Here is a 144179-nt window from a genome sequence, read left to right on the forward strand (position 1 = left end):
CTGTAATACCGCTAAGAGTTTGGTGTCAACCCTCTTAACCTGTTTTCCGGTGTAGGCGTCATTAACAATGCTCTTTGCCCTTGGGTACTAAAAGGAAAAAACTCCAGTAACCCTACACCGGCTGTTCCACTTAAGTAACTACCTGATGCGTGGTTATCTTTCCAGGCTATCCGGGGAAGGGGGTGGAAACATTTGCTTCTGTGTCCCTGGCAAGCTGGTTAATGCTTGTCAAAGCAACGGCTCTGTTCCCTGAGGCTCAGTCCCTGATCAACATTTGAATTTGCACGCTTGTGATAACCAGATAATACTCAGGATTGTGTTTACTGGACTATGCGACAGCACAAACATCAGCATGTTCACTTCAAACACACACACACACACACACACACACAAATCAGACATGTAACAGGAAATATTATCTCACACTGAAATACCTTAGTTAACTTTCCAGGTGCCTCTATACTAATTTGAAATATCCCTAGCAATCCCCACATAATGTTTGGAAACCTCCTCTTCAACCTTTTCTTTATTTGTTCAAGGGAATCTATTCATCAATATTTCCTTTATTTGCTCAAGTAAATATATGAAGTATCCAAATATTCACTAAGGATTTGGTTAAAAGGGCTATAAGCACTTTTTTTTAATGTATCAAGATTGCCCCTGGTGATCTTCTTGAGTCTTGACCAGTAGACGCAGCTAATTAGGTGGAATATTCCAGATAAATGGAAGTCCCTGCAGAGAGAGATAATTCAAGCCATTCCCTATTTTACAATGCACATTGTAAAAAATGATTTCTTCATTATGAGAGGAAGGGGCTGCTCCAAGCGGGTGGAAATCGGCAGAAAGAGCGCTCCTCGGGTTTTGAAGAGGGAAATTTTTCAACAGTTATATAACCTCAATATTTTAAAAATGCTCTTTGGGGATCAAGCAGTCCAACTCTTCCAAGCCAGTCATTTTTCAATCCAAGATCAAAAGTGACATTTTAAAAGAGGTACATAAAGAAAAAGAAGAAGAAATTGCTGCAGTTGAGCGATTCCAAGGTCTTGTCGCCTTGTATATAAATGATTTCTGTGTATAATCTCCTGCTCGTGTATAACTGGGACCTGAGCTCTCTGCCAGGAAATCTCTGTGGCCACTGTTAAACAGGATATGGCCCATCTCGCTGGCTCTGAGCGGCCCACAGTGCATTTTTGTCCTGGGGTGGAGACCTTTATTTGCTGGCTGCAACTTGGATTTGGATGCCCCGTCACACTCTAAGCTGACCACTTTCTGATGTGCGATGCTCCCGGAACTTTTCACAGAGCAGGCCGCTCTGAGCTTCTCCCCAGAACTCCATGTATTTTGCTGCTGACAGCAACTCTGTCTCCTGGATATATATGACCTTTTGGAGACGTGGTGGAGTACAGTGACCTCCTCCAAGCAGCCAGGTATATCCCAACCAAATTTCCAAAGTTTCAAGTTACTTTTCCACCTCACTGAATAAAGGAGCAGAGATTCCAAGCCAATCCATAGGTCTAGGGTAACCTATGTCTCATCCTAAGAAGCAGCTCCACCATCTTTCTGTTTTCCATTTGACGTAAGTCTTTCTTTCTGTCTACCCCAAGTCACTTGCCTCATTAAGCACAGAGAGAGGAAAGTCAGTTGCTCACTGGCCATCTTCTGCCACATGAGGAACACGCTCTCAATCTGAGCACACACTGCCTTCAGCAAGTGATAGTTATATCCGACCCTCACTGCCTACTGCACGAGTCCTGATTCTTTTGCTTAAATTTGAAGACTCTCTTTCATCTTGCCTCAGACTATCTAATCCATGCTGTATCCCCACTGGTCAATTATGTTAGACCCACTGCTTCTAACTCTCTGCTTTTCTTAATATCCTAAACTTGTCATACTTGTCTCTTCCTCCATGCCTTTGCCCACACTGTTCCTGACCCTTGACTTCAAATGACTTCATGCTCATAGTTACTGACAATGTTTTCCAGAGTGCTGGCTATGTGCCCAGTCCTGTGCTGGTCACCTTGCATATGGTATATTAGCCTACTTGTATAATGTCCAAGGAAGGTTAAGGATATTTATTCCTGTTACACCAAACAGGAAACTGAGGCTTGGAGATCTAAGCAGATGCTGAGATGCCTCACCAAGAACTGCCTCCCTTTTCAAGACCAAGGTAAATCATTTTCCTTGCTGCTGAGGGTGTTGAGTGCTCACCTTACACTTTTATCCCTCCCAGGAATTGGAAGGGAGCTGCTTTTCCTTCCTCCGGGGGCAGCCCCCATCCTATGACTTCTTGGCGCAAGAGTATAAAAGTCTGGACCCCTTGACTTAATTTGGGACATTTCTCTAGGACCATCCCTTGTCCAGAGCTCCCTTTGGGTCAGCTCAGGCCTCTGGTGTTTCTGTATCGAGGCTTCACTTCTCCTCTGCCCAGCCTGCTTCCCCCGCCCCTCACCAGCACCGCTCGCAAGAGAGCTCCCTGTTACACCTCCCGCACGCAAACTGCCGAGTCTCAGAGTCTATTTTCTGGGGAATCCAACTTGATGAGGAAGGTTGCTTTATGTGCCCAAAATCAAGACCAAGGAGAAGATCTGAGATTTAAATATAACTCTGCTTCAAAGACTGTGTTCCTTTCTTTTTTGCTGCTCCTCCCCCCATTGAAAGACCACCCATCTTTCCCTTCTCAGATGGGCAGAGCTCTTTTTCCAGCCTCTCACGACTCCAGGCACCAGAATGCTTAGATTCCACCAGAGGAAAGTGAGAAAGTGTGGCCTCACGGAGAGTGTGTACGCACATAGATCCAGCACACAGATGTGTTTGTTTGTCCTGTGTTGTCCTTTAAAAAGGCGAGTCAGCATTTTAAAAATCAGATGTCACCCCAAAACACAGCTTTCCAACTTCTCTTGAAAAATCAGAGTAGCCAGCAATACTAGGTGGTCACATGGTCACATGAGGACAATGCCTGCTGCTGGGTAGTGGCGTGGCGGCCCCTGTGGACACTGCAATTGGCTGCTGTCTGCACCATCCCCAAGGAATCCCTACCATGGGGACTGGGGGCAATTGCCATTTATCAAGTTCCTAGTCTATTTTCATTCTTTTAATGGAGCAAGAGTTCTCTCTATGTGTGTTCCTACCAAAAGATAGAAAAATGAAAGATAGGCCTGGAAGATTATATATTTAAAGGAAAAATATAAGGAAAAGCTCTGGGGGAGAGGGAATAAGAGGGAAGCTTAATTTTACCTGTTTAATGTGTAAACAGAATGGGTGAGTTACAAAAATACATCTTACGTTGGTCAATGCATGATCTTCTTAGCACCTATGGACATTAAAGTTTCTTCTACAGTTCTGCTGAATAGCGACACTATTCACAATAGCCAAGACATGGAAACAACCTAAATGCCCATTGACAGATGAATGGATAAAGAAGATGTAGTACATATGTACAATGGAATACTACTCAGCTATAAAAAAGAACAAAATAGGGACTTCCCTGGTGGCGCAGTGGATAAGACCCCGCACTCCTAATGCATGGGGCCCGGGTTCAATCCCTGGTCAGGGAACTAGATCCCACATGCCTGCCGCAACTAAGAGTTCGCTCATGCCACTACTAAGGAGCCCACGTGCTGCAACTAAGACCCTGTGCAACCAAATTAATTAATTGATTTTTAAAAAAAGAAGAAAATAATGCCATTTGCAGCAACATAGATGCAGCTAGAGATTATCATACTAAGTGAAGTAAGTCAGAAAGAGAAAGACAAACACCATATGATATCACTTATATATGGAATCTAAAATATGACACGAACCTATCTATGAAGCAGAAACAGAATCACAAACATAGAGAACAGACTGGTGGTTGCCAAGGGGGAGGGGGTTGGGGGAGGGATGGAGTGGGAGTTTGGGGTTAGCAGATGTCAGCTATTGTATTTGGAATGGATAAACAGCAAGGTCCTACTGTATAGCACAGAGAACTATATTCAATATCCTGTGATAAACCATAATAGAAAAGAATATTTAAAAAAAGAATGTATATATATATGTGTAACTGAATCACATTGCTGTACAGCAGAAATTAACACAACATTGTAAATCAACTATACTTCAATTAAACAAAAAGTTTGGTCTACGAACGAGATCAAGGAATGATACTGTGAGTCAGGTGTTGTCCGTGGTCTAACAGAAACAGCCCCAGATTTGGAGTGAATGGAGAGGGGGATGAGGGAAAAAAGGGTGTCTGTGTCTGTTCCTGCTTCTGCTATGATGTGGTCCTATGGACAAGCCCCAGAACCTGCCCAATTTCAGACACTTCTGTAAAATGAGTGCTGCATTAGATAATTTCAAAGGTTCTGTCCAGCTGTAAAATCCTAAGATCTATGATTTCTTTGCTTATTGTTCTGTATGATTTAGTTTGCCCAAGTAATAGACATATGAGGGCATGGATTATGCCTGCTATTTCTTCGTATCTCTCACCGTGCAAAATGGAAGATAAGCATGGTACACATATTGATGGAGTAAATGACTGCTCTCCAGAGCCTGCAAGTGAGAACTTTTCCACAAGGAGCACCTAATCCAGACCACAGACTTCATCTAAGGAGGGAGAAGAAAGCAAACAGACAGAGATACATTACAAATAGCAGGAGCTGCACACAGCATGAAAGAAAAGTAACCACAGTTCACAAATGGAAAATGTCGTAACCATTCTGGGGAAAAAAGGAGTCCAAAATGCGTTTCCTCCAGCACAACGATTTCTCATGAACAGAAAGCGCCCTTTGGACGTAGTCTGGAGGGAATTGAAACTCACTACTCTGGAAAATCGATTCATCAGGATGAGAAAAAGTCACAGCTTTCTATCTGAGATCTCCCTCCCACTCTCCACGCCCCACTTTGTTTCAGAAGCACATTTCAGAGAAGGTTGGGGGTGTCTGAGATTGATCTGAATCACCCAGAATTTGGCTAAGCTTCTACTCCCTCTATAATTCCTTGCGATTTTCTAAGCATAATTGTTTTAAGAGGATTTTTCCTGAATTATTGCCTCAATCCAATTCCACACTGTAGCTTCTGTGTCATTTTCCTTAAAAATCCAATCACCTGATTGCTGATGAGTCTGGTAACTTTCCTGAAGCCTGAGGAAGTACGGAGGGGCACCATGTTGTACAACGAAGCCTGTCGCCATCTTGCTGCCCACCCCCATCCCCCCACTCCTTTCTGGCTTCAGCACCTTCCAAAAAGCCATATTCCCACCCATGTCTCCCCCTGGCACGCACCTGAGAACAGTAGCTTGGAACCCCCTCCTTCAACTGCTTCTCGTTTGGGGAATAGACCCTACAAGCTGGCCTACTTAGAATTCCAAGGCCCCTCGAGTTCTAGTGAGCAAGAATTTCTCTATCCTGCTACCCTTAATATTTTTGATAAGCCTTCCAAAGTGCCTAGAACCCTGAGCATAGCATCTCTATATTTTCTCTGCTTGGCACTTGTATTTGATTCTTAGTCTAGAATATTTAAAGCCGAATGTAATTTTTGATGATGATTTAGTTTAATCCTCACATTTCATAGCTAGGGAAACTGAGCCTTCCCCCCAAATTAAATTCCTCTAGAATTTCTAATTATAACTCAACTACTTCGACCAACCATCAACAGAAGAAATAGATCTTTGTTCCACGTGGAGATCTACCAGCTTTGTTCATACCCCAAACCATATATAATCTATGCTGTGGGTGAGATAAAGAATTTTGCAGGATAATTCTTTTAAAAAATACTTGATTTTTGCCCTACTGTCTGATATTATAACTTAATTTCTACATACTGTGGAACCCCACTCTCTATAGTAAGTAATGTGGGAGAACACCTTGATGAGGTGACATACATCTGGGAACCAGCAACGACAAAGCAAAGAGGTTTGAGACATTGTGGGAAATTCATAGAGCTATAGGGATTTTGATTTGGATGCATCATGGGGATTTGGTGGTGTGGGAGATGGATAGCTTGGTGACCAGGTTGGGGAGGGCACAGCCTTGCATGGCAGCTAAGGATTTTATATTTTGTCTTGTGGGTGGTGGAGTCACTGAGGAGGTCTAAGGAGAGAGGAATTTGGTCTACTTTTGCTTTTTACTTCTACAAGACGGTAGAAGATAGCCTACAGGGGGATAACACTGACAGCCAAGAAGATATTTAAGAGGCTCTTACAATGATCCAGATGAGAAATGATGCCAGAGGAATGGCCAGAGGGGAAAGATAAGGGAATGGAGGGAGATATATTTAGGGAATAGAATCAACAATCAACTGAGGAGCAGTTGAATATGGCCAGTGATGAACAAAGACTAAGCAGTTGAAATGTCTATGTCCAAAAAGTCGCTTACTTGGTAATTATCATTCTAGCTGGAGTATCATTTTTATATTTAGACTGCAAATCTAACTAATAATCCCATGCTTTCAGCTCCAAAGGCTACAAAATACCTTGGCCAAATTTAAACATGAATTAGTAGATGGCGCTCCTATTAATTTTCTAGTCCCCAACTTAATCACACATAAAATTTTCCAGTAGTTTCAGAATCCAAGAGTCGTTAAGGCCTGAACGTTTTAGAGAGTTAATTTTACTGCCGTTTCCTCTGATTCACAAGGCTGATTCTAAACATGGCCTTTTGATGGGTTGTAAGTTGGTGATAATGCCACAGATAACATAGATCGATAGCTTGAGGATAAAGGAGACAACAGAGGAACAATATACTAGTTTCTGATTTGGGTAAATATCAGCCAGTGCTATTGACAAACTAAACAGTGGATCGGAGTTGTGAATTCAAACGCCTGCATAGTCCAGGCCAATAGCAAAGTGGAAAGATTTAGGTATGTACACGTTGATGTGTGATGAGAGCTGCAGGAAAATGGAGAATAGACATCTCATGAGACAGCTCCTACGCCTTTCTAGCCTTCTGTTATCCTGCAGAAATGCTGGTCTGAGGTTACCAGGTATTCTGGGTTTTTTCAAAGCTAGGTGAAGACCTGGCTAATATTTTTAAAACTCTGCAGCCAAACAAACCATGTCTGACAGATGCATTCAGCCCATGACCCATCATTGTGTAGACTCTTGCAATTCAAAGTATGGTCCAGCGACCAGCAACATCAACCTAACCGGGGGGCTTCCTAGAAGTGCAGAATCTCAAGCTCTGTTCTAGGCTGGCTCAATCAGGATCTCCATTTGTAACAAAGTTGTTGATGATTGGTTTCCACGTTCAAGTGCGAGAAGTACTGGCTTCCATCTGAAATATGACACAAATGAACTTATCTATGAAACAGAAACAGACTCACAGACATAGAGAAGAGGCTTGTGGAGGAGGGGGGTTGGGGGAGGGATGGATGGTGAGCTTAGGATTAGCAGATGCAAACTATTATATGGAAGATGGATAAACAGCAAGGTCCTACTGTATAGCACAGGGAACCATATGCAATATCCTGTGATAAACTATAATGGAAAAGATGATAAAAAAAGAATGTGTATATATGCATAACTGAATCACTTTGTTGTACAGCAGAAATTAACACAACATTGTAAATCAACTACACTTCAATTAGAAAAAGAAAAGTACTGGCTTCCACAACCTCAGGCGCAGAGCCTGTATTGCAGAAACTCTCCCTCTGTATCCAGAGCAGACATGCAGAAGAGCATATTTCTGTTACCAAGGCAGAGCATGGGTTGTTTTTTGGAGACAAGAGAGGCAGCACCCCGTACCACCAGGGGCCCTTTTGAGTTGACTCCAGAGGAAGGACACAAGATGTCTTCTGAAGTCCGCATGTCCCTGGTGGGGTGGTAGGTGTGCCTTTTGCAGGGCCGGGACTAAGTTGAGGCCAGAGACACTGGCTTCAGGTGCAAAATTTAAGGGGGGACCCAAAACACTCTGCAATTGAGATAAGAATACAAAAATCCTTTCATGCATTATTGCATTCACTGATTGTTAATAAAATAATCATTTGATGCATTATTGTGTTAATTATTAATGAATGTTAATAAAATTGTGCTTTAAGGTAATAATTTTAAAAGTCAAAATTAATGCCAAAAAAACCCCCATGATGAACACAACATCAAAATTTTCATCTTGTCTCCACCTAGTTCCAGCTCTACTTCTGTTTATGCCATTTTGAATATTTCTATAACCTATTATTTCCTGTTATTCAGACTTGTCTCTTAAAAGCCACTGAACAAGACGTGTAATTTCAAACCTATAAAAATAAATTTAATACAAAAATGCTGTTCCAGTTAGAAAAAAGGCTTCATTGTAACCCCAGGAGAGTCTAAGATGCTTCAGCTTAACAGGCTGTATTTACCAGTATCACCTCTGGCTTAGCCGAGAGCCGACTAGCCTCCATCCCTTGCCCACATTATCTGAGTGCCAAACCGGGAGCTGGAGCCACTTTATTAAGGAGCAAAACATTGCTTTATTCTTCTGCTTTGGAAGTCCAGTAACTTTAGAAGAGGAGATAGGCTGGAAATGGGCCGTGGCAAGCTGGCAGGAACAAAAATAGCTGTGAAGCCGCCTTTGTGTGTCGATCTCACACGTTGACTTCCGTTTCACGGCCAGAACCTGGAAGTGCCCCAGGGTCCAGAAAAGATGAAACTCGAGGTGGGAATGAATGAGTGACCGCTAGGCGTGTTTCAGTTCCTGTCTAGGGAGTAGCAGCTGCAGATAGCAAGAAAATACTAGCTTTTCATACCGACTCTATGCAGAGTCCTATGGGAGGAAAAGCTGACCAATTGTACCCTGAACGGCAGCTCTGGGGAGGCACTTCATCGATTTTCGTGTGGCATTCACGTAGAGTGTCTGCTAGGCTCGTCTGTTGTTGATTGGCTTTATGAGGAAGCAGGCGAGGTATGGGGTGAACCAGATGGGCTTTCGATGTGGCATCAGAGTGTATCCCAACCGTTACTAAGCTAGCACGTAGCACTAGCACTTAGCTCGCATCTTGCACGTAGCACTAGCACTTAGCTAGTATCTTAACCGCGTGTCTGCGCCATCCCAAGCCTCAACTTCCTCATCCTTGCAGGACCAGTATGAGATCATAACAGTGACATTTTTTAATATGTGACCTAGCATGGAGCCTGTAACCTAAGAAGAGGCAACAACCGTCCTTCCCAACCAATCAAAAGATTCCAAAGATGGGGGTTCTCTCTTTTATCCCTGGCACCCAGCAGTAACTTTTATTTGCATAGTAGATTCAAAGTTTCAAAGCACTTTCCCTTAAAACAATTCTATTGTGTCCTCCCAACATTCTAGTGAATTAGGGAAGGCAAGAATTATTATCATTATTTTTAAGTCGAAAAACCAGAACAGCTGGTAGAAGACAGGTCTTCTGACTTTGAGTCCAATAATATTTCCACTACTCCGCCCTTCCTGTTTTACAAATAACAGGGACTCGATGCATATTTGTTGAATATACAGTTTCAGGGAACTACCTGAAAAGTCCAAAATACAGATGTCCTCACCCTCCACCAGAAAGCTGCTGGTGGTGCTGAGGTTTTTTTCCTAATGACAAATTATTAAATTGCTTAAGGTGAAAGAATTTTTTATACATCTTTACATTTTTTACAATGTGGTGTTAATTTCTGCCGTACAGCAGAGTGACTCAGTTATACATATGTGTTTTCATATTCTTTTCCATTATGGTTTATCACAGGATATTGAATATAGTTCCCTGTGCTGTACAGTAGGACCTTGTTGTTTATCCATTCTATATATAATAGTTTGCATCTGCTAATCCCAAACTCCCAGCACTTCTTTATATATCTTTGAATCTCCCACAGCATCAAGAAGTAGGTGAACATAGTAACTGGGGTTAATTTTTCTGGTTGACTGATTCATAAATGATAATCGACATATGGATAGTAGATGTTTGCTTACATTAGATGTTTGCCCATGTTTTCGTAAACAAATGAAAAGGAGAACGAGCTTATGTTCATGTCAATTATAGTGAAGTGTTAACACTCAACCCAGAGCACATAATCTGCTACGGCCACCACCACTGCAGTCCCATTGGGAGGGTTTTGTACTGACATAGCCAGAGCTACCTCCCTTCTGCCCGGGCAGTCAGAGCTCTTTGGGAGTTCATCTTTCACAAACACGTTAGAAATACTGAAGCCATTCTATGGGTCAGTGCTGAATTTAAGGAGCTACATATCAACTTGAATCAGACTGATTACAACTCCTCTGAACGTAATTGGCAAAACCTAACTGCATTCATGTTTTATTAAAAGCAACTTTCATTACACAGGCGGTGCTGTCAGAAAAATAAATTACATCTGCAAGCACTTAGGTATAAAATTTTGCAGATAACTTCCAGTCGTTGGTAATTTTATATTAGAAACTGTTTTTCCAATACATGTTAAAACTTTGTTCATCAGTATTAAGCATGCTTTACCTACCACTCTCGGAATATTTATAGGATTTGTAATATAACCTTTTTTTTTTTCTTCTTTAGTGATTTAGTAAACTGTTTTCCACCAACTTTATTTTTGGCAGCCTCCGTAGGCCCTTTGGAAACTATAAATTGGTTTGCATTTTATATTCCACTGTTTACCATTCTCCCCCCTTAGAATAGATTCCAATCCATTTTTTTTTTTAATTAGTGGTAGGTGTTGGCTGCAAAATAAGTGAGTTCTACTTGAAACGACAATAAATCACTCATATAACCTTACAGATGGGAAAAAGTATAAAAAAGACCTATTTCACTCTAACTCTGTAGACAATATTTGAGTTTCCACTGTGGGGAGATTTGCTGACCGCACCTACAGGGTTCCCCACAAGTTCCTTTTTCTTAATTGTACCCTTAATTTGCAACAATGTGATTTTGGTGTATTTGTCACCACCACCATATGCAAAATTAGATCTTTGTATTACTTCAGAACGATTTTTCAAGCAACGAACGTCGACTAACAGTAGTTTCAGAAAACAGAAGTCTTTATTTTGAGTTAATTGTAGACTTAAAGCAGAATTGCAAAGATAGTACAGAGAGTTCCCATACGCCCTTCACCCAGCATCCTCTAGTAACATCTTACGTAACCATAATACATTCGTCAAATGTAAGAAATTAACATTGGTACGGTACTTAACTAACCTATAGACTTCTTTCGGGTTTTCCAAGTTTTCCCACTAATGTCTTTTTCTGTTCCAAGATTCAGTCCAGGATACCACATTGCATTTAGTTTTTATATCTTCTTAATCTCCTCCAATTTGTGACAGCTACTTAGCTTTTCCTTGTCTTTTATGACCTGGAACCTTTTTGAAGAGTCCTGGGCAGTTATTTTCTCTAATGCTCCCCAGTTTGGGTATGTGTAACGTTTTTCCATGATTAGGTTATAGTTATACTTTACTGGGAAGAATACCGTAAGCTGAAGTGCGCTATATCAGGACACTTGAAAATGCTTTATCTTATCACAGGTGCTGTTAACCTTGATCACATGGTGGTGACTGCCAGCTTTCTCCACTGTGAACTTACTGTTTTCCTCTTTGCAATTAGTAAATATTTGTTTGAGGCGAGATAGTACAAGACTATGCAAATATCCTACTTTATACATTTTTGTCCACTAATTTTAGCATCCATCTGTGGATCTTGCCTGCAGCAGTTTTTACTGTGGTGCTCTGACGGTGATTGCCTATTTTCTTTCTTCTTCCTATCTATTAATTGGAATTCTTCTGTAAGGAAGAATTGTCCTTTCTACCCCATATCTTTTTTTGCTCACCTATCTATTTATCAGTACAAATTCAAGGATAGTTATTTACTCTTTAGGTTATAGCAATCATATCATTATTCATTTTGTTGCTTAAATTTTTCCTAATGCCTTGGTCATTGGGAACATTTTCAGGTTGACTCCTGTGGCCTTTTAATATACACCTCTTCCTTTTTTTCTGAAACCACTTCTTCTGTTTCTGGCACCACAATATGCTCCACGTTCATCTTGAATGTTCCTTGCCCCAGCCCTGCCATGAGCCACTTTTCCAAAGAACCTTCGTTCATTTTACTGGAGAATGATATTTAGGTACTGAGTCCTCACTAATACTGGGATGTTACTGTTTTTACACCTTCTCAGGAGACAGAGCTAAGAAATGGGTATCTGGGCTTCCCTGGTGGCACAGTGGTTGAGAATCTGCCTGATAATGCAGGGGACACGGGTTCGAGCCCTGGTCTGGGAAGATCCCACATGCCGCGGAGCAACTAGGCCCGTGAGCCACAACTACTGAGCCTGCGCGTCTGGAGCCTGTGCTCCGCAACAAGAGAGGCCGCAAGAGTGAGAGGCCCGCGCACCACGATGAAGAGTGGCCCCCGCTTGCCACAACTAGAGAAAGCCCTAGCACAGAAACGAAGACCCAACACAGCCCAAAAAATAAATAAATAATAATTAAAGGTGCTAATAATTAAAAAAAAAAAAAAAGAAATGGGTATCTGTGTGCGTACACTAACCCACGTGTACACCCTTATCTATATCAATTTCTGTATCTACCTATCTGCATATAAATTTTAAAAACCAGGAGTTTTACTGATACTGCTGACTCTAAACGAGCACCATGGGGTTTATTCTAGCCTTGTTCTCTTCCTCATATGTAACTTCCTCCTCTGACAATGAGAAACCCGTTTCTCACTATCTACCATAGATTTACTTATTTCTCCAACCCTGGTGTACATAGAAAGCAGTTTCATAATTGCTAACCGTGCCCCTGGGAAAAACTAATTTACTAACTAGAGGACAGTGTCTGCATGCAGTTCTTTTCCCCATTAGCCTTATGGTATCCAGTCAGAACACTGTTTCTCAAAGTTATTTAGATTTGTTCCTTTCTTCCCCACTCCCTTCAGTGTGGTTATTATTTATTGGTAACCAAGTTTGATTCATTTGTCACAGGCTGTATTGCCTCTCAGGTTCTCCTCACAGCCTGGTTGTTTTATTTTCTTAAATTTATATACTAACTAATGTTCCCTCTTTGTGGCATGCGGTTCTCCAGGCATTGACAAATACATGGAAAGGTGTGTCCAGCACTTGCAGAACAATTCCATCGCCCTCAAAATCTGCTCATGCTGTGCCTTTGTATTCAACCCATCTCCTCGCTCCCCACTCCTGGCAATCAGTGACCTGTTTTGAGTCCCTATGGAAGTTTTGCTTTTTTCCCAGACTGTCCTTAAATGGAATCATATTGTAGCCTTTGGGGTCAAGCTTCTTTCTCTTAGCAAAATGCATTTAAGGTATGTCTGTGTTTTTTTGTGTCCAGCCAGGGTTTGTCCCTTTTTTATTGCTCAGTAATGTTCCATCAAATGGATTTATCACATCTTGTTTATCCATTCACTAGCTGAAGCACACTGGGTTATTTCTCTCATTCATCATGTGGTCAGTGTCATAGCTTAAAAACTCTTACCCAAGATTACATGACTTTCTCCTATGTTGTCTTCAAGAAGTTGTATAGTCTTATGTTTTATATTTAAACTATTATATGATCGCATCCAAAAAAACGTCCAAGTGTTTTGTTGTAGTTCTCAACCGTGAATGTGGAAAGTAATTTGCAGGCCAGCTCAGCAGCCAAAGCAGGAGCAGCAGATCTGATGTGGTAGCTGGAGAAGCTTTGGCCCATCTTCCTCCCTCTGAGAGCTTCCAAGGGGACCTGACTCTCAGCACGTGGAAAGTCTGGGGCAGAGACCCAGGTCTCCTCTGGCCATCCCTATATTAGGACAAAATAGCCTATGTTTTCAAATAACTGCACACAGATACTGACTCAGGTTTTTTGAGCAGAGAACAAGATCAAGAATCCTGCTGTAGACAGAGAGCATCCTTAGAATACAATAGCATGAAGCATCGGAAGGGGCAGGGTTTCAGAAGTGGCAGATCGGGGGAGCCAGAAGCCTGATAATTCTCCCAGACTTATGGGAGAATTATCCCTCTTTCTACCCCACATCCAAGCCTTCCCTGGATTCTCCAGCTCTGACTCATCACGCACCCTTACATCCATCCACAGCTTTCCATATCCTCTGCAAACCCTCTGGTTCAAGAAATGCAGCAAGAGGTGTATCGGTTTCCTAGTCCTACCTTAACAAAGCACCACAAACTGAGTGGCTGAGAACAGCAGAAATGTATTGTTTCAGAGTTCTGGAAGCCAGCAGTCCAAAATCAAGGTGCCAGTAGGACCATGCTCCCTCTGAAGGTTCTAGGGAAGAATTTGTTCCGGGCCTCTCTCCCTCTCTCCCAGCTTCTGGTATTTCCTTGGCTTATGGCAGCATAACTCCAATCTTCACAAAGCATTCTCCCCAAGTGCCCAAATACCAAAATCTATTTTAGTCAGGGATCTCCAGAGAAAGAGAACCAGTAGGTGATATATGGAACCTATATATATGTAAGATACACACACACACACGTATATATACGTATATATATATATAGAGAGAGAGAGATTGATTTTCAGGAATTGACTCCTGCAATTGTGGGACTGACAATTCTGAAATGTGCAGGGCAGGCCAGCAGGCTGGAAACTCAGGTAAGAGTTGACATTGCAGACTTGAGTCTGGATACCACAGGGCGGCAGGCTGGAGACTCAGGCTGGGTCTCTGCATTGCAGTCTTGCCACCAGGCAGCTGCTGGTCAACCTGGAGAATGGGGCCATATCAGGGGCTCAGTGTTGGTCTCCACTGCTGGGCACCCAGCAGTGGCTGTAGCCAGGTCGGCCTTGGTAAGTGGAAGCCCACGTTGCTGCATAACCTCCATCCCTGCCACCATGGCCACTTTCGTTCATGAGCCCGTTGGGTGACGACACAGGTGGCTGGGGGAAAAGGCTGACTGGTATCTTCAGAATGGGTCACGCTTCAAGTAATAATCTACCTGATTATTAAAATCCGCCTCTGCTGAGGTCACCCTTTGGTGAACATTCACATGAGACAAATATCTTCATGCTTTTGCACATTCAGAGAGATCTACTCACATACCTCTTCCCCAAATTTCCTTGTCACCAATTTTCCAATCATTCTCCTTCCAAGTCCCTGTCCAACCAGCCAAACCATTGGCCACTCCATGGCCATGGATCAGTATATAATTGTACCTCTAGCCATTTCTTCTTCCAAGCAAAGTGAACAACCAGGAGCACCGCTCAAAGTTCTGCTCACTGGGAGGCTTCTCCTTCACCACCTTCTGGGATGTCTGAGAAATGGGCTGTAGCGATTTAGCTGTTTACTTTCAGGTGGTGCCTGCATATCATGCAGAAACATCTATCGACCAAGCCTGCGTTTTCTCTTCCTCTGTCAACTGATCACTGATTGTAGGGACACCCCATGAGGCCATCAGTGCAGGCTGGGAGGGAGAAGGCAGTGTAGCAGAGACCATGGTATTTGGGCCACTAATTCATGTAACTTACTTGTGCCTTCAGGACCTGCTCAGGCCCGATCACTATATACCGTTTCCATTTGACAATGGAGGCCTGCTGTGCACACCCAACTTTATGGCTTGGTGGGTCAGATGGTCAGTACATGATGGGCAGCTCAGGTCATGTAGAAACCTAGTGGCACAGGGTTGTGCGTTTAGTCTCTACATAAGGCCCAGTGGTAGGCCTAGAGCTCTTTCTCAAAAGGGGAGCAGTTATCCACATAAGACAGGCTTTGCTCCAAAAATCCTGAGGAACTGTGCTGTGATTCACCTATAGGGGCTTGCCACTCCAGACAGCATCCTTACCTACCACTGCCACTTCAAGTACCATTGGATCTGCTAGGTCATATGGTCCAAGAGGCAGAGCAGCCTGCACATCAGCCTGGACCTTTGCAGAGCCTTCTCTTGTTCTGGGCCGCACTCAAAACTAGCATCATTCTGTGCAAACTATTATATACAGAATGGGTAAACAACTAGGTCCTACTGTATAGCATGGGGAAATATTTTCAATATCCTGTGATAAACCATAATGGAAAAGAATATGAAAAGGAATGCATATATATTCATAGCTGAATCACTTTGCTGTACAGCAGAAATTAACACAATACTGTAAGTCAACTTTACTTTAATAAAATAAATTAAAAAAGAAACTAGCATCTTTCTGGATCATTTGGTCAATGGGCCAGAGTAACATACCCAAATGAGGAATATATTGCCTCAAAAATCCTAAGAGACCCAACTAAGCATCCTGCCTCTTTCTTGGTCATAGGCGGAGGCAGATGCACCAACTTATCCTTTACCATAGAAGAGACATTGACATGCCCCACACCACTGGACCCGAGACATTTCACTGAGGTAGGAGGCATCTGAAATTTAGTCAGGTGTATTTCCCACCCTCTAGCATGTAAATATCTTACCAATAAGTTTTGAGTAGTTGCTACTTCTTGCTCAGTTGATCCAGTCATCAAAATGTCATCCATATGATGGACTAGTGTGATATCTCATGGAAGGGAATGGCCATCAAGATCTCTGCGAACTGAATTATGTCACAGAGCTGAGGAGTTGATGCATCCCCAAGATAAGACAGTGAAAGTGTATTTCTGGTCTTACCCGCTGAAAGCAAAGTGCTTTTGGTGGGTCTTAGAGACAGGGATGGAGGAAAAGGCATTTGCCAGCTCAGTACCTACGTATCACGTACCAGGTTATGTGTTAATTTGCTCAAGTAATTACACCGCATCTGGCACAGCCCCTACAGTTGGAGTCACCACCTGGCTAAACTTAAAATAATCTACTGTCATTCTCCGAGATCCATTGTCTTCTGCACAGGCCAAATAGACAGGTTGAATGGGGATGTGATGGGAATCACCACCAAAGCCACCACCATCTCGCAAGTTTTTGATGGTGGTGCTAATCTCTGCAATCCCTCCAGGAAGGTGCTATGACTTTTGGTTTACTATTTTCCTAGGAGGAAGCAGTTCTCGTGCCTTCCACTTGGCCTTTTCCACCATAATAGACCTCACTCCACAAGTCAGGGAACCAGTACGGGGGTTCTGCCTGTCGCTGAGTGTATCTATTCCAATTATGGATTCTGGACCTGGGGAAATGAACACAGGATGCAGTCAGGGACTCAATGGGCCCACTGTGAGGTGGACCTGAGCTAAAACTTTATTGATCCTTTATTGATCACCTGACCTCCATAAGCCCCTACTCTAGTGATGGACCACGGTGAAGTTTTGAATCTCCTGGAATTAATGTCAGTTCAGAGCCAGTATCCAGTAATCTCCAAAAGGTCTGATTATTTCCTTTTCACCAATACACACTTAGCCTGGTAAGAGCCATAGGTCCCCTTGGAAAAGGATGGGAGTGGAAACAGGCAGGTCTCGGGTACAAACTTCCACAGTACTCTCCCCAGCTACTTGGAGGGAAGCAGAGCTGACTTCAGACTCCCCTGGTCTCTTTCCATCCTACGAAACATGCACTTTCTGTTCTTGGCTTAATAGTGTAGCTGGGATGCAGCAGGATTACACATGTGCTGCTGTGAAACGTGAAATCAGAGCCAGGAGGGACCTCCCCTGAGAAAGGCTGCCTATCAATCGTAAAACCCTTAAATGAATAGCTTAGAGGCACAGGGTTGCCTTGGGTTAGGGTTAATTGTGTCGGGTACAAAGAGTTTTATGTTCGTAACTGTCCATCTAGCCTCTTCCTGATTTTCTGAAAGTTATTTTGCTCGAGGACAAATTTGTATTTGCTTTTCTCACAGTGATCGGTTTGAAGCTGAACTGTTTTCAGCTGTTGGGAACTTGTAAAGGGCTCAATATCTAGCAGATTTTGTCTCTCTGATGCATCCGTTTCAGATACATCGAAACAGAGCTTGAAGTTTTTGGGGTTTTTAAAAAATCCTTATTCTCTTTCCGGAGTATTGCTTCAAACTTATTATTTTTGTTCTGATTTTTTAAAGCCCTCAAAACAGTTATTTTTCTTTCTTTCTTTTCTGGTTCATTCTCTAGCACATCCTCTGCTAAGACTCTAACTTCTATATGTCCGTGTTAAGTTAGAAGCTGAAGTCCAGGTTCTAAGCGCCCAGACTCTGTGTTCAGCTAGACTTGAAAGCCAAGGCCAGCTCATTCACTGCTAGTTCTGTGACTTGAGACCAACCATTTAACTTTGCTCAGTTTCCTCACCTGCAGGATGGTTCTGAAAACATCATGGCTTTTGTGTAATTTAATGAGATACCATGTACAAAGTGCATACTTACTTAGCATAGCAGTTGAAAGCACAGGCTCTGGAGCTAGGCTGCTGGGGTTCAAATCCCAGCTCCACCTTGGGCAAAAGTTCTCTGTGCCTCAGTTTCTTGAATTGTAAAAGGGAGCCCACAATTGCCTTTCCACATTGGATTATCATGAGGATTAAATGAGCCAATATATGAGAAATGCTTAGAGCCATGCCTGACACATAATAAGCAATCAAAAAAGTGTTAGCTCTTAAGATTAGAGAAAAGTAGTAAAAGAAGTTCCCAGCTGCAAAGCTGTCACTTTTGAAATAATCTGCTCATAATAAAATTGACTTTTCTCTTGAAATGAAACACAAATCGTTCTAATCACTCCCGTTTTCCCTCCTTCTACAAGGGCAGCTCGCCTGGGCATCCAGAAAGAATGGTAGGAGGCAGTACAGGATGAAACCCTGTGAAATGTCAAGGAAGAAGCTACAGGTTACCCCATCCACTGCTTTATAGCCAGGGTTACCCACATATAATCACAGTCTGGACTGGATGAAAATGGCAAGGCCATAGTGCCCTCCAGGTAGAGCTAAAATTTATCTTATTTTGGGGGTGGGGATGGATAAATTAGGAGTTTGGGATTAACATACACACACCCCTATATATAAAATAGGTGAAAAACAAGGACCTACTGTATAGCACAGGAATTATACTCAATATTTTGTAATAACCTATAGGGGAAAAGAATTTGAAAAAGAATATATATACACATATGTACAACTGAATCACAGTGCTGTACACCTAAAACTAACACAACATTGTAAATCAACTATATTTCAATAAAAGGAAAAAAGAAAAAATGGCAAGGCCATAGTGCCCTCCTGATACAGCTAAAATTTCTCTTGTTTGCAACTGAGAATACTGGCTGGTAGAAAGAGGAGAGAATAAAGAAATATCATAAAGAGAAATAAAAGTTAGACATCATGGTAATCTGGAAGTAAAGACTGAAGCACTTCTGTCTCTGACTTGCCCCTTCCTGATTCCTTTGTATTTCTTGTTCTGGGAGAGACCCTTGCACCTGTTCAATACTATCTCCATTGTGCTTGAGCTGGTCTAAGTTGATTTTATTCCTTGTAAGTAAAGAGTCTTGTTGAAGTGGCTTTCAACATGAGTGTGTTGGGTAAGACAGAATGGCATCTCTTAAGTCCTTATAAGATGTTATAGCTACTCAGCAAACACTCATTCAACGAATGGTGGAGGCCAGCACCATCCCACCTGTGCAGCCATATAGGTAGAATAAGGCAAAACTCACATGTGCCAGAACATATTGAGAATTTTCTCCACCCCAAATATTATGACTATAAAGGGTTTTTTTTCTTGCTTACTCTGGCTGACACACTTATAAATGTCTCCATTAGTTCTAGCTCTGCCATTTATATAAATGGAGTTGGTGAGTGAAGGGTTAAGCTAGAAACAACACAAAGTCCTCTAGTTTACAAACATTTAATTTCTTGGAATTCTCCTCTCATTCCTCAAAACCGGAAAGTGACATTTTTTGGAAAGAAGCCCTGGAAGGGCAGAGTCCCAGGATTAGCTCCCATCATGAATCACACCCCAGAAATGACTAGGGAGGGGCCAGCATGACACAGCGGAAGGAGTATGGCTCTGTGCATGGGGCCACCTGGCTTCCGGGAAGGGGTCTCTACTAACTCCCCATGGAACATTCACACTTCTTCTCTCTGAGTCTGTGTCTTCACCACTAAAATGAGGGGCTGGCTCTTTTCATGTGTCTGTGCCTCAGATCCCCGTCAAAGCCCAGGATCTGCCTGGGCTCATCGGAATCAGCCACAATGAATGGGGTGTGTAGAACTGAGAGACTCATCTGATTTCTAAAGGCTCCCCCAGCTTCTTGCCGAAACAGGCAGCTCAGATGAGACTTTGCTCAGGTCTGATGCCGGGGAGACTTTCAGCAGGAGATGAAATGAGATAAAGTGCATTTGGGTACAGCCTAACAGACTAAGAGTAGCCTTACTTTCTGCTGAGGTTCTGCCATTCTCCCTGCCTTCTTTCTTAGAGACAGATGATCACAACGGAATTTTTCAGGGTTCCCAGGTACCATCGTTCAGTGTGTAATTGCTAATGAAAGCTTTAAATTTAGACAAGCATAGATTCTAATCCTGAACCCCAACTCTAGCCCTTCTAGCCATTTGACTTTGGATTTAGTCTCCCCAAGCCTCAGTTTCCTAGTGCAGTGGGGATATTTGTGACACTTGCCTCAGAGGGATGTAAAGGGAGATAATTGATGCAAAGCACTTATTCCCCTGACTCGCCCAGCATTATAGCTCAGACCATGTCAGCCAGCATCACCTTCTTCTCCTGATACTAATAGAGTCCCACGCTGACCCCACCGTGGCCTCCGAATAAGGCAGCCAGAGAGGCTGCTTGGCGTGGGACCCTTGCTTTTGCTGGAAAGTGAATACCTGTTCCTGACTCAGAAACAACCAACACACACTCCTAAGACCCGTGATCTGAGTCATGGGAAGAGACACTGAAACTACTGCATTGTTTATCTCCAAGCCCTTATGCAATAGTTTTCCCACTATTTTTAAGCCTTCTGTCCCCTTCCCCCTCCCAGCCTTCCCTTTCCCCAACTTCAGCCCCCTACAGCCCAGCTCCTTGTTCAGTTCAGCTATTTCAGTTCGGGGTTGAATGGTCTAGACAGGAACCCAAAAATGCACAGTCTGCACACCGGTCCCCCACTGGGCCTCACAATAATTCCAAACAGAGCCCACGGACGTGAGACTGATTGAGAGAGGAACTTAGGTTCCATGAGATCCTCCACCCGAAGTACATACCACAGAGCCTGGCACAGTGCTCAAGAAATTGTCAAAACACAAGATTACGGTTCTACGTAGGTATTCATCCCCTTGGCTTTTACTTTCTTGGTCTTTTCTATTAAGATAACATTCTGGAACCATGGCCACTCTCTCAGCAACCTTGGAACAAAATAGGAAAGACAGTCTGATTCTGGTGGGCTTCTCCAGCCCTTGACATAGTTTTGGCACACACCGCTGGGTCCTTTAGCTGCCTCATCGCCTACAACCACAAAAATCTTGTGGGCATAGAGCAATAAACACTTATTCAGCTCACGTGCCTGTGGGCTGGCTAATCTCATTCTCCTCCTGGAACAAGGGAGCTCGTCTGAGTATGCTTTTCTTATAGCGATGGTAGACATGCAAGTGTACTTACTCAACCACATAAATGCATCCTGTTTCTGCCACATCCTATCTGATCAGATCTCATTGGCTGAAACAAGTCAGGTGATCCTGTCCAAGGTTAAAGGTGAAGAAGTGTATTCGTCTCATGAAAGTATGGGAGAGAGAGTGACAAATTCTGAAAATAATTTAATCTACCCCGACACGCCAGATTCCATTCATTCCTACTGTACCCCTACACCATGCATCTCTGAAATGCTCCTAGGTGATGCCTTGTGGGGTAGACGCAGAAAGGGGGAAACGGGCCTTCCTTGTCCCTCAGCCAGCGGGGGGAAGACCACCTCAGTGTTGACATTTTGTTTTCAGTTTCCCTGCAGCTACTTAATACTCTCCTGCTGTTGCGTAAATGGACATTTCACATCTCCTCCTAAATTTAGAAAGTTACATGATGGCAACTGAGGCTTCTACTACTTTGGCATCTTGGAGAGCTCCCAGTGCCTTTCAAGACATTGCTTATTTTATCTCCTCTTGGATGGTTCCCCAATGTCTCAATGCCCCCGCTGCCCCACTTCTATGCTTCTGCTCCAACCTTTGCGTACTCTGTCACGGCATTTGTCTTGCTGCTATTATCACTGTTGCTTCATCAGCCCATGAGATTAGTGTTTCTAAAGGTATTAGCTACTATGTCTCTTGGATCAGAAGTTTCTGGGGTGCGTGTTCCCAGACCCCTCCGTCAAAAGTCAAATACAAAACATTTAACAATTGGTAGGGGATGGTACCCATCAGACAGAATACTACTGCAGCCCTAGCAAGGGACTTCAGAGCGCCTGACTCTGCAAGGCGTTATTCTTTTGTTTGCTGAATGTGGGGAGATCCAAGGGATCCTGCGTTAGGGGCCAGAGCAGCTAGAATGGGGAGGGAGAGTTCCCAAGAGAATTGGGAAATTTGGTATTTATCAACAATTAAAGAAATTTTTAATATTTTGACAATCAGTTCAGCTGTCTTGGCGTGTTCCATTTGAACCAGCCATGATCATGCTAGTCTCATGAATCATATTTTTTAGGGTGAAGCCTCAGGAATCCACATTTTTAATAAGTTTCCCAAGTGCATAGATGCACATTAAAGTTCTAGACCCATTGAACTTGTAGGTCAGCTCCTTGGAGCTGGAGGTTACCTTGTTCGTGTCTCAAGTTCTATGCCCAGACTAGCACGTAGCTGTTCTTATCAGGGCATGAGCTCTCATGGAACAGTCCATCATGGCTGGCTAGCCCTGATGTGACATTAATCTTTAAGTCCCGTTCAATACATTTCACTGACTGCTTTCTCCATTTTCCCAGTGCTAATTTCTAGTGGAGAGTCCAGCTCATCTTTTGGAATTAGGTAATACAGGTCAAGATGGCTGACCTATTGAACGAGCTTTCTTGGGGGTCAGGCAAATGGGAGGAGGAGGAAGAGGCAGAAAGAATAAGGAAGCAATTTTAGATGGAGGGAAGAACAAGTAGAAAACTCATGAGGTGGGAACGAGCAGGACACTTTCAAAGGACGGAAAGGAGGACAGTGAAGCTGAAGGTTTAAGAGCAAGTTGGGGGGAGAGCAATGTGAGATATATTTGGAGGTTGGAAGGGGCTAGAGCCAAGAGAGCCTTATCAGTCACGTGCAGATATCAATCAGCTCTGCCCCTTAGAAGTCATATCATTTTATTATGTGACTTTGGGCAAGTCACCTACCTGAGTTCTGGTTTTGTCATCCTTAAAATGGGGATAATAATACCAAATTCTGGGTTCAGAAATACTTTGAAGTTACTGTTACTTAAAGACTTACTTGAGAAAAGTATTTGAAGTATTTGCTAAAGAGCGTACAATGTATCCAATCCTCCAAACCAGAAGCTACAAACGCAACTGCCAATAAGGACAGGGCAGGTACCATTCCTGAGTGGAGAGGGCCAGAGGAGACTGTAGGGCATTGGACAGCACATGCCTCATTTACAGAAGGCAGGTGCTGCCCAGATCTGGTCAAAGGTTGCCAGACACTCTCTTTTTTTTTCCCTAAAATTTGAATATTTAGATTCTTAATGGCATCTCTTGACTTAAAGTACTGGCAACCAACTAACAAAAAAGTTTTAAACAAAACAACAAAACCCTTCAGCAGGTTGGATTTGGTGGGAGAACTGCCATTTTGCAAATTTTCCATTGTAAACTCTAAAATCTGTCTCTTGAACTGTCTCCAGTTCAATGAAAGCAAGTTTGTCTCTCAGACCCCTACAAACTTGCTTTCATTGAACTGGACTTTAGTATTTTACTACCAGCCAATGTTCAAGGATAGTACTAAAAGAGTCAGACAAAGACAAATATCATATGTTACCACTTATATGTGGAATCTAAAAAAAGGGTGCAAATGAACTTATTTATAAAACAGAAATAGAGTCACAGATGTAGAAAACAAACTTATATTTACCAGGGGGTAAGTGGGAGGAGGGAAAAATTGGGAGATTGAGATTGACATTACACACTACTATATATAAAATAGGTAACTAATAAGGACCTACTGTATAGCACAGGGAACTCTACTCAATACTCTGTAATGACCTATATGGGAAAAGAATCTAAAACAGAGTGCACATATGTATATGTATAAATGATTCACTTTGCTGTACACCTGAAACAAATACAACATTGTAAATCAACTATACTCCAATAAGAATTTAAATTAATTAATTATTTTAAAAAGAAGCCCCCATGAAGCCCATATGTTTTCTGTAAGGATATTATTGAAGGTATTATTTTCTTCATCCCATGGCATCTTTTTTTATGAGAAAATAATTAAAATAATATGTTTTCTTTGGCCTTTAACCTTAGGAGTTGTTGTACTTATTGTGAGCAATGGGATTTTGTTTTCAAATTTGCTAGACACCAAAAGTCATGCAGATATCTTAATACATAGAAATGTCTTTGCATTAACTTCTAGAAACCTAGGAATAAAAATTATGACTTGCCTTTAGAAAGTGGCCCACATAGTAGTAGCTGGGTGGGGACATGCGTCTGGTTCTGGCCAATGAGTTGCGAGGGGAAGTATGCTACTTCTGAGCTGAAGCATTTAATTCCTGGTTTGAGGCCCTCCAGAGCTCTCTTTCTCTCTGTTAAAGCAGCACTTTGAGATGGCAATTGCTCTGTCATCCTGAGTCCTGAGGTGTGAATGTGAGAAGCAGAGCCTTCAGTCGCCCCTCAGTGGATATAAATACAGATGAGAAATGAACTTCTGTTTTGTTAAATAATTGAGACCTTGGGGGTTTTTCTTATTGCAGCAAAACTTAACCTATCCTAACTGATACATAGTTAATAAGTATCAAATTAAGGGTTTGAATCAGTGTTGCCTTTCTCCAGAGCCCTTAGCCACTACCTACTAGTATTCAACAGTAATAGTTAATATCATTCACTGCACAGATAAAGTCAAATGTAAGAATATAGATAAAAGTGCTTTGTAATCTGTAAACACTTTATAAACATTTTATAAAAGCAAGTGATGTTATCAGACTTAATGATATTGATCTGGCCTCCTTAAAGAGGCTGTAAGATCTTTAGGGAAAGAGATTCTTTTCTTAAGTACTTTGAGATCTTACATATTCCTAGAGTATGCCTGCCTTACTATAGGGCACCTTACAAGTTCTTAAATAATTCTTGTTGAATTGTATTTAATAGGTGATGCAGAGGATCAAGAAAATAGCTTTGTGACACAGAATCCCTTTATTTACTGGTCCTCATAATAATAGGAATTTGCCTGTTAAAACTTTGGAAGCAAAACTGCTTACCTTTATAGAGGACAAAACCCAGGAGGTTTGTAGCAGCTAATGTTTGGTTCCTAAGGAAGGTGTAAAAGGAAGGATGGAGGTCAGGATGGACTGCTCCTGACCCCAGGGATGAGAGATGGAAGTAAATCATGAATATGATCACCACTGAAGCTGAGAAAGAGCCTATTAATGTCATGTAATCAATTTCAAAAAGATACAGTTGCACTTCGGGTATTTAAACCTTGGAGGTTTAAACTAAATCATACTTGTCACATGCACACAGTATCACTAATGAGCTTATGTAAATATTTAATCTTCTCTATTTGCATTACTCAGCCCAGTCTATCTCACCAGACTCTTCCCCCAGCCTTCTCTAATACCATAATCCAACCTCATAGAACTAATCTGGTTTCCAGAGCTCACCATGCTCTTTTATGCCTCCCACCTTTACATATGCATTTGCCTGTTTGTACTCTCATCTTGCCTTCTCTCTCTACCCACTAAACATCTACACATCCTTCAAGGCTCAGCTCAAATATATCCTCCCGCCCCACCCCACCCCCCCGCTTTGGGAAACCTAACCTGAATCTTCTACAACTACCCTTCCTAGTAGAATTTTTAGTATCTGTTTCTATGCCCCTATTGCATTTTGCTAACATTCCATAATTCTGAATATTACATTTATTTGTTTGACAAACTTTTATGAAATCTTACTGCCAGTCATGGGGCCAGGTGCTGAGTATACGGAAATGAATAAGAAATTATACTTATTTGTGACAGTAAGTGTCTCATTTTTTAACTCGCAAGCATCATGCATTTGCAGGCTTGTAAGCAATGTGTTTTCTTTATATCTGTGTCCATATCCTACTTCTGCCTGCAACCATCAGGACTGTTTTGGAAGTGACAGAAATGCAATTCAAGCTGGGTTAGTTACAAAAGGGAATATATCGGCTCATGAACTCCAGGAAAGTTGACCATTCAAACTTGGTGAAAGTCAAGGATGGAGCCTTATTTTAGGAACGACGATAATAATGGTAACAAATAATGATTTGAATGCTATTCAGAATCTCTCTCTGTTTTACATTCCAGATTTTCTTTGCCTGCTCTTTTTATTTTCAGTATCAGCAGCTTGGCTTCTTTGGCATGGAAGGAAACATGGTCACCAAGACCCCCGAGGTTTTATGTCTTACAGCTTTTACCACTGATGACAGATGGCTGACGTTTCTTGGTTATAGACTGAAACGTCTCAAAGTAGGATGCTGATTGGCTCATCCCTGACCACTTGTCCAATCCTAGAGCTTCCCAATGTTACCAGGAGATTAGAGAACTATGATTGGCTTGGTTGTCTCAGAGGTCCACCTTCAAACAACCAAGAAAGGCTGGAGGGCGAAAGTAGTGTAATCAGTTTCTCAGGAGAAAATGGTGATGGTAAGCAGATAGGCATCGTTTTCTATGCCACTGATTCTGTCATTCATTCAACATTCTTTGTATGCTTATTATGTTTAAAGCATTGTGCTAGGATGAGCTGGGGAAAAGAAATAAAGGATATGCAATTTCTATCTGATCATTTGGTAGGAGAGGCTAGAGAGGCAATTTTGCCTACTGGTTAGGTACTCGGGGTCTAAAGCCAAAATGCCAAGCTAAATATTCTAGCTGTATGACTAACAAGGCTGTGACCTCAGGAGACTTTGATTTCAGTCTCCTCATCTGTAAAATGGGGATAACAATCACAGCAATCGCATGGAACAGCTGTGATGTTTAATGAGCCACATGTGAAACATACAGCATAGTGGCTTGCATGGAGTAAGTACTCAATGAATTTAACTATTGTTTTGTGCATGATCATAAGTCAAGGCAGAAAGAATTCTGTTTTGAAATGACAATACATAGAGCTGAAGATCCAAAAGAACCCCGGCAATTAATACTGACAGTGGGGCCCAGAGAAAGCATCATACAAGAAGAATCATTTAGTTTAATCTTTAGCAGCTGAACAGGATTTTAACAGAAGGGGCAGGACATAAACAACATTTTAGAAAGATGGATAATTCAGGAGGAGAGAACAGCACGGGTCAAAATAAGAGGATATGAAATGAGCAGTGGGATTCAGAAGTCTGGGTTTATACAGGGTTTCTAGAGCCTGAGATTCACATATATAGAGAATAGGAGATGTCACTATAAAGGAGGTTTGGATTGAGACTGTGAATTTATTGAATACCAACCTAAGGGATTTCAATAGTTAACAGGGAGTCATTGAAGGTTTGGGACCCAGGAACTGAGTGACAGGATCTAACTGCACATTTGTCATTGAATAAAGACTTTTTTTTTTTTTTCCCACCTTTAATTATTATTTATTTATTTATTTTTATTTTATTTTTTTGGCTGTGTTGGGTCTTCGTTTCTGTGCAAGGGCTTCCTCTAGTTGCGGAGAGCGGGGGCCACTCTTCATCGCGGTGCGCGGGCCTCTCACTATCACGGCCTCTTGTTGCGGAGCACAGGCTCCAGACGCGCAGGCTCAGTAGTTGTGGCTCACGGGCCTAGTTGCTCCGCGGCATGTGGGATCTTCCCAGACCAGGGCTTGAACCCGTGTCCCCTGCATTGGCAGGCAGATTCTCAACCACTGTGCCACCAGGGAAGCCCCAAAGACTTTTATTAGAGCCTAAACTGCTGGAAAAATGAAATAGGACTCTCTTTCAGTCTCATCTATTTTTCCATCTTTGCTAGACATGGGTGCAGAGAAATATTTATCCATCACTAGAAAGCAGTATCATAAGGGCTGTTGTAAATGGCAACCAATACTCATTCTCAGTTTGGGAAAGCAATAAGGAATAGTGGGGACTGTGGCAAATTAGAGACTGTGTGTCCCTCAGAAGGGGACAACCACTTCTCAGATTCATTAAATGTTTAACATTTACAGGCCCAGTACAGGCCCAGTGTTAGCAAATATTCTGATAGTTCTAGAAAAGCTTAAAATCTAGATTTTTGGGGGTAAAAACCCTGATTTCTTTTCCATGTTGGCTGATAAAAAATTTTAAAGTCTGTAGGCTAAATAAAATATATCTATGGATTAAATTTGTCCAGGTTGAGAGCCCTGGATTCAAGTTGATCCAGAACAAGTATAAATATTGATCTGGATATCTGGATACCTTTGTTGTTATGACCATACCACAGTTTTTGCTAAAAGACTCAGAAATGCAAACAAAGAAAAAGAATGCCATGCACTGAAAGTATTGCCAGTAAACCAAAAAAAAAAAAAAAAATTTGAAGAGCTGAAGTTTTCCAATGTAAAATAAATTAAGATAAAAAAAGCAAAAAATATACAGAGAGAGCTCATAACAGCCATAGGTAGATTTTCGCATTTAGACCCATAACCTAGGAGCCTGAGTTTTAAATCTACATGACATTTTCCACTGAGGCTACTTAAAAAAAAGATTAAGGTCCAGTACAATGGAAAGAACTCAGGCTTTGGCATTTGAGAAATCTGAGTTAAAATGACTAATTTTGACAGGAACATTTATAAGCTTATAAGTGTTACCTATAGCAGCTTTTATACTTACTTACTGCTAAATAATGCTGCAGAATAAGCAACTACAAAATATGGGCATTATACAATAGTAAGCATTTATTGTTTATGCACTCATGGAGTTCAGCTGATTGTGGTTGGCCTTGCTCAGGCTCTTCCAAGTTTACTCTGTTCCCTGTGTCTCTCATCCTCCTCCTTGCATGAGCAACAGAGCATGCCCAGCACCTTCGCATGGTGATGACAGAGGTGCAGGAGAGTAGATAGAGATACGCAAGGCATCTTAAAGCTTCAGCTCACACCTGGCACACCATCACCTCTTTTCATCATTTAATAGAGGGCATGGATATTGAGAAGCATAAAGAATTTTTGCAGTCTACCACACACACCAAAACTGGAAACAGCTCAGATGCCAACCAACTTAGAATGGACAGATAAATCAGGGGACAGTCCCAAAGTGAAAAATATTACAGCAATAAAGGAGATGAATGTGCCAAGGCTTCACTCAGCAACATGGATGAATCTTACAGACTTGCTATTGAAGTAAAGAAGGAAAACATAAATGAATAAATGTAATATGTATCTATCCCTATGAAGTTCAAAAAGAGGCAAGCTCAACTATATCGTTTATCGATACTCATACGGGTGATAAAACCATAGTATAAAGGAAGAAAGTGATTATCAGAAAAGTTGAAATAGTGGCTCTATCTGTCTGAGTGTTCTGATCAGAAAGGGACAAAAGGGGAGATGGAGATTCTTTATACTGACCTGGACTGTAGTTACTCAGGCAGCTGCCTTGTAATTACTTAAACTATGCATTTATAGTTCAAACGTTCTTCTGTATGAATGCTATATTTCACTATATATTTTTTAAGTTCAGTTCTAGATCAAAATGAAAAAATAAAAGTTATGGATTAGGGGACTTCCTTGGTGGTCCAGTGGTTAAGACTCTGTGCTTCCACTGCAGGGGGTGTGGGTTTGATCCCTGTTGGGGGAACCAAGATCCCACATGCCACGCGTCATAGCCAAAAAAATAAAAATTAAATTAAAAAAATCTTGTGGATTAAAAACATCCAGTTTTGCTACTTAAAAGTGGTGTGATTGGGAGGGGGCTACATCAACTCTGAACCTCCATTTTTTACTTTGGTGACAGCAAGTGTATAATAGCCGCCTCCGTCAAGCTTGTCCTAAGGGGTAGATGAGAAAGTGCCTAAGAGCGGATCTTTAAAAAAACAAAATAAAACAAAAAAAACTTAATTGCAGAAGAGGAAAATATGTCTTTGACATCAAGAAAAGGAAGAGACTAATACTGAATCGTGTTTCCTAACAACATTTTTTGTATTTTCTTATTTCTCTGAAAGGGGAAAAAAAAGCAGAGGAGGGACTTGTACTCAAGTCTATTTAATTCCAAAGTAACTAATTTGAGGGGAGGTGGGTCCCAATAACAAGAAAACACCCCAATTCCCAAAGATGAGCCACAAGGCAGTGTGGGAGCCCCCCCCCGGTATATTTGGGGGACCCACCGGAATACAAAGTACTTAAGCTCATCCCCCTAACCTCCCAGTGTGAGGAAAATGAGTCCAGAAAGCTTCTAAGTGCATAAATCAGACCCATCACGGTGATCATTTACACGGAGGACGCCCCGGGTTGCTCTGGAGAGGAGCTCGGTGCGGCCGGCCACTTGATGCAGGGCTCCCCGCTGCCTGCCGGATGCAGATGGGTCCTCATGGGAGGTCTGCCCCTATAGCAAATGGTTATCTTTAAACCCATCCTTCATTTCCCCTCTTATCAGCAGAGGAATGTGGGGAGGCAGTAGGCATTAAGTGTGAAGGCATTTGGGATTTTCTGAGGGTGAGGGTGTCAGAATGGGGGGCTTACCTGCCTTCCACGCCTTCTCAAAATAGGTGAGTGTGACCTGCCACAGTGGAATTCTCTGGTCCAGCAGAAAGTGTGAGCCTCAAAGACCATACAGATATTATTCAAAAGAACTAGCATTTTTGAGTCATTCCTGTTTGCAAACACTGTCTTAAGAACTTTGCATGGACGACCTCACTGAATCCTCAGCCAACGCATTCAGCCAACAGTCAGGTACTACTCTAACCCACCTTTTCAACTTCAGAGAAAAGTGAGGCAGGGAGAGATGGTAGAGGAGTTGGAGGTGACACAGGTAAAGTGGAATAAGATACCGCTGACAGGTGTGCCCCTGCTGGTAGGCAGCCTTGCTCTGAGCAGTGATTAGGGGGGCCGGGGGAAAAATGGGTACTGGATGGTAACCGTGGCCAACTTTCCAGCCTTTATTCGGTGGCTTGGTTTTTACACAGGCATCAGACACACACACACACACACACACACACACACACACACACACACTTTCAAATTTAAGTATAAAATCCATTCCAAAACCAGCTCCTTTGATTCGCTACTCTTTCAAAAATCATTTGCTCTAATATTTAATGTCTCTGGCACAGAAAATTGAGAAATCGACAAGCAGCATTTGCTGCCCACCAGGGTTACTGTACCATTTTCCAGCTACTTTGGGTCCATGAGTTGTGTTTCATCTGCTATCAAAGTTGCCCTCTCTTGCTAGAAAGGGACTTGTTGGAATAATCATTGAGAACAGGTACAATCCCCCTGAGCTCCTTGGGGCTGGGAAACCTTTCCCACCCCTCAGTCCCCCTGTCGCAGCTGAGGGGGCCTGGTCCTCCCTACTTTATAGGGAAGGGGAGTTCCAGGGAGAACCTTGGGCTGGTTTATTTTTCATTGTTGACCTCCAAGGCCTTCTGTTTGCATCTGTTTATTAAATCGTGAACTCAGCTGTGAAATGCCCTTTATGATGTTATTTTATTGGTGGGCCATTCGGGGACCCAGCGCCACACAAACAGGATAAATATTTTCCTTTGCAGCACACACCCCATGTTGGGGGCCATGGAACAAGGGGAGCCAGGATCGTTTGTTTACGAGCTGGGATTCATTCATTACTTGGCCAGGAGCTGTGAAATGTAAATCTCACATTCCACAGGACAATCCCAGCGCCAGCTTGAGCTCATTTGGAGGTGTGATGTTCCACTCAAAAGGTGGCTGTTAATTTTATTGACCAAATTTGGAAAGTGGGAGCTCCAAAATTAAATCGAGCCTTTGGTAAAGAAGTGAACATTTAGGGTTCTCAAAGACCTGGGGTGAGCGGTCACATGGCTTTTATTATTTTTTTGCCCCCCTGCAACCCCCAACATAGAAACTTTGAATGCCAGTGCTGTTTACTTATGCCAGAGCATAAAGTGAAATTGTTGTTTGCCTCATCTTCTAGTTTCAAAAGATTTGATCTCTCCGAGATAGGTTTGTCAGTACTAATTATAGCCACCTTTACTGAACACTTGGCTCCCTGCTTTAAGTATATTATCTCCTGTAATTCACACAGCCATCTCGGAAGTGCCCATTATTATTGCCCTCGTATTATATGCTGGAAACTAAAGCTCAAAGGAGAGGAGGCTTTTCCCTTGGGCCCTAAAACCGAGATTCAAATTAGGAGGTTGGAGTTAACATAGACACACTATATAAAATAGATAACCGACAAGGACCTACTGTATAGCACAAGGAACTATACTCAGTATTTTGTAATAACCTATAAGGGGAGAGAATCTGAAGAATATATACATATATATGTATCTGAATATATACATATATAACTGAATTGCTATGCTATACACCTGAAACTAACATGACATTGTAAATCAACTATACTTCAATTTAAAAAAATCAGCAGGTTTACCCTGACTCCAGAACCTGGGTGCCTCAGCTGCCCTGCTCTCCTGCTCTCTCTTTGCCATCTCTGTGTAACTAAAAAGTTGACTTTTCTGGTGCTTTAGAGAGAACTAAAGTTTCCAACAGTGACTAAGCAGCTATGGACTGCAGATTCAACCCGCTCTGTTCATGCTCAAAACAAAAAAGGAATCTTGAGTTGCTGAAAACTTTCAAAAGCTACATACTGCCCTCACGGCTGGTCTGCCCCCCATAGTCAGGCACAGGGACCGCAAAGAAGAAATACCTTTAACTTCAAAAGTCATCCTTGGGGTTCCTTGCCCTCCCCCCTTGCACTCTCTTTATGCCTGTCAGGAAAGGGTAAATTCAAATGAAATGAGACAGAGAATAGGATGGCACAGCGCATCCGGGGCTCCACGGGGGGTGTTTACCCACAGAATGAGTGGGCCCATGTCAATATTTGGACATGGAGAAGGCCTGGTTTATAATTGTTCAGACTTGTCTCTGAATTGGGCTTTGAGACATGCATTTGCCATGTTTCTCCGTGGCCTCATTCTTTTCGGAGGGGAAAGGCTATTTAGGGAGATTTTCTTTAGAAAGGTTGCTGGGGGCAGTGAAGAAATAGGGACCAGTTCAGAATATCCCAATGTGATATGAAAAAAAAAAAAAATGTAAACGATGTCACAAAAGCTCTGCCATCAAGAAATGTTATTGTTGGTTGAATGGTAGGAACCATCTGGGTCTCTTTTAATGACTGGGGGCCCCCTCTGTGGATGGTACAGATGCTTCTTTTGTTATTGGCGAGATCTTGTAAATAGTTAAAATATTTACCAAAGCACCTCCGAGCTGGAGCTATCCCATTTTATTATTTATACCTTTTCAGAGGGACAAAAATGGAGGTGTCCACTAAACGTGATGGATTAGGCTTATAAACAGCCATTATGGCCGTCAAACCTCGAATGTCAGCTTCTCCTTTGTGTCTGCGCATTTCTAAGCTAACCAGTGATCCATGCATAAGATAGGAGGTTAAGAATGCGCAGAGAACAGGAGGGTTGGCTCCAAGCAAGATGTATCTTCTGCTGATTAGAAATACAGCTGTAGGAAGTGAGGGGGATGCTGGGCAAGAGGCGAGAAAAGGGACGTGCATGTGCATGCGTGTGTGTGTGTGTGTGTGTGTGTGCGTTTAGGCAGAAGAGAGCAAGCCGGGAGGTGCCGAAGTCACTGCAACCCGACATGCTGCATTTCATGTCTCACAATTGGAGACTGGAAACCTGCAAGGCTTCTACCTGCCAAGCATCCTTCAGCTGTTTCCTTAACTGAGAGCAGCTGGCTTTTGTTTTCCCAAGATAAAAATCAGGAAATGCAAAAATTAAATAGGATTTGAGAAGAAAAAGGATGGGCCCTCCCCTCCCGGGTAAGAGGGAAAAAAGGGCGAGCCAGCAGGTAACTAAGGCTTGTAGACAGAGGGAGATCCCATCTCCTTGTAATTAACTAACACATCTTAAAATGGGATGGAGGCAACCTGTGTGGCAGGTGATCCGCGTGATACCTAGAAGCTGAACCAGAGTGACTTACCCCCAAGAGTTAGACCCAAAATACTAGATAAAGTTAGATTTAAGGAAAGACGATATTTTAAAGTCAAACTATTTATAATTTATAATAGGATACATTCTCAGTCCCATTAGTGCAAGAAAACAAAGTAACTTTTCTTGCAGGTAAAGGGGGTAAATGTAAATTATATTATTGTTGGCCCAGGTTTGCTGCACATGTGTTGGAAACAGTTTCTGTCAAGAAGTGGATTCCATTATACTTTTACTCTTAAATCCCAGCTCCTTTAATCTCCTAGAGTTTGTCACTGATTTCCTACCATACCACATACTATGCTTGCAACTTAGTCCCTTGCTCTCTTAAAAGAGCCTGTAGAATTCATAGGCAAACAGCTCATGCTTGCTTTAGAAAGAAGCGGGCTCCGAGTGGCTGAAATATCATCTAGCGACTCTAAACAGAAATTAGAATTTTAATTTGGGTAGAATAGCTTCTAGGGTCTAATTAAGAAATTATGACCTCATTTATTTATTTATTTACTTACTTACTTATTTGGGGGAGTTGGATGAGAACTTATTGATGTAACAAACAGAAAATTATATTTCTTCACAGCTTCGCAAATAAAAGAGAAAAAAAACATTTAGAGAACACTAAGAACCTAACAAACTTCCTCCTCAGATTAGTACCCAAGGGACTGCTCCATCCTGAGGATCCCTCCTTGAGTCTCCTTTAAGCAACTCCTGAGAAATATCACACCCCTGCAATCAGACTGGTGTCTATCCCATTAGTATGCTGGTGCATTAACTAACTTGCCTCTATAAATACTGGGATCTGAATCACACCACTGTTTTGGCTAGAGACTAAATCATTTTTCTCATCAGTCTCTTTGGAGAAAAAAAGAAAGAAACACACACACACACGCACACATTTTCTAAACAGCTTTCTTACTTAGGCCATACTCCTTGATATTACAAGTGGATGATATGGCTCTGTGAGAAGCATCTTCTATAAAATGGACATTCTTAATAAACCTCCTTTAAGACAGTAATGTTACTTTAAAAAAGTAACATATATACACTGATGTGTATAAAATGGATGACTAAGAAGAACCTGCTGTGTAAAAAATAAATAAAATAAAATTCAAAAATTCAAAAAAGGAAAAAACTTAACAATAAAAAACCAAACAACCTGATTCACAATGAGCAAAAGACTTGAATAGATATTTCTCCAAAGAAGAGATACAAATGGCCAATAAGCACATGAAAAGATGCTCAACATCACCAATCATTAGGGAAATGCAAATCAAAACTGCAACGAGATACCACTTTACACCCATTAGGACGGCTACTATCAAAAAAGTAGAATATGAGTGTTTGCAAGGACATGGAGAAATTGGGACCCTGGTGTACTACTGGTGGAAATTGGTACAGTCACTGTGGAAAACAGTATGGTGTTTCCTCAAGTAATTAAAGATAGAATTACTATATGATCCAGCAATTTCATTTCTGCGCATATACCCCAAAGAATTGAAAGTAGGCTCTCAAAGTGATATTTGTACACCCATGTTCATAGCAGCATTATTCGTAATAACTAAACCATGGAAGCAACTCAAGTGTCCATCAGTGGATGAACGGATAAGCAAAATGTGGATATACATGCAATGGAATATTGTTCAGTCTCAAAAGGGAAGGAGATTCTGCAGTATGTTTACAACATGGATGAACCTTGGGGACATTATGCTAAATGGAATTAGCCAGTCAGAAAAAGGTACATACTGTGTGATCCCTCTTATATGAGGTACTTAGAATAGTCAAAATCATAAAGACAGAAAGCAGACTGGTGGTTACCAGGGGCTGGGGGCAAGGAATAACGGGGAGTTATTGCTTAATGGGTATAGAGCTTCAGTTTCACAAGATGAAAACAGTTATGGGGATGGACAGAGGTGATTTTTGCACAACGATGTGAATGTATTTGATACCGCTGAATTGTACACTTAAAAAATGGTTAAGATGGAAAAAAAAATTGTTCATCAGGAAATATATCAAATACAAAGTGTAAATAAAATACATATGTATAATTTAAAGAATAACAAAACAAAACAAAAAAATTTTTTTAATTAATGAATTTATTTATTTATTTATTTTTGGCTGTGTTGGGTCTTCGTTGCTGCACACAGGCTTTCTCTAGTTGCAGCAAGGGGGGGCTACTCTTCGTTGCGGTGCACAGGCTTCTCATTGCGGTGGCTTTTCTTGTTGCGGAGTACGGGCTCTAGGTGTGTGGGCTTCAGTAGTTGTGACACACAGGCTTCAGTAGTTGTGGCACGTGGGCTCAGTAGTTGTGGCTTGCAGGCTCAGTAGTTGTGGTACACGGGCTTAGTCGCTCCACGGCATGTGGGATCTTCCCTGACCAGGGCTCGAACCCATGACCCCTGCATTGACAGGCAGATTCTTAACTTCTGCGCCACCAGGGAAGCCCAGAAATGTTACTTTTTATTCACAATTATAATACCAATTATTTTTATCAGCCAACCCTCACATTATGATCACAAAAGCCTAGCCAGGCTCACTTGATGGTTCCCTTGGCAAATTTGAAAATGCAAACACACTACTATGCCTATGTTTGATTCCTGCTCTACTTAATCTCATGTACTCATGAATGAAATAGAACTTTCAGTAACTCAGAAAAAGTTAACAAAGCAAAAAGAACTTGGAAAATTTCAGGCAGTTGTACCAAACAGTTTAACTTTCTATATGATCATACAAAAATGAAAGACCTATATGTTACACATCACATGGTTCATAGGACCCATCAACATAACCCAGATGTACAGAGCCACTAATTGTATCACTTCCATGGCCCTTGTTTTCCTAATACACACACACACACACACACACACACACACACCCTAAAGTACCACACTGAAGTCTGAAAAAAAACACAAAACTTTCAGAAGCCATGGTCTCCCGTCCTCTTAGAGAGCTTTGGACAATTACTTTGAAAATGGCTCTCACTACACAAGGAGACGTGTTCTCACTGATACCTCCTCTCGTTCTGTCTACTCTGGAGCTTTGAATTGTTCCTGAGAAAAGCCAATTCCAGAAGCCCAGGAGACCTCTGTCCACTATCAAGATGCAGAACAGCTGACCTTTTGGTCACCAGTGAGGAAAATCTCCAGGTAGGGCTGTCAGATTTAGCAAACAAAAATACAGGATATCCAGTTAAATTAGTTTGAATGTCAGATAATCAATAAATTTTTTTTTTATCATAAATATGTCCCCTTTTGAGATATACTATCTGTCAACACTACTCCAAGAAAGTCTGACATCAGATGTATTTCTGCTGGAGATGGAAGATCTAGACCCAGATAGCAGCCTGGAGCCTAGTGACTCTGGGAGAAAGACTGACCCTGGGCATCTTACTTCTTACTTTATGGCTTTAAATAAGAAAGAGGGCACTGAGGGGAATCACATGTCCAGGTCTCTCAACCATACAAATCAATTCTCAGAGGGAAGTGTCTCAGTGAGGGACAGGAGGTTAGAGGCAGACCATTGGAGGCTGTCATCAGCAACTTACTAGAGCTACCATCTAGTTTAACACAGTAACTCACTATTCCTCACAATAACCCAAGGAGGTAAGATACTAATTACGCCCATTTTACAGATGAGGAAACTGAGGCACAGTTTCCGGACCACACAGCTATGGAACAGAGATTGCAACTCAGACAGTCTAGTTCAAGATCTTCTTCTTAAAATAAAATGATACCAAACCCTAACATAAACAGTTTAATTTTCAATAAAACTTCCACTGTGAACGTATGCTGAAATTAAAATGGCTACTTCCTCATTTCCCCCACGCACCCCAGGCCTCAGCCCTGGCATTGTTGGGGCCCCAGACCATGCTTGGTCTGCCCAGTGAGGAATCAGGGCTGAAAACAGAGTGGGGAGGAATATGTACGTGTGAGCCTGAGAGAACAGGACAGTGAAGAGCCCCTGTGATACCTCGCCTGAGTCGCCGCCCCCCCCCCCCCCCACCGACCCCCTTTCTCCCAACCTACAGGGGCAGAGAGCAATAAAAAGTATGAGACTGCAGACCCAAATGAAGAACTCCGGCCAAAACTTTTTCTAATTTAAAGACCACCCAGGTGTGTGCTGGTCTGTCCCCATTTTAGGGTCTTTGCCTCTTGCTTTCCAGCAAGAAAAGAAACAGATGTGATTCCCATTCATACCTAATGGAGACAGAAGGGGAGGGAGGAACCGGCGGTGGGGCAGCGGGGAGGCTCGGGGCTGTCTTTGGCCTGCACATTCTGTCTTGAAGGACAGGGACTCAACTTCCATAGGGTCTAAGCCTGTGGCTGTCACCTGTCAACTCAAAGTCCGGCACATGGTAAGCGATCGATCCATGTATGTTCAATTGAATTAAAATTAAATAATGCAATCAAAACTCTTGGTGGTGCCCAGGGAGTGGGTTTAGGACTGGCCTAGCCTTGGGATTTGGAGCCTGACCAGATGAGTTTCACTTGGTTGGAGTTACCATTTGATGGGGGGTCTGGGTTGGGGGGGTGGCTGGCTTCCCCTCCTCCCCTCCCTGGACTAGCTCTGTTCAGATTGTCCTAAACAATTATCCCCAAAGGAAAAAAAAAAAAAAAAAGCCCTGTTGAACAAATCCTCCACTTTTGTCTCCTCTGGGGCTGCAGACTGTGGTCCCTGCTTATTCAGCCCTCCCTCCCTCCTCCCGTCCTGTGCCTGGGACTTTCTGTGGTTATGAGTCAATGATCAGACAGGGAAAGGGCACGCTTACCATAGGGGAGGAGGATTCAGTAAGGGCTCTGGGCTTTGATGCTGGCTCTCTTACATCCTGAATGCATGAAAGGCTACGGGAGGGAGAGGAAGAAATATAAAAGCAGAAAGGAAGAAAATGTTATTAAAAAAAAAAAAAAGTTGAAAAAGGGGAGGGGGGAGTGCCTGTTTTGAAATGTATCATGGACAAGTATCTCTGGGAGACAAAACTAGTTAAAAACTGAATAGAGATAAGCCATCTCCTTCAGTGACTCATCTTCCCAGGGAATAATGGCAAAGAGGCCGTGTTTAGGAGGGAAGTGATGTGCAAATAGCAGTGTCCACAAAGCTGGGGTTAATTACAGGAAGGACTTCCAGGGTAATTGCCGATAAACAAGGCTACAAGCAGAGCTGGGCATCTGGGCTCGGAAGTCGGCTCTCTGTGATTTGAGTAGGTTTTCCCAACACTGTCCCTGCCTCTGGGCAGTACCCAAATGGGGACTTCGGGGGATCCTCAAGCCAGGACCCTGTCCCCTTGTGAGCTGACCCAGCAGCTCTACCACCTCGGTCCAGGATGGCTCCTCCTCAGGTCAATCTCTGAAAATCCATTTGTTAAAAAAAATTGGAATAAACTGTTGTCTGCTATGCTGTTAGGAAATGAACAACCTTAGCCCAAGGAAAGGCACGAAGCACCCCTAAACCATCGGCTAAGTCCAGCCTGGCTATGGAGAACCAGGATTGGTATCTCTAAATGTATTTTTAAAGGAGTGGGTTTCCCCAGGATATACCAAAAGCAGCTTTGTTTTTGCCTCACGCCCCTTTAAGAGATTAAAACATGCGTTAACATATATAATGTAAGTACAAGTTGTAATGGATAAGCCCCCCAACCCGCCACGTTCTGGGGAGGCTTGCACCTGGGCTGGGACACCACGGAGTTAGAAGGAGGCTGGGAAGCGCTTAGAAATGTCAAGAAAGAAAACCGCCGCCTGCCTGCCAGCTCCCTCTGTAGCTGCTGTCTTATGTGAACTGATACAATTTCACAGGATCCTGAAAGAGCACAGTATCTCTTGACTGCTCTGCTAAGGCAGTTCAGTGGAGACTGACACGAAGCAGATTCTCAGTCCAAAAGGACTCCTGCTGGTATTATCTGGAGGACAGGCTGGGAGCCTGACACAGGACCAGAGTGCCGATGTCGGCCACCAACCTCCTGACCCAGGCCTCAGTTTCCCTACCTATGAAATGGGGAGGCACCCAAGATGGCGGGTCAGTGTGCTACCAGCCCTCACATCTGGTTCTCTGAAACCTGGGGACCTCTCAATCAGGTAATCCACCCTTGAGCGCAGGGACCCTACTTCCCCGTCTCTTTTTTCTACCACCTTGAATGATGTCTCCCCCGTGGAAAGAACTCAATAAATAAATATTTTGAATGAATGTATGCATGCGTGATTGGGCAACTTTTGTGGCTCTTTGTTAAAAATAAAAGCTCTGTGGGTGGGTACGAGGGGATACTTTATCTTTCAATCCTATAGAATTGCTTTGAAAGACCAAATAGGATAAATAATAATGTTAGCTAATATTTATTGTGATCAAACACATTACATATTTTAATTATGTCTCAAAACATCCTTCTATGGAAGCAACTGTTACCATCTTCACTCCATAGATGATGAAATGAAGACTCAGAAAGATCAAGTGATGAGCTATGAAGTGGGAAGAGCTGGGTGTCAGCCTTGGGGACTTGCCTGCAGAGCCCCACGGCTAAGCATTTCCTCGAAAGCACGGAGGGTCTCACTGTGTCCCTGCTCCTAACTTGCTGAGTGTCCTTGGGCAAGTGATTGACCCTATCTGGTCACAAGATAGCCCTCCTGAGCTAGGGGACATCCCTGATTCCTTCTAGGAGTGGCGTTTCAGGCTTCTGTTCAGCCCTCAGTGCCCTGATCAAATGGCCCCTCCTTAGAAACTCCTCCATGGTCCCACTGTGGCCACCCACGGAATCAGCCCCATTAGAGACTGTACTTTGCCCTTGAGTTACATATCTCTTTTGTGATTATTGGAGTCATGGTTCCCTTTCCCACTAGACTGCAAGCCCCTTTGGAGTAAGGATCACATCTGTCTTCTTTATCACTGTACCCCAGCCCCAGCAGTGTATCCACACAACAGTACCTGGCATGAAGTAGATGCTCAGAAAAATACTTGTCACACTTTGATGGGGGCCCCAACAGTTATAAAATGTGCAGATTGAACAGGCTCAACCTCCATGCCATAAAGATTCATAACTCCGGCCCCTGAGAACAGCAATTAAAGAACCCCCGGAGCCTTAGAAGAGGACTTTGACAGTTAGAAACAAGGCAAAACCAAAACACCATGGGCATCTCCTGCTAAGCAAGGGACGAGCAATATCCCTCCAGTGGGGAGTGAATCATCCTGTAGAGATTCCCTAAGTCTGGCGACAGATGGTTCCTTAGTCTTGTCCTCTTTCTCACACACACTCGGATGCAGGTGGGACTCGGAAGGACAGGGGATCAGGATTCTGGAGGCTTTGGTAGCTGAGGAACCTAAGCCTGTCTGGAGAGGAGGGGGCTGCCATTTGGGATGCACACAGCCCCCAAGAACAGATCGTAGCAACCAAGCATGCCTTGGGGAGGGGGCCGCCTTTCTGGTTGTACACAAGAGCCAATAATCAAAGCACAATGAAGAGGCCTCACTCCCCAGCTGGCTGTGCGCACCCCATTCAGTTGGCAGGGATGGCCGTCTCCCTTTCAAGTGGGCTCTGGTCCCCCTCTGCCGCCTCCTCCTTGCTGGGTCTTTTAGCCACATACCAGACGTGTCTCACAGAGCAGACCCGAAACCCCAGGTGGCAGAATCCCAGTTTCATATAAATTAGGCTGGGTAACACTGTTCAGACACATTTTTTTGTCTAAATCATGCAAAAATAGGATTTTCTCAGGGGCATAAATCTGGCCCAAATCTAAACTTGAATGTACAATTGACTGGTATGGTTTATAGTGCAAACGTAGAATTATCTGGAAGACTTCTGCTTCCAAAGAACACAGCCCATTTTTTATCCAATCTGAAAGAAATGATTTATTTGCCATCTTAAAAAAAAAAAAAAAAAAAACCGCGAAAAGTCCGTGCGTGGCAAAGGGGCCAGATGCAAGCCCTGATTCACCAGAAAAATGCCTCGTGTCACAAGCAGACAGGCATCACGCAGCGTCCCATGACGTGACCCATCCAAAGTCGAGTCCCTCCGCCGGGTACCAAGCACACACAAGTTTCGGCATTTAGCCTTGTTTAAGGTAAATGTCTGCTCTGTTTTCCAAAGCAGGAAGTAAGGGTAAAGAAGGGGGAAAGAAAATGGAGGGTATTTTAAAAAGCAAAAAGAAAAAAATAATAACTTCACAATATGGTCAACAAAGAATCAAATGCCCTCTGAATAACCCCTCTAAAAATACGGCACATTTTGCATTATAATAAAGCAATGCTTTGCCGAAATCAGTTAAAGACAGTTTCTTCAACACGTAATGTATCTCAATTCTGTTACTTTCAAAGTCATCAGGTCATCACGATGACCTTGAAGTTTTGACTCTAGGATGAGAATTGCCTGAGACCCCACAAATTTTATGTAAGACTTAGTAGTATGAGAGCCTGCATTGAGGGACCGTCCCTATTAACCAATACCTGCCCCCACCATCCTATGGAATGGCCTTGGGGAATTTAAAATGACAGGAAAAAAAATAATAGTAATCTCTCTCACAAGTTGTTTAAATTCTCTTGGCAGTTTGCCATCAAACATCAAATTTATTCAGTTCACAGTGACTTCAAAGAGTGCAGAACAACAACCCGGGGGCTGCGTTTCTCAAAAAATATGTCAGCAGTAAGAAGGGGGAGAAATGTTTCCTTAGGTAGATATAAAGGAAAATGACACTCTGTACCTACACCCTCGTGTTTGCCAGAAGGTTTGATTTACGGATAAGCTATTTTTTTTAATGTAGCATGTTCCTAATTCTGATTCCATGACAGTTGAAAATTGGGCATTTAGGGGTAAAAAGAAAAGACAAGGGGAAAAGAATTAGAGAGAAGAGTAAATTAGAACCACAGAGGGACCAGAGTAGGTGAGAGGTGTCAGAGGCTGTGAAAGCAGCCAGAAATCTTCCTTTATGTCCTTAGAGGGAGGGGGTTGAAGGATAGTCATCTTTAACCTAGTAAAAGGCAGGAGAAAATTAACTTGGCTTGGTACAGAGTTGGCACCATCAGGATGAGAATAAGAAGAATGTGCTGGAATGCCTTTCCACCAGCTGCTTAGGAGGCTTCCCAGGCTCCCTTCTTAGGCGGGTTCGCAGCTCCCTTCTTGTCCCTTCCAGTCAGTTCCCATCACTGCACCGTGCTTTTAATATGCTCGCTGTATCAACCACACCCGCAACCCCACTGCTCTTCGAACCACCCATGATCTAGCCCCTGCTCGCCTCACCAGCCTTACCACTCTGCACTCTCCCACACCCCACGCCTGCAGTGCAGAGTCTAGAGACCAGCCTCAGGTAACTGCCCCTTGGCCTTCTTCTTCTAGCAAATGCCTACTCATTTTTCTTCTGAAAGCCATTCTTCTAAAAGCCACTTGCTCGTGGAAATCTTCCCTAACCTCTGAAATGAATCAGGACCCTGGTTACAGCTGAGATTGCAAATAGCAATCCTCAAACCTTATCCAGTCAACAGTCATGTTTTGGTTTTGTTTTGAGTCAATATTTTTAAAATATGGAGATTTCGCATCAAAATCCAGATTATCAGCTTTTTTTCTTTTTTTTTAAATCAGAAGATCTACTAATGCTGAACTCACATTCCCCGGCAGTTTGGCCAGAGGGATGGGGGAAGGTGATAGTTTCACCAGCTGTTTCAGGGAATTTTCTCCAAGAGGAGCATTGTTTTCAACAATATTTTAAGGAAGATATGTTAGCATGACTATGGTTTAAATGACTTTGGCAGCAAGACTGAAAGAATCTTCGAGTATCCGTTAAATGGCAGATGGCTGAGAAGAGACACTGTCCATGGCGGGAGGCATGGGCTTTTCACAGCTCCCAACTCTTCAAGTTATTCTCCCCACCAAAACGTGCAACCAGAAGGGCGAGCTCAGACCTGCCCTGGTCACTGCCGTATCCCCGGTACAACCATCTAAGAAGAAGCGTACTCTCTGGTAGAAAGGATCACTTTGAAAATTGCTGGTAAATCCAGTGATGCTTTCTGGGACAAAGGACCAACCTTGCCACTTACGTGCCCTGTGATCTTGGGCAAATCACGGAACCCCTTCTCATTTTATAAATAGGCTGGTGATGATAATGATGACAATAATGTTAATGACCCTTCTCTCACAGTCTGTTGTAAGCATTAAATGAGAATATCTAAGTGAAAATACTATATCAACTTAAAATGGTAACATAAATTTTACTTATTCTGATGATTATGGCCACTAGTGAGCAATTTACAACATTCCCTGTACTATGCAAGCCACTTTATAGGCAATATCTCACTCACCCTATGAGAAGGCCCTGAAAATTACCCATTTTATAGATGAGGAAACTAAAACTTAGGTTATATCATTTGCCCAAGATCATCAGCTGTTGTAAGACAGACTCAGATCTGAACCCAGCTCTGTTGAATGTTTCCAACATCATTACAGTGCTTAAAAAAAACTTAAAAATCACAAAGTGATCATTGTAGTTGCAGCTGAAACCTTTACATGTATTGAGCTATTTCTTGTATTGTGAGCAAGCCCTGTGATAAGCACATCGCACGTATTAGCTCTTCGAACAACAGTCACGAGGTGGGAAGCTGTTTTGTCCTCTATTGTTCTTGGCTGGATGGACATGACAAAATATCACAGGTTTTATTGCTCAAGAGAAAATGATGACAAGTTGAAATTAACCAAAGTTGTTAAGTTTCTGAGAGTTTATGGCTACCTTATGGGTTTTGTCTTCCACTGTATTTCCAATATTCAGCCCAATGCCCAACGCACAGTAGAGGCTCAATTAATATGTGTGGGCATTAATATCTACGGGATAAGAGAATGAATGAGCAAATGCATGAACACTACTTCCCCTTAAGAGGTGCTGTAAACATGATTTGCCTGAAATCACGCTTACACTATTAAACATTCTACACTATCCAAACTTTGCTCTAGCCTGTTATGGAGACCCTTCTATACCTTCCAGGTTATTCACTAGAGTAAGATAAAAATGGGTTAATTCCCCAGGATCTACTCCCTGTTAACCCAGAAGTCTTTGTGCAACCAACATGGGGTTACTATATACAAGATATGTATATTTTGTTTAACCCCACCAAATCTATTATTACCATCATCTCCATTTTTCTGACAAAGTAGAAGCTGAGAAAGAGTAAGTAATTTGCCTAAGATTCCACAGCTATAGGAAGGAAAGCATTAGAATGTGAATCCAGGTTTTGCCTGACTTCAGAACCTCTGTTGTTGACCAAAAGGCCATACATATGTTTGCGGTTGGCCCTGCTCTCAAACTGGGTTCTAGAAATTTGAAAAACTAAAATTGCACCACATGAATGAGCGTTTGCCCATTCAGGTCTGGGGAACTTATAAAACAGTTCAGCTCATTCCCAGTCTCACTTGTAAAACTTCTGAAAAAAGTCTATAGCCCTTTTTAACACTGTTTTGTATTTGTAAACATCCTTAAGCTTCAGGGTCTGACATGACGTCTTCATATCAATCAGAATTTTCAGAAATCCTTGTTTGTGATTGTCTGTTCCATAAGCATTTGTGAATAATTTTCTACTGGGGGGTGAGGAATCTTTCTAAATAAGATAGTGACTTTCCAGTTGTTCAAAATCACTTAATTTAGAATTTTTGATATTTCATAGAGAATCTGAGCAAAATTTATTTTCTGGAAAAAATTTAAAAGGCTAGTAAGCATATTACTCGTGTAAATAAGTTCATAAGGGGGATATACAAGTCCTTTAAGAGAGCAAACTCTTTTCAAGCAATTTAGAGACACCCTGTCATTTGGTTGGTGTGCTAATTACAAATCATTCTAATTGATTCAATAGTCTCCCAAAAGACTTCCATAATGTACTAAGCAAACACTTTATTAGCCAAGCTGAGTTACTGTAGGTTCTTAAAAGAAAAAAAACAAAAAGCTTTCCTGAAAACAATATCAAGTTAGAATTTTTTACTACTAGAGAAGGGCTTTTTCTTTGATTTTATTCTCAATGGGTGTTTGTTTCACTGTTTTGACTTCTTGCTTTTATTTAAGGAATGCTAATGTGAGACAGAAAAGAAGAAAATGGACTTGGTTCCTTTCCCTACATCCATCTTGTCTCCCTTTGTAGGAAACATCTGTTGTTCATTCCTGACCAGGATCAATTCCCCTTTTTTCTCTTAACAGTCCTGGGTTTTTTTCTCTTTTTTTTTTTCCTTCTTCTTTTGGGAGTCACCATATCTCCATTGTCTGTCCATGTAGATTAGATAGATGGACCCCCTGCCTTCCCAGATCCAGGATGTGCATATGACCCAAGGCTGGCCAAATGGCATGTTCTATTCTATACTTTGTTCCTTATGATGGACCCAGGATGGGCACATGTTTCAAGGCGGGCCAATGAGAGTAAGTGCCGGTTGCACTAGAATTGCTAGGCTGGGAGGACGTGGTCCAGGAGCCTGAGGGGCACCACTGCCAATGCAGAGGTGGAGGCAGAGAGAGGTAAGGAGACTCCTGATATTATTATTTGATGCTCTGGATTAGGTTGTGCCTAAAATCATTTGTACCCCTGGATTTTCCACTCCTATGGACCTATACATTCCTTTTTTATTTTCTTCTTTCTTAACCTTCTTTAGGTCGTGTGTATATTCACTTGAACGAATATAAAAGATTTTTTTTTCACTTAAGGAATCCCTTAAAATAAAAAAAAATAATTTTTCTCCATGTATATAATTTTTTCTCTTTAGTACTAACTTCATAGACACACTATTATATTTAAAATAGACAACCAACAAGGACCTATTGCATAGCACAGGGAACTCTGCTCAATATTCTGTAATAACCTAAATGGGAAAGAATTTGAAAAAGAATAGATGTAGGTATATGTATAACTGAATCACTTTGCTGTACACCTGAAACTAATACAACACTGTAAATCAACTATAGTCCAATAAAAAAAAAAAAAAAAAAAAAAGACTAACTTCCTCTGAAATGGTTCAAATTGAAAATGCCAACAGGTCATTTATATCACAACTAAAGACTCCCCGACTGACTTTTAGTCTAAAAACTTAGGTAAGCAAAATATTTCACATTATCTGTATTTTCCATCATTTAAATTTTGATTCTGAACCTCCATTTCCTCCTCCCTTAGTCTCCAAGAACTACTTTCTTGACTTGAGGAATCCCTTGAGCCTTCTCAACGAGCCAGAGATTTTGGAAATAAAAGCTGTGGAGCTCTGCCATAAATCACCTCAGAGCCAAGGAAGCACAGAAACTGCTTCCTGCCTGTTGGGGAAAGAGAATTACTCAACAACAAAACACAAAGTTCATGAAAAAATATAATTCAATGCAAAGAAATACTCCACTGCCACTGCCTCAGAAAGTTAATTTTGCCCAATGGAGAACAGCTTGAATGCAGCAAGTTGGCCATAAATTCTTCAGGAAAAGGTGATGGTAACACCCTTAGGAAAAAGATAAGACATTTGAATCTTATTATAGCCCTGGGTGCAATGGTCATTTTCCATTTCTGGGTGTCAGCTTTGCCATCTGTAATGTGGGGATAAGCAGACCTGCTTCTCCAGAAACATAGCAAAGATACAAGAGCTCCATGCCCACAAAAGTCATGTAAGAATTGATCCAATATCTAAATAGTCTCCTAGACATGTTCCTAAAGAGCCGTATGTCGTAAAGATTTCCAGGTGATTCTGTAAAACAAGCACGTCTGGGAAAGAAAAGGAAGCACTAGTGCTTTGATTAAAGCAGTGGCTCTCACAGTGGTCTAGATTCACCAGTGAAGCCGTTTATAAAAATAAATATGTCCCTGGTCCATACCCTGAGGCCTGCCAGAATGAGGCCCAGGATCCTGCTTATTTAAGAAATAACACTGGTGACTCAGAGCCTGGAGGTGGAACCAAAGCCACAGACTACCCTCCAGAAAACCCTCTTTTCCTGTCTGCTGGCTTGGCCTTCATTGTTCTAAGAGGCTCAGAACTCACAGAGCAAAGACTCTTGGCTGCTTTGGGAAGCCCATCACAAAGGCCTGGCCTGGTTGTATTGACCATCTGTGGAGAAAGTTGGTCTTCTTCCAGAACCAGAATGGGACTCTTTGGTTTACACAAGTGTGAAACAGCAGACGGTTGTTTTTGTGTCTTGTTTTTAAAATGAAGGGGCATTTTTTGTTGTCCTAGGCCTCATGGTCGGCGGTGAGGGAGCTATTGACACTTAGTGTCTGTGCAAAATGCCATCAATGCTTTCACTGAAAAATACTTACCAGGGGCAGGGCCAATGTTCTCTAGGAATGAAAAGCTCAGAGGACAGTTAAAACATAATATATCCAGTGGGAGAGAATCTTTGTTATCTAAAGATTCTATGTAGTACCCAATGAGGTGTGGTATAGACCCAGTAGAAGTACATCTCAAAGTTGAAGGAGCTGACACAAATGCGAGGTCTACCGGTGGATCTGAGAATGGGCACTGCTGTTTCTGCTTCCTTCATGTCCCTTCTGGCATGAAGTACAGGATTAATGGTGATAATCACAAAAGAACCCACCTTGCTTTGCTTTAGTCTAGAGGTCACAGACCACAGACCACATCTAACCCACAGTTTTTCAACTAAATACAAAGAGGTTTTAAACTGAACACACACAGAATTCTAAAAAGTTCTTAAGAGTAGCTGCCAACACTTCGAATTCTTGAGCTTTCCCATTAAAATCCATATTTGAGCTTCTTCAGAAAAAATTCCAAGACCTGGAGGCAGTGGGCTGTGTTTCTGTGCCGTCACGTTGGTGGCGCTGTTCACTGTCGCCCCCTTCATCTTCCTTCTCTGGTTCAACACTTCTGTAACCAGCTTGACCTCTCTAGGTACCTGCATTTCTGAACTTCATGGAGTCACTACCTTCTTCTTCAGAACACTTTTTATGTAATTCATCCGTGGGATCATGTCAACCACCCAGTGAGGTGGGTGACACCAAGCGGATGCGTCCCATTTCACAGATGGAGCGACTAGCCCCCAGGGAGGGTACAGAATTTTCCTGAGATCAAAGACCACAGAGACCTCACTAAATCAGACTACTACCCGCTTCCACCAACACCCCCTCCACTTATTTCTGAGTGAGGTTATTTCCCCAGCTCGCTTCAGGTGTTCCTGGCTTTGTGTCTCCATAAAAGAATTGGATTTAGCTCTGTTTGGCTTCCCTGTCCTCTTCCTGACAGCGCTATTTAATGGACAAACAGTTTGTTTTATTTATCTGACAGGGTTTCTTCACATTGTTTCGGGTTATCAGCCCTCCCCCGCAGATCATATTACAGCTTGTGCGGGGCTTGGACCCTCAGTAGGGTTCACTCTAAATCAGATCCTTATCATTACTGCAGTGATAAATAGAGAGGCGGGGGGGGGGGGGGGGGGGGGGAGCCCACAGCCAGGTTATTGATTTAGTACCTCTGTGGATCAGGTTTTATACAGCCGGGCCTTCATGGCAGGCCTTTCCCCATCCAGCTTAGGTTGCATTCAGGAACTAAAACCGAAAGCCCCTTAAATAATGTTAACTTAATAGCTGACGTTTTTATGAAATAAGTCTGTGTAGAAGGGGCAGAAATGGGACGATGCAGGCAGAGCACTGGAGCTGGATTTCAGGGGGTGCCTGTGTGTGTGTGTGTGTGTGTGTGTGTGTGTGTGTGGTGTGAAGGGGAGTTGATACAGGAGAGAATTTTCAGGTTTATTCCAAACCAAAGAGAATGCTTTGCTTTCAGGGAAAGTCTCTTTTGGAAATCTATGGTTTTTAAAAGGAAAAGAAAAAAAAAGAAGGAGTTGGAATTAAGGCATACAGAATGCTTCTTGGGGAGGTGGGCAAATGAGGGATGGCGTCCTCCATGGGGGTATGGGGTATTTATGCAGTGGGGGAGAGGGGAGGCCTTCTCTCTGTGAAGCATCTTGGACAGAACCATCTGGGGGCTGGGGGTGGAGGGCGCGGGGACCATCTGGCAAGAGCCCCATTTCCATCCTGTTCCTCAAAGACAAACTTTTGGCATTTTTTACAAGTGAAGTCACACACACAATCATTGCATTGTGTGTGTGTGTGTGTTGGGTGTGTTAAATGTATTATTTTGTCAAAAGTCACCATTTGATATAGCCAATTTATTTTTTTTGGAATCATCTTACAGCATTTCTTCTTTCTTGAAAACACTAGCAGCCTAAAATATGGAAATAGCTTGAACAGCTTTCAACCATCAAGTCCAGTGGGGGCATCTGGGTACACAATGCTGTTGCCCTTTCCTTCCAGGGTTCCCTGGGTCATCCTCAGGGCCTCCCCCGGCTAGAATTTGAAGGAAAAGGTACGGTCTTATTTAAATAGTCCCCAAACTGAACTGTACCTTCCAACGGAGGCAGGAAGAATGGCCTTTTGATGTGTTCCACAATTGGAATGCAAATTCTCTCCCATCTCCTAGATACCTGGGCCTGCCCCATTTCTCTTTACTGTAATCTGCTTAGCTCATGCATAGAATGACAAAAACAAAGAGTCTTTCTGTAAAAGAAAAAGAAGAGGAAAGAGAGTGGATTCTGTACCCTCTTCCTTAGTCCTCACCGAATCCTTGCTCCGGGGCCCTCAGCAGGCGGCAGTGTGCATGAGGCGTGTAGTCTGTCTTTCTGTTTGTTGTTAACCACTGAAAGGATGACACCATTCCTGGAGTTAGGCCTTCCACCAAGCAGCTGGGGCCTACTTGGCAATGCTTCCCAGGCTTGGGATCTGAGAAAAGGCCTGGGAGCTAGGGCATCCTGATGTAACTTTCAAAGAAATGCCTCCTGCCTGACTCAAATATGCAAGATGAACTTGGGGCAGGGATGGCTTTAGCTCTCTTGCTGAGTCATAAAGTCTGGCTGTGAGGAGCCCTGCATCAGAATATCCACACACTGCCAGATTGGAGTAAGATATGACTTTCCGAATGGAAGGTATCACCAGAGGCACCATGTTCATACATAACCAGCTAGGGGGGTCTGGAGGTTTAAGTATCAATGCTCAAAGACACAAGACAGGCAAAAAGGTAAGGCTCTGACACATGATAAACCATAATGGAAAAGAATATGAAAAAGAATGTATATGTGTGTATAATTGAATTGCTTTGCTGTACAGCAGAAATTAACACAACATTGTAAATCAACTATACTTCAATAAAATAAATTTTTTTTTAAAATAAGAGGCTTCAAACTGACTCACCAACCAACAGGACACAGCAGTGAAGGCACCCATGGTTGGGGGGAAGATGGGTAGGAGACTGTGGTCACCATGGTGAGGGATGGAAGCCGTGGTTAGAACCACATGCAGATAATTAGAAAGAGAAAAGACCATGGGTTCATCTGGATTTCTAAATTTCTGAAAATGATGGTGGTTATGGACGTTGAAAAGAATTCATCAAGAATTATCAAGAAATGCATTCTTTCACTAAGTATTAATTTTATTTAATAACTCTTATATAAGTACTGACTTCGTGCCAGGCACTGTTCTAAGCACTTTACAAGGATTCATTTATTTAGGCCCCATTACAACCCTGTGAGCTAAGCACTTGCGTGTCATCACCATTTTACAGATCTGGAAACCATGGCCTTGGGAGGTTAAGTAACTTACCTGAGGTCACTTAGCTTCCATGTGGGTCTCAAACCCAGGCGGCCTGGTTCAAGTCCACGAGGCTCTCGGCGATCCCAGCAGCAGATCACAGATATGTTATGCTTGGGCTTTCTGTCTTCATAGCGGCAACATTCAAGATGCACGAGGCGGGGTGCTTCCCTGGTGGCGCAGTGGTTGAGAATCTGCCTGCCAATGCAGGAGACACGGGTTCGAGCCCTGGTCTGGGAAGATCCCACATGCCACGGAGCAACTAGGCCCGTGAGCCACCAACTACTGAGCCTGCGCGTCTGGAGCCCGTGCTCCGCAACAAGAGAGGCCGCGACAGTGAGAGGCCCGTGCACCGCGATGAAGAGTGGCCTCCGCTCGCCGCAACTAGAGGAAGCCCTCGCACAGAAACGAAGACCCAACACAGCCAAAAATAAATTTAAAAAAAAAAAAAAAAAAGATGCACGAGGCGGGTCTTTGCTGTCATTTTCAGGGTGTGTCCCTGTCACTAATGTCTTAAATCTGTAATCCTCATACCTGACCACCCCCTTCTTTGATCTGGAATGTCTGCTGAGCATTTATGGCCTGTCTTTCTAGTGCTTGTCTGTCTGCTGGATTAGATTACAAGCTTCTCATCGTGCCAGTCTCTGGTATTTGGGGTCCTCTGTTCCAGTCTGCTCCCCTGGTGCCTCTGTTTTGTTTTTGGTTTTTTTTGAATTTTATTTTATGTATTTTTTTATACAGCGGGTTCTTATTAGTTATCCATTTTATACATATTAGTGTGTATATGTCAATCCTAATCTCCCAATTCATCCCACCACCACCCCCTGCCACTTTCCCCCCTTGGTGACCATACGTTTGTTTTCTACATCTGCGTCTCTATTTCTGCCCTGCTCTGTTTTATGTGAATAGTTCTAACTGCTCATCCTTAGCTCTAGTATTCGTTCACCTCTTGCACGTTCCTGCTCCTGATCCGTTATGGTCTCCAGCCTCTCCCACCAGCCTGCAGACAGCATCATAACCACTGTCTGGTAGGCAAGAGATACTCACTGAATGTTTGTCGAATGAATGCATGAGTGAATAAATGACAAACAAGATAGGTCTCTGCCAAGTGCCGAGGCCCTACACCTGGTCCCCTAGGCCATCCCCCCACCTGAGACATTATCCAAACATATTAATTCCTGAAAAAAGCTGGAGCCAGGAGGTCATTATTTTGAGTAGAAAACAGAAGTTAAAAGGAGCTCTTTCTTTGAGTCTCCAAATGTGGTTTCAGCACAGAGGGTCCGAACTCACGCCAGCTAGAAGGATTCCATCCTTGACATCTTTCTAAAAAGCACTGGGCCAACCCTTGTGGGGAAAAAAATGCTGGCAAAGTAATGTTAATATAGACATCTTATTATAATCACATAAAAATGACATTTTTCTATGGCCAAAGTCTAGAACGGAATAAGAAAAAATTAAAATGCTTATTAAAGTATTGGAATTTGGACTTTTATAAAATACCTACTAATGGTTATCACTGTTATTATTTGTGTGTGCACACGTGGAGAATAACAGGATATGGAAGGAAAGATTGTATCATCATCCAAGGGAACTTTGCACTAAGTTAAATAATCCCAGCCTGTTCTTGAAAAGTAGGTTGATCTCTGATTAAATTGTCCTGGTGATTGCCCAAGTCCTAACCTCACAACGAGAGTGGTGGGCAACACCAAGTCAATACAGTTTCTATAACTGGGTCAGCATTGCACTTTGGGCTCAAGGTAAGTGTCCTTTGGATGGTCCATGGAAGGTATTTGACATTTAAATGGCAGCTGAGTCAACACTGCATCTGGCTGTTACAAACATATTAGAATGATTGCAATAGAAGAAAGATAAACCTATTTAAACAATAATCCAAAGCTTATTCCAGTCAATTTAGTGCCATGAATCCTATTCATATGCAAGTAATATTCAATGAGCAGAGTTTAATATTATTTATTTTTGCTTAAAATAATGGTCAACATTGCTCAACAAAAACGCTCAATAATATTTGATAGATGAATGATATAACACATATGAATTTGGGAATATCTTAACTTGATATTTAATTATGTTTGTACATAATAAATAACCTCTATGTTGTTATCTAGACAATAAAAATATGGATTTTTACTTTATAGAAGGATAAATATCTTAATTTGTCCAGAAGAAGGTCTTGAGATAAGGATGTAAGTGTAAGTATTTGATTCAAGAGGTTTTCACAAGAAGAGCCAGTAGAGAAAGGGGCAATGAAAGAGGCAAAGAAGCCAATCCAGGGGCATCGATGAGTTGGCTTCCATCATGGGCAACCGGAGTCACTGTGTACATGGGAAAATACATCTCAGAGTTGACCCACCTAAGGGGCAAGAATGCTGGGGTATCCACCAACTCCCATTCATCACTGGTTGGGGCTGCTCCTGTAGGCGCTGACATCTGCCCCAGCTGCTCTCATTGCCAGAAGCCCTTTGGTAAAAATACTCTCAGGTGCTACTAGCAAAACTCTTCAGCAGGAATGGTGAGCGTCAAGGTAATATGGCGGGGCACCAACTGTATCTGCTACTAGCAAGCCTATTAAGTAATTCATTACTACTTCTTTTGGCATCCACATCAAAAATGCCTCTTTTGCTTAATCTATAACCTCAGCATGGAATGCCATCATTTCCCTCTGTCAATTCCCATCATCATAGCTAGTGTAGCCCACCATATAGTAATAATCGATATTTTTAAATAAACAAGTAACATATCAGTCAAGGCCCAGTTCAAATCTCCCTTCCTTCAGGAAACACTCTTTAATCTCCCCCTAGGTCCCAGGACATTCTGCACTTCAATTAAAGCTCTTAATCCCACTCCTGGGCATATATCTGGAGTAAACCATAATTCAAAAAGATACGTGCACCCCAATGTTCATAGCAGGACTATTTACAATAGCCAGGACATGAAAACAACCTAAATGTCCATTAACAGATGAAGGAATAAAGAAGATGTGGTATATATATACAATGGAATACTACTCAGCCCTAAAAAGGAATGAAATGATGTCATTTGCAGCAGTACAGGTGGACCTAGAGATTGTCATACTAAGTGAAGTAAGTCAGACAGAGAAAGACAAATATTGTACGATATCACTTATAGGTGGAATCTAGAACATGATACAAATGAACTTATATACAAAACAGAAATAGACTCACAGGCATAGAAAACAAACTTATGATTACCAAAGGGGAAAAAGTGGGGAGGGATAAATTAGGGAGTTTGGGGGGAAAAGAAAGCTCTTATGCGCTTCACCTCTTCTTGTTAAGAGCATACTCTGTCTGTCTTGACCTTGCAGTCAGCTTACAGTAAAGGTCTGGACAGCGCCTGTGAATAAGGTCAGCGGTTTTCCACTGTTATCTGTGGCTAGGTGGGTAAGTCTAATTTTCGGGTGCAGTTCTAAGCGGTCTCTTGTTTCCATGTATCTGAGCCATTGCTGTCCAGTCTTAACTATATCCCCAACTAACCAATACTAATTTATGGAAATCTCTGCTTATGCCAATTGGTTCTGAAACAGGCAGGAAATGGGGTCGTTATTTACAGTGTCCTCTCAAATTCCAACCCATACAATGCAGACACACACACATCAGTACTGGTGGGAATACTGCTATAGTCCAAGGCGTTCAGGGCTCTCATGAATCATAACCCCTGCTGGAGCTCACTTCACAAAAAAAAAACTACAAACCAATTAGGAAACAAACCACCATGAGAGAGAGTCAGCATGGCCCACAAACTCCCCTAATATCATAGACAATGGAAAAATCTCAGTGTGGCATGTGTGCTCTTTCAATCTGAGGGTTCATGCTTTCTTATAATGCCAGTCTGTTCTCCACACCATAGGCAAAGTTGATATCAAAAAACACAAATCAGATGCCCCCCACTCCTACCCTGTTTAATTCCCTGCGATTGCTTGCAATTGCTCTTAGGATAAAAGTACATACCTTGGGTTATCTTGCAGGTGTGGTGTCTACCTACCTCACCAGGCTTATTCAAGAACACCTGCCCCCTCCACCTGCCCACTACAGCCACATGTCCTTCAGATTCTAGAACACATCCTGTTCCTTCCCTCTCAAGGCCTCTGACCACTGTTCCTTCAGCCTGGAAGGCTGTTCAGGCCCTTCTTTAGTTATCAAGTTCCCTCACACTTATTCTCTAGAACTCATCTCAATCATTAATTCCTCATGGAAGACTTCTCTGACCATCCTGCCTAAATCAAATCTTATTATAGATTGTAGCACCATATCCCTCTTTACATTTGTCAGAGTTACACTTTTACTTCGCTGTATTAATTTGATCAATGTTGGAATCCTCCAGTAGAACATTATCTCCATTAGGCCAGAGCCTGTGCTTTACATCTTTTGCACAGTTAATATAGTGCCTGATGTCATGTAGGTTGTCCGTAAAGTTTGTTAAGTGAACAAGAGTAGTAGACCATTTCTCAGCTGTTGTGTGACCTGCTAACAGCTCACAGTTTCCCTTCCTTCCATGGAGAATTGCCTTTGGATGATAGGAACCACCTCAGTCAGGAGATTAAGCGCCCAGGGAAGCCTGCAGAACATGACTGAATAATTTCAGGGTGAAAAAGTCTGATGCCCCACAATGAGATACCACTTCACATCCTCTAGGATGGCTGTGAGGAAAAAGATAGATAGTAACAAGTGTTGGCACAGATGGGGAGGAATTGGAATCCTCATACTTTGCTGGTGGGAATATAAAATGGTGCAGCCCCTGTGGAAAATAGTTTGTCAGTTTCTCAAAAATTTAGCCATAGCAATACCAAATGATCCAGCAATTCCATTCCTATGATGCAACCCAAGAGAAAACAATTCAAACAAAAACTTGTATATGTACATTCACAGAAGCAATATTTGCAAAAGCCAAAAGGTGGGAAAAACCCAATGTTCATCAATTGATAAATGGATAAACAAATGTAATATATCTACACAATGGAATATTATTCAGCCTTAAAAAGGAATGAGATACTGATCCATGTACAACGTGGATGAACCTCAAAAACGTAATGTTAAATGGAAGAAGCCAGACACAAAAGGCTACATATGGTATGATTCCATTTATATGAAATATCCAGAATAGGCAAATCTATAGAGACAGAAAGCACATTCCAGGGCCTGAAAGGTGGGGGGAGTGAAAGTGATTACTAATGGGTACAGGGGTTCCTTCTGAGGTGAAGAGAAAGTTCTGGGATTAGTGGTAAAGGTTGCATAACATTGTTATTGTACTCAATGCTACTGAATTGTACACTTCAAAACAGTTTAAATGGTACACTCTATGTAATGAGTATTTTACTATCATATAAAGTGAAGGGCTGGCACCTTGCCTCAAGGCAAGATGGCTCTGTGGCATGACGTATGTATTAGAGTGTCCTACAGATCAAGCCAACTTTAGACCTTACCTAGGACAACATCCTTGGCTGGCATTCTCCTCTTCCCCATCCTGTCCTTCACTGCCTTACAATTTTCACCTAAGACAACTCCCTCAGTAAATCAAGGGCATCTTAATCCCTGTGTCAGGCTCTGCTTCTATAGAACTTGACCTAAAACAATAAATGAACCAGTGAATAAAGTGAATGTGTAAATAAACATTTTAAATGCCCAAGCCCTCACAGTTAGGAGCTGGGATTCAAACTCACATGGGCTTGACTCCAAAGTCTACTCTGTTAACCTCTATGTTGCCTTCTCTAATGAGTTTACCAAAGAAAATCCCACTTTGTCAGGTCAGGACTGTGGGGTCAGATTCTGTTCCTTTAGGGACCAAAGCTCTGTCCCTTTCACGCCTTCTTTGAATGTCTGCACCTCAGACTAAATAGGAAGCCTATATAAGTGGTTCTTTCCCTGCAACCTCAAGCCCTGTATAATTTTTTAAAAAAATAACATGAAAACAGCCCATCTCCCCAACTCTTCCATGTAACAGAGAAGTTACTGTATGTGGAAAGCAGTTGTCCAAGCTGACACTGCCAAAGAGTCTCCAAGCATATAGAAAGACTGCATGAACTCATTTATCCTTGTGAAGACATTAATACCATTCCATCACTGAGCAGCTGAAACCCCCAATAAATCTCCATTTAAAAGCAAATTTGTAAATGCCTAAGTGTAGTCATAATAATAGTATTGTAATTTTTAATGAACATGCTCAGAGCAGTGGATTATTTATAGCATCATGTTCAATGTTAAACATTTCAGGTCACAAATTATAAACTCTTAGAGTTTGGGAGAAGTTTATAGAAATATATATCCATAGAAGTAAATTCTAATATGGTAAGAACTTACTTGACCAAATCAGAAATAATTTTTACTCTCTTTGTAGATGGTGTCCAGACTGACAAGTGAGAAGGAAGATGAACAATAATTTTCCAGTAAATGCAACTAGTAGTCAGAAATAATCAGAGATGTTCCAGTTCCTCATTCTCTCTTATAGCTAGGTATGAGAGAAAAGTGTCTTTGTCAGCTATGGCTATGTAACAAATAGCCACAAAATCTCAATGGCACATAACAGTAAGCTTTATTTCTCACTCATGTACCTGTGGTTCTACCGGAGTTCAGCTCATCTTGTCTAAACTTCACTAGGCTTGGCTCCAAGTAGCAAATCAGGTGTGCTCTCCATGTTAATTACTCTCCTGGGGCCAGCAGGTACCCAAAGCATGTTCTTCTCATGGTCATGGCAGGAGTGAAAAAGAGCAAACCGGGCTTCCCTGGTGGCGCAGTGGTTGAGAATCTGCCTGCCAATGCAGGGGACACGGGTTCGAGCCCTGGTCTGGGACGATCCCACATGCCGTGGAGCAACTGGGCCCGTGAGCCACAATTACTGAGCCTGCGCATCTGGAGCCTGTGCTCCGCAACAAGAGAGGCCGCGATAGTGAGAGGCCCGTGCACCGTGATGAAGAGCGGCCCCCGCTTGCCACAGAGAAAGCCCTCGCACAGAAACGAAGACCCAGCACAGCCATAAAATAAAAAATAAATAAATTAATTAATTTAAAAAAAAAAAAAAAAAAAAAAGGGCAAACCCAAACACACTGGCACATTTCAAACCTCTGGATGCATCCCATCTACCAATGTCCAGCTGGCTAAAGTAAATCCCATGATCAGTCTCAAGATCAGAGGAAGATATATTCTGCCCATCATGAGGACAAAGCAAGACTGTAGATATATTATTCCATTATGGAGGAAGGAGGTAGGAGGACAAATAATTAAATCTGTCCTAGAGGGCCTGAATTACTCAAATAGTTCTATAGTTTTTCCTGCAGACTTAGAAAATAGAAAACAACATTATTAGCAGGAGTTTTTGCCTGCACAGTTCTGGTAACAATAGCAATTTCTCCACTACCCCTCCCCTCTCTCTATAATTCAGATAGAGCTGACCTCTTCCTACCTCTAGAAAAGAGTATGAGACCTACGATTGGCCAGTCAGAGTAACTCATCCTGTTGGCTACTCTGACTGGTTCAGGGATAGTCATGTGACCTAAGACAAGCCAATAAAAGCCAAGCCCAGGACTTTTGGAATAGCTATCAGAAAAAAACTCTTTCTGCATGTGCATAGCATGTTAAAGTTTGGTAACTATTTCCATCATACACAATTTCAGAAGGGGCCTTTCTTTTGTCATGCTGTGCCCAGTTTTTCTAGGCCTTTCCAACGTTATCTATGTTATCTATGTTAACTTCACTGTCTGAGAGAAACTTTATCTATGTTAACTTCACTGTCTGAGAGAAACTTCAGCTGGCACCACCTGTCTGGGTTTTGCCCTAACTCCCAATCATTGAGTGACTGCATTCTTAAAGTCTTGCCTCTTGAACTCAAGGCATCAGAAAATTATTTCAGAAACGTCACCATCATCATAGCACCATTCGTTAATTTAACATATTCTAATATTTTTAAATGTCACTAGTTTAGATGCAAGACAGAGATATTTTTAAAATTCATTAAGAACAACACAAAAAGGAAGTTCCAAAAAGTAAATTAAATGCATAAGTGCTGATATTATTAGTGTTCAAAAAGTGTTGGATGTGGAATAAGAAATATGAGTAAGTATAACTTACGAGGTGGATAAAAAGATGAGCATTTTTCTGTAATCTATTTTCCTGCCTCTCCAATTAATAGTGAATTTATTATGGTTTTCTACATGATGCTTTGGAATGTCAAGTCCTTTGGTCCTAGAACCTCAGGGAAGACAAACATTTTAGGTGATTAAAAAAAAACACACATTTAGAAAATGATGTTCTTGAAGGCCTGCGGGAAGAAATTCACACCATTCTTTACAATTTCATTAGAGAAGATAAATAAATGTCTGTCAAATTAACTTTGCTCAGTCTCATAAATGGCAGGAAATACAGTAACAAATGCAAATACCAAAGCACGATTTGTTTTCTTTCAGTCACTTGATGGGAAGGATTTTGGTTTCTGCTGTATGTATTGCAGGCTGCCAGCAAAGAGCTCAGTTTCTGGATACAGCTAGCATAATATTCATCCCTAAGATGTATGTAGTGAAGAGGTGGGAGGAGAAAAGGAAGGAGGGCAATGGTGATGACTCTCTACACTTGCCCCTGGCATCACCTAATTACATGCCCTCATGACTTGAACTTGAAAGCCCAGTACACAAACATCACAGTTCTAAAGCTGAATGTTTGATCTCTATTCCAGCAACAAATCTTGTTACCTAGATACAAGTGATCTAAACCAACATAAGCATGATTGTCACTGTTGGTTGTCTTATTTATACCAGCAGTACTGCTATGTAATAGACTACCCCAAACTTTAGTGGCCTAAAACAACAATCAAGAGTTATTTCTTATGGACAGAAGACCTAAATAGACATTTCTCCAAAGAAGATATACAGATTGCCAACAAACACATGAAAGGATGCTCAACATCAGTAATCATTAGAGAAATGCAAATCAAAACTACAATGAGGTATCACCTCACACCAGTCAGAATGGCCATCATCAAAAAATCTACAAACAGTAAATGTTGGAGAAGGTATGAGAAATGGGAACCCTCTTGTACTGTTGGTGGGAATGTAAACTGATACAGCCACTATGGAGAACAGTATGGAGGTTCCTTAAAAAACTAAAAATAGAGCTACCATACGACCCAGCAATCCCACTACTGGGCATATACCCTGAGAAAACCATAATTCAAAAAGAATCATGTACCACAATGTTCATTACAGCACTATTTACAATAGCCAGGACATGGAAGCAACCTAAATGTCCAGTGACAAATGAATGGATAAAGAAGATGTGCCACATATATACAATGGAATATTACTCAGCCATAAAAAGAAATGAAATTGAGTTATTTGTAGTGAGGCGGATGGACCTAGAGACTGTCATACAGAGTGAAGTAAGTCAGAAAGAGAAAAATAAATACCATATGCTAACACATATATATGGAATCTAAAAAAAAAAAAAAAAAAAATGTTCTGAAGAACCTGAGGGCAGGATAAGAATAAAGATGCAGATGTAGAGAATGGACTTGAGGACACAGGGAGGGGGAAGGGTAAGCTGGGATGAAGTGAGAGAGTGGCATGGACATATATACACTACCAGTGTAAAATAGATAGCTAGTGGGAAGCAGCCTCATAGCACAGGGAGATCAGCTGGGTGCTTTGTGATCACCTAGAGGGGTGGGATAGGGAGGGTGGGAGAGAGACGCAAGAGGGAGGGGATATGGGGATATATGTATACGTATAGCTGATTCACTTTGTTATAAAGCAGAAACTAACACAACATTGTAAAGCAATTATACTCCAATAAAGATGTTTTTTTAAAAAAAAGAGTTATTTCTTATGCTTGGGAGTCAGCTGATCTAGGCTATAGGGCTACAGGTGGTTCTACAGTGTCACCTATGGGCTATTCCAGGCATGTCCTTCTCATGGCATTGGCAGAGATGAAAGGGAGCAAATGGCAACAATGAGGCCTCTTAAAGTCTGAGCTTGGGCTTCACACGCTATCCCTTCTGTCTCATTTTATTGACCAAAGTAAGAAAGGAAGTCATATAACCAAACCAAGAGCCAAAGCCGGGGAAATATACTTTCTCTTTTGTTTAAGGAACTTCAAAGTCACAGAGCAGAGAGCATGCAGAGAGAGGGAAACGTGAAGGATCAGAGCTATTAATTCCATCTACCATATAAATATTGTTTTTTATATTTATTCATATATTTATTTATTCATCCATTCATGGAATAAATATTTACCAAACACAAATCATGTATTGGACATAGGGAATCCAAAAGTGTAAGACAGAGAAGATCCCTGTCCTCATAGAGCTTGCATTTTCATTGAAAGGACGAACAACAAACAAACAAATGATTAAAGCAATTGGATATTGTTGTAAGTACTGTGAAGGAAATAAAGAACACTCTGACAGAGAATGATGGGCTGACTGACGGAAGAGGGAGAGCGGCTAATTTAGAAAGAGTAGTCAGGGAAGCACACCCTCCCCCATTTATCTGCCTGATTTGCACTTGTGATCAAGTCATGGAAATCAACATTTAATGCCTGCTGCACAACACTCTACCCAATGCCAGTCCTGAAATATACTGATTAGCCCAAGAGAATTAAAAGTAATAAAAGCCTTATCTGATGCCTTACATTTTACCATGTGTTTTCCCAACTATTGCATCATTTGAGTCTCATAGCATTTCTTGGCAATAGGCTAGGTAGGAATTAGGTAGCAAAACATGGGTCATCTAGGACACTGTGATGCATTGAAGAAAGAGTGGTCCCAAGGACACTGAAATTTACTCTCCAGGAGAAAAGGAAACTAGAAGAACGAGATAAGGGGTAAAGGTTGAGGGGACTTAGAAGGTAGACAAGAGGTCTGAAAACTACTGACCCAAACACTTAGGTGTTGACATCTAGCTGCCCCTCCCACACAGAGCATTCTGAGAGCACAAGGCAATGTGAAGAAAGGATGGAAGAAGGATTTGCCAACTTCATATCAGCTCTTAATATCAAATTTTACGTTTTCCTTAAATTATAATGTAGTAATACAATTCTATTTTCTTTGCACATAGATGTGTGCAAAGGAAAGATGACTACCTGGTCTAACAGAGGTGAAATTCTTGGGTAGAATGCATAATGAATAAAGCAATGTAGATAGAAATATATCATTTTTTAATTGAAGTATAGTTGATTTACAATGCTGTGTTAGTTTCAAGTCTACAGCAAAGTGATTCAGTTATATATACGTATACGTGTATACATTTTTTTCAGATTCTTTCCCATTATAGATTATTACAAGATACTGAATATAGTTCCCTGTGCTATACAGTAGGTCCTTGTTGTTTATCTATTTTATATATAGTAGCGTGTATCTGTTAATCCCAAACTCCTCATTTATCCCCCCCCCCAAAAAAATATCATTTTCTTTCCAGATTAGGTAACAGAGTCTCATAAAAGTAAAATGAGAGACTCAAGGTCACCCCGAGCCTGGGCCATGGGCTCCCTGCCTCTTCCATCTGGTTGATCTTCATTCCACCAGAGATCTTAACTGGGTTATCAATGCCGTTTATGATTGGGGCTGAATATCCGTTTGTTTTAAAATCAGAAGGTTTCTTTTTTCTGGGAACTTTGTGCGGGCTTCATTATTGCATTTTTAACACATTCAAATTACAGTTTCCTTTTCTTCTTTGCCCTCTAAGAAGAGTAGGCAGAATTCAACTGATAATGACTTTTACTAAGACAAATTCTATATTTATTGACCTGAGAAATAAATATTAATAGAGGTTAAATTGGGGTCAATTTTGACTCCAAGGGATAATAAATCTTGATATTTTTCCGTGGTTGGTTGGTCAATGTGTCCTCTGTGCCATCCGCGTACGTCCCATCGTCAGGTTCTCCTAAGGAAAAGACCAGCTCGCAAGATGAATGGGAGAGGAGCAATCTCTCTCTCATCAGTACTCTGCCTGATAAAGTGCTTAAGACACGCAGATCTCATTTTAACCTGGCTGGTTATTACATGGCTTTCACCGTTCCCCAGGTCAAATGACGTGTCTAAAAAACTAAGAATCTTCCTTGGTATTTCAGCAATCCATTTTAGGGTCTTCTTTACACACACACACACACACACACACACACACACACACACACACACACACACACACACACTTGTCATCCTCTCCAGACCATCCACCACAGTAAGAGAAAGGTATAGAACATATGTAGTTAATCTGAGGATTTTACTGAAGGAATTTCAACTTGTTCATCCCCTAAAATTCTGAAGACAAGATTCTTTCCCTTACTCTGTCCACCTGTTTCTGTGTTATTACTAAAAAGACGGTGATGGATATTTCACTCAACAAATATTGACTCCCTTGTATTTACTCCTAGGTCATACTTATACATCCAAGCACCATTTAAAAAGCTCTGCATGTATTAACTCATTTATTACTCAAAACCCCCCCATGAGGTAGGCACAATTATTATGCTGCATCTTATACATCAGTTGAAGAAACTGAAGCATGAAGAAGTTAAATAATTTGTCCATGATCACACAGCTGAGATCTAAACCCTGACAGTCAGATTGCAAATCTGTACTTGCTCCAATCACTTCCCATGGCATTACTTACAGCGCTGGGTACTGAGAGTACAGCAATGAATGAGACATCAAAAGTATGCCTGCTTATATTTTTATGTGTACTTCTATGCATTGAGAGATGATGGGAAGTTTATATAAAACCCAATAGAGATAGAGATACATATAGAGTTGTTATCTCTGGGCAGTAGGAATTTAGGTATTTTTCTTTTCCCTTGTCTTTGTTTCCTACACTTCGCACAATTTTGTTTGTAAGGTAATATGGGTTGTCCAAGAAATATGCAAACAATTGTAAATAAGTTAGGAGGGCAAATGCATTGCAATTTAAATTGCCATTAAGTCCAAGAGGTATAGATGAGCTACAGATGTCCAAGGACTTGTAAGAAATGATGCTTTATTTAGGATGACTCTAAAGCCAGAGCAGAAAGTTTCCAGGACACTGTTCCATTATCAATCAGCAACATCTCTGAATAAGTTAGGAATGTATTAAGCTGCAAGTAATAGAAAACCTGATCCAATAGTAGTTTAGACAGAAGATTGTTTATCTGTCTATCTACCATCTCTCTCTTTATTTGTGCTTCCATAACTAGAGGTCCAGAGGTAGGTAACAATTTGTGTTGGTTTAGAGGCTAAACAATATTGCCCACATTGATCTCAGGAAACCAGCTTTTCCTATCCATCTGAAGCTCTATCTTTCACATATCAACTTTTAGTTCTCATGCTTGTCATATCATACATTGCAAGTTGGCTGTCTTGGATCTCAACATCATTTGCCATCAACAATGTCAACACATGATATTGACAGTTTGTGTAGTTTTTTAGTCTTAGACAGTCTAGTGGATACATGCTGATATTTCATTATGGTTCTAATTTACATTTCTCTGATGTCCAATATGATTGCATGTTATTTTATATACTCATTTGTGAATTCTTATTCAGGTCTTTGGCCCATTTTATGTTTTATTGAGTTGTCTTTTTCATATTGATATGTGGGTGTTCTGGATACAGATCCTCTGTTGAATATAATTTTGCCCTACCCTTCCACACTACACACGCAAGAGGTATTAAGAAACATATATGTATTTATGTATATGTTATTGCATACTTATCCAAGCACATTACCTCTTTTCACTTAGGATCTAGCAAAAAGTTTACATATTGAATAAACGTCTAGCTTTTTTCAATTAACATATGCATAAAATAATATAGGGACCATTTCTCTCATTCTTGCTTTTAATTGTTAAAACTTAGAGTTTGTGATGTATTTAAGAGGAATTAAACTAACCTAAAAAGTTCTTAATTTATTATGAAATGATTTTTGTATCTTTTACCATAAAAAGTAATGTGGGATTTGCGCCAGCCTCATATTTGGAATGATGCCTGACTCCAAGGATAACTCCCTCAGTGGGAGGAAACGATATTCTACTAACTGAAACTTCCATTATGTTATTGCTTATGTTTTGGAGATTAAAATCAGGGACAACTCAAAAAAGAGGTTGACATTTCTTCTTCCATCTCTAATAATTTGAGGCTTTGAAGTTAAGTGTAGTTGAATAGAAGATCTATGTGTGGCTGCTTTAGCACTTAGCCATGTATGGTAAGTATTAGTGAAGATATGTCCACACTAATGAGGATTGGATCTCTTTGTTTATTTCAAGCCCATTTGTCTTCTGAATAGACACATTGGTACATTGCATGTACACTCTGTGGTGGGCTCTCATCATCAGTCCATGGGTTATAAATGCGATGCATAAAAAATTTGGTATCCTGTAAAATAATAATACAAGTTTAATTCTCTTCTTTTCTATCAGACTCACTGGCACTACAATAAATTCCTATTTGGAGAGGGAATCCAAACAACCACAAATCTTGACTAATCCAAGTTTAAATAGGAATAGGGGAGTGCTTTATCCAACAATATGCAGAAGAGGGCCTCTAAGGTCATTTTTTTTCATTGCCTTCTGAATCATTCAAGGAAGCTCATAGTGTGATTCAAGGCAGTTTTAGTATGCAGGTTTTATGAATTTCCTTTTTGTTTTGAAAATGGATTATTTATAATATATGTCAGGTGCATATAAAATGTACATAAATCTCTCAGTTCACCAAAATACTAATTGACAGCTATTTCCTGGGCATCTACCGTATGCTCAGAATTGTGTTGAACAGAGTAAAGAATATAAGAAAAGTATATTTAAGGAGAGCAATGGCATTAACATTCTTATTTGGAGGACAAAATAGTGAGCTTTGTGACACAGACTCCAAGTGTGATAGGAGTTCAACAAAGAGAACAGTTGGTGAAACAACTGGAGAAGGTGGGACTTAATCTGGGTCTTAAATCTGAGATGGATTTGAGATGAAAAAGTGGAAACATGCCACATGGAAAGACCCCAAATTCAGTAGCTTAAAGAAGACAGAAATTTATTCTCTCACATAAAAGTCTTCAGAACAATGAATTATCTGAAAAGGAAATTAAGACAATCCTGTTTACGATGTCATCACAAAGAATAAAATACTCAGAGATAAACTTAACCAAGAAGGTGAAAACTTGTACACTGAAAACATAACACTGTTGAAAAAAATTATGAAAGAAATTGCAGACACAAAAAAATGGAAAGATATCTCATGTTCATGAATTGATGATTAATATTGTTAAAATGTCTATATTACCAAAGTTATCTACAGATTCAATGCAATCCCTATGAAAATCTCAACGGCATTTTCTACAGAGATAGAAAAAAACAATCCTAAAATTCATTTGGAAGCACAAAAGATCCTGAATAGCCAAAGCAATTTCAAGCAAGAAAAACAAAGCTGGAGGCATCACATGTCCTGATTTTGAAGTATATTACAAAGCTACAGTAATCAAAACAGTATGATACTGGCATATAAGCAGACATATGGACCAATGGAGAATAGAGATCCTGGAAATAAATCCACACGTATACGGTCAACTGATCTTCCTCAAGAATGCCAAGAATATACAATGGAAAAAGGATAATCTCTTCAATAAATGGTATTGGGAAAGCTGGATATCCATAAGCAAAGAATCAAATTTAACCCTTATCACACACCATACACAAAAATCAACTCAAAATGGATTAGAGTTAAATGTAAGACCTGAAACCATAAAACTCCTAGAAGAAAACATAGGAAAAAAGATTCCTGATATTGACCTTGGCAATGATTACTTGGCTATGACACCATAAGCACAAATAACAAAAACAAAAATAGATAAGTGGGACTACATCAAACTAAAAAGCATCTACAAAGCAAAGGAACAATCAACAAAGTGAAAATGAAACTTATGGAATAGGAGAAAATATTTACAAACACTGTATCTGATAAAATATTTAAGGAACTCCTACAGTTCAATGGCAAAAAGCAAATGACCCAATTTAAAAATGGGCAAAAGAGCTGAATAGACATTTCTCCAAAGAAGATATACAAATGGCCAACAGACATATGAAAAGGTGCTCAACATCTCTAATCATCAGGGCAATGCAAATCAAAGCCAGAATAGGATATCACCTCACACTTATTAGGATGGTTTAAAAAAAAAAAAAGATGACAAATGTTAGTGACACTGTGGAATAAAGGGCATCCTTGTACACTACTGGTAGGAATGTAAATTGGTGGAAATATGGAAAACAGTATGAAGATTCCTCCAAAAATTAAAAATAAAACTACCATATGATCCAGCAATCCCACTTCTGGTTTATATCCAAAGAAACTGAAATCAGAATCTCAGAGATATCTGCACTCCCATGTTCACTGTAGCATTATTCACAATAGCCAAGATATGAAACAATCTAAATGTCCATCAACAGATGAATAAAGAAAATGTGGTATATGTAAACAATGGAGTATTATTCAGCCTTAAAAGAGAAGGAAATTCTGCCATTTGTGACAACATGGATGAACCTAAAAGACATTATGCTAAATGAAATAAGCTAGACCCAGAAGGACAAATACTACAGTACATGAGACAATTTATATGATGAATCTAAATTAGTCAGAATCATAGAAACAGAGAGTTGAATGGTGGTGGCCAGAGGCTAGGGGGAGGGGGAAACAGGAAGGTAATAGACAAAAGATATTTACAAAGTTTCAGTTATATGAGATGAATCAATCCTAGCGACTTACTGTACAGCACAGTGCCCACGGTTAACAATTCTGTATCGTACACTTAAACATTTGCTAAGAGGGTAGATGTGTTAAAGGTTCTTATCACAGAAATAATAACAAAAATAATAAATAGGAGGACACGGGAAATTTTAGAGGTGATGGATAAGTCACAATTATGTCATAGATTGTGGTGATGGTTTCATGGTATATACTTACCTCCAAACTCATCAAGTTGTGTACATCAATTATGTACAGCTTTTTGTAAGTCAAAAAATTTTTTTAATAAAAAAGTAGAGCCAATGTAAAAAAAAGTGTTTCAAGTAACTTGGATCTATAAATCTTCATTTTCAAACGTACATTTTATGAAATATAAATACAGATGAAGTCTATCCAATGAAAATGTAGTGTCCTAATCGAGAGATGTGTAAGTAGAAGAACGTACTGGATTTTGAAAGCTTAGTATGAGGAAAAGGTAAACTATCTCGTTAATAACTTTTAAATATATATTACACGTTGAGATGTTAGTATTTGGATATTTATGGTTAAACAAAATATTTTATTAAAATTTTTTAATGCCCTAAGGAAATCTCCATATCATGGGCAGCTCTATTCCACGCAGTCATTCAGAGGCCCAGGTTTCTGCCACTTTGTTGCTCTGCCATACCCTAGTGCCAAGCTTAGCTTCTTCAAGTGTAGTCACTGGGAACTTGTTAGAAATGAGTCAGAAACTCTAGGTGGTGAGTCTAGCAGTTCCAGAGCTGAGATCCCAGAACACACTGCTCTTTAAGCTAGAGGGAGAAGAAGGGAACTGGTATTTCCTAAGGGGCTGTGTGGTGCAGTGGAAAAGGCATGGCTTTGAAGCTTGAGTTTAAATTTCAGCTCTGCCATCATCCTGTCCATAAGACCCATTGACATAGTTTTATTGTCAAGTTGCTATTCTCACCTCATATTTCAATTTATTTTTCACATTAAGTAAAGTAAGTAGTACAAGGTTAAACACATAATAAGAGCAAAACAAAAAGGCTATTCTCATTCAGTACCCACTAAGGGTCAGGCACTCTTGCTAGGTGCCTTACATCTTTTTCCCCATAAATCCTAGCAATGATACTGCAATGATGATATGACCATATCTACTTTATGAATAATAAACCCAAAGCTCAGAGGTTAATTATCTTGTCCAATATCACAGTGTAAGAAGCAGAATAAAACCTAGATCTGTCATGTTACAAATTGTATGCTTTTCCCATTATAGTTTACTTTAGTGTTGTGTTTTGGAATTAATGCCTATGACTGAGTCATGCAAACAGCCTGGGCCTTTTTTGGCCTTTGGCCAACCACTGAACATAGCAACTGAACTCAGTCCTCAAGGATATTTTCCAAGGACTTGGGGGTCTGGATTCTGTATTCCAGCTACTTCACTCCACAGAGAAGTTTCTGGTGATGCCGTCTGCTTCCCGTCTCCAGGAAGAGCTGGCCATTTAAGCCACAGTATTTCTCAGGAGAACTCCCACCTCCAAATCCCATAAGCTTACCAAATTTCATTGGGTTCTGACTTCACCAAAGTAGGTTCAAATAAAACTCGTAAGTCACCAAATATGAATAAAGTTCAGATCCTCACCTCGTGCTAAGCCAAAGCCAACCTATTTATATTCCTGTAGCTTTACACTAAATTCCAAATAATCTTGTAAGTGAAGTGATACATTTTAACAAGCATCAGCTTTACCCTGAGACCAGAAAACTCATACAAACTTGTCCCTGTTGTTGGGCAACTCATGGAAATCTCCATATTACCATGTGCTATTTTTATTTTAATCCCAGTGCTTAGCATATTGAATAATACTGAGTAGTCACAGCTGAATACAGAGTGTTGCCCCCTTTTACTAGGTGTCAGCAGTGATTACATCACTAAAGTTCCCTTGATGTGATCCCAGACCAGCTCTTGCCTTTACCATTTAAGCAATCAGTCATTTTCAGGAAAAAACGACTAGTTACCCAAGCCAAGTGAAGATGGTTGGCATTGGGCAAAGAGCCACGGGGGTGGGGGAGGGGAGAGTCTTGATTGTTTCTCAATGTCCCCGGTGTCTAATCTTCTATTTCCAAAGCCCAAAGAATCACACTCATTCATGTCTAAGGGTCCTAAAGAGTGAGAAACTCAGGAATTCCCTGGCAGTCCAGTGGTGAGGACTCCGCACTTTCACTGCCAAGGGCTTGGGTTCCGTCCCTGGTCTAGGAACTAAGGTCCCACCAGCAGTGCGGTACAACCTAAAGAAAAAAAAGTGAGAAACCACTTCATCCTCACTATAACACATAAACACAGTTGAGGTACACACCAGAACGCTAATTTGGTCCATGAGAATAATTCGTTCACCTATTTAACACATACTTATTAAATATCTACTTACTAAGAGCCCGACACTGTGCTGGGTAGTGGAGACACAACTGAAAGCAGAGCGGACATTGTCATTATCTTCATGGAGATGATATACTTGTAGAAGGATATTCATCAAATAGTCGCACAAACAGAATTGTAACAAAGACATGGGCCACTACAGGAAGGTGGATGGAACAAAGAGACCCTAAAAATAGAAGGATATGGCCCAATCTGGCAAGTCACAGAAGGCTTCGGTGAGGAAAAGACTCTAAAGAGAGAGAGAGAGAGAACATTCCAGGCAAAGACTAACATTGCAAACCTTATTTTTAAAAGATCCCCAAACTTGGAAATTAGGCAAAAAGGGCTGCTGATCTTTTCAAGGTCATTATGGAATATTGTCTAAAAGGCTCACCTGAGGATTATTTAATTCTCTGGAACAGACTAGCAAACTTTTTCTGTGAAGGCCCAGATAGCAAATATTTTAAGCTTTATTTTGAGACTGGCTCATATATACTGTCTGTGACATATTCTTCTTTGTTTTTCAACCCATTAAAAATGTAAAAAAACATTCTTAGCTCTTAAGTTGTACAAAAAAAAAAAAAAAAAAAAAGGCCATGAGCTTTACTTGGCCCACAGGCCATGGTTTGCCAACCCCTATTCTAGGAGAATCTACCTTTTTTTTTGCCATATTCTTTGCTATTGATTAGGGCCCAGACTCTGGGAGGTTACAGTTAACTTGGAGATATTTTTGTCTGGGAGAGATGCAAATGATTTCTGCTCGTAGGAAAATAGAACCTAAAGATTATGGTTTCATTGCCTTAGAGTCCATTAACCACTTTTTTAAAAAGGTATTTTATTCAAGTAGAGTTGATTTACAATGTTGTGTTAGTTTCTGCTGTACAGCAAAGTGATTCAGTTATACATATATACACATTCTTTTTCATATTCTTTTCCCTTATGGTTTATCACAAGATACTGAATATAGTTCCCTGTGCTATACAGTGGGACCTTTCTGTTTATCTATTCTACATACAATAGCTTGCATCTGCTAATCCCAACTTCCCAATCCATCCCTCTCCAAGCCCCCATTAACTACTTTTGTATCTCAACTCACAATCTTATTCCATCATTCTTTTGCCAGTACCTATAAAAACTCAGCTTCTCAAATGCTCTTTGAGCCAGTTTTACCATCTTATTAGTTCCTTCATTAGGGAGCTAAAGAAACCTTTGCACCTGCTCATTCTGTATTTGTGTGGGAGTCTTGATCATAACATTAAAAAGAAATTACAGCTTGATTAGCCCCACAGGAATAAGGGGGATTGTTTTGCACAAGGAACAGAAGACGATTATGGCTGGAGCAGAAAGACCAAGGGGTGTGCGATATGGAGGTGAAGCTTCATGGTCGGATAGTGGCCTGACCATATAGGGCCCTGTTGGCATGTTGAGAAAGTCTGTCTTTAACCTGAGCGTAGAAGTTATTGAAGTATTCATTGTGTGCCTGTGTGTATGTGTTGTGTGGGCAGGGGGCATGACAGCCTTTCACATATTTCACCCACAGTGTACACAACAGATTGGAGGGGTCCAGACTACAGGTGAGTGAAGCTATCAGAGAGCTACTGCAGTAGCCCAGGCCAAGACATGAAGGCAACTTAATAAAGGCTGGAGGAGGAGGAAAATGATCAGATCTGAGAGATATTTAAGGCTCTGTTTCTGGAGGGTTCACAAGAGAAAGCCTGTCAAGGACCCCTGGCCATTCCTTCCATCTAGTTGAGCTTAATGTGATCCAAATGTTTTGATTGATTTACCATGTAAATTCACCATCACAGAGATAAAAACACTTCAAGTCCTATGGACAGCTCATTCCCTCTCTTTTTAAATCATTGTGTGGATAGGTACGGAAGCCATGTCATATTCAGAAGACTTCTTAGTGAGAAGAAGAGGAGGACTTTTCTGAATTTAACATGTATTGGTATCAGATTAAGACTGCCAGAGATTTTCAGTTTGTAGTAATGATTGTCATTCCAGAGGAGCTGAAAAGTCAAAATATCCAAAGTTTATCTCTGCTGAGTTTGTATGTCTCTGCAGCACTAAATTACACTCAAGGACACTCCTGTCCAAGCATTCACTTGGACAGGAGTAACATCCCGTCCAAGTGAACGCTCATCAATCTTCTAGGAGTAACATCCTCTTTCTTTAGATGTGCTAACATCCCCTTCAAGTTACCATCTCATTCTGCTGCTCTGGAAGCTTTTTTTGTCTCTTTCAGCTGACTTTGTTTACCTCTCCTCTGATTTTAGAAGGTACTCTTACTTTCTTCATTTCCAGATCATTGGAGCTACCTAACTGTGGTCCCCACATCCTGTAGCATTTATTTCTAAGACTGATCCAACTTACATTGCCATCAGATCACACTGTGCACTCCATCCCTAATATCCTCAGCAAGTTATGGATGCCTCTAGTAAATAAAGCATATTTTAATGAATGAAGAGGTTAGTATATCATAAACCCAAGAAAAGTGTAAACTGACTTCCACTATCAACAGTTTAAAATCAATTTGGAGGCATTTGGAAAGCATTTTAAAGAGCAACTAGACATCAATAAAATTTAATTAATTGGTTCTATGGAGGCACATGTAACTTGGGTGTTAATTATGCTAGCAATGCTCTTCCATTAAAAATTAAGCTCATGATTAGTAACCGAGAAAAACAAGCCATCATTCTACAAACAAGTCTCATTCCCTTGTATTTGAACCCAACCTTTTGGTAATTAAATCATAACTCTACATTTACTCAGATGAATTTGAGCCCTGATGGATGACTGGTGAGTTAGCCAAATGATCTTCCCTTGGCTGTTCCATAAAAACAATTGATAACCACGGAGATAAGTTATGAGCAGTTGAGCTGCCCTTTAATACAGAACTATTGAATTATTGAAAGTTCTTTCCTATCTAATTGACACCAAACAAAGGAATGGTTGGCAATTGCAAGAGGTACAGTGAAGATTAGTGATCATTTCAGAGCTGATGACATTTGAAGATGGAAGGTTTAGTATAAGAGGTTACAAGCTGGAGAATCTGAGTCCTTTCTATAACCCTTCTCCTCTCCTCCCACCCCCAAGACGAAGTTCTTGCATTTGGAGGTAAAAACGCAGTGAGTTTTTTTTTTTTTTTTAGATGTCTTGTAGCTAGACTAGCACCCTTTTGGGTTTCCCAATTATTTTTCTTTTCCTTTTTTTTTTTTTTTTTTTGGTCATGCCGCACAGCTTGCAGGATATTAGTTCCCTGACCAGGGATTGAACTGGGACCACAGCAGTGAAAGCGCCCTGGGTCCTAACCACTGGACCACCAGGCAACTCCCTCCCCAATTTATTTTTCTGGACTCCTTGAGAGTTAAAATTTAATCTGGACCCAGAGCCAGGATCAACTCCAGTTGGCTTTCCTAATTGACAAAGAGTTAGAACTACATTTCAGAACTGGAAGCAGGATAAAATACTTGAGACACTTGACCACACCACTTAGTTTTCTTTTTCCCAATAGATTTTTCCAAGGGAAATTGGGCCCATATGCTTCTGATCCATATTCTCAAGAACCATCAAGGTACTGTTTTATTAGAGCTGTTTGATGGGGCATTTTATCTATTTCGATGAGCCCTTTGATGTCCCTTTTCTTAGTCATGGAAAATTGGGTTTGCAGAAAAGACAAAAATATGCCCTCTCATTCCCCACAACCAACAAGAAAAAAAAAAAAAAAAAAAGGAAATGCTTCCAAGACACAGAAGTTAAGGAAACTGTTCAGGAGTTTTCTTAGCTGACTAAATTACAGTGCCTTGATAAGGAAAGGAGACATCAGAAAAGCTTTGGCAATGGGATTCTGCCTTAGATTGCTTTTGAAGAGGATGTCCTCATTTTCATCTGAGGCTGGCCTTTTCAGTCTATTTCTCCTTTCCAGAATGCTATGGTGGCGGGTCAGATGATGGAGGAGACATTCACATGCATAGGAAAATGTTTAAGGAAGGAAGAAAGAGTTATATCCGGATGACTTTGAACTTCTGCTTTTCACTATATTTTATTTCTAGAGGCTTTCCATGAGACCCAGCAAACCTTTTATCTTGGATTTGGAGAGACCCCGAAGGCCATCAAATTTGAATGTTGGCTATCACTTAATTTTATAACATATGCAGAAACCTATTTATGCTTCTGGGTAAAAACATGTTTGCATATATACATGTGTGTATGTTCCCATGTGGATATGTTGTCAATCATCACACTTGGAGAAGAAAAAACATACCCCTACCTGCCTTTGTTGTCCAACCCATCCCAGACATACTTTCTTCATCTGCTCAGGCAAATTCTGTTGACCTGTTGCCTATAGAAACGTGCAAGCGTCAGAGCAAAAGATTTATGTAACTGTTGGTCAATCTGGAGACATAAAGACTATTTGTTGCCACCTTCTTTTAGCCCAAGTCTATTGTGTGAGCGCCTCCTATGTGGCTGGTTTTGTGTTAACTGCTGAGATGGGTGAGGAACCAAAGAAACTGGTTTCATCTTCTAGCAGCAAGAGTGGAAAGGAAAACAAAATGAGTGATTAATCCCGTAATAGTCAGAAGATTGTCTGGGAACGTGTTTTAGCAAAATTATGAAAATGTATACAAATGAAAGGTCATAATCAATGTAGAAAAAAAATTTTAAGGAGAAGACCAATAGACTAACCTGAAAATGTTACTAAAACGAGGCCATTAGGAGGGTAAGATTAGGGAAATGCCTAGGGCATGACATTTAAAGAGGCGCTCACCCTCAGGCACCCACCCTGCACTTGCGGGACCCTGACAGTGAGTGTCTCCTTAAATTTTGTACCCTGGGTGCCTCATTCTCTTTACCCTAGTCCCATTGCTATACTTCAACTGTGACCCTTTGGCCTTTCCAAACTCCTCCCTAAAAGGACAGGATCAGTCACTCCCCCACTGAAAAATAAGAATTATAATGTTGGTTTGTATGGCAGACACTGGCTAGTGATTCACCGGACTACTTCTTTTGTTCTCCTGGGCACCCAGGTGGATTGATTTCCCAGCCCCCTTTGCAGTTGGAGGCAGCCCAGTGTCTGAGTTCTGGCCATTGGAATGTGAGCGGAAGTGAATGCGTTACTTCCAGTCCTGGCCAATAAAATCACTTTCTGCAAATTTTTATTCTTGCTCCCCCTCACCAATAAATGGAGAGGACTCCGAGGATATAGGGGAGGAGGAGCCATGAGTGGGAAGGGGCCTGGGTCCCTGAATGACTGCATGGAGGAGAGCCCTGCCCCCAGCCCCACCCTCATGGGACTCTGATACAAGCAAGATGTATACATTTATGTCTTAAGCCACAGGTATTGGACTATAGCTTGGTGCAAGCCATTAGTCTATCCTGACTAGCACCATATATGACTATGGACTAAACTTATAGCTTAAAGTGGGAAATTCCATTTTTTCCAATGAGAACCAGCCTGACTTATTGTAGGCAGTACAGACATTTCTGTATAACATGATCTGAGGGGTCTTAGAAACCCCTCTCATGTCCCAAACATCTTCCACACTTGACTGCCACATCCACTGAGACCCCATAATTAGAGCTGTCACTTTGGAGTCAGGAACTGTGGGTATTAGAACACCTCTGAGGTCTGACATACCCTGTCCTTGCCTTCCTCTTATGGTTTATGAGAAGGTTAAATGATGTAATAAGCTGACAGTTCTTTGCGACCCATGGAGTCCACTTGGGGATGGGGCTCTTCTCAACCTTTCCATCTAAGTTAACATATCAGCTTATTATTTTACAGATGAGAGAGGTGTGCTTGGAGATGGGGGCTATTAATAAAACCAGGAAGGCCCATTTATTGGAAGAGAAGAAGTTGAAGCACTACGATGCCTGAGACTCTCCATGTGCATAATCTGGTTTAATTCTTCCAACAATTTTAGGAGGTGAGGGCAGCTAGCACCTACTTTTACAGTTGAAGAAACTGAGGCTTGGGAGAAGTTTGAGAAACTTTCCCAATAAATGCCCAGTCCAGGATTTGAACCCTGGATCTGAATCCAGAGTCTGCCTCTTTACCACCATGAGATGCTGAGGAATGACCTCAACTTTCCTAAGTTCAGCCACTTAGGAAGGGGAGCTAGAGAAAGGATGTGGAGAGGATGCGAAAAGGAAGGTCATCTGGGGAGGAAAGAGGAAAAGAATATATCTGAAGGCCAGACAGTGCCAAGAGAGGAAAAGTCCCTTGCTGCAAAACCAGAGCAGGAAAAGAGATCAGTCTTAGGGAATCTGGTGTTGTCTCAGTTTCTGGGCAGCCCCTCTGCTGACCAGAGAGTTTCTCTGCCTCCCTCACGTTAGCTGTCCCAACCAAGGGGGGTAACCACGTGTCACCCCTTTCCACGGTTTCCTCTGCAGCTTGATGAGTCAGCGCCCCCTGCTCCCCACGCCTGGGGATGCTTCACTTTGGCCCCCACGGCTGCCGGTTCACATAGGGTAGACTTATAGCAGAGGGACGTCAATTGTGCTCGAACTGCTCAGTCACCACTGACATTTCGTTAACCACCCTATGAACTTCTCCAGCCCGAAGTAGCAGCCACTTGTGCCCTTGAAAACTGAACAGAAAACAACCGTATTGATTTTCTACTACCAACGAGAAAGAGGCAATTGCTCTTTGCTGAGCACCTTCGTAATGCATTTCACACCACTTCTTCCTGCAGGCCACCTCCTCCTGCCATAGTGCTGGGGGAACCTCCTGCGGCTTTGGACTCTGTAGAATTAACCCTGGAGTGCCAGCACCATCTCGAGGCTTCCTGGCCCCTAGATAACAACCTGCTCTCTGGGAGTTGGGATCGCTTAGAAATCACTAAGGAACTCGGGCTTCAGGTCGGGGAAGTTGGGGGTGTTGGGCTGCAGGAATCTCTGACAGTAAAATCATCTTTGAAAAGAGCACATCACTTCGCTTTATTAAAAGCATTAGTAACATCCGGATGGGTTTTTGAAGATACATAAGCATGTATATACACTGAACAAATTGACTGATGAATCAGATCCTTTATTTAGTAAATTTTACCATGATTGCAGCCATTCTGGCTTAGTCAAGGCCCAAGATCCCATTGTGAGTTCTGATTCCAAATTACCAGACCTTTCCTTCTTTCTTTTTTTTTTCAACCTGTGTTATATCTCAGGCATGTCCTAATAGCTCTAGTTTTGATATTTCCAACACAGCAAAAAGGAAGTGTGAAGAGCCAAAAGAGATACAAAAACCTTGAACAAGCAAGCCTGACCCTCTGGGATGATTGTAGTGTCAAAATCAGTCAATATTTATGCCTAGCAACCTTGACAATATCCCTTTAATTAAAATCAATGGAGAAATAAAACATGCATTAGAATGCACTTGGGATCCCTCACCTCATGAGAAAGAGAAGACGCTGATATTATGCACAGTGTGATTATGACCCACACATGTCCCTTTGCTTGGGCGTTTGCATCTGGATCTCTTCTTTCAATGGTCTTTTTCATTGTGTGATACTGTTTTTTACTTTTGTGTTTGTTTTTCATTTGGTATACTTTCTTGAATATGTATTTAAAAAACGTCTCTTTAAAAGTCTGGTGACATGTTCATCAGGTCAAACTATAACCTAGACTTGAGGGGGAAATTGAAAACACAGAGGAGGGGACCCCAGGGATGAGAAGATTGGTATGGTTGGGGCAGCTCAGCCTCTAACCAGCCAGGTGACCTTGAGAGGGTCATAGGCAATTATCTTTGAGTCTCAGCTATCCCTTCTCTAAAATGAGAAGGAACCCTTTCTCAGTTCTAAAAGGTTCTTTCCAGTTTTCTGTGAATATTCTATTAGACCAATGATGTTCAAAATAATAGCCACTACCGTTCATTGGACACTTCCCATGTAATCTTCACCACGAAACTGTGAGATCGGTTCCACTATTATTTTCCATTTTAGGGAAGAGGAAACTGAAGCTGGAGGGACAGAGTCAATCCCCAATGTCACCCAGCTGGTCAATGGCAGAAGTTGAGTGTGTCCAAGGCCGTGGGCTTCACCATTGTCCCACGGCACCTCCTTTTTTTTTTTTTTTTTTAATCGTATTGGAATATAGTTGATTTACAATTTTGTGTTAGTTTCAGGTGTAGAGCAAGGTGACTCAGTTATACATATACATATAGTCATTCTTTTTCAGGTTCTTTTCTCATGTAAGTTATCACAGAATATTGAGTAGAGTTCCCTGTGCTATACAGTAGGTCCTTGTTGGTGATCACGTCCTTGAATCCATGGAAAGTGGAAAGGGCTTGGTCTCAGAGATGCCACTGGTTTGACCTCCACAGACTTTGAAGAGTCCTCTCCCTGAACTGTTCAGCTGGTAGAGGTTCTCCTAGAGCTCACCCAGTTTGAGATAGATTCACTTAACCTTAAGCCCCTTCTTCCATTGATTCAGAGTTCACCAAATATAGGCCAGTATAACTTCCTTATGCATCCAGATCTGATTTCAAAGACTCCTATGAAGGCAGGCTTAGCAATAACAGGTTAAGTTGGCCCAAGAATAGAAGGCAATTTAACACTGTCCTGTCTGGCCTGGCCAGGCAGATTAAACACCAGATATTTGCGCTTTATAAAATCCAAGCGTCACAGAGGTATTTTTGTTTGTTTGCTTTTCTCATGCAGCTTGGCTCCTCTCAGATTTCAGATGGCTGCCTCTCTGGGGCTGGCTGGATGACTGTCATGTTGTTAAAAGCTTCCCTTCCTTATCTTGCTTCCTAATCTCCACCGAGGGATTTGAGAGCCCTCAGCACTGGTTTTTCCTCTTCAAGGACCTGCTAGTGCTGGACTAATTAATGGAAAGGGCCTGGAGATAAGTTCCTTCAAAAATTATGGAATGTCCTAATCAGACGGGCAAGCCAAGGCTTGACCTCTGGGGCGAGGAGGGGTCACCCTCAAATAATACGATGAATTCAGCTATTTCTGCCATTTTTTGTTACCCCAAAAGGGTGAGAAGAGAGGTTAAAGTCCATCCTAAAGGGCAAGGGGATGTCCATGTTTCTGCCGTGGAGGCGATCCGTTAAAGGACATTCTTCGTGTATTCCCCAAGTCTTCAAAATCCAGCCATGCTTTAAATGGTTCTTACTTTGTCAGTTTCTATTACTGGAAACTCTTCACCAGTTCCCTCTTTCATGTGTTTTTCTGTCGCTGGCTCTGTGACTCAGCCTTTTTCTCTACCTTCATCATATTCACTGTTTTTTCCCCACCTAGTAGGTAACCCCCCCCCCAAATTCCTATTCATTTTTAAGAACTTATTTTAATCATAAAATATTTGAAAGATATTTTTGTAAAGGTTGACCATTTTCTCCTTCAAGGAAGATAGCATGGACGTACTATCCCCAATTCCTCCTGACAGTACAACTAAAAAAACCTCAGACATTATATATAAAACCAACATAAGAGGACTGTAAAAGATAGAAAGGAAAAGGCAGACTGGCTAGAGACTTTGGGACCTGGGGAACAACAGAGTGATGAGTTCCCCGGGCTTTCTTGTTGCCTTTATACATCCCAGGCTCGAAGCTGGAGAAGTTGGCACACTTGAATCGTCAATGGTACAGATCAAACAAAATTGCTCTCTCTAGCCAAGGGATCAGGAAAGGGGCAGCCTATAAGACAGAAAAACTTTTAGAGAATAACCACTCTACTCGAGCCAAACACTACAGAAAACAAACAAACAACAAAAAAACAAAAGCAAATAATAAAACGTGGTCCCACTCCACCCAGCAAAGGCCGAATAAGGAACTTAGGCGGCTGGAATGAGGCACCCCAATACTCCTGCAGGGGTGATGTCAGAGAATACCAATCAGGGAGCCAGAACTTTCATCCTTGCCAGGGGGTAAGGAGCTGCCCTCTCCCTGCCCCACCACAACGTCAGTGGGGACCACACAGAGAACTTGAACTTGTTTCTTTACTCAGCAATAAAGGAACATTCCCCTCTGGGATGGTATCAGAAGAGGCCTAGTGGAGAGTCAGGACTTTTCCCGCTGCGTTGCTGCTGTAAGGAGGCCAACCTGCTCCAGTGCGACGTCAGTGGAGACCATGTGGGAAGCAGTAACAAGGCACTGTCACCTCCCCAGCCATAGAGGTTATCAGCGAAGGTCTAGAAAAGAGCTGGAACTGCCACTCCCACCGGTAGTCACAGGGAGTCCCCACGCACACACGCACATACAGGCTCAGAGGTCAATGGTGGCCAAATGGAGAACCTGGACCCCTACCCTCATCTAACAATAACAAGCCAGCATCCTGAAGGATGACAGATACAAAAGGTCATATACTGGATGATTCCATTTGTATGAAATGTTCAGAATAGGCAAATCCATAGAGACAGAAAGCAGATTAGTGGTGGCCAGGGGGTGGCAGAGGGGAGGAGAATGGGGGCTGACTGCTAGTGGGTATGAGGTCTCATTTTGGAGTGATGAAAATGTTCTGAAACTAGGTGGTTGTAGAGGTTGCACAATCTTGTGAACGTACTAAAAACTACTAAATTGTACACTCTAAAACAGTGAATTTTACGGTCTGTGAATTCTATCTCAATAAAAAATTAAAAATTCAAGAAAACAATGGATCCCACAGTTAAATGTAAAATCATCGGTCATTGGTGACGATTCAACCTCTGGTCTCTCTCCCCTCCCTCAGGGTCAGGGGTTGGGACTGAAAATTCCAACCCTCTAATTACATGGTTGGTTCTCCTGGCAACCAGTTCCCATCCTTAGGTGTGGTCCGAAAGTCACCTCACTAACATAACAAGGGACACCTTGGTCACTCTCATCACTTAGGAAATTCCAAGAATTTTAGGAGCTCTGTGCCAGAAATGGGGACAAAGACCAACTAAATATTTCTTATTATAAATCACAATATCACATAAAATAAGAGTGACAACACCAAATACTAGTGAGGAAGTGGAAAAACTAAATCACTCATATATTGGTGGTGGAAATGTGAAATGACTCTGAAAAACAGTTTGGTAGTTCCTTAAAAAAGCTAAACATGCAAATATCATATGACCAGTAATTGCACTCCTGCACACTTTTCCAAGATTAATAAATATGTTCACACAAAAACCTGTATATAATGTTTATAGCAGCTTTATTCATAACATCCAAACCCCGAAACAACCCAAATATGCTTCACTGGGTGAATGGTTAAACAAACACTGATACAGCCATACCATGGAATACTACTCAGCAATAAAAATGAGCTAGTGATGCAGTCAACAACCTGCATGAATCTCTAGAGCATTATGCTGAGTTTAAAAAAAAAGCCAAAAGGATCCATGGGATTCATTATGTTGTACACCTTAAACTTATACAGTGCTGTATGTCAATTAAAAAATTAAATGAGAAAAAAAAAAAAAAAAGAATCCATGGGATATCGCTATACTATTTCTTACAACTGAATGTGAATCTATAATTGTTTCAAAACAAAGAAGTTGAACTTAAAAAAAAGTTTGGAAAATAACATAGGCTTCTGTATGCTCACTACCCAAATTTTACAATTCTTTTTTTTTTTTTTTTTAATACTTTATTTATTTATTTTATTTATTTATTTATGACTGTGTTGGGTCTCTTAGTTTTTTTTTTTTCGTGTGAGGGCTTTCTCTAGTTGCGGCAAGCGGGGGCCACTCCTCATCGCGGTGCGGGGGCCGCTCTTCATCGCGGTGCGCGGGCCCCTCACTATCGCGGCCCCTCCCGTTGCGGGGCACAGGCTCCAGACGCGCAGGCTCAGCAGTCGTGGCCCACGGGCCCAGCCGCTCCGCGGCATGTGGGATCCCCCCAGACCAGGGCCCGAACCCGTGTCCCCCGCATTAGCAGGCAGACTCTCAACCACTGCGCCACCAGGGAAGCCCTACAATTCTTAAGAATTTTTTTGCTTCAGATTTTTTTCAGAGGAAATAAAATAATACAGCTGTGCTTATGACAGTACCCTTTCTTATTTAGCCGATTTCTATCCAGAACTGAGCACAGAACTGAAATTGTCTATGTATATTCTGATACTTTTATTTTACAAATATTGCCATAGCAAGAAATAATGCTGTTTTATGTGCTTTTTCAAAGATGACATAGATGTTTTGCTACTGTACCATGCAATATGTATCAGCTTACAAATTGCTTTTTGCTCTCAACACTGAGTTTCTGATATTTAACCATGTTGATGCATGAAGATCTGGTGGTTTTATTTTTTCTTTGATTATTCTATAATGATAATAGTAAATAATACATAAGACTATGTGTCACGCATTGTTCTAAATGTTTTATATACTTAACCCATTAATCCTCATTAAGATTTATATATATATCAGAGTATATAGTATCTAGTGTATATATATACGTATAAATATATATACACACACACATATATACACTATACATTATATATATACACATATATATACACTATATATATGTATACATATAAACTATATACACTATATATATGTGTGTGTGTGTGTATATATATATATATACCTATATATACACTATAGTGTATATATACACTATACATTTATTGTTCCTGTTTACAGATGAGAAATGTAAGGCACAGAGCAGCTAAGTTCTTCATTGTACTGTTAGTAAATGGCATAGCCTGGATTTGAACTAGAGCCTGTGTTTCCATGGTGTAAACACCACTGCTGTAGATCTAGTACACTGTTGATGGACATTTAAGATCTTTTTATTTCTTTACTCTCATTAACCATGAATATCCTAGTTCTTGTCTCCTTGTGCATTTGTATGAATCTCTTTAAGATATGTACCAACAGATGGAACTGCTGGGTTGTAGTCTGTACTTATCTTCAACGTTAGTGGCTATTTCCAAATTGCTAAATAATGTGGAGCAATTCTGATCAGTGGTGTGTAAGAGTTCCTGTCTCTCCGTATATTCACCACCACTTGGTACTGTCAGGCTTTATAATTTTTGTCATTTGGATGAGTGTGAAATGATAACTCGATGCTTTTAAATTTGCACTTCCTGTTTTATTAAGAATGTTGAGCTTCTTTTCATGTGTTGATTGGCCTTTTGAATTTCCTCTTCTATGAAATGACAATACATAGCCTTTGTGGTTTATTTTTCTCTATTGAGTTAATGTATTTTTCTTATGATTTTATCTGTCATCTGTTGATGATATTCATTGAAAACGTATTTCCCCAGTCTATCATTTGTCATTTCATTTTTGTGTTTCATGTCATATTGAAGATTTTCATTTCAATGCTGGAAAAATCTATCTGTGTTTGTGTATGTGTACATGTGTGCATGCACATGCATATAAAATATACACAGAATACATATGCTTTTCATATTAGGATTTTATATTTTTATCTGGAATTTTTTATATATAATTTTCTGGTGCAGAGCATTATAAGTCGACATCTATATACACTACAAAGTAATCACCACCATAAATTGGTTACCATCACCATCATAAAGTTGAACCCCTTCACCTATTCCCCCATTCCCCCAACACTCTTCCCCTCCGGTAACCAATAATCTGATCTCAAAATCTGTGAGTTTGCTTTTGTTTATTCATTTGCTTTGTTTTGCTTTGTTTTTAGATTCCATATATCTGTGAAATCGTACAGTATTTGTCTTTGTCTGACTTATTTCACTTAGCATAATACCTTCAAGTTCCATCCATGTCGTTGCAAAAGGCAGGATTTCATTCTTTTTTATGGCTGAGTAGTATTCCATTGCGTAGACGTACCACCTCTTCTTTGTTCATTCATCCCTCAATGGACACTTACTTTGTTGCTATACCTTGGCTATTATAAGTAACGCTACAATGAACATCGGGGTTTATATATCTTTTCTGATTAGTGTTTTCATATTCTTCAGATAAATGCCCAAGATTGGAACTGCCAAATCATATGATAGTTCTATTTTTAATTTTTTAAGGAATCTCAATACTGCTTTTCATAGTGGCTATACCAATTTACAGTCCCACCAACAGCGTATAAGGGTTCCCTTTCTCCGCATCCTCTCCAACGTTTGTTACTTCTTGTCTTTTCAATAATGTTTTTCCCTTGTAGTTACCATGAGATTCACATTCAGCATCCTATGTAACCGGTAGCCTGTTTCAAGTTGGTAGCAACTTAAATTTGAACCCATTCCAAAGCTTTATCTTTTTACTCCCCTTCCCGTGTTTTATATATACTTTTGATGATAAATTTCGTATCTTTCTACTTTATGCATCCCTAACTAACTTGTGTACTTTTCGTTATTTTTACTACTTTTTTCTTTTAACCTTCATGCCTGCTTTACAAGTGATTATATCTACCCTTTCCACTGAGATTTTTACTTTTGTATGTTTTCTTATTGTTAACTAGTGCCCTTTTTCCAGCTTAAAGAAATCCCTTTAATATTTCTTGTAGTGCCATTTTAGTGGTGATGAACTCCTTTAGCTTTTGCATATCTGGGAAACTCTTGATCTCTCCTTCAATTCTGAATGATAACCTTGCTGGGTAGGGAATCTTGGTTAGAGGTTTTTGTTTGTTTGTTTGTTTTGTTTTTTTCCCTTCACACTTTGAATATGTCATGCCACTTCCTTCTGTCCTGTAAAGTTTCTGCTGAAAAATCTGATAGCCTTATGGGCTTTCCCCTGGTACATAACAAGTTGTTTTTCTCTTGCTGCTTTTAGGATTTTACCTGTATCCTTAAATATTACCATTTTAATTATAATGTGTCTTGGTGTGTGTCTCTTTGAGTTTATCTTCTTTGGAACTCTCTGGGCTTCCTGGACCTGGATATTTGTTTCCTTCCCCAGATTAGAGAAGTTTTCAGCCACTATTTCTTCAAATAATTTTTCTTGCCTTTTCTCTCTCTCCTCCCCCTTGGACCCCTATAACGCTTGGTGTTGTCCCAAAAGTCCCTTAAGACATCTTCACTTTTTTAAATTGTTGTTTTGTGGTTTTTTTTGCTGCTCTGTGTGGGTGAGTTCCATAGTTTTGTCTTCCAGCTCACTGATTCACTCTTCTACCTCACCCATTCTGCTGTTGAACCCCTGAGTATATTTCTCGGCTCAGTTTTAATTTCTGTTTGATATTTTCTTATGTTTTTTATCTCTTTTTTGAAGTTCTCACTGTGTTCATCCATTCTTCTCCCAAGTTCATTGAGCATGTGTATGACCATTACTCTGAACTCTTTATTGGGTAGATTGCTTATCTCTGTTTCATTTAGTTCTTTTTCTGAGGTTTTATCTTGTTCTTGTGATTGAAGCATATTCCTTTGTCTCCTCATTTTGCCTAATTCTCTGTGTTTTTGTCTATATATTAGGTAAATCGATTATTTTCTCCAGTCTCTAAGGAGTGACCTTATTTAGGAGATATCTTATAGGGCTCAGACGTGAAATCCCACCTGGCCACTAGACCTTGGGGTTCCAGGTGTGTCCCCTATGTGAGCTCCTGTTGTGGCAGGGCCATGGCTACTGCTGCTGTGCACTGGTGCACGGGGCTGACCCCCAGACTGGCTGCAGAGCCCAGTGGAGGGGCAAGAGTGGGGAGGCTCTCACCAGAGTGTGCCCACTGTCACTGACAGGTTAGAGGGAGAATTCCAAAATGCTGCCCACCAGTGCTGGCATTAGCAAGGTAACCTGAGATTGCAGAAGTGACTCTAGCCAGTGTCTCAATCTACAGGAAGCATCCCAGCTGGTTTCTGCCTCTCCAGCAGATGCTTGAAGATTAGTAAGTGGGTTCTGTTCACCTATGATCCATGTGCTTTTTAATCTAGTATTTTTGCACTGGTTTTTGGGTCAAGTGAGTCTGCATGCAAGCCCTTTAAGAGTGGGTTTTCTGTTCCCTGCAGTTCTATAGTTTTTCTGGACACATTCCTCCTTGGTTTTCAAAGCCAGGTGTTTTGGAGTTTTGTCTCTCCTGTACGAGATCTAGGGGTTTGGATATCTGATGTGGAACTTGAATCCCTTGCTCCTTGGGGAAAAGATCTGTACCTCTGTGATTCCTCCCAAAGTGAATCACTGTGGTAGGGGGTGTGGTTTTTTAATGGCAAGACTATAACTGCCTCTCCTACTCATCTTGCTGCTGTCCTTTTACACTTTGTTATGGAGGCTGTGTTCATCCAGTTTTCAGGTCTCTTTTTGAGGGAATTATTCCATTTGTGGTTATAGATTTCTTGTGTCCATGGGAGGATGTGAGTTCAGGATCTTCCTATGCTGCCATCTTGATACGTCTGAAATCTGGAATTTTTATATAGTTTTTTTTTCTTTGTGGATTCTTTATGAGTTGTCAAATATTGCAACATCATTTACTTTGAGTCCCTAACCCACTCCCCACTCATTGGAATATCATCCTAGTTTTTTTTTGTTTTTGGTTTTTTAAAATTAATTAATTAATTAATTAATTTTTGGCTGTGTTGGGTCTTCGCTTCTGTGCGAGGGCTTTCTCTAGTTGCGGCAAGCGGGGGCCACTCTTCATCGCGATGCGCGGGCCTCTCACTATCGCGGCCTCCCCTGCGGCGGAGCACAGGCTCCAGATGCGCAGGCTCAGTAGTTGTGGCTCACGGGCCTAGTTGCTCCGCGGCATGTGGGATCTTCCCAGGCCAGGGCTCGAACCCGTGTCCCCTGCATTGGCAGGCAGATTCTCAACCACTGTGCCACCAGGGAAGCCCATCATCCTAGTTTTAAACCAACTTTCTGTATTGCCGTGTGCCATTGTCCATTCTCTCCTGGTGTCATGACATTGCTCTGTGATAAACTCCAAAGTACTCATTTTTCTCCTCTTCATTTATTGAAAGGGACATTTTTTATAAAAAAACAAATGGAATTATACTTCTCAGGCTGTATTGTGACGTGCTTTTTCACTTACCAACACGTCACAGACATCTTTTCATGTGGTTTATGACATCATGTTTAATGCCTGCTGAGTATCTGATTATTTTGGAAAGACCACATTATATTTAATGATCTCCTATTGATGAACTTTTAATTTGTTTCTAAAACTAAAACGCAGATCATATGTATTTAAGTACATATATCTTCACTGATATACAAAGTAAATTACCCGTTAATTAAGCAAAAAGACAAAAAGTGGAGCTTGGAGAGTATGTAAAATTTCAATTTTGCTACTTAATGCCAAACTATTCTCTGGAAGGAGTGGGACAATTTATTCTTGCCCCTTCACAGTACACCAAAGTCTCCAATTGCAGGAAATGACAAGATCAGATCTATATTTTAGAAAGCTCATCCTAGCAGTGGTTGCAGAGAAATAAATGTCACAAAAGCAGCATAGAAAGCGTCAGATGGTGTTCTGGAAGATGTGTGTATCTGACAAAAAACATACAAATGTTTGTAGGTAGAGTGAGTGCCAAAGAACGTGAGAAGCACCTGGGTCAGCAGGTCTCTTGATCCAGACCAAAGGGCTGGTGTAGCAATGACCAAAGGAACAAGCAATAGCTGCTAGAAATTCTGAAGGCATCTTGAGCTAATTTCACTACACAGAAGCCTATGATTCCTTCAGAAGTCACCACAAAAATAAAACGAATAGCTACTTTGTGCCATCTGATGACACAGACTTAAAAAAGAAAGAGTGGCATCTGGTTTCCTGCTATCAAGGAGTCTCGTGACGAGAACTCTGAATGATCCGTGTGCATTTCAAATAAATGTTTTGTTCCAGCACAGTCCAAAGGCTTGGTAACTTAAGCACAGCTGCTCGGGAGTCCGGAGCCGCATTTTCTGAAACACACCTTCCCTTGTTCCCACCCCTTCTCATCCCAAATGACGTCAAGGCTAGGAAGAGACCCCATTTCCCAACATCACTACACCTGGATGGAATGGACAAACACACTCTTTCAACCTCTGTTTCCAGAACTCAAAGCCCATATTCTCCTTTCGATAATATTAAAAAGAGGGAAAGCATTTTGCATGAAAACATGTTTTAACTGTATTTGTAACACTCAATAAATAAATTACAGGTTTTATATCATTCAGAGAGAGCTGCCAGTGATTTATTCAGTTATTAACTTCGCACGCTTGGGAGAATGAATTAAGTGCCGGCCCGTATCGAAGGCCTGGGGATTAGTTTCAGCCAGAAGAGGCTCCTGAAAAGTTTGGGCGGCTCGACAGGCATTTCACAAGAAGCAAGAACGGTTTGGTAGAAGTCATGGAGGGCAGAGGATTCTGTCCTGTTCGTTTACAGCAGCCTATAAATTCCATAAAAGGGAAATGAATTATGCATTATTGGGTTTGCATAAGGTCACCCAGTGAACTTTGACCCCTCTCTTTTCTCATTTGGCTCGATTATGAGATGAAATGACAGATTTGATCTCTTTTCAAATTGTATGAGAAAGGGTCTCTTTATTTCACCCTCTAGCAGCAATCAGCTGACAGGACCAGGCAAGTGCATTAATTATGATTGATTTAGAGTGTCTATTGGGTGATTATTTCTAGAATTCTACTCCTGAGCCAAAACCTTTTGACCTATTTCAGGCCACACAGCAAATTAATCCATAAGAAGATTTCAGGGGAGACCGTCCAGGACAGCAGTTTCCCTCCTGTATTCGCAATCAAAACACTGGGGACACTCCAGGCCATCCAGAGGGATTGAATTACTGGAACACTCCATGGTGAAGACATTTAACAATCTGACCACTCAGCTGAGAAACATCTTGGGTATAATAACCAAAAATGGCTCTGAATTAGCCCCCCCAAAAGAAAAGACCCCTAACACTCTCTGCTCTGAGCTAATAGGACAGCAAAGCAAAGCTATTTTTTACAAGTTTGTGAATTTGTCACAATTGGAGTTTCACAATAATATGTCTGTCGTTGGGACATTCAATCTGCCTCTCAACTTTCCAGTGGATTAAAAATGACAGTAATAATTAAAGAAGTAAAGAGAAGAGACCACTGTCAGTTGCAATGCATAGGCTTGAATTATAATAAGGCTCAGATGAGGAGGAGAAAGAAAAAGTGGGGAGGTAACATCATTAGGAGTTTCTTTCTAAGTCTGGAAAAGCATCTTGCAGATAAATTCTATTTAAGAAGCGGGTGTTTAACCAAAATTGCCATCTGAGTTATTAGATCACAGTAAAGATTGAAGGGGGGAGTCATCAAGAATTGATGCCAGCAGATCAATTAACTCAGTTCCACTACCTGCTTTCCAATGCCCCCGAGATGGTAAGAAGGACTAGTTGAGCAAGGACAGAGAAAATCCTGTCTGCAACACTTACAAGCTGTGTGACCTCAGCCAAGTGCTTTGACCTCTCTGATCTCTGCTCTTTTTTTTATGGGGTACAGATAATATCTATCTCATTGCTGAGTTGTAGTGAGGATTAGAGACCATATGTTTTTAGAGAAACAAAAATAAACTCTTGCTGAGCACAAACAAAATATCTCTCCTCACACTTGAAAATAACATTAAGTGACAGAAATAACATGAAATGATAACATTAAGTGAAATAACTGAGGAAGCTCAGCTGAGGAGCTTGGAGCCAAGGGTTTGAGAAGCTGGTGATCAGTTGAGGGGGCAGGAGAGAGACTTCATAGCCAGTGGGCAGAGGAGTGAGACTGGGGGGAAAAGATGTATCTCGGGGGGTCTTCTTAAGAGCAAGACTGTGGTACACGGAGACCTAAAACCCTTCTCTCTCCATTTCAAAAGCTTCCGTAAGATATACAACGCTCCCTAGTGCTTTGGTATAAGTGGGCTTTTCCAGATGAATGAGACTTTCTTCATTTTGAGACTGTGAACACCTAAGACGCTGCCACCAGCTACGTGTGGGCTCGGGATGGTTTCATGACATGTCTCTTGGACTTCAGAGTCCCCCATTGGAAATGTGAGACTACAACGAAAATGTCAAACTCTCTTTCAGTTCCCGACTCCATGGTTCTGTGTCCCGATGAGGAGTTTTCGTATTTACAGAGGAAGCCTTACGTGTTTTAGTTGTCTTCAGGGACCAAGCAGATCAAAAGAAACGAACGGAGAAGACCAGATGTAAAACAAAAGGGAATGGTAGAGACTGTGGCAAACTAGAGAAGATAGGCATTGCTTAAAAGTGCTCGCGTTTAATGACTCATAAAAGCGTTGTGCAGGATTCCCAAATTCTGCCTTCTGGGAACCAAGTTTTGACCTTTGGCCAAAGAGGCCCAGGATGGGGCATTTAGAACTTAGTTGTTTCTTTTAACCCTGCATTCTAGCTCATTCTTGCCTCCACACCACTGACAAAGCCAGCAGAGGCATCTGCTTCTTGAGAAATCAGTTACATTAAACGGAGCAACCGTGGGGCAGCCAAGCTGTCATGATCCTGAAGCCTGGTCATCAGTTATAAAGCTAATAAGTACCAAGCAGCGTGTCAGTGGTGAGTCTCAGTCTTGCTCATATAGTTCTCGGATGATTACATAAGCAGGAATGCATGTGGCTTAATGAAAGCTAACAAATAACCCCAACAAAGCACACGGCTGAGGGCTTTGCTGGAGAGCCAGCATGGCATAGAAAAGCTTGGAGTTTGGAGGAGGAAAGAGCACACATTTCAAAATTTGGAGATGGCAGCTCCCACCTCCAGAAGACTGACGTGGGCTCAATTCTCGTAGTTCCTTAAACTGAAAAGGGGCTGCCTGGCCTTGCCAGATGGTGGACCACCTCAATTTATGGCTCACTCATTACCATCCCTTGGATGGGAGACCAAATGAAGAATAGCCAAGTAACTCTGAGGAGACAGAAGCCAGTACCCATAGCCTCTTGGGGGCCAAAGGTTAAAATGTCCCCACCATCCTAGGAAAGAGCTAGAGCCAACATTATTAGGCCAAAACGAACTATTTCTTGAGCAGTTACACTCAGCAGAGCCATTTGCAAAGAACGCTGGGGAGGCAGAGATGAAGGGAAGAAGAGGTCTCCATCCGGACGAGATCTACAGCCTGGGGGTAAGAAGGTCAAAGGAGAAGCAATTCAAAGTGACTTTGGCTCAGAGTGAACCCAGAGTCAGAGAGGTGACTTCCCAGGTTTGCTAGGATGCGGTCAGAGGAAGACTCGGCTCTTGAGGAAAGAGTGAGGGAAGCAAAGAGAGGCCACAGAGACCCTTTGGGTTGACATAACCTTTTTGGGTTGGGACTCTTGGAGTTGAGATCAATAGCTAACTTTCATGGTGCTCTCCCAATATGCCAGATAACTTTGAAGTGTCTCTCGTGTATTTACACATTTAGAACAGCATAACTCCCTTCTGAGGCCAGCTCTGCTCTTATCTCCACTTTACAAATGAAAAATCAGAGGCACCAAAAGCTGAAGTCACTGCCCAAAGTCACGCAACTAGTTCGAGGCAGGGCCAGGATAAAACCCTGCGCTATTAACCGTGCCTCCAGCCACCACTCTTAGGGTGGCAGACCTGGAATTTCTAAGTAGGGGAGTTTGCAAGACGGCTCAGAAGGGCAGGGCCAAAAGGAAGGTACAGAGAAACAACACAAATGCCGGACCAAGTCCGGGGGCTCAGGAGCACACATGCTTGGGTGGGATGGTGTCCCAGGGAGATAGGCCTGAGCTGGCATCTCAGAAAGGGAGGAATCGATTCTCCAAAGGTGAAACCAGTTTCCACTGACCAGACATTATTTCCCATTCCCTGGAAGGAGTTCTGTCATGAAAATAAGGCTGTGTCATGATGCTTCACAATGGATAACCCTTTAATAGGGGTGGAACTTTCAAAGAGGATGTAAAAGGCCAAGAGCCCTGGAAGAGGAAACGCAGGGACACAGATTGCCTACAATGATGTGCTAGAGCAAGAGCAAGTTCAGTCAGCAGGATGGGGAGAAGGAAAGAGGGAAGGAAGGAGGGCTTCGGAATACCATTGTGGGGCAAGGAAGGAGGGCCAGGCCAGGGACTTTGGAGAAAAAAATCTTACTCTGTTTTTCATGACTTTGCCCTAAGTGAGTCCCACATCTTGGAAACAGATGAGGATGCTGAGAGTGGAAGAACTTCCATGCTGATGGCTTTCAGGGAAAGGAGAGAAATCTGCCCACTGAAGGACCCAAAGGCTGGAAGGATATTAGTCGTCAGACACTGAGCGTGTGGCAGCCTGTTTCACATCTTCTCTCTCCTCATCCCGCGGGTGGGCAGGGTCCACCTTCGGGGATTACTTTCATCCCAGATTTTGGTAAACACCTATGGCTTCTCTCTCTCTTTTTTTAAAATTGAAGTACAGTTGACTTACAATATTGTGTTAGTTTCAAGTGTACAACAAAGTGATTCAGTTGTATATATATATTTTTCAGATTGTTTTCCATTATAGGTTATTACAAGATATTGAATATACTTCCCTGTGCTATACAGTAAATCCTTGTTGCTTATCTATTTATGTATAGTAGTTTGTATCTGTTAATCCCGTACTCCTAACTTATTCCTATCACCTACCTCCCTTCCCCTTTGGTAACCATAATTTTGGTCTCTATGTCTATGAGTCTTTCTGTTTTGTATATAGATTCGTTTGTATTATTTATTAGATTGCACATATAAGTGGTATCATATATTTGTCTTTGTCTGACTTACCTCACTTAGTATGATAATCTCTAAGTCCAACCATGTTGCTGCAAATGGCAATATTTCATTCTTTTTTATGGCTGAGGAATATTCCATTGCACCTCTATCTATCTATCTATCTATCTATCTATCTATCTATCTATCTATCTATCATCTATCTATCTACCACATCTTCTTAAACCAGTCATCTGTTGATGGGCACTTGGGTCGTTTCCATGTCTTGGCTATTGTAAATAGTTCTGCTTTGAACACTGGGGTGCATGTATCTTTCCGAATTAGGGTTTTCATCTTTTCCAGATATATGCCCAGGAGTGGGATTGCTGGATCATATGATAGCTCTATGTCAGTTTTTAAGGAACCTCCATACTGTTCTCCATAATGGCTGCACCAATTTACATTCTCACCAACAGTGTTAGGAGGGTTCCTTTTTCTCCACGTCCTCTCCAACATTTATTATTTGTAAACTTTTTGGTGATGGCCATTCTGACCGGAAGCATCTATGGCTTCTCTGTTATTATAGTACGAGAATGGCGATGAAGGTGCCTTTTGTTGTCATGAGGGTGAGAGAAAAGCAACAAATAGATCTTGAGTCATGGGGGGAAAATGCTAATGACCCAAGAGGTGTAGGAGAAGGCATGCTTTAAAGATGAATAAACCAGACAAAGCAAGTCTGATCATTGCCTTTTCGGGGGCATACAGAAGAAGCAAAGAGGAAGGAAAACCCCAAGACAAGCTCTTTTTGTCCTCCAGGTGTGGGACGATCTTGGCCTACAGGGGACAGGAGATGATGTACATGACCTCCTGGTACCAAACCCTGGGGAGCGCTGGGGGCTGCAGCCCAGGTGGCTGTGACTACACAGGAGTGCCGGTCTAGTGTTGTCAGATTTTTATGTGTGCTTTCCTGGTATTTAATACTGGCAACTAGTTTTTTAGAAAACATGGCCAAACAAAACATTTCTGCAGGCCTGATCTGGTCCCCAGGCCACCACTCAGCTAACATACTCTAAGTAATGCTATCAGTCGGGCTACAATGATACTGCAGTAACAAACAGATCTCACTGGTTTACACAGGAAAGCTTCTTCTTCTTCAAGCCACATGTCCAACATGGGTTGGTGGGCGGGGTTGGGAGGTAGACTCTGCTGGGTCATTCTGCACATCATGGAAGCCCAGGGACTGGGGTGAAAGAGTCCCCATCTTAACACAGTCACTTCTGCAGGGGATTACAGAAAGGGGTAAATTATGCATTGGCTCTTAAAGCTGCCACTTGACCTGCATCATTTCCACGTACATGCCATTAGCCAAAGCAAATCAGGTGCCACACCCAATTGCAAGGACGATGGTGAAATGCCTGGAAAGAGAACTGAAATATGGATGGACCACAATATGAATACAGGAAATTCTTTTTAACAAAGGTCCTCATCCTTTTAAGCTGGATATCATTTGTTCTTAAATAAGATGCTACTTTAAAGTGTAGGTACTTTGTGGAGAAACAAGGTAACAGCAAACTCACAACCCCATTTTTCCTTCCACTTCAAACCCACCTCTGCCAGTTTAGTTGGGATGGTAAAGACAAGGAATATGGGCTACCACACTGGGCCTCAGAAGGGTGTTATGCTGCTCTAAACGTGTAAATACATGTGAAACACTTCAAAGTTACCTGGCATATTTAGAGAGCTCCATAAAAGTGAGCTATTGATCTCCACTCAAAGAGTCCCAACCCAAGAGGGTTACATCAACCCAAATGGTCTTTGCAGCCTCTCCTTGCTTCCCTCACCCTATCCTCAAGAGCCAAGTTCTCTGACGTTTTGCAGTCTTCCTCTGACCACATCCTAGCAAACCTGGGAAGTCACCTCTCTGACTCTGGGTTCACTCTGAGCCACAGTCACTTTGAACTGCTTCTCCTCTGACCTTCTTACCCCCAGACTGTAGATCTCGTCTGGATGGAGACCTCTTCTTCCCTTCATCTCTGCCTCCCCAGCATTCCTTGCAAATGGCTCTGCTGAGTGTAACTGCTCAAGAAATAGTTCATTTTGGCTTAATGATGGTGGGAAGGGCAAAGCAGAAACACACTCAGTGACCATGTCTCCTGTCCTCAGGGCCTCTCTGCTGGCCTCGCTCCTTCCCCTTTCCCCAAAGCCCCATCTGCCAGTAAGGAGGACCCCACCCTCGGGCCCTGTTGGGAAGGTTTGCTTTCCTGGGTGTTTTTCATGGAGTTCTTTCTACACAAGCATGTGTGTGCCCCGAGCTGCCTGTGAGCCTGAAGAATCATCCCTTGTGACTCCCCTCCCTAAACAAGCTCCAATTAGACACCACTTAATGGCACCTCCAATTTGACTGTCTGTCCAAGATTCTACAATGCATGGGAATTCTCCCAGAGATTATTCCTACTTTTCCCATCCTCAAAACAAGGAGGGGGAAATAATGCACGATTGAAAACTAGCCACCAAATCGTAAAAAAAAAAGAAAAAAAATTTGCAGTTGTGTTGCTTTGAAAACTTATCTCACAGCTGGGGGCATGTAAAGAACTTAATTAACAAGCTTTGGCCGCAATGTGCCCCCTCTTTGGGAGGGGAAAAAAAATCACAGTTAAGATTTGTCCAATTAAATTATAGGAGAGTTGGTGTATTCAAAAAGAGAGAGAGAGAGGTTGGGGGAACGCGCTTTCAGTTTAAAAAGCAGATTTTTAGGCTGATGGGAGGCCTATAGTCTGATTAATTCTGTGCTAAGCTTTTCTGCACGGTTTCCACAAATTCATAGGCACTTAAGAATTTTTAACCCAAATGTAATTGCAGGTTTTGATAACCAGAATTTGGTTAAATAAAGTCCCCTCTTTCCTATAAAAACTGAGGATGGGATATTCTGTGATAAGGAAGCTCCTTCAAACTCCACTTTTTCTCCTTTCCATAGAAAACTCCGCCTAGCCCAGAATCAGTGCCACATTATGACTTTTGTGAGCTCTGGGTACTTTTGCCTTTATGGGACACTTCCTCCATAAAAGCATACTAAAAATTATATTTTACAACTGCATTGGTGTGAAGATAACTATAATCCAGGCTGGATTCATTTGTATACAGTCTTTATTATTATATTCATTTGATTTTCTTTTTTTTTTTATTGAGGTATAATTTACTGTGTTGTGTTAGCTTCAGGTGTACAGCAAAGTGATTCAGTTATACATATATATATATATATATATATATATTCGTTTTTAGGTTCTTTTCCATTCTAGGTTATTACAAGTTATTGAGTATAGTTCCCTGTGCTATACAGTAGGCCCTTGTTGTTTACCTATTTTATATATAATAGTGGGAATGTGTTAATCCCAAAGCAAAAAGAAATTAAAATTCAAACATTCTCATGAGCCCCTAACAGTGTGGTGGACCCCAGACATTGTGCCTAATGGGTTAGTCATCCCTGCCCGGAATTTCCCGTTAGGAACCAAAAGAGGGACATTAGGGTGCCAGCTAAGAACAGGTTCAAAATAACAGTGAGGATGACATAATTCACAGCAACGCAATTCATATCAGCCCACGCTGAGCACTTGTCTTTACAGCAGACTAACCTCCCAGTCTCCCTGCCTGTGCCCTCCCCACACCAAAAAAAAAAAAAAAAAAAGAAGAAGAAACATTGTTATTCTGACATCATTGGTCGGACTGAATACCCGGTACAGTATGCACTCTTGGAATGACGAGATTTCTGCCTTTTCCTAGGGGGATGTTCAGCCAAAGACAAAAATGCGTAAGGGCAGCAGAGAAAATTCATTTGTATAAGCTGGCCCCCCTACTGTGGAATTTTCAATTATATATATCTAATTATGGCTGTCAGTTGATGGATTCAGAAAAGACATTTTGGTCCCCCCCCCCCTTTTTTTGTCTTTTCGTCATCTCTTCTGTTAGAATGATTATAGCACACTTACACAACTAATTGCCTTACTGCTGATTAGTGATACAATTATGCAGACTCTGCTCCTTGTGTGAACAACCATCTGCAGAGAAAGAAAAAGTGACACTATTCAAAAACTATCCATAATTTAACCAATGTTATTCCAATGCACTGAGCCCAGACAATCGTCTCGCCTTCATATTTCATACCCACCCTGGCAAGAGGAGGTTGGGTTTTGTGTGCCCAATTCACCTCTTTAGACACACTGTGAATCAGAAAGAAAGAGGAGAGAAGAAAGTACTTCAAATGTCAACCCATAGTGGGGAATTGAAGCGTGGTTAACGTCCATTTCTCCTTTGGGTAATTTTTCTTCAAATTTTATACCACTTGGCAATTTTTTGTTTCCTTTCAAACTGCTGAGAACGTGCAGATGTTTCAACTCCCCAAAGTAGGCTTGGGTTTGCTGGGGTTTTTGTGGACTGCTTTCCCCAATCCTTTTCTTCTCCTTTTTCCCCCCCATAATTTTTTTTTTTTTTTTTTAAAGAAAGAAAGAAAAAAGAAGGGATTTTAATAGAACTGAAGGACGCGGGCTGACATATGACGTTTCAATAAAGTGTGTCTTTTGTTTCCTAGGGCAAAGTGGACAGGCCATGAGACTCTGAGACCTCAGGGGCCACAGGGAGAGCACAAGTGGATGGACGGGATGCTGTTTGCCCCAAGAGTAAATAAAGAAGTGGCCTGGTCTTTCCCCACGTGCAAGGCAAGATCAGCCCTGTCTGCCTGGGGAAAAGAAAGAGCCAGTTAGAGGGGCAGGAAGGTTTAAAACCATGAAGCAAGTACCGGATTCTCCTCTAGTTTTAAAATAAGACTACAGGTTTTCAGGGCAGAAAAAGCAAACACCTGAGGTCTCAGAGTGGCAACACTCTCCTTAATTGAGAAATGTATGGAGAATGACTTTCTAAAGCAGAGAAGGATGCTGGGCATTAATGAAAGCCTTTTTAGAAGAAACCCAAGTGAATTAGATGGCCCCAGGGCATCTATCTCACCAGCAAGACAAGACGAGAAATGGGGACCTGGTCCTGAGAGCCTCATCTCAGGTCTCAGACCAGGGGCTCCATCCCAAGCACCACTCCCCAAACCTTGGCTTCCCAGAACCTGAGAGGTCCCCTCATCATCCAGACCATGGGAAATCAGTCTGGCTTCACCCAGGCATCAAGCCTCTGAGTCAGGCATCACTGCCCTGGCTTTTCTTTTATTCTTCTCTATACAGGTTCTGTATAAAGGAAAGCTTGATAGTCAATGGTTTGGGTTTGGTTTGGTTTTAGAGCAGAAGTGTTGATGCTCTAGTCCCTCTGAATTCCTTAAGAACAAGACAGTTGAAGTTTGTCAGGATGATCCCAGTGTGTACCTTTGACATAGAAAAGGTAAATATATGTTCAGCCAGTTTTGTTTTATTGGGTATTTTGTGATACTAAAACTACAAAGAGTAGTGAATATTTACTGAGAGGTTACAGAATGCCAGGCTTTCATATGTTCTATATGAATTGTCTCATTTTGATCATCAAAAAACCTTCCAAGGTAGGTATTTTGATGACCCCTCTGGATGAGGGAGGATCCTTCAGATTAACAGGGTTAAATAACTAAACTAGGACACACAGCTGCTTGCTGGTCGGACAATGGTTTGAACCAAAGCCTAGTGCTTTCCAAAGCCAGAGCTCTAGACCACAAAGCAGTTATCAACATCTCCTCAATGCCTTAAAGAGAGTTTGCTTATACATAGAGGACACAGTAACTCTGTTAGCCAGAATATTTGTTGAACAATTAACGGAAGGAAAGAAGGAAGGTGGGAGGGAGGGAGGGAGAAAGCTACTGCCTTGTGAAGAGTGAACTGGGCTGAGTATAGCTGCACTGGTGTTCTAGTTACTTTCTCCCCCAACCAGTTGAATGACCTGAGGCAAGTTGCTAGATATCTCCATAGGTCAGCACCATCAAACGAAAGATTTGGAAAATGATGAGATTCTCCTTCCCAAGGAGCCTCTCCCAGCCCCTATAGCCAATCCTGGTATCTCCTTTTCCAGAGCTTGCATAGACCTCTCCTCTGAGTCACCTGATAAAGTAACCCATTCCCAACTATCTTCAGTTCTTTGATCATCCCATGGGCATTGGTCTTGTCAACCTGGTTAGAGGATAAGATCTTAGAGGACAAGAGTCTTCTTTCCTCCTCCTCCTCCATTTCCTCTTTCTCCTCCTTCTTTTTCCTTCTTTTCCCTATAAAGGTTAACTGAGGGCACAATGTCTGGCCCCACTTCTTCCATTTGTCCCACAAATGTGCTGAGATACAATAAATAAATAAATAAAGACTCAATAAATAAGTTGGAACTGAATCCAGGCTTTGGTAATTGATCAGAGGCAAAGTCCCTACAGTTGGTTCTTACTATGATCACTCTAGTGATGTAGCGTTGGCAGGTAAGATGGTGTCTATGGAGAGCAGCAACTCACATGCGGGGAACCATTTGTCAGTGTGGGTCCTTTTCCTGGTTCTTAACTACTGGCAAAGGGGGAAAGGCTCAGTGATGGCATAGTGTAACCACGAGAGGGGGATGGAAGTGATTCTCACCCAAGAGAATTCTGAAGAGTTCTCCCCATTGAATCTAAGTATCAGGGATCTGGACTCCTCTGAGAGCGTAGGCATGGCCTGGTGGGTAGAGTTTGATGACTAAGAGAGCCCTCAAGGAGAAAGATCTTGAGTTAAGAACCCTAACTCAAGTGACTTCACACCACAGCAAAGGTTAGTCATATTTGTAAAACTGTTGGATTCTCAACCCAGAGCTTCCCCACTAAGAAGAATCAGGAAGATGGTCTCAAGCCCAGATCCTACTGTCTTTTCCTTTACCTAGATACAGGCCCCAGGACAGCCAGAATTGTCTGAGACGCTCCTGAAGCCCAGATGGTAAATCAGATTGCTCAGTATGGGCAGAATGACACATTGGTATTTCCATGTATTGCAGATGGAGGCGGGGAGGGGTGGTAAATGCAAACGTTTGGGAGTGAAAGGGGTCTTGGAGGCAATTTAAGTCAAATCTATGTGAATAAAAATGACACCACTAGCATTCTTGGTGGTTGGTTTTATTTTGTCTTGTTTTCTCCTATGTAATCCCTGGTTCAAATGAAAGAATTTGGAAGCCTGCTTCTTGACCCTTCATGTTTTCCTTCTCTTGATGTGATAATCAATGTATCTCAGGTAGCAGAGGTGACCCAGCCCCTTGATCCATCCACCTAGCCAGACAGCAATTGTCCAACCATCCATTTAACCACCTACCCATCCACTCGCTCATCCATCTAGCCATCCAACATCAAATTGACTATCTACCAGGCATTAGAGTAAGCACAGAAACCAAAAACTCGAATGGACTCTATTACCTTGAAGAAGTTTGTGGTCTAGTGGGAATAAAGACCCCACTATATCATCATCACCATTATCATCATCACACCAAGTGTTATATGATATAACAGGTATGTTCCTAATGCTAAAATAATATAAATAAGATTTACTGAGAACTTATTATGTTCCCAATCACATGCTAAGCTTTTTACATACTTACTCTCATTTAAGCCTCACAACGATCCTATGAGACAGGTACTATAACTTCTCTTGTTTTACGTATAAAGGAACTTGTTCCACATCACTTACCTATAAAGAGGTGGAGTCACTCTTTGAAGCTCGACAGTCTGTCTGCAGACCTTAGGCTTTTAATCAGCCAGCTACTCCCCTGCGGGGTGGAATCACTGATGAAGAAAGGACTCAAAGGGAATTTGCAAAGTTTCCCCAGAGAGGGTGACGTTTATACTGGGCCTCAAAACACTGGCAGGAGATGACCAGAGGGAGAAGAAAGTAAAGGGCATTTCAGGCAGAAGAAGACTGATGAACAGCCCAGAGGGTTTAGGGAGGAACGAGCAGTTCAGTACAAATAACATATAGAGTGCTTGTGTGCAGGTGGAAAGTGAGACAGCAGCAGCAACAATAATAATAGTAATCACCACATCTTACAGGATGCTCCCTCTGCAGCCTGCTGTGTCAGCGCACTTACTGTTCCTGCAATTCTTGCAACCCCCTTGAGGTAAATATCATCACCCTCACTGGAGAAACTCAAGCTCAGAGCCTTGAGATGACTTGCTCAAGGTCACATAGCTAAATAAGCCTTTAAAACAAGAGTGGCCTAATCCCAAGAGTCATGCACTTAGAGAGATTAGGAGTTAAACTCTGAAGTTAGTCATCCTGGAACAAAATCCCAGCTTTGCCACTTACTGGTTGGGTGGCCTTGGACTAGTTACTACAGCTCCCTGTGCCTCACTTTTCTCATTTGAGTGGGGATAATCATGATCTTATCCATCTTATCTGAGTGCTATTCTAATGACTCAATAGGGTAATGTCTGTGAATCACAAAGTGTGATGTCTGGCACTGTTTTAATAAAGTTTTGCTCTTACTGTTATTATTAAGTTGGGGTCCATTTCTCAGGGAAAGATAACTGTTGTTTAAAGCAAGAGAAATAAGTGGATGCTCATGAGAAAAAGAATTCCAGTTTTGATGATAGAGAAGTTGACAGTCACCACCAGTTGGCCCCAGCTCCAGACTGGAAAAGGGACAGCTTTAACCAAAGGCTTTATCGGCTCCAAGAAGCTACAAGCTTCTCTGATGATTCTGAAACAACCCTCAAGCCCTCCCTTAAACGTGCAGTGAACAGCCCTGGGGCATTTTGACCTTGGCCAAGGGATGATGTGATGGGCTTCTCCATGCCAGCCTCAGATTGGGAAACATTGTCTTATGAGGAAGCCATGCTGCCTGGATTTTGGCTTCCTGGTCAAAGAAACCCCAATGCTTCACAATATTATGCAGAGTGATTCAGTACCACCCAAGTCCCCCAAACTCCGGCTGTTGGCCCAATGCTCTGAAGCAAATATGGGCCTTCTGTATCAAGTGCATTGGGCAGAAAGACAGGGTGAAGCTATTCGTATTTTCTCCATAGGAGAATGTCTATTAAATGCAACACATTTTTATCCCAATCAGCACCCTGCCAGTCAAGTCACAGGTCCCAAAGTTCTGTACAAGAGTAGCCAGACGTAACTTGATAGTTCATAAAGAAGGTACTTATCTCTTGCAACAAGTGAGGTGAAGTATCATCTTTGCTTAGCAACATCTCATTCTGGGGTTGAAGTTGCCATGACCACCATACTGAGAAGACAAGCTGTCTTAGTTCAGACTCCCCCCCAGAAAGCCAACAGAGTGTGTCTCAAAGAGCTGGCTACCACTGTGGCAACTGCAGCTCAATCCATGGGGAAAGTCTGAGAAATGGTGTAAGCACAGGCCTCAGAATGATCCCACTGTAATTGTGAGGGAGCTGGGGTATTTATACACCAACTCCAGTCATTGTTTGAGAGTTGCTTCTGGGAGCTGTTAATTCCCCAGCGTTTTGGGTCTACCTCCAAGGCAAAATGGCTTTCTGAGATGACAGAGAAAGCCTGGAGAAGCAGAGCACACTTGGAAGACAGCTGGAATGTTCTGGAAGGGTAAGACCCTGAGGATGCACACAAGTGCTGAGTGCCTGCCTCACTAATCCTCTTCAAACAAAAGTCTTCTGTATCAGCTCACTTATCAAGAGGACAACTGCCGAGCAGCCTCAGATATCCACTAGGGTCCTTATGCCTGATTATTAAAAGCAATTTTTTATTCATACCAGAATTTTACCCAAAGTCTATTTACTCATAGGCACGATATTAATAACTTTCACTGATATAAAAATTTATGAGGAGAAAGGAAAGGAGCAAGAAATGATAACTACCACATGACTTAGAAGGTCTACTTCTTGAAAGTCATCCTACATAAATACATAGGCATGTGCGCAAAGATATGTGAACAAGGGTTGGAAATATTCCTTCATTTGTAACAAACTAAAATCATGAAACAGCCTAAATGCCCATCACTAGGGAAAGGCTGTGATACCCTGCAGATATAATGAATGATAAAGATTTATATATACTAACTTGGAAAAAATGTGAGATATAAGTTAAAAAATCTTGCTGCCGAATAATATGAATTGTGATTCCCATTGATGTATATATAATATATTAATTTATTATTATGTAGAATAACATGTATATATGTGTAGATATATACTAAATATCATGGAGGAAATATATCAAAATATAACAGAGGTTATTTCTGAACCTGGAATAGAAAATGGCTTGAGGGGAACTTTTTTAAATCAATGTATTGTTTGAATCATTTACTATGAATATGTATTCAAGTATGGTACTATTTGTGTAATTAAAAACAAGAGTGACAGCTGACATCTTTTCACTCATCCAGAAGAGCAATCAAAGCAGAAAGAACAACTAAAATCTCAGAGCTGTCTAGGTCATTTAGTATCAGGGACATGAATATATACCTTCATGTCCCCTGAGGATATCATTACAATAGAAAAAGAAGTGATGGCTGTACTCACACTCCAATCTCAAGGAAATACTGAAATATTGGCAGAAATTCTGTTTGAAAGACAGCAGATTGTATGTGATGTAATTTAGAAAGATGGCCACTAAAAATTGCAAAAGTACAATAATAAAAGACCTGATACTGAGTGGACTACATTCTGCTGTATATAAAATCCACTTATAAAAGACCAGATACTTGCCCAGCAATGGCAGGTAAGGGAAGGGTTAAAGTGTGAACTTCACACTTGGGATTTTTCTGAAGTTTGCAGACTCTACTAGACAGACAGATGGTGTTGTATCCAGTGACCTGCTGGTAAATGTTTAACAACTGGCTTTGGGGGGTCCGGGTAGGGGGATTCTGACTTGTCACATTTCTGATTTCCATGGTGAAAATATTCCCCCCAATGGCTGACTTCTAGAGCAGGAGCTGCTCAGAGATGCTTGGTAGCACGCCGGTCCATAGCACTTCCTCTACGCAGATAGCAGACATATGTAACTCTGATATAACTTTGTATCAAACCAGTCAAAAGCAGTAAAATACTGAGATAAGTTTTGAGTATGATTACCTTCGTTTTTAATGTGATTCATTGAATTGTAAGTTTATATAATTTAAATGTTAGCCACAGTTGTGTTTAAAAGCCAGTTTGCAAAAATCCCTGCAATTTTGACGATCAGCTCCAGAGCTGGTAGGGGCCACCGCTAACTGTAGGAGCTCGCAGATTTCTATCTGGAACATTTCCACAGAGGATACTTCAAGGAAGGGGCCAAGTAGATGCTAATCAGAATTATAGAAAACACCGTGTTTGGCTCTAGAAATATAAACAGACAGATTGTGTTTTCACAGCAGCCTGACACAAGTTTGGGTTGGGAGTAATGCTCCCTAATACCCCCAAGCAACTTGTCTGAGCAGAAGTGCTAGTTAGGAAGATAATTTCCCTTCTAGCGGGAAAAAGATTCCACTTCGGAGGCCTGAAATTGGAAGGAAATTCATACTGTGTCAAATGCTATAATGGCCTGCCTCAAAACGCTTTCGGAGCTGAGATACTATCTAACCAGCAAGCGGAATGTAGTCATTGCTGTTCTTACACATGCAACCAAATATTTTTTCCTTTATTCAGTTTTTCCACAATGAGGAGGCTTTGCTAAGATCACCTTTCTAACCAATACTGGGTTGGATTTTTTTTTTGTTGTTTTTTTTAACTTCATGATCACTGTATGTATCTGGGCATTTTAAATGGGGGATTATATTCTTGGCTACGTAAAAATGGAGAGCTTTATAAAACAACCAAACCTAATACTATGATGTTTCTTCACGTGTAAAACGGAAGGGGTGCTGAACCGCCAGGTTGCTGAGGACCATTTTAGATGATTTTTTGTTGCACGTTTTCATGCAGTTAAAACATAACTGATGGCAAATGAGGAGAGAAAGCAGGAAGGGGCAGGAGTGAGACCCCCATCACCTGAGGCACTCTCAGGGTCTGATAAATGCCAGATTTACTGCTAAAGTGAGATTGATAAAGACTAACTAAATCACAGCCACGCTCGGGGCTCAACTCATTTATTTTTTTCCCACCCCCCCAAAAGGAACACAAGACGTGGAACTCAAGTCAGGCATGACCAGACCTGAAGAATTTGACTCTTCCATTCTGCTGCTAGCAGAAGTCCTCGTGATCCAGGGCAGACGGTGCGGGAGGCCCGGGGGGCTGCCGAGGCTGGGCTGGGGAGTGAGGGCGGGAAGGGATGCTTAATCCGGCTGGGCTTTGGGAAGGAAGGAGCCGTGAGGCCAGCCAGCCCAGTGCAGTCTTTCATGAATAAACACTCTAATTGGGGACATCACAGATAATGGGGCTGACTTCTTTCACTGGAGGGCCAGATCATGATTTGCTAATTGGATATTCCTGGGGTGGTGGAGGCGCTCTCACTGGTCCTGTGTGATTACTAGTTAATGGGGTTTTAGAAGTTCCTATTCCAGACTGATAAAGGGAGCCACGCTAAGGAAAAGGAGCCGGCGCCCTTCCCGGAACGGCATCAGGAAGGAAGCCCAGGGTCTGGGAAAGCACAGGGCAGCACCAGGTTGCAGGGACGCATCAGGCCCAGCATTGACTTTCTGAGCCGGGATTGCCCACCCCTGTCAGTACCCCTGTACTGACCCCTTCCCTGCGGGAGTATTAGATCCGGGAGACAAAGTGCCCTCCCCCACCAGACCTCCCTCACCACTGGCCTTTGGGCTCATTCCTTTGCACAGAACAAGTACCCAGGAAGCCAGACTCAGGGGGGCAAGATAAACCTCCGGGAATGACTCATATCAAGGGCAGAGAAAGCTGCTTCAGAGTCTCCGGATTGGAGCTGGAGCGTGGAGGATGCCGCCATTCTTGGGAGATGGTGTTTCCCGTCTGTCCCCTGCAGGGCGATAATGGTACCCAAAGAAAGCAGCCACCAAGGAAGGAAGCCTCCGAGAGCACACGGAGGGCTGATGTTTCAGAGGCGGTGTTCCTGACCTTCCTTTTTCGGGAGTTCAGGGTCACCCTGGAGCCCTTGGTCTATCCAGCAAATGGCCTGGGGGCCAGAGGGAAGAGGAACTGGGGAAATGACAGGACAGAAAAAAAAAGAGGAGGCGAGAGGTCTTTCTACACCAGAACTCAAGTAAATTCCTTGCGCCACCTCCCCCAAAAGTTCTCATAAACCCAGGGCTAGCTGCTCTGGCCAGAGCCAAGAGTGTACTGTGTCCACACACCATCCAGTTTCTCTTCCCACAAGAAAGCACGACTTCTTTCTTGATGAAATTTACAGTTAATTCAAGGTCTATAGACCCTCTCCCCTGCTTCAGCGCATTCATGGGCAGTAGCCCCGCTCGGTTAATCCTCGGTCATCAGTCTTGTTTGTGTTGTTTGTGGGGACGGGACTGTCTTCCTGGACCTCAGCTACCGGTCTTGTCAAACTTGTCATTTCACTGTCATTTCACTCGTGTGTAAAAGGCCTGGGGGACCTTGAGTAAATTGCTCTTGGCACGAAGGAGGGCAACTGTTATCACATCAGAAACCAAAGAAGATATCCTGGGTGAAGCCTCAGCCACAACCAGTTCCCAACAGTGAGCCACACGTGGGCAGCTGAGAGCTGACGTTATGAAGCTAATTTGCATTTCATAATATCTACCATTTATTGGGCCCTTTTTACATGCTAGACCCTGCGCTTCATACTTGACCTATAGGCCCTCATTTAATCTTGCCAAGAGCCTGAGGAGGTTAAGTACTATAATTATCTCCATTTCACAGATGGGAATATTGATTGCCTTCTTAAACTGAGTCCACACCCTGACTAACAGACGGACCTGGAATTTGACAATAAGTTCATTTGACCCCTTGTCTTATCCATTGTGCCACGATCTCTTCCTTGAATTTCACTCGGTTCAACATTTCTTTCCTGAGGACAATTGACCAGATGGGAGATGGCCTGGATTCATGATGCAGAAGAGCAAGGAATCTAATTTTATTTTCTTAGAAATGGTGTGAATGGAGTCCTAATAAAGGGTCCATTTCTTACTGGTGGTCTTCAAGAACGGCACCCTCTTTTCTAGATGCAGTGATAACTGATCACTTCCCGGAAACCTGAAATGACCGTGCTTAACATCAAAGAAGTCTTGCTAATGACCCCGGGCAAGTTGCTTAAACTTTCAAGGACTGATTTTCCCACTACATTGGAATCGATGTCATCTAAGCTTCATCCCAGCTCCATATCAATGCATCAAGAATTCCTAATGTGTTACCAAAAGGGAGTTCGCTATCTCCCCTGTGGTCCCGTAGTACTTTTGCCATAACTCAGAATATCAGTTATAAGGCTGGAGGGTTTTAAGGCTCATATTTACCAGTACTCATGTCCTTTTTTTTTTCTTTCTCCTTGCTCTCCCTCTCTTGGTGCTTGTCTCTGTTTGCTTGAGCTATCTATCTCCTGGCATCCTTGGTACAGCTCCATCTGGCTCATTTGTTATTCATGAATTAACATGTGTTTTGCATGCATTCACCTTTGAACAACTGTTCCAAAGTACACCATAGTGTCGCAACAAGGGTCCCCATGATTGATCCTGTATACCATCACTCAAAAATATTTAAACATGTATCCCAATATAGGTATGTTAACGTCTACATAAGTTCCTTAAACAATATACACAAATACACATTTTATAATAAACGCAAAAATAGAAAATAAAAAGTCCAAACATATTTACACCATATCCTATGGGTCATTTGGGGCCAACCTGCCTGTTTTTAGAAATCCCCGGTTATCTAGAATGGTGGAGAAGCTTAGATACTTTGGGCTTAGATGGCAGACGTTTGAGAATGAACCCTTGTTAAACAAGACGGTCTATGGCCTAAGAGTTCACAGACATGCAGTGAGAGAGAAATGAAGGAAGGCAGGCCTAGATTCTTCAAGGGAGGCTAGACATCCAGACATTTATGGGAATTCTACTACTATTTAAGAGCAGTTTGTTTTTTGCTGTCACATTGTGGACAGAACCAAAGATATGTAAGGGCCAGCTATGACCCATGTTCTGCCCGTTTGCCACCCTATCCTACAATCTAGAGGCCATCTTTTATACCTTGTTAAGACCCAAATCCCACAGGGAGATAGCGCAGTAAACTGGATTAGCTCTTTTCACCGGAATGTGAATGAATTTGACAAGTAGAGATAATGGTGGAAAAGAGAGAAAACTATGATAAAAGCCAGAGAAACTAAGAGAAGAGACCCCAAAAGAGCAACTTTCAGACTCTCAGGTACCCAAGGATTCGATCGTGGTCCACATGTGCCCTCCAACCCAGCACCTGCCACCCCAGAGTTTGATGGGCGTGCAGAAGCATCAGCCCCTGAAATGAGTGATTTTCTTCCATCCCTTTGGGCAATGTTGAGCTCCCTGAACTTGTTGAGAAGCTGACAGGGCCAGCCTTAGTGCTTTGAAACTTGAAGGTCTCTATTTCCTCCAGAGTGACTTGGAGAAGACTAAATACCTCCCTGTGTCCCCTTCAATACCTCCCAGCTCCTGCCCTAGTGACCTCCCTAGCACCATGCAGTCTGCTTCCTAAGACTGGTTAAGGGAGGGGCATGCAAAACATATGCTAATAAAGGAATACAAATAAGGCAGATAGAGCTATAATGAGGATGTCTAAAGACAACTCAAGGAGACAGAGACAGGCTTAGGAAGAGGGAGAGACAGAAACAAAGCAAGGAAGCAAGAGACCCAGCAAGGCGCAAAAGAGAGGAAAGAACTTACCTGCCTTGTTTGGTGATGCAAACACATTAGGAGAAAAAAGTGGGCAGAGAAAGCATCCAACTACTGAGCAAGACCACAAGTCAAAGTTCAACCTAGGTTTTACTCAATTCAATGGACATACATGAACTTGGACTCTGCCTTGAAATAATAGCGATTCATAATACTAAGGCAATTTCTATGTGCCAAGATTTATTGACACAGAAAATATCGTGTAATGTATTTAATCCTCACAATGTTCCTATGACATAGGTCTATGATTATCATTTCAATTTTACAAATGAGGAACAGAGGCACAAATTTGGTGAAGTCAGCCCTAGGTGGCACAGCTGCAGGTCTGGGGCTGGGAGCTGAGGTGATGGGTCTCCAGAGCCTGCCAGGCTACACAGGAAGAGTCTACACCAGCTGCAGAAGACCCATATCTCAAGAGTCAGGGTTTCCGTGTTCAGACAGAAAGTCCCTTTAATGTCATTATTTTTTCCTGCTGACAGTATTTAGTGGGCAGAATGGTGCTGTGATATGGCCGCTCAGCTGAGAGGTCATGGATTGGTCTCTTAGCCACCCTGGGCTTCAACTTCTAGGGACTAGATAAGGTTGTTTCCTGCTCAAGGTATCTCTGGTGTATGGATTAACCATTATAGTTTGCTAAAGACATGCTTAAAGAGGGGCTAAAAAATATCATCTCAACACGGATAAAGTAATACTCGAGATCTGTTCATTTAGGAGATTAATATTCCCTCCAGAAGCACTGAGATTCCTCATACATGGCAAATATTTGTTTGGACAAATTTTAAATTGAGGATCATTTGATTGATAGATAATTGTTTCCAACGTCAGCTACATACTCTCAGCTGTCGCTGCCACATCACAAATTGATGTGTTGTTACCTTTTCCTGTTTTCTTTCTTTCTCTCTTTAAAAAATCGTGAGCATTATTTTCTTATCATCAGCTCTGAAGTCAAGTTCTTCACTAAGGAAAAAACAGATGACTCCCTTTTTAATTCCCAAAGGACCCAAGGTGTTAGAAACCCCATAGGGAAGAGTTTGGGGCCGGACCTCACAAAGACTTGAGGATGTGATGGTCTGCATCCAGCCCACTGAGCCAAGCTCTGGTCTACATCCATGTTCTGCAGGAACTTGCAGTGCCCATTTGTCTCCCACCGCCCCCCAACTTTTACCTGCTCATTTTCCATGTGAGACAATCAAGGCCCAGGGGGATGATTGTCCTGTGATCCCAAGGGACTTTTGAGCCCTAAAAATGTTTATACATGTATACATACAAGCACACACACACACACATGCCTCCTGGCCTAGGAAACCTAGGAGTTAAAAGATGGAAAGATGGGGCTTCCCTGGTGGCGCAGTGGTTGAGAGTCTGCCTGCCAGTGCAGGCGACACGGGTTCGAGACCTGGTCTGGGAAGATCCCACATGCCGCGGAGCAACTGGGCCCGTGAGCCACAATTACTGAGCCTGAGCTCCGCAACAAGAGAGGCCGCGATAGTGAGAGGCCCGCGCACCGCGATGAAGAGTGGCCCCCACTTGCCACAACTAGAGAAAGCCCTTGCACAGAAACGAAGACCCAACACAGCCAAAATAAATATAAATAAATTAATTAACATTAAAAAAAAAAAAAGATGGAAAGATGAATATAGGTTAAAGTCAGGAAAGCTTCCTGGATCTTGTCTTTTAGAAATTAAGTTGATTTTTAATAAAGAAACAGAAGGAGAAGGAGAAAATATTGATCAATTCTTCTCCATGAGGAACAGTGATTGGATGAGAAAAGAAATATTGTGTGCATTCAGCACACAGGTCTGATTCTTACTAGACTAGCTTTCCAGTTTCTTTCAATTCTCTGGCCTCTAGGCCTCTGCTTATTTTCATGGCTCCTTTAAACAATAGATATGATTTCTATGGCTAATTACCACAGTAATCTGTATTTTCATTTACTCCTCACTTCTGGAAAAGTCGGTGGCCAGAGGGAAAAAAAAGCTAGAGTCTCTAAAAGGCAGTTTGTTCAAACACTTCTCTCGTTATTTTTTTTTAATAAGAAGTTTTAAAATCTATTATTATAGAGTAATTGCTCATCAAATTTCTTTCTAAAAGTCAAAGCAATTTTCAAATTATAAAGAACTTCTCAAATGTGTCTAGATAATTATGAGGGTGCAATTTATATAGCTCCTGTACCTGGATAGGCTGCAAGACCTGTAGAATCTTTGCCTTTGGAGCCCAAGATTGCATCACTTGGGTTCACATGAAAAGCATCATGTGATGCATGTTAAACATACAACAATTCTGAGGTCACAAACATATACACACGGAAATCATCTATCACCTTCCTATAGCATTGGCTATTAGGGCCAACACAAATGATTTTCTTCCAGTTGAAGTTTCAAGGATGATAAGACTGTATGATTGATAGGTAAGTAGGTAGATAGATACATAGATACATACATACATACATAAATACATGGATGGATGAATAGATCGATCGATCGATAGATAGATAGACAGATAGATGGGCAATGACGTCAACTAACTCATCCCTTCTTGAGAAAATGAAATGATTAAAGGCCCCTGGAGAGCTGGAATCTCCAGAAGGACTCTTTTGCCATCAGCACAACAGTTACCTCTAACCTTGGGGGCAAGACTACTGTGCCTTAGCTCTCTCTCTACAATTCTCTCACCAAAGCCGAAAACCAAAAACCAAACAGGATTCCGAGGTTCCCTGCCACAATTTCAACCTACTGAACAGCATCCGAGTAATTCTGATTTTTTTTAAAATTGTAGGCATCTCTATGTACATAGGAACATGAAGATCTGTAGGCTGTCCTTAAAAATTGAAATAAAAGGTCAGTTTTGGAATCTCTAGGGTTGTGAATTGATTCTAGGAAATAGGGAGAATTAATGATAAGTTTTAAGGATCCCTAACATTGACTGTATGTGTGTGTGTGTTCCTACACAGGGGCAGTAATGCATACACACACACACACACATTTACTGCACATTAGTCTTCCTTTTTCTATTCAATTCTCAAGTGTGACTTTAGGTGCTTGGGTCCTGGGACCTCCTGGACACCTGGACACTTACAGGACTCCTGATCATGTCACAGCTGCTTCCCTAAGACACCTAGGCAGACAAGACACCTACAGCTGCTTGGAAAATGATCTGGTCTGCTTTAAACATTTCTTGTCTGTAGTCTCTACCCCCTAATACAGTTGCCGGCTCTGATCTGCTGCCTTTCAACTTGGAATAAATACATTACTTATGCAGTGAATGTTTTTAATGTAACAAAGCAAAGGAATAAAAATGCCTTACAACAGTTTTATTAAAAACAAATTCCCACAGTAAATACATATACACTCCGTTTCTGGGAGCAAAATAGCCAAGGACATCCCTGCTAAGTGCTCTGGGAAGTGCTTATAAATTACTTGAAATAAAAAACATTGTTGCCCGGACATCAGGGTTGAAATGCTGCAGTTTGTAATAAATTAACACAGAACTTTACTTCCCCTCCTCAAACAAAGCAGCCATTTGTCTGAATAACCCACATTCAGCTGTGAGTTATATTTTCACAACTCCAACTGCATTCATTTGCAAATTATTCTGCAGTTTTAATGCTCAAGTTTTAAATACCTTAAGAACGAATAAATAAAGCAAAGTCGAGCAAACAGTTGGCTTGTAGTTTAAAAACTGCCCTAATTTCTGCTTTTCTTTTGGCTTTTTTCCTTTCAAAGTTTTTTTTTTTTTTTTTTAATGGCACAAAGTTTCTTTAAACTACATTAAAAAAAATTAAAAACTAAAATGTATTTGGGGGTATTCACACGAGAGAGAAGTTTCCATAAATCCATTATCTGTGAAGATATTTGGCTAGTACTCATTTTACATTTTTAAGACTTTTCTTCTACCAATACTTTAATTTAGTGACAGAATAATTTATAACTATCTTTGAGGTTTTGCCCATTGTGTGTAACTTTTGTCTGCTAGTCTTGGAATTGGTTAGATTTTTTTTTCTCTCTCTCTCTCTCTCCCTCTACTAGACTTTGTCCAGAAAAAAAAAATCTCTAAAGAAAAGTCGTGTCACTTCCCTTGAATTATTTTGATTATGAAACAAAAACTCTGCAAGAAAACTCTTTTCAAACTTGTTCTGTAAAACAAAACGAACTGCTTTCCAGGTTCTTGAAAGAAAAATTTGATAGAAGCATTTATAGATTCAATTTGAGGTTTGAAGTTTATTTTTCTGGACAAAAAAAAAAAAAAACCAGCCTAGTTTCCTCGTGCGGAGTTACTGGCTTTGTCGTATTTCTTTGCATTGTTTTAAATAAGGTCCTGTGTAGCCACTTGAACTGGATAAAAGTAATGTCACCATTTTCAGGAAGTGATTTGGGGAGGAAAACTCTTCAGAAGCATGTTATTTTCAGAAAAGTACCTCATAAAATATTTTTATAAAGTAGGAGTTGAAATCATTTAAAAATCACTCTCTTTTATAAATCCGTTTGGAGAAAGCTCTTTTGATCCCCTCTTTCTTCTGATTGTCTTTTATTTTGCTTAGAGGTAAACAACATTTGCTGCATTTAAACAAGGGCATTTGCCATTGTGGTTCTTAAATAGTTTTCCAGTCACCCTACGGCAATTCATCACATGGGATAAAATAAAGGTACTCTCCATCCAAGACTTTTATCACCTCCCAGAAAATGTTTGTTGTTTTTTGCTTTGGTTTTTTTTTTTTTTTTTTTGCCTCCCTCCTTCCCCTACCCCCAACCCTGAGCGAGCCGCGGGGGATTGTTTTAGGACATTTCAAAGCCTTTTGTGAAGACGGAACCAAAGTCCTTCTGCGGAGGATAAGAAATGCTTGATTACATGCACTGTAAAACGGGAGATATTCCCAAATTCCCTTTTAATTAAGATGTCCAAAGAGCCATTGCTCTGGAGAGAAAGACTTCCAAACAGTTTAAAAATAAGGACGCTTTTCAATCTGCAATAGATACCCCGACCTCTCCCCGACCCTGAAGGGATGAATCTGTCACCTGGGGGAGGTAAACGGACATTAGAAACTCCACCAGAGTCAGATGAAGAGGGGTACCCAAAATGGAGGCGGGGATACAGAAGCAACCGCAGGACCACAGAGCTTGAATGATGCCATGGGCTTCAGTTAAGAGAAAAGCATTGCTTTAGTTAGCCAGGTCATTCCTGTAAAGGCACACACCTTTGTCATTTAAAAAAATAAAAATCACTCAGTGATTACTGGTTTGATGCTGTTTGATTCTCTGACCGTCCAAGCCTGATTAAGAGCATTTGCTTAGGCCCTAAAGACTTCATAGCTGGCCACCCATCTGGTGTTAGGCTTGAGTCCGTGAAAATCCCTCAGCTTAGCACTGAATATTCTTTTTAAAGACTTTAAGTAAAAGGGCTGACATTAGCATATGTTCCCCCCAAGTGTCCTGTTGAACTTTCTGCCGGGCATTACCCTACCACGGGCTTTCTGGATGTTGTCCAATGAGAGATTGGCTTGGAACTGTAAAATTAGCCATCTGCCTATTAAAAATGTAACCAGCTGCATCCGATGAAACACAGTGACTATTGAAATGAACTCATCCGGGAAAGAACTCGGGTCCCCTGCTTGGACATTTTTCCAATCTACTGCTGGACTGAGTCTCCACAAGCAAAGAGCCTCCGTCCTTGTTAGGGGAGAACGACACGCCTCAAGAATGAAGAAGAAGGTTTACGGGTATTTTTCGTTGCTAAAGTTCTGGCATTTCTCAGGTTGACTTGGATCCTAAGTGCAGAATTCTCTATTTCTTTGCTACTTGTTTAAAGCACCTCCTTCTTGTAGAAAAAAAACAAAGGACAAAATAAATGAGCAAATTCCTACTATCTCTCCCTTCCTTCAAGATTTATGTTCAGATATTCTATCCCAAATCCTGGATATTTCTAATCAACCTTAACCCCCAAGCCTAAGATACTCTAAGCACAGAATAACTTAAAAGACAGAGCCGGGGGCTTCCCTGGTGGCGCAGTGGTTGAGAATCTGCCTGCCAATGCAGGGGACACGGGTTCGAGCCCTGGTCTGGGAAGATCCCACATGCCGCGGAGCAACTGGGCCCGTGAGCCACAATTACTGAGCCTGTGCTCGGCAACAAGAGAGGCCGCGATAATGAGAGGCCCACGCACCGCGATGAAGAGTGGCCCCCGCTTGCCGCAACTAGAGTAAGCCTTCGCACAGAAACGAAGGCCCAACACAGCCATAACTAAATAAATAAATAAATAAAAAAAAAAAAAAAAAAAAAAAAGACAGAGCCGGAGCCATAATCACTCCTGCAAGGGCTGCCATTTCAGCAGATATTAAGCATTCCATATTTACTACAAGGTCTGTTTATTAAAAATGAGAACTTTCAATAGCTTCGCGCTATTTTTTTCTCAAGCCTAATGGGGCATTAAAAAATAATTCATTAACTAATTAACAAAACTGTGTTTATTTACAGTATATAAAATGTTTCTATCAGGAAAATAACACACCATAATACAGCGCTGTGTTGACAGCAAAACATCTGCAGCTTAATTTAATGCATTTACTAAATGACGAGAGGAAATCAAAGGATGTTTAAACAGCTACTTCTCTGCCTGTGATTTTTGTTTTTCTCTCTTGAGGTCACAAGGCGCCAAGATGCCCCTTGGGAAGCCGGAGCTGCTTTCAAAGGTGTTCAGTACAATCATCTTTACACAATTATGGAAGTGTCGGTGCCGTGAATTGTTTGGACCCGGTGCCAGTTTAAGCTGATGGGTCCATACACGTGTCCTAGAGATAACTACTTTGCAGCCACTAAGAGCTGCAAGAGTGAACCATATGAAAATGTCTTTTTTGTCTGTCAAAATCTGTCAAATATTGACAACTTCATTACACTCAACCTGGTATTTCCAATTTGCTCTCTCTCTCTCTCTGTGTCTCTCCCCACCGTCTCTCTTCCTTCCTTATTTTGCCATGGGCAGGGATAAACTCAAAGTGAGTACTCATTGATATATTTGCCTATTATATTACTTTATGTTAAAATATATTTTGCTAGGTTCATTTTCCCATTAAATCTCTCCTCTCCACTGCTGCTGCCTGCAGTCTCCCAGGAGGCAAAAGGTATTCTGTTTGTTTGTAGGTTTGATCTTTTTATCACCACTGCAATATAAAATCCCAAGAAAAAGAGAGAGTAGTAATTGTATTACTACATAATTCAGGTGGATGTGTAAATTACAACCTCTCAGGAGGAAAAATTATAGCATGAAAAAAAGAAATAACCCCAGAAACAATACATGCAAAAGTGATGTTTTGAGAATTTGCCCTCCATTCACCTAGACCTTAAGCTCATATTGACCTCGGGAATAACAAAATGAACTGGGGAAAAACTTAGGTTTTCCCGTAACACATAAGTGTAGTCTGTGTGTCTACCTTTGTTATAAGTATACAATAATAATAATAATAAAATGTTGAATTTCAACTCAGCTACGTAGGGCCCATCCTTGTTGTCTTTTTACAGTAGAAACTGGATTTCTAATAGCCATAAGGAGATTTCCTAAAGTAATTTTACCTGTTTCAGATGCAAACAAGTTTTAAGCTACACAGAACAAATTGGATATATCACAGTTCTGGTTAAAATTAGATTATAAAAAATTTAAAAGGTAGCTCAGCAAACCATACTTACCGGCCAGAACTGTTTTATCTGTGTCCTTCTGGATTTATACACAAGTGACTGTGTCATTTATATCCATTCACTCACAATCCTGTATCTGTCGTGCAGTTATCTGAGTGTGGCCATATTGTGCTATTCTGGGTTGAGCATGGACTTTGGTTTGGTTCCCTGGACTTTGGCCCCTTTGGTAGGGCCTGGGTTAGGGAACCATCCATGCAACCTCGTTTTTCTCTCTCCACTAGCTCCGTATTTAGGCGTACTGTTAAAGTAGAACACCAACTATATGCTGTCTTGCCTCAGAGTCCTTCTTGATCAGGAACTTAGAAATTATTTAGCAAATGTGCTACCACACCCATCTGTAACCTTGGCAGGCATTACTAGTGGATTGCTGCAGTCCTTCTCAGGAACCCCAGGCACAGCCTCAGAAGGCTTCAACGCACATACTACAAATCAATCAGAATTGGCTCAACAGAGAAACCTGTTAGCTAAAACTACAGACCCACAGAGATCAAATTAAGCACTCCGCTATCCATTTTTCCAGCATGGCCTCAATTAACCACATCCTAACTCATCAGCCCTTCAATTCAGCATGTTTGTTTTTCTTCTGGCTGTTCTCTGTCTGTAGGAGAAGGAAATACATTTTTTAAAAATGCAGCATATATCACAGAAATTGGGAGACCTAGAACCTTACAGGTTACTTCCTGTGATCAGGTCACAATTAACCTCATCTATCAGCCCATCTGCATTCACCCCTCTGGGCCTGCTCTGTGCAAAATGTTTAGACTGACAACTTAAACCAGATTTGTTTTTATCAACTAGACCTCACTATTCCCAGTAGACTCAGCCACGTTGGAAAGAGTCAAGAAAAAATACACTAAAAGAACTAAAAACTAAAAACAAAAGAATTCTCAGAAATCGTCTCATTTTATTTGCATTGTGGACCATGGAGATAATGCCCTAATCAGAGTTCAGTGCATGCACCTCCCTGCACAGGACCTACAGTAGCTCCCTATTAACCACAAGAGTTAGCCCAGGCACTTTTCTGTGAAAAAGACAATATGCTTTGTCAAGCTTTTTCTCATGCAGACTCGTGCCTCCACACCCTCCTGTTATTCAAACTCTGTCAATTATTCACCTGCCTTGTTTTCTCAGACACCAGTGCCCTTCCCTATGTATTCCTTGCCTGGTTTGTGCTGTGTTCCTCTGCCTGGTTAGCTTCTCATTACCCCTCAAGCCCCAGTTCAAATAGCAGCCTCGTCTGTACCTAATCCACACAGGCTGAGCCCATTGCTCTCTTCTCTAAGTATAACTGTGTGATTGAGCTGTGAAGCACAGTTGGGAGGAACCCAGGCGCCGGAACAAGACTCCTAAGTTTGCAAACCTCACTGCCTACTTGCTAGTGGTGAGTCCATAGGCGAGTCATTTAACCTCTTTGTGCCTTGATTTTCTCATCTGTAAAATGGACATAATAACAACTAAGATTAAGAACGTAAACACACCCAATGTACTTAGAGTGGCAAATAGTGTCAATAAATGTTAGTTATGATTTTCTATCATAATTGTCAACTTCCGTGTCTGGGACACCCCCACTGAGTCCAGGGACCTTCCTTTAGCCATCCTTGCATTCCCAGTTCTTAACCTGGAGCCTGACACGGCGTAGACACCCAGCCAAAGTTTGCTGAGTGACTAAATAAAGAATAAGAGAATGAAAAGGTGAAGAAAGGGAGAAAGGTTTCGAGTGGGCAAAACCTAGAGGTTACCTGAATCTTATTAAGGCATATATAATAAAAAGGCAGCCGAAAATATAACTTCTTCTACATGAGTCTTACCAATAGCCATCATCAAGAGAGAGAACAGAACTATAATTTTTTTTAAATATTTATTTATTTACTTTATTTATTTATTTTTGGCTGTGTTGGGTCTTCGTTTCTGTGCGAGGTCTTTCTCCAGTTGCGGTGAGCGGGGGCTACTCTTCATCGCGGTACGCGGGCCTCTCACTATCTCGGCCTCTCCCGTTGCGGAGCACAGGCTCCAGACGCGCAGGCTCAGTAGTTGTGGCTCACGGGCTTAGTTGCTCCGTGGCATGTGGGATCTTCCCAGACCAGAGCTCGAACCCGTGTCCCCTGCATTGGCAGGCAGATTCTTAACCACTGCGCCACCAGGGAAGCCCAAACTATGATTTTTGTAGGGAAAAAACCCTCACTGGGCTTGTTTATTTTCCACCCCTCCACTGTGAGGCTAGGAGGCTAATTGAAAGCTGATCCTAAATATATGGTTTTTTTAATCAATCTATACTTGGATTGCCAGAAAACCAAGCCACCGCTTGTCCAGCCAGGGAAGAGTGTGGGCGGAAGCAAGCCTGGAGAAGGGCAGGGTCCAGTGTGGCTAGAGGAGCGGCACCCCGGTGATGGTGTATGCCCCCTGTTAAAGGACGGGCTCTGGAGCCAGATTACCTAGGTTTGCTTCCCAAACACAAAATTGACCAGCCAGGTAACCCTGAGCAATCACTTCCCCTTTTTGTCCTCAGTTACCTTGTCTATAAAATAGGGATAAGATGGGCATGACCTCCGAGGATTGTTGTGGAGTGAAATGAAATAATCCCCATAAATCCCTAAGTGCAGCATATGGCACAAAATATGTGCTTCATTATTAACAGATGAGGCTTCTCAAAGGTAGACTGAGAGGCTGGGTTGGGGAAACCCAGTGAAAAGAACTCTCCAGATAGGAAGAGAGGCTGGGACCTGGCAGAGTGAATTTGGCATTCAGTGGGGAGAAGAGCATGTGCCTTCTCCTCTTGTCTGTGTTTGGAGCGGCTTTTAAAACGGCACAACCTCCGCTAACCTTCGTTGCAACACTGCACTGAAATGTTACTCCCAGGATTTGACACTTCCTTATTCTTCCCACTACTGTTTTCTCCCTTGTTGCTTTGAAAATATGAATTAATGATGAATACTAATGAGTCCTGTGACAAGGCTAGATTCCACTAACGTTGGGAGCTGCAAGATTCATGACACTTCCAACAAGGGAAAGCGTAAGGAATCCTTTTCCTGATTCCTGAAATCACATGGCCCAAATACTCATTTTTTTCTCCCACTCCTTCCATCCAACTCTTCCCTTTTAAAATTTTTAAAAGAATCTTCATGAAAGCCTCATGAATGAAACTTTGAACTTGTTCATAAGATTTTATGTGTCAACCTGGAGTAGACATGAAATTGCTTTCTTTTTTTTAAAGTACTGTTGCATTTATGAAAATCTTTCTGGATGTCTTTTTATTATCCTGTGCTTTCTTTACTTGTGTTTTATTGTTTCTGATGCTATTTCATAGAGCCCAGGGATTTGTGAAGTAGCAAACCAGAAGGAACTTAAGTCATTGATATTGAACATGCGGTAACTTCCGTTCTGATGCCAATTTTCCCTCCCTCTCCAATAAAAAAACAGCAGTATTTTTTTCTGCCGTTGGCATCAAAGACAATTTTTATGGCATGGTCTGCACTACTATCTCAACATGATGGTAAATGTTTCAGCATTAAAAGCCAAGGAGAAACCAAGAAAAACTATAATATGCAGGATTTTAGAATCAAGTCATAAAGTCTATGAAAATATAGACTAAGTATCCAACTTTCTCAGTCCATGTCAATACTTAACTCTAAGATGTTCTGCAGCTTCAACAGGTATTGCAGTTAGGAACAGCTTTAAGAAAAAAACAATAGCTAGCCCTCAGGGCTATCTCTCTACCCTAAATTCCTCTTCTCGGCTGCACTCTGCAGACCAGAGGCCTGGACGTCTACAACTGATAAATGCCAAGAGAAGGGCAGGCAAGAGCCTGAGAGTCCACTAAAGCCATCACCGATCGGAGCTTCACTGCACCAATGCTCAGGAGGGCTCCTGTTGAAACAGGGGCATTTCTCGCTAGATGAGCTCTAGTTCTGAAGATATGAATTCAGTCCTCACTAGCGTGTGACCTTGAGCCTGTTGGCTATCTGTAAAATGGGGATACTGTTAGAACAACCTTCCTATGGTTGTTAAAAGGATTAAATTAGATTACCCTTCTAAAGGGCTTGGCATAGCATCTGGCTAATGGTAAGAGGTCAATAAGTGTTTGTTGATATACCAACAGGTCCACTCATAAAGGAGCCAGGCTACCTAATGGCTTCTGCTCATTGTAGAGGAAAACATCTATCCAAGATTTAGCAGAGAACAGGACTTTCTTGCCCCGGAAATCCTGAACACAAGACATCTTCAAAATAGAGTTAGAATTGTTTGTTTCACTGAAATGGTACTTAGCAATTCTTCCTTGACTTGCTTTCTCATTTCTAGTGCAGCCATTTACCACCCTCACAAGTTTTCTAGTAATTTCTTCATCAAATTATAGGTAACCTCTTAGCATGTACATTTATTCAACAAGAAATTCACCCAGAACCTCCCAGCTCTGGGCAATGGTTATAATGACAGTAAGGGAAGGGGGATAGCTTGCAGGGACCACCAGCACTTAGGAAATAGTCCTGGTCCTCGAGAAACTCATGGGGAAATGGGTGCAGTTAGATACTCAAACCCACAACAATGAGGGTGATAATTTGGTATAAAGATTAAGAGTATAATCTCTGAGCCCGACCAGATTCAAATCCAGCTTCCACCACTAAATAGCCTTGTGACAGTGGACAGATCTCTCAGCCTCTCTGTGCCTCACTTTCCTCATCTATTAAATGGGTATGAAAACTGTACCTATCTTGTAACATTGAACAAGTTATTATACATAAAGCATTTAGAATAATGTCTGGCACATAGTAGTAGTATATAAACTTTACCTTAAAGATAATCAATGAAAGTGAAAATTTGGTGTACTTACAATGGACCAAGAGAGAGGCTATCTCATTTCACCTTCACAAGGTGATAACGTATTAATCCTGGTCAAGTTACTTGGCCTTGGTTGTAAAATGGGCTTAAGGAAGTGCCTATACAATTGTTGGAATGATTCAATGAGTTAACTTATGTAGAGTGATCAGGGCCATGCCTGTACAAAGTAAGGGCTCAGCAAAGAGTCTAACGAAGTTTAAACAGCTTGCCCAGGTTCACAAAGCTAATTGATTAGGGTTGAATCATGATATAAACCCAAGACTGACTCAATATGGTAAACACCCAGAGGTCTATGTCTAATATTATGCAAGCCCACTTCCATCAGTCCTGCTTGGGAGGATCTGGAAGTTTCCATGGAGCAATGATCTTTCTCTCTCTGTCTCTCTGTCTCTCTGTCTCTCTGTCTGTCTGTCTGTCTCTCTCTCATTATAGCAATGGCAAGAGACATTCATTCACTTAAGTTTGATGCAACAGTAATGACTCAAAATACACTTTAAAAAAATGTTACAAACTCTTGCTGGTCAAGAGGCAATATCATGTATCACAGGCCAAGATGTAGTCACACATCACGTGATCACACAGGATTGTAACTAACTTCGATCATGGCTGGTCTGACTCAGCCTGAAGCCAAGAGGAGAGCAAATGTGGTTAATTAAGACTCCAGGGAATGTTTAGACTGTATGCAACCGATACCCTGGCCTCCGTCTCCAGGTTTTCCTGGAGATAGAATCCTGCATACAACCTGAGTATGACTTCCTAAAAATCCTCCCAGATATTGTCAGGGAGAGGCTGGAGGGGCAGGACTTAGCACTTTCAGAATTATCTTCGTGGCAAGCTTAAAGAATGTTGACTGATGAGAAACGACAAGTCGTAATTCCCAAATTATCCTTCTATTTACACTTTAGTTATAACACTGAACTCTCAACCTCTGCTCTTGCCAGAAGAGAACAAGCCTTGTATCCCTTCCCGGTCTCTGTAGAACTCACCTTGTGGCTCTCACATAGATAATGCCCAGAAAGGAATGATGACCCCAACGATAAAACAGAGTGTGATTTTGTCGTATCTTTGACAGAGCCACAGAGATCTCTCTCGGCTCTTTGGTGAAAGATCCCAACATAAAAACATACTTATGCAGTACAAACAGTTTTCTTTGCTAATGTCTTGGAAGTAGGGCAGAACCTATTGGGTAAACACTCCCTGAGGTTGTTTTGAACTCTAAATACAAGACAATTCACTCTCCTGCTAATTCTTCTTTCAGCTTCAGAAACCAACTGGTTGGCACAAGGCACTAAAACATACCTATTCTTAGCTAGAGCTCAGTACTGGGATTCTCTACGAGTAGAGCTCCTAAAACAAACAGGAATACAGCTCCTAAAACAAAGAGGTTTGGAATGAACCTGCTGCACAAATTCCTCCAAGAAATAAGGTTTCTTGTTTCAGTAAGTGGGGGAAATAGCACAATAATAATGCTTCCTTGGAGATTCACAAGGCATATTATTATGTTAAAGGATCCGCAACATATTCAGCCGCACTCAATGCAATGAATCCCAAACACACTTGGCCATAGAACTTTAAAACGTATAGTTATGTATTAAATATATATTTTAACATACCTCTCTATCTTATCTATTTCTGTATCTATAGAGAGATGGATATCTATCCTAAAGAAATGGTTTCTAATGAAGTACATGTAACAAACTGCTGGCCTTGGTGGGATTGTGTTGGCTGTGTTGAAGTCTGGGTGAGAGGTAAGTGAGACCCTGCTCTCCAAGTCGCTACGTGCATGATTTGATTCTGTTAGGAGGCTTTGACTGAGGAGGAGATCATGTCCTAGAGTAGAAAGGAGAAACTCAGAATACAGGAATCAATGAAAGTGAGAACACAATGAATGTGGAGAAAAATGGCAAAGCATCTGGTTTGTGACGACTACTAGCTCTACGCCCCCATCCATACTTACCTGCCCCAAAGGGTTGATTTCGAGCCCTGAGGTAGAGATGGTTAAAACCAATAGCTGTTTTCCTGCGCAACTCTGTGAGGTCCGGTCATCGCCTGGGTTGACGTAGAGACCAGGTGACAGCACAGGGCTGAGGGCAGGAAGCTCAGAGGAGCAATGTCCTCAAAGGGCAGCTGTGGCTGAGGCTTGATCAGGGGGGGTCAGAAGAGAAACCCAGGTGTAGACTCATTCTAGAACACATGGTTGATACCACCTGCCCTGAGAATCTCCAAAAGAACTGGGGAGGGGCTTCCCTGGTGGCGCAGTGGTTGAGAATCTGCCTGCCAATGCAGGGGACACGGGTTCGAGCCCTGGTCTGGGAAGATCCCACATGCCGCAGAGCAGCTGGGCCCGTGAGCCACGGCTACTGAGCCTGCGCGTCTGGAGCCTGTGCTCTGCAACAAGAGAGACCGCGACAGTGAGAGGCCCGTGCACCGCGATGAAGAGTGGCCCCCGCTTGCTGCAACTGGACAAAGCCCTCGCACAGAAACGAAGACCCAACACAGCCAAAATAAATAAATAAATAAATAAATAAATAATTATAATAATAAAAAAAAATAGCACAAACCAAATCCATAAAAAAAAAAAAAAAAAAGAACTGAGGAGATGTTAAGGGAAGCTGAATTCCCGAATGACAACCAGTTGTCACAATTATATGTGCAGAGTTGGTCAATCTTGAGGACATTTTAGTTTTACTCACAATCTCTAAGACCCATTGGATTTTTTATAAGACGTTTTGATTTCATGTGTAAAATACCCCAAATCCATTTTTTCTTGACCCTCAAGCACAACTAAAATCAGACCAAATAATTTGGAGTTGCCCTATAAATATATACTTTGTACAACCCACTTGAAGTCACTTTATATACCCTCTTTTCAAAATCTTCTTAACTCTATCACAATTGCCCATGAATAGTCAGTCATCTTCTCTCATATTCTAAATGAGTGTTGTGCTTTGGGTGTCAGGGTCATTGTTGCTGGTAGGACAGGAAAGAATGGGCATTAGGAGATGCCTACAATACAAAAGCAAAACAAAAAACCACATGCAAAAAAACAAAAAAGTCTTGGTGTGATGCTCTGGGAGACATCTGTGTTCTGGCAAGAAACATTTAACCTGAAAATAACTGTAGGGCAATGGCCAAACAAATCCAGAATGTGGGGTATTCAGCAGGACCCTGTCTGGGACTCTTCGAAGGACATGGCGTGATGAACAGAGGGAAGTGGTGGGACTTATTTGCTTTGGGGAGATAAAAACACATAAGGGTCAATGAAATACAGGGAATTTGACTGAAATCTGGATTTAAATTTTTTTTAGAACACTCAAAAGAACTTTTTTGGGAAAATTTAGAAAGCGTGAGTATAGACTGTATGTTGGATAATGTTATTGAATTAATGATTTTCTTAGATATGATAATGGTGTTCTGGTTGAGGGGAATGTTCTTATTCTTGGGTGGTGTCATATAAAGTATTTAATGTGGGGAGGGGTGTATCATGATGTCTGCAAGCTATTTTTGGGTGAAGTTTGGGCAGGGAGAGAGAAAGGTACTGAGTACAGAAAGATGGTAACATTTGGTGAAACTAGATGAAGATGTATGGTCATTTATTATATTGTATTTTCAACTTTCCTGAGGGTTTGAAAACTTTTGAATTAAAAACTATTTTTTAAAGGAAAAGTTGACAAAAAGAACAAAAAATTGAGGAAATAATCTTTATGCAGAACAGTATAACTTTCTATAGCCCAAGTTTTCTGGTACAATTATCTCCCCTTCTTTACACTGTGGTTCATGAAGATATTTTATATCCTTTTTAAGAAATAAAGAAAGGATCTAAAGGAGTATGAGTCCCTCCGCTCTCTTCTTTAATAAATGTTTCTCTTTTCTCAAACAACTCAACAAATCAGGAGACTCTCTCCCTCACTCTGTGAAGGGCACTACTATCCCCAGACTGAGCTTTTCTGGAACCAAGAGGTTAACCTTACACATTACAAAGAGCTAAGAGATGCGCCTGAGCATGGTCCAGGCAGGGATTTTAAATTCAGTGTTTCAAAACCAGACTAAGTTAGCTGAGCTGATACCTGGATATCTCAAAGAATTTAGGTACAAAGGGTTCAGCACTGATGTCCATGAGAAAACCCCACCCTCACTTTAACACTGGTAAAATGTTCCCAAATGCCTCTTAGATGCTCCCATTAGAAGGTATGACCTCTATGCCATGGTTGAGAAAGCCTTGGGCACATAGTTTAGAGGAGGGAGGCTAGGTGGGGTTAGACTCAAGGTCACCAAAAGGAAGGTCAAAGGAAACAGAGACATTGAAGATAGGCTTTGTGGAACACGTGAGCACTGTTTCCAAGTATTTACAATACAAAAATATAGAATATGAACTCAAATTATCTGTGGCCCCAATACTTAGACATCAGAGGCAGGTCAATTTTGACTCAAGAACAAGGATGAGTGTTTTTAAAGGGCAGTGACCAAAGAGAGTCCTGGTAAGTGCCTCTGCCAAAGGAAATATGATAATGAAGGATGTACAACCATTGGGTGAAGCACTATTTTAGGAATAATTGAAGCATCATGGAAAGGAGTAACTGGAAAATCTCTGAGATCGTCTCCTGCCCGGTCACATTTCCCTCTTCACTCTCCCCATGACAGTGCAGTCTCCTTGAAATAGGACCAATGGCAATAATGCTGGATCCTAAGGAGGCTTCTCTCTGCGTGGGCTGTGTCCTGGCTCTTTGGAATAGCCTGGAGCAGACCCACTGAAGCCTGTTATCAGGCACAGCAGGGTGGAGAGAGGGGCCTCTTGGGGAGCCTCCTAACCCCCAATGTTGGTCTTTGTGCATCACCCCCCTGATCACCAGGTACCCTAGACAGCCCACTGAAAAGAATTCAGAGGCTCTCAAGCTCCCAGCGGGAAAACCTTGGAGCCCTGTTGTTGAAAATAGCTCTCAACCTGCATCTCAGGCAGGTATTTTTAGGTTCTGTCTTGAAGACACAGAAACTTTCATACATTTCAGCTTCTTTGTCTGGAGTCACTGCAACCCCAGACATGTCATTGAAATGGGGTATAATTGTGGTCTCCTCCACCCACCAATCTGAGAGAGTCAAAAAGAGCTTCCTGCTGTGCAGCATAGAGCATGGAGAGCCTTTTCTGGCAAGGGAAAGTCAAAATGGATTTTTGAAAATAATAATATGTTGATCAAGAAGAGAAAAAATGTCTACTGAGGAGAGGGAGCTCCGTATTGGGGCTGATATGGAGAAGAAGGTTACCTATTATTTGGAAACCTGGTCTTAGTTCTTTTTTGCAAGCTGCAGAATTCAAGCTTGGAGGAGCTAATGTCTCACATTTGAGGTTGGGAAATAAAGATGCTTGGAATCATCTGAGTTAGATCAATGGCTGTTATTAATATGAGGCTCTCTGAGGAATAATTATAATTGTCAATCACTGGGCATAGCCTGACATTAAAAGGAGAAATAGGAGAGAAACCAAAACGATGCAGGGCAAATATGTGGAATTGACAAGAGCATTCTGATAGCGCATAGGAGCTGGGAGAAGGGATTTTTGGGCTCCCAAGGGGCTCTGGCCAATATCTCACCATAGGGCAGGTCCACAGAGGTGACCCAGGGCTATGTTTTCTGGGAGCACGTCTCAGGGGCTGATGTTCTAACTGTAGGGCAACTGATCCCAAAGGTCTGAGAGGGCATTAGGTGCCTACAGCTCACAGGACCGTGGAAAGCAACCTTTATCAAATTACCCACAACAATGTTACAGGCATCCCTGCCATCAGTGGGTCTTGCTATCAGACAGCAAAGAGAAGTTGACTGCGGTAAAGTGTGTGTGTGCAGTTGGTTTAAAAAGATGGTGGGCCTTTTCCTTAAGAGTAAAATAGTAAAGCATTTGCTTACAAGGTCCAGAAAGGAGATCACCCATTGTCAATTTTCTAAGTTTAACTTGATTGAAAGTAAATAACCTACTCCAGGAACAGGAAGTAAGGAGCCTCTGAGAACACCAGAGTATCCTATGTGGTTTCTCTCAAGAGACCCGCAGCCATCAGAAGCCAAAGTCCGGTTTGCATGGCATAGAGACCAGACTGGCTATGGAATTGCGTGGCCCCGTACAAAATGAAAATGTAGAACCCCCTGTTCAAAAATGACTAAGAATTTCAAGACAGCAACAGCAGGGCATTAAACCAAATTCAGGGCCCTTCTAGGAGCAGGGCCCTGTTCAACTACACAGGCTTCCCACTCTGATTAGAGAGCAAATCCTTACCTGATGGCCACTGAGATCAGGAGCATTAGGAAACGGGGAGCCTAATTCAGACCACAAAGAGACTCTTGAGATGTTCCCGGAATAATTGGTAAGGAAAAGTCAGAATGGAGTTTTAAATAATAATATGCTGATCAAGAAGAGAAAAAAAATCTTTTGAGAGAGGGAGCTGTGAATTTGGGCTGCTGAGCCTGACGGTGATGCTTTTAAAAGTTTATGTTGCCCTCTGAGGCTCAGTATTTCACACATGACACTTAATCCAGAAATCACTTGCTCTTAGTCAAGCTTTGTATTTCACATACACACACACACACACACCCGTACACACACATACACACACACCCATATGCACACATACACACACACACAATACACATAAACACACATACAGACACACACATACACACACACAATACACATAAACACACATACAGACACACACACCCATACACACATATGACACACACATACACATGCACATATGCATACACACATGCATGCACACACATGCATACATATACACATGCACATACACACATACATGCATATACATATACACATATATACTGACACATGCACATGCACGCATACACGCACACATGCATACACATACACACATACATGCATATACAATACACACATACACAACACACATGCACACATATGACACACATGCACATGCACATGCACATACATGCACACATGCATACATATACACATACACACGTGTGCACATACATACATATACATATATACACACACACATACACATACACACACACACAGTACAAACCTAATACTTGCCAACATTTACTCACCTAGTGAGTACTACGTCATAGGTTTAGTACTAAAAACTTTTATTTGATCTTCATAACAACCCTGTAAAGAAGGAAGCATTATTATCCCTATTTTAAAAGGTGAGAGCACTGAGGCTTCATGGGGTTAGATACTTGGCTCAAAGGTCTACAGCTGCTGAGTTAGCAGAGCACAAATTTGGATTCTTAACCACTATGCCCCACTCCCTTCTTAGGGAAGCGCTGTCTCACTTTCTCTTTATGACCACTGTACCAAGTCCTCTGTCGCACTTGGGCATCGAGGGGAGCGAGCCCCTCTGAAAGTCGCTTGGAAAATTAGTGGGCATGTCAGAACCCAAACTGAGTCCCTGAATCATTGCTCCATCACTGAACGAAGGGAAAGTAAAAGGGCATGACCCCCAACCACTCTTTTAAAAAAGAACCCAAGAATGTATACATAGGTGTAATGGAATCACTTTGCTGTACAGCAAAAATTAAAACAACATTGTAAATCAATTATACTTCCATAAAACATTTTTAAAAAGCTAATAACTGGAAACAAAAAAACCACAAAAAACCAACAAAAACCCAAATTTATTCTGGTATAATTGGCTTGCAATAAATTGTACATATTTAAAGCATACAATTTGACAAATTTTGACATACAAACACATCTTTGAAACCATTACCACTATCAAGATAATGAACATATCCATCACTCCCCCAAATATCCTCCTGTCCCTTTCTCCCACCTCTACCGCATTCTAATGCAACCACAAACTTGTTTTTTAAAAAATATGCTCGGTGCTTTGTGACCACCTAGAGGGGTGGGATAGGGAGGGTGGGAGGGAGGGAGAAGCAAGAGGGAAGAGATATGGGAACATATGTATATGTATAACTGGTTCACTTTGTTATAAAGCAGAAACTAACACACCATTGTAAAGCAGTTATACTCCAATAAGGATGTTTAAAAAAAAATGTATATTTTCCAGCTCTATTGATATATAACACGTGTAAGTTTAAGGTGTACAACATGATGATTTAACACATGTATATGTTGTGAAACCATTACCACAGACACTTGAGTATTCACACAGCCACTCTGTGTGAGGACCCAGAGCTGGCAGGGACCTCGGTATGTCACATGACCCACACCCTCTTGGCAAGATAGGAACAGGGCCAGGCAGACAGACCAAGAGAAACAAATTGCAAAGCCTAAGGGAAAGACCACCACACAAATACCTGTAAAATCTTTTGGGTTCAAACTGGGTTTTGCAACAGCCAGAATTTTAAAAAACAAAACAAAAAACACCTGGCCTGGCAGGTTGTAAAAATTCAGAGCTGAGCAAAGAAGTTGTTTTATGCTAACTTTTCATAAAAAGCAGAAAAGCAAGGAGGGAAGGCTAATTAAGGCCTAACTTAGCTTCTGAGGAAAACTTTGCTTCTTGTTTGGGAGGAAATTTCGCTGGGTGGGAAGCAAAAGTTGTACAGGGCAGGGGAACCAGTGCAGCTCATTTTTACATCTTTTTTGTTTTCTATATTGGTTGGAAACGATCAGGGAATAAGGGGTATAAGGAAAAAAGAGTCTGAAATCTCCCCACCCCCAGGATTCACAAGCAGCTTTCTTTCATGAAAGGAACTGTTTTATTTTTTTCAGCTTTATGGAGGTATAATGGACAAATAAAATGGTAAGATATTTAAAGTGTAAATATGATGATTTGATATTTGATATTTTATTCAAATCATAAATCATGACGATTTGAATTTCACCCATACATTGTGAAAGAATTGCCATTGAGTTAGTTAACACATCCATCCGTCACCTCACATATTTACCTTTTTTTTTTTTTTTTTTGGGAGAACATTGAAGTTCTACTCTCTTAGCAATTTTAATTACCCAATACAGTGTTATCAACTATAGTCATCAGGTTATACATAAGATCCTCAGACGTTATTCATCTTATAACTGAACGTTTATTACCCTTTTACCAACCTCTCCCCATTTTCCCCACCCCCAAGCCCCTGGTCATCCCTTTTCTACCCCCTGTTTCTATGAGTTTGACTTTGTTTTTTAGATTTGAAAGGAACTGTTTTACCAGTAATCAATAATGATCAAGCAGAAGCCAAGTCAGTATTAATACAGGAGCCAGAATGAAGCTTGCAGAAGCAAGTCTGAAAAAGAAGCAGATGGGTCTGTGAGCCCAGGGTCTCAGCATCTACCAGGTGTGGGAGGTCTGTTCCACTGTCTTGCTGGAACTTTATCTGCTTTGCACATTTCTGTCAAAGAGCTTCTCAAAGCAGAAATGATTGTTTTATTCATCTTTGTGTCTATTTGTGCTTTAGCTGGCACATAGAAGACTCCTTAAGTTGACCTGCCAACAGCCGGGTTAGTGGAAGAAGGTGCTTACTTGGCATCCAAGTAACTGTTTTCTATTCCTTTAAATCTTGCTCTCTATATATTTTACTTCTACTCATAGGCTGAAAGAGCTGTCTGAGATTTTTAGTGACTGTTACTGTCATTTTAATGAAGCATTACATGTCTATAGAATAAAAAGAAAGAAACATTTGCTGCCTTGCATGCTCTTCCTACATCTCCCAATTGGCAAAACCTGGAGAAAAAACCATATTTGTGAACTCAGCAGCAATCCCGTTTCCCCGAGAGCAGCTTCTGAAATACTAAGCATGGCTCTTTAAAGACAATAACTGTTCTTTGCTATGTGTGCTTTAAACAATCCTCAAAAAGACAATACAGTAAATAAGAGCAAATGCACCACCATCTTTAATTTTAGGTTCTGAGATACTTAAAAGATGTCTAGTAAAAATTATGCCTTAACATTTAGTGTCAGAGGGCCTGCTCTGTAATTGTGTTTATTCCTGTTCTTCTCATTAAAGCTACTGGCTTCCTTGAAGCCACACGTTTTTATCAAGCATCTATTGTGTGAGATGCTAGTTCTTGGCTCCCGCGTTGGGGGTCTGCGCTGTCAAAGGTGAGTTTCTCAGCACTCAAACTCAGCAATTCCAAGTGAATTCTGTCCTTGAGGCTGGTGGAAAATCGGCCGAACACTTCAGAGAGGAAAATAACCAGGCAGAATCAGGAGCGGGCTCCAAATAGGTGCCTCCTTTCACCCCATCACACACCAACTCCCCCAACAAGTGACTGTTGGATCCTCCCAATCCTTATTTTTCCATTCAAGTTGGGGAAGATTGTGACAAAAGAAAAAGAAAATGGGGAGCAGGAAGAGAGGGCAGCCCAGCGTGCACGACTAAGTGTCAGGTTGTACAGGAGAGTTTATAATTAAAAGTCCAAGATGACAGATAACTATAAAATCAGATTGGTTCCTTTCCACATGGAAGGAAAACATAATGTTGTCATCCAACCCAAGCTTTTTTTGGTAAATTGAAATTACAGTTTTATTTGGAGCTATTTTTAAAGGTCTATTAATTAAAAATTGGAAGGCATGCCAATGCAAGAAATACCATAAAAGGTGTTAGATTTAATGGTCACCACGTACTATAATTAAGAGATGATGTTATCTGAATATTAAATGCTCTAAATCCATGTTTGTTTTTTTATTGAAAATAAACAAATTCAGGAGCAAAAAAAGAGAAAAGATATGTGCAAAATGTAATGATAATGGATGACTTCTAAACAGCCAAGGAAATTATAGTCATCATGTGTGGGAAAAGAACAAACACCTCTTAATTGCATTTCATTATAACGTACCTTTCTCTGCTCAGTTGTATATATTAATTATAAAAATCGTGTTGCAGAGTGGAGAGGCTCTACAATAGTTTTTTTTCCCCTTCCTCCCTTAATTCTGTCTGAAGCAGGATGGAAGAACAATATCATCTGTCATCTGCAGAAAGAGCTTTCAAAGACAAAATCATAAAAAGAATGAAAAGCTATTATATAAAAAAAGAAAAAAATGCTTTGATCTCACAGATTTTCCACTTATTAATGTTTAAGGTTATCTGTTCTTTTAGAAAAGTATCTTCTCATATTGTTTTGTATGTGTACGTTCAGGTAACATCACTTTCTGATAACTGTATCACATGGCATATGCGTTACGTAGATCATTGTTAATGGAAGGCGGGGGGGAATGGGTGGGAAGGAAACATTATTATGGAAAGATGCCATGCAGGACTTGAAGAATTTTCTAAGATGAGGCAAAATAAGAAAGGAATGGGTTGGATTTGAGGCTGATGCTTTGAGAAGGATAGATGGCTACCCTCTAGCTATACAAAGGGCAATGGAGAGGTAAGGAGCTTGCACTACGATGAGAAAGATGCAATGCAGGTGTTACAAGCACGTTCACACTGCCAGTGTTCTGAGATGGTGGAAAGGAGTAGCCAAAATGGTATCCGGAATTCTGCTTTATCACAAATCTGCTGAAACAGGTGAGATCCACCTGTTTGGCAAAGGTTAAGGTGTGATTCTAGAACGAGCTAGGGATCTCAGCTGGGCTTTTAGGAAATGTATGTGCATGATTGCAGCTTTCTGGGCAGAGAGGTCCATAACTTGCCAGATTCTTGGCTGAATCTGTAATCCAGAAAGGCTTAAGATCTGCTGCTCTAGGCCCTTGGTACTCAATGTGTTGTCCACGGACCAGCCACGCTGGCGTCACCTGGAAGCTTCTTGCAAATGCAGAATCTTAGATCTCACCTCAGACCTACAGAATCAGGATTTAAGCAAGATCCCTGGTGATCCACGTGCACTTTAAAGTGTGAGACGCGCTGGTTTAGGTGACTCGATGACGACAAACCATGCCCGTCATGGTGCTGGAGAGCCAGAGCTATGTTTCTCCATCCATGGTTGTGGAGATCACAGAGGTTCAATCCTGGACTCTGCCATTAACTGTGATCCTAGCCCCCCCTAAGTAGGTGGCAGCAATACCTTCTTCATATGGGTGTTGTAAAAATTAAATGAGATAATGTGCATAAAGCATTTAATAGAACACCCAGCACATAAAAATCACTTAGTAACAATTATTATTTCCTGAATTTTTGTCAGATTTTGGAAATTATCCATGACATCAAAAATGTTATGATCGGGCTTCCCTGGTGGCGCAGTGGTTGAGAATCTGCCTGCCAATGCAGGGGACACGGGTTCGAGCCCTGGTCTGGGAAGATCCCACATGCCGTGGAGCGACTGGGCCCACGAGCCACAACTACTGAGCCTGTGCATCTGGAGCCTGTGCTCCGCAACAAGAGAGGCCGCGACAGTGAGAGGCCCGCGCACCGTGATGAAGAGTGGCCCCCGCTTGCCGCAACTAGAGAAAGCCTGCGCGCAGCAACAAAGACCCAACGCAGACAAAATAAATAAAATAAATAAATTTATTAAATAAATAAATAAATAAAAGTAAGGGCATGAAAAACTGACTTGGTCAGGTCTTAAGCCAGCCTTAGGATCTATGAATACTTGAGAGGTTACTTGTTACTTTAGCATTTAAACTGAAAAAGTGAAAGAGAATCACCACCTTCAAGTATGCCAAAAATCTGAGTGAGGTTTCTATAAGGATTTCACCCCTGCAAGGAAGTTAAGCAGTAACTGGTCAACCTATCAAAATTAGCTCCCCTCTCACCCCATCCTGTCACCCACATCTCAGCACCTTCTCTTTTGGTGTACCCTTCGTGCTCTGTAACTATTGTCCACTTATTATGTGCTTGATTCTGCTCTGCTTTTATTAGTGAGCTTGATAGGAGGTCTTCCACCTGTCTGTGTCCCTCATGCCTAGCCCTGTGCCTGGCACAGACTGGAGCTTCTGAAGTATTTGTTTATGCCAGGTTTTCCTCCTAGATATCGATGAGAGATACGAGGCAGTTTAATATACCTGGTCTCTCTGTCTGTTTTTAAAGACTTGAGGAAAAAATAGAATAAAACCTTGACTTTGGGGCTTCCTTGGTGGCGCAGTGGTTAAGAATCCACCTGCCAATGCAGGGGACACGGGTTCGAGCCCTGGTCCGGGAAGATCCCACATGCCGCGGAGCAACTAAGCCCGCGTGCCACAACTACTGAAGCCCGCATGCCTAGAGCCTGTGCTCCGCAACAAGAGAAGCCACCGCAATGAGAAGCCCGTGAACCGCAATGGAGACTAGCCCCCGCTCACCGCAACTAGAGAAAGCCCACGCCCAGCAACAAAGACCCAACACAGCCAAAAATAAATAAATAAAATAAATAAATTTATTAAAAAAAACAAAAAAAGCCCAAAAGAACCTTGACTTTGGGGTTATTTTGGAATCTCATAAGGATTTCCAGAAATGAGATACAAAAGAAGAAAATATACAGATGTACTCCCACCATGGGCAGCACAGCAGCGCGGTAAAGGCAGCAACCTATAGTATTTTATTTTTTAAGAAAGAGAGAAAGATGCTGGGGTCAGGCAGCACTTGTCCAAATTAGCATCACCATTTATTAACCAAGTGACTTTAGCAAGTTACCTAATTGCTCAAAACCTTGGCACTTGCACCTTTAAAATGGGACTCATCATTAGATTGGCCTTTGAAGGTATTCTGAGGATGAAAGGAGACCAAACAATCATTCAACAAATATCAACTGTGGACCAACTACATAGGACACTGTGCTAAGCGTTAATGCATAGACAGTCAGCCTTCCCTGTCTATGGGTTCCGCATCCACGAATTCAACTAATCTCAGGTAGAAAATATTTGAAAAAAATTCCTGAAAGTTCCCCAAAGCAAAGCTTGAATTTGCCACTCTTGTGGCAACTATTTACATAGCATTTACATTGTATTTACAACTATTTACATAGTAGTTACATTGTATTAAGCATTATAAGTCTTCTAGAGATGATTTAAAGGATCTGGGAAGTTGTGTGGAGGTTACATGCTAATACTATAGCATCTTATATAAGGAACTTGAGCATCCGTGGATTTTGGTGTCTGAGGTTGGTCCTGGAACAAATCTCCCTCGGACACCAAGGGACGACTGTAAACCACTTGGCACAGTGCCTGGCATAGAGTCCTTGGCAGTAGACACAGGCAATACGTGCCCTATAGACCGTCTCACAGACAAGCTGGGATCATTGAGTACCTGCCTTTTTAATTTAATTTAATTTTTTAATTTTTATTTTTTATTTTATTTTAATCAATTCTTTTATTATTTACAACACTCTTTTGATAATTTCTGCCAAATTTGTTCTGATATATTCTTTTTTTTTTAACATCTTTATTGGAGTATAATTGCTTTACAATGGTGTGTTAGCTTCTGCTTTATAACAAAGTGAATCAGTTATACATATACATACGTCCCCATATCTCTTCCCTCTTGCATCTCCCTCCCTCCCGTCCTCCCTATCCCATCCCTGTAGGTGGTCACAAAGCACCGAGCTGATCTCCCTGTGCTATGCGGCTGCTTCCCATTAGCTATCTATTTTACGTTTGGTAGTGTATATATGTCCATGCCACTCTTTCACTTTGTCCCAGCTTACCCTTCCCCCTCCCCGTATCCTCAAGTCCATTCCCTAGTAGGTATCCTCAAGTCCATTCTCTAGTAGGTCTGTGTCTTTATTCCCATCTTGTCCCTAGGTTCTTCAAACTTTTTTTTTTTATTTTATTCTATGTGTTAGCATATAGTATTTGTTTTTCTCTTTCTGACTTCACTCTGTATGACAGACTCTAGGTCCATCCACCTCACTACAAATAACTCAATTTCATTTCTTTTTATGGCTGAGTAATATTCCATTGTATATATGTGCCACATCTTCTTTATCCATTCATCTGTTGATGGACACTTCAAAAAAGAGTCATGTACCTGCCTTTTGTAGTTAATCGGCATCCCTTGGGCAAGAGCAATGGTGACCTGAGGATCATGTCACCTCAGTGCCCAGTGATGCTGGGCTTAGCAAAAAGAACCCCAACATTGTTTAAAATAGTTGATCAGCAAATTAAAGTGTTCTTTACCAACTTTTAAAAATTAAATGGGAAGGACATATGAAAGTAGTCTGGGAAAATAAATTACTACTTTAAGAAATCAAAGAGAAGGGTTTGTGTAAGATATTACTGTGTTAGCTACATATCTGAAAAGTTGATCCAACCTCAGTATGCAAGGAAACGGACAATCATTTGGGAAAGTCATTGCAATGGAATTCTTAATGTTAATAAATTAAAATTACATAAATCTATGGAAGATATACCAAAAAAGTTTGTGTATAATGCCGACATGAAAATCTAGCTCTTTAGTCAAATTGCCCAAGATAAAATGCAAGAAATGAATAGAATTATATCAGCGTGGTTGTGGATTTGCTGTTCATTTTTTTCAAAATCTTTTTTAATGCTTCAAATCTTCCAGTTAAAAAAATAATATCTATAATAATAATTCAATTATTTAGTGCTAGATTAATGACTGAGAATTTTCCTATTTTGGAAAAAAAGAATAGCCCAAGAAAGGTCCCAGAGGGGGGAAATGAAGAAAAACACATTGGAAAAATTAAATATGGCCAGTGGATAAAGTGTAATTACCCAGTGCCTAACAGTTTGAAACAGAATGTTATGCAGATGGTCATTTGCATGCTTAACTATAGAGAAAAGAGGCAGGTACTCTATCTGGGAGGGAAAAAAGGAACAATATATACTTTGAAAGTAAGGATTCACTGGGTAAGTTTTTATCTATCCTCAAGCTTGAATCCTCTTAGTGTAATCAGATCCTGGGCTAAGGCTGCTCCCCAAAAGAGCAAATCAAAATGTTTAGATGCTGAGATGTTAGGGTCAGAAAGACTTTGTCTCCAAGACCCTGCCTTACCTCTTCCTTGCTGTTTGACTTTGGGCAAGAGGCTCGACTTGTCTGAACGTCCTTTTCTTCATCTGTAAAATGAAAATAGTATTTCCTTATCCATTGGGCTGTTTTGTGGATTAAATTAAATTAAATTTTAAATTAAATTAAATTCTCAGTATATGTACAACACCTAACACTGGTAAGTACTCAGTGAATATCTGTTCATTATGGTATTAATATTAATATTCCAATAGATTGTTCTCACACTCTATTTCATTCCTATCTGTGAGTCAGGTAGTGTTTGGCTGTGTTTGGGGTGTTTGAGTGGAGAGCTCTTTTTTGGCTTTTTCCTCCACACCAAAACTCAAACTCCCAGGCTCTGAGTTTCTTCCCATTGTTAATTGCTGCTCCACACCTGGTGACAAGCATATCTTTCCTGTTGGTAGTTGATGAATCAATCAAAAGATGCTGCCATAATGCAGTGATTTGGGGGTTGTTGAAGCGCCTGATGGCATGTGTGACACTGACAGCCCCCCTGGGGGTGAGGAATGGGATTTGATACATTTACCATAAGAGGTTCCCAGAGAGTGCCAAAAGGCTCTTCCACCCCCAGCCTACCCAAGATAACCATCTAGCAAGCTGGGTAGATGCCTACTCAGCCCTAGTTCTAGTTTCTATCATAACGCTTCTTCAGGGGCCAGTATCTCAACAATCCTGTTGTGATAGCCACAGTATCGCTCTCAAGCCCCAGTACGTGCCACTTTCCCTGTCCCTCTCTTTCTGCCAATGATTCCTGTTCAAAACACATCCCTAGCCCAAACTATCAGAGCCCTCTCTTCTAAAGGGAAGATCTAATTTTCTGATCAGCATATTCCTGGTAAGGACTCAAGAGCCAATAACAGTTCATTGAACAGCTCCTGTATAGAAAGCATTAGGATTTTAAGGTGGAATTCCCAAAATTAATCTGCAGTTCAGGTAGATCATTGAGTGCCTACTAGGTGCCAAGCACAGTCCCAGAGGCCGGGCAGGGTGAAGAACGAGGAGTATAATTATGAGAAAGCACCATCCAGACTTCAAGGAGCTTAGAACTGAATTTGGGGAAATGACCATGTTTACACCTCAGAATGATGCAAGAAAAATGAACAAAGGCTAGTCAAGGTGTAATTAAAGCTGGAGGCTTCACCAAGTAGGAGGCATTCTGATTATCTGGGCAGGTGAGAAAGTAAAGGAGAGTCAAGACAAACACCAAGGAGAAGCAGTTCTTGAGCTGGGCATTGCAGAATGAGAGGTTTTAATGGGCAAAAAATGAAGAATAAGAAATGGTACCCACAGCTAAGGGAATAGCATGATCAAGGGCACAGAGTCCCAAAGGTACATTGTCAAAGCCAAGTGTGGGGCTTCCCTGGTGGCGCAGTGGTTGAGAATCTGCCTGCCAGTGCAGGGGACACGGGTTCGAGCCCTGGTCTGGGAAGATCCCACATGCCACGGAGCAACTGGGCCCGTGAGCCACAATTACTGAGCCTGCGCGTCTGGAGCCTGTGCTCCGCAACAAGAGAGGCCACGACGGTGAGAGGCCCCCGCACCGCGATGAAGAGTGGTCCCCGCTTGCCGCAACTAGAGAAAGCCCTCGCACAGGAACGAAGACTCAACACAGTCATAAATAAATAAATAAATAAATAAATAAAAGAACGTGAATTTCTTTAAAAAAAAAAAAGCAAACTGGGCTATTCATAAAAAAAAAAAAAAAAAAGCCAAGTGTGGCAAAGACATTGATTCTATGGAGGAAGGTGATGGGGAATCAGGCTTATGTGTTAATAATATCAGTCTTTCTTTTTAATTTTTATTTTATATTGGAGCATAGTTGATTAAGAATGTTGTGTTAGTTTCAGGTATACAGCAAAGTGATTCAGTTATACATATACATATATCTATTCTTTTTCAGATTCTTTTCCCATTTAGGTTATTACAGAACATTGAGCAGCATTCCCTATGCTATACAGTAGGTCCTTGTTGGTTATCTATTTTAAATATAGTAGTGTGTGTGTACGCGTCAATCCCAAACTCCCAATCTATCCCTCACCCCGACCATTCCCCCTTGGTAACCATAAGTCTGTTTTCTAAGTCAGTGAGTCTGTTTCGGTTTTGTAAATAAGTTCATTTGTATCATTTTTTTTTTAGATTCCCCATATAAGCAATATCATATTTGTCTGACTTACTTCACTTAGTACGATAATCTCCAGGTCCATCCATGTTGCTGCAAATGGCATTATTTCATTCTTTTTTATGATAACACGTCCCATACGTCTTGAGTACCTATTGTCTTCTAGACTCTGCTGTAGATTTTATGAATAAAAACGAATCCCTGTTAAGATGTATCAAAGGCTTAATTGTATTAGGCTGGGCACTAAAGCCTTGATATGAATTTACATCACTGGCTGCGTCAACTTTGGTACCTGTTAGAGACTTGTTTTCCTGTTCTGCTTCTGAGCAGATTTGTAATGCACTGGAAGATTCTCCAGGCAGGGCAAGTGAATGCATGAGCTTTCCACCTTAGCTCCATACTTTGTTGGCTCTGTGACTCTGGACAAGTTACTCTCCCCTCCCGAAACTCAGTTTTCTCATCTATAAAATGAAATACAGTTAAATTAATGCCCTCGCAAGATGGTTGGGAAGAGTAAATAAGAGACTAGGTAAATGAAAAATACCTAGCACGGGGCCTGGCTTTGGTAAGCACTTAATGAACGCTTATTATTATTATTATCATCATCACCATCGTCATTATTATTATTGTTACACTACCACCACCAGCTTACTAAGGCTAGTATAACCACCTTAAGGACATCACGGAGACTGACAAAAATACTCCATTACATTTGTTTTCTACCACCTCACATGTTCATCCTTTACCCATCATCTGCTAAAGTGTTGTGCCTAATGACTTGAATGGTACCTCCAACTCTAAAATGTCTATGTTCAATGCCCCATTCAAGCAGTCCCCTCCAGTAAGCCCTGACTGACCACCTCAACCCACCAAGCTGGTCCCCTTTACCGACTTCCCAGCTGTTGTTCATCTCGGGCTGTTCACACTTTCATGTGAACTGGTCCAGGAGAAGGACAGCTCATCCACATCCTCTGAGCCCTCAGATGGTCTTGGGGTGCAGGCAGGGGTGCCAGAGAGTCTCTGGCAGCCTGCGGGTCCATCCTGTACCCACCAACACACACCCTACCCGTCAGCAGATCTCTCATCCTTCTTTTACCCATCTTCCTTCTCAAGTCCCACGTCAAGACTGAATTCCTGCTCCCAAGACCCCTTTCTTCTTGAAAACTTTATTGTTCTGAGGGAAACCTGTCCCAATCCATCTTTTATTCTCTTAATTCAATATCTCTACATTTTCAGGAGTTTAGGGCTTTAAAATTTTTTTCATCAAGTATTTAAATCAATTTCTCTCCTCTTTATTGATAGAAACTCAAGGCTGCTGATTAACTTTTCAATCAAAGCTGCCTACAACACACACATTGGTGTGTGTGCAACAACGACTGCAGCTTTTGCAGCAACTAAAGCAGTCATTTAGCTGACTTCCTCTGCATTTCTAGCTGCCCTTCTCAAAGCAGAGAAAACTCCAGGGTTGGCCTCCATTCCTTGCTCTAAGTGCCTGGTGACAAAAGCTCTTTTACTGAACTTGAGTTTCCTGCCTGCATCTTGGTTTGCTGAAATTTCTGGAATACACCTACTACATGCAGAGTTTGAGCCAGAAAGTTGCACATTTGAAGGAATGGGGTGAAAAAAAGAAACAATAACACTTTTCTTTCTTTTTTTTCTTACTTTTGAAACATTTGCAAGAGTTGATTAGTTCTGCACCCTGTCATAGAATCACAATCCCTTACGAGGTAGATAGAGATAGATCTGTAGAATTTTTTTTGGATGCCAGGTATCACTCAGAATGCTTCCCCAGAAATGCTAAAGGGAGTGTGAAGGAAAACAACAGTAATAATAACAACAACAACAATAATAATAGTAGCTAGCATATATCCAACACTTACTGGCTCTGTGCTGAATCTGTCCACCTGTGATTTCACATCCCTCTGTGTGTCAGGGTTATTATTCACCTCCTTTTACAGTTGAGGAAATGAACCTGGAGATGTTAGGTAGCATGTCAAAGGTCACATAACCAGTCAACGGCAGTCAAGGAGCTAATCGGGGCACCCTGACCCAGGAACCCACTCTCTTAACATGAACTTACTGGGTCTGTCTTCTGCCTATATTCCACTGAGAACCCAGTGAGGGCAAGGGTGATAGCTTTGTCTCCTACAAGTCCTGCACACAGTAGGTGCTCAAAAATGTTCAAATCAGTGGTTCTTTCAATAAATATGTGTCTAATTGGGGCCAGACCAGTTCTAGATCCTGGGGATACAGTGGCAAATGAGGTAGCCAAGATCTCAGTCTTCATGGGGCTTAAGTCACAATGGGTGGAGGGCTCTGCTTTTTAAAAAATTTTTTAAATTTTATATCAGAGTATAGTTGATTTACAATGTTGTGTTAGTTTCAGGTGTACAGCAAATTGGAGGGCTTTGCATTAACCCTTGGTTTGCTATGACAAACTCATGGCTTCAAGCAGATTCTCTGGTTTTCCAGGGAGTAGCGTCATGAACCTCAGACCACCTACATCCAGCCTGGGGGGCTGTAAGGGTGTCTTGCTCGCAGCCCCTGAGCAGTTGCCCTGCATGTGACCTGATTTCTTTTCTTCCAGAATCTAGAATACAGAGATAAACTGATCCAGTTTAGGCAACGGTAGAGAGAGAAGCAGAAGGAAGTATCATCCTGGCCGTGAGATTGCAGGAAGGAGGGCCAGAGATGGGGGTCTCTGGCTGCCCAGAGAGTCCATTCCTCCTAATTTACAGTCTAACTGAGGAATGTTTTTAGCATATTTTGTTTGCCATCAACATCAAAATGTCTCTCTTGATTGTAAATTTCTGGAAGGTGAGACTGAGAGTAGTTGTGATCAAGCAGAAGGTCCAGAGTAGTATTACTTCACTGTTCCTCCAGCAGACTTTCTACAGCCAGAATTCTATCATCCCTTTGGAATTGGGGGTAACGTAGTGACCCTTTCTGGAACTCAGCTTTTCCATCAGTAAAATGAGGGGGTTGACTCCAGGTTCCTTCACCAAGTAAATGTTTGACCTTCTCCTGGGTCCTGTATCACATGCTCTGTATGTTCTATGATGCTTCAGTGATGGTGCCCAAGCTACCTTCGTTCATTTAACACCGAGTGTTGAATCTGGTTGGGACATGGGTGAGGCCAGGGCAATGGGAAAATAGCTGGCGGTGCATTGGTCTCCACTGAGAATGCTGGGATCCAGGAGCAAATCCTTTCGGTCTAAGGGAAGCAGTGACACACATACCCCTTGAAAGGCACCCGGGCGACTCTTGCCACACCCTATCGTATTACGTGCCCATTTCAACCCCAGGAGCCTTTTGTCAAGAAAGGTAAAGAAGAGCGTCTGAAGACAAGTTCTCCTTGACTCAAGTTTCCATCTTCACACTGATTTTATTTCTCATTATTTCATTTCCTTCTCATTAGACAGAAGTAAATACCAAATACAATTCCCAGGGCTTCTAGAGTCCAATTGCCCCAATGCTTTGTCTCCAACTTATACAAAAGTTTAAGTTTCCTCTTCCCCTGCTCAAATTTCTGCCAAAACAGTCATCACCAATGAAAATGTTGAAGATAGTTAGCATATCAGATATCTGTAATAAGCTAATAATGTATTTCTTGGATTGCGCTTCTCTGGTTAGCAGTTATTAATCACAAATATTATTCATGTCATGTGAGATATTCCTGTTGGCGGATGTTTTTATGCTTGAAGGATTCCAGCTAAAAGTCTTCAGCAACAGATGGGGCCCCCCTGCCCCACCATGAGAGGCGAGATTGGATTGTGTCTTGTTGAACAAGGGTTAACCTTCAGGGGAAACAACATTAAGGGAAGTAATTATCCATTCACACTGAGCTGGCTACAAAGAAAGTGAGAAAATCACCTTCTCAGAACTCACATGAAAAACATAATGTAGTTAATATTAAATAAAGAGATTGGGCAACCTAGCCTCTTTTTACAGTGTGTTCTGATGTGTCCTTGATCAGGGGCTGTTTTGTTTATGATTAATGAATGACTCACCTTGGGCTGTGTTCCGTTCAATGCATACCTCATTATGAATTTGAAGAGGTCATTTGTTCCTTGGGTCTAAAATAAAAACCTTTTTGTACATTCAGAAGGTTACAAGTTTGATATTGGTACAAAATTAGCACAAAAAGCAGCGAGACATTTGCTTTGGGGTTGTTTGTTGTTATCGTTTTGTTTTTTGTTTTTTAAACTTTTGGAATTTGGAGAGAAATTCTAAGCCTGAGTTCTGATTTTTAAAGTCGATCCTAAAATTATGTGGCTTGGGCCCAACTTACCTGTGGTAGCAGGACTGCCCTATGGGTGCTGGGAATCAGAAGGGCTTTGGGTAGGTAGAACGGACACGGGCAAGGGATCTCATGCTGCTCTTTAAGGAGAATTCAAATGGCACAAAAATCAATCAAAAGTAAACACAATCAGAGACCCAAGTACTTAGATAGGACCAGTTCTCTTCTTTCCACATAATCCACCAGACTCCCTTTTTATCACTTCTTTTCCTCTGTAAATGTTCCTCTGTAAAATGTTCGTTCTGTCCATTTTAATTGACTGATAATTTCACTCATATTTAAATATCAGGATGAGTAAAAATTTGCACTGTGATTTGCCAGACCCTACAAAACCCAAATCTGATGCCGTAGGTCATAATGGGGGGGGCAAAAAAAAATTCAAGGCCTGTTTGTTTTTGCAAGGTTCCTGATAAATAAAACCCTCTGATAAGGAAATACATATGGTAACTCTTTATCATGATACCTACACACACATACACACACAATTACATTTATCTGAGGAAGATAGATGGATGGATAAATAGGTATCCATTAATCAGTCTACAGGTATAGATTTTGTTTTTTCATGCAGATAAAGGCAAGGGGGGTCCTCTATCTAAGAGAACGAGCTCGTGTGTTTGGAACCCATAACCCCACACTGGGCAGTGAACACTTTCATAATCAGCATGGTTTCCAGCAGCACACACACAA

The 144179-nt window shown here is 41.5% G+C and overlaps 1 long non-coding RNA gene across 1 annotated transcript; it reads right to left on the reverse strand.

Moving 5' to 3' along the window:
• Positions 1 to 36055: 36055 nt before the first annotated feature.
• On the reverse strand, positions 36056 to 116678 carry LOC137753132 (uncharacterized). Its single transcript, XR_011071392.1, has 4 exons — positions 116407 to 116678; positions 51507 to 51692; positions 38701 to 38773; positions 36056 to 36331 (listed from the first exon to the last, which is right to left on the reverse strand). It is a non-coding gene; the product is annotated as an uncharacterized lncRNA (long non-coding RNA).
• Between the last annotated feature and the right edge of the window lie 27501 nt (positions 116679 to 144179).

The sequence above is a fragment of the Eschrichtius robustus genome, chromosome 19, assembly GCF_028021215.1.
Source record: "Eschrichtius robustus isolate mEscRob2 chromosome 19, mEscRob2.pri, whole genome shotgun sequence".
In the NCBI taxonomy this organism is placed as follows: Eukaryota; Metazoa; Chordata; class Mammalia; order Artiodactyla; family Eschrichtiidae; genus Eschrichtius; species Eschrichtius robustus.